This window comes from Neovison vison, chromosome 12 (genome assembly GCF_020171115.1).
Source record: "Neovison vison isolate M4711 chromosome 12, ASM_NN_V1, whole genome shotgun sequence".
Classification (NCBI taxonomy): domain Eukaryota; kingdom Metazoa; phylum Chordata; class Mammalia; order Carnivora; family Mustelidae; genus Neogale; species Neogale vison.
This window is the reverse complement of record NC_058102.1, coordinates 137746768-137865332: the sequence shown is the minus strand read 5'-3', so window position 1 is coordinate 137865332 and position 118565 is coordinate 137746768. Positions and strand designations below refer to the sequence as shown.

Below are 118565 nucleotides of genomic sequence, written 5' to 3'. Positions count from 1 at the left end.
CTGGGACCATGCCGTGAACCCACATGACACCCTTCTGCTAGAGAAGGCTACCCTGCACCTCCTGGAAAATGTCTCTAAGGAAGTACAAGTCCATCAGGGCTACGGTGTGAATGGTGGTACACAGCCAGCATGGTAGTAGTCAGTAATTTCAACAAGGGTTGACTAGAGCGGGGGACGGTACCTGCAGGGACTTCAGCAGGAGACGAGGAGCCCGCAGGTGACCAGGCACCTGCCCACAGAGAGGCTGACACTGTCCAGGAAGAGCTGGCTCCTGACCCTGACCCTGCCCCAGCCCCAGCCCCTGTCCCAGCCCCTGCCCCTGCCTGTGCTCCTGTTCTTGTCCCTGACCCAGCTCCTGCCTGGGATCCTGCTCCTGTCCCTGCTCTTGCATCTGTCCCGGCTCCTGTCCCTGCCCCTCTCCCAACCCCTGCCCCGACTCCTGCTTCTGCGGGGCTCCTGGAGCCACATCCAGAGTCCAGAGCCCTGTTCCCTGTACAACTGTCTGTTGCTCTAACCCAGCCCTGACGGCCTGTAGGAGTGTTTTGTCACCTGCCAGTATATTCTTTCTCTGTGGTACATATTAACTGCTATTTTATCTTTCCATGTTCTGTATACTGTTTATCAATTGTTTTAAGTAAAATTGCTTGTTTTCACTTGAACATGTCATGGGCATTAAGTACATTCCCAACCCTGTGCCACCACACCACAGAGCATCGCTGCAGGATACTTCCTTCCCCAAAGGAGACCCTGAACCAGAAGCCCTCCCTGCCCATTTCTCCTCCAGCCCAGACCCCTGCAGCCCCTAAGCTTCTTTCTCTCTCTGTTCCTTTACCTGTTCTGGATGTTTCCGTACGTGAAATCATGCAATAGGTGCCTTTGTGTCTGCCCACCAATTTTCAAAGGGAACTCATTTTTGTGTTTGACATAGAATTTCCCTTATTTGATATTGAACCTCCTGATGGATTACAGATGAGATGTAATCATAGAGGTCCCCTTAGGAATTATGAGCACAATCTTGGGGATGAGACCCCTGTTCCTGCTGGGACACCGCAGCCTGACTCCAGACAGGACAAGGCTGGTTCCTCCTGTGGCCCACACAAAAACCAGGGAAATGCAGAAAACTGGAAGACAGCACAGAAGGTGAACGCATCGCTCACAACCCAAGGCCAGAAAAAAGTTTACCTGATTCTGCTCCAAACCACACTTCAAGTCACTGGGTCTCACAGGGACACATAAATGCACACAAGTCCAGGGGGGAGGACAGGCGTGTGGGGAGTAAGTGTCAGAGATGCGGCAGCTCCTGGGAAGGATTCTGGCAAAGGAAACCCTATGGAGGCAGCGCTGGTCACCCTTAGAGGGTCAGGGGTCTGGTCTGGGACCTGCAGCCCTAGGGAGAATGTGAAGAACCAGAGGTCCACTGCGGGTCTCCCGGAGAGAAGGGTGATGATCACGGCCGTCTGGGAGAACAGCGAGCAGCACGCATCCCAGGCTGCGGGGGCACCCCTCACCTAGCAGTGCTGGGCTCGGACTCACCCCCAGAAACTCTGGTGCAGTTTTTCACAGATGTATTGTCAGGAGTGTTCAGGAAAGCAGTGGTGGAGAGAGCAGGGAATGGAACAACGCTAATGCCCAAGGAGATGGATGGGATCCTGGGTCCAAGTCCTCGTGATAGAATGTTCTGTAGCTACTGTCCCAGGGTGGTCTGGGCACAGGATCCAGGAAGCACCTCCTGAGACCCCCTCCTGCCACCCTGCTCCTGGGAACATTCAGAATTGTTTGAGGAGGTGGAGCGGATCCAGAATGACAGAAGGCCAAGGAGAAGGAAGGTCAGCACTAGGGGGACAGATGGACCAGCCCCAAGCCACCATCCAGGGCCCGGGCTGTGATGCCCTCGGACCTCATTCCAAATAACGGCTCCTAATGTATGCACCCAGTCTCGTGGTTTCACTCCCCTCCTCCCTACCTCATTTATTCACTCTCTCAATCATTACCCCCCCTCCTTCCCCTCCACCCCTCTCTTCCCTCCCCCACTGCATCACCCTCCCTTCCTCCCTCCCACCGCTTCCTCCCTCCTTCTCCTCTCTTCCTTCTTTCCTTCCCTCCCTCTTTTCTCTCCCTCCCTCTTTACCCTCCAACACCTCTCTCCCTCTCTCATGCCTTCCTTCATTCAGCAGAGGATCTGGGGTCCCTGCTCTGTACTGAGCACTGGGGCTTCACCAGTGAGCATCTCCCAACCCAAGTGGTCATGCCCACTGTGGGAGGTGACAGGGGACAGTCCTCAGGGCTAGCAGTGGTGATGAGCACCAGGAATCTGCTCCTGAAAACAGAGGCCGGTTGCACAAAGAAAAGAATGGAGAGACCCATACTTAGCACTTCCTCTAGAAAAATCTAGTCCTGAAAAGTAACAAAAAGTAAATATATCATACAAGTGGCTGACAGACACATGAAAAAATGTTCATCATCACTAGCCGTCAGGGAGACTCGAATCAAAACCACACTGAGATGCCACATTACACCAGTTAGAATGGCCCAAATTAACAAGACAGTAAAAAAGTATTGGAGAGGATGTGGAGAAAGGGGAACCCTCTTGTGCTGTTGGTGGGAATGCAAGTTGGTGCAGTCACTTTGGAGAACAGTGTGGAGATTCCTTAAGAAATTAAAAATAGAGCTTCCCTATGACCCTGCCATTGCACTCCTGGGTATTTACCCCAAAGATACAGATGTCGTGAAAAGAAGGGCCATCTGTACCCCAATGTTTATAGCAGCAATGGCCACAGTAGCCAAACTGTGGAAGGAGCAGAGATGTCCTTTAACGGATGAATGGATAAGGAGGATGTGGTCCATATACACTATGGAGTATTATGCCTCTTTCGGAAAGGACGAATACCCCCAACTTTTGTATCGACATGGATGGGACTGGAAGAGATTATGCTGAGTGAAATAAGTCAAGCAGAGAGAGTCGATTATCATATGGCTTTGTTTATTTGTAGAGCATAAGGAGTAACACGGAGGACATTAGGAGAAGGAAAGGAAAAGTAAATTGGGGAAATCGGAGGGGGAGATGAACCATGAGAGACTGTGGACTCTGAGAAACAAACTGTGGGTTTGGAGGGGAGGGGTCAGGGGATGGGTGAGCCTGGCGGTGGGTATTGAGGAGGGCACGGATTGCATAGGGCACTGGGTGTGATGCATAAACAATGACTCTTGGAACACGAAAAAAAATAATAAAATCAAATTTAAAAAATAAAAAAATAATTTTAAAAAGTAAATATATCCTAGATTTCATGCAACGTGAGTGCTAATGGCCCATACCCCCGATTCCTAGAAGCAACAAAGAGTCAATCATCCAGCATTGACTGGAGGTTTGTGACACGATTTTTCTGACCAAATAACAGCATTTCAGCCAACATCTCCAGGACCTCCGAGTTTTCCCAAGCGTCTCTGTGAGCCTCTGATCCTTCCATCGACCTCCTTGGGAAGATATGTCCTTATCTTTGGCCTTTTCTGTGACCCTTCTGTGGTCTCCCCTCCCCCCACTAGGGCCACCCTTGCCAGGATTCCCCGTGCCCCTTGGTTGGGTGCCCACATCCCACACTGGGCTCCATGAGCCCCACGTTTTGTGCAAGGCCCGTGCGCTCCCTCTGGGGCCACCTGGCATCTCTCTTGCAGTGGCCTGCATCTTCCTGCACTGGGTCTCCTCTGACCAGTCTGTGAGGCCAACCTGTGCCCATGTCAAGCGATGGAAGTGTGAGTCCAGAAGGTCCAGATGACCTGGAGCCTGGGCCAAGGATGGTCCCTGAGCAGAGGAGGAGCTGGGTCCAGGGAGGCTGAGGGAGGACGTGGCACAGTGATCCGCCAGGAGGAGAGTGAGCACCGTGGGGGCCTGGCCCTCAGGCCTGCTGGGAGACCACGTCCCATCTGCACTGGATCTTCCCCGGGACTGGAGATCATCGGGGTAACCACCATCCCCAGCTGCAGGCTGGCAGTGACTGGCAGGGGAGGGGCATAGCTGGTGCAGGAGAAAGCCCTCTGCAGAGAGGAGGGGGCAGGCATTCCCCCAGCAGCAGGTACACTGGGGAGGATTGAGGGGGCATCAGTGGACAGCAGTGTCTGCAGCTGGGGTCTCCACACAGGCTCCCTCCTGAGGCTCAGCACAAGCTTTTCTGGAAGGCCTGTGTCCCCATACTCAAAGTCTGGCCCAGGACCTCTCCTCAAGCCCCAACTCCTAATCCTCTATACTCAGCTCAAGTGACCAAAAACGGCCAATAGTTTAGGTGGTGTTGGGTGCACAGAGACATGATTTTTTGGCCCACACTGTAACACTGCTGGCATTTTAAAGGTCTCAGGACTTTGATTCAGAAATGGTAGAATGCCGGGGACCCCAGACTGCTTTCTGGAAACCTGCCTCTGTGCCTCGCAGCCCTCCCATCTCATTAGCTCTGCTCAGAACCCCTCCAGACCACAGACCCACGATCTTGGATCCTCAGATGGCCCAGACGACATGCCTTCAAACAGCGATCCAGGTGGGACAGCAGGACACACTGTGGATTCCAGCTAATAATTCCCCCTGCCACCACCCCTTGCCCAGGGCTACAAGAGAGGAAAGTGAGGGTTCCGCTGGACGAGCTGTCTGGAAACAGCCAGGCCAGGGTTCCAGGAAGACATCAGAGGCTCAGGAGTAACTGAGGAGCATCTGGAGGTCAGGTAGGGACGGTGGGAATCTTGGGTGGTTTGGCCTGTGGGCAGCTCTAATCCCCCTAAACGCACAGGGTGATGGCTCCACCGCGGGATGGGGAGGGACCAAGCCGGCAGGACCCACAGCTCCTCTGTCAGAGGTCGCCAACTTGATCTGTGCCCAGGTGGGGAAACCTGGCCACACCCTGAAGAATTTCTGGAAACAGTAGCCATCTCAGTGGCAGTCAACCTGGGAGGTCAACCTTCCAGCTGCCTGAGGCGGGATGGAGCCAGAGCCCAGCACACTAGCCAGAAACGGAAGAAGGAGAAACAGTTCTTCATGTCAATAGTTTCTGAGTTACCGGTTTGTTCCTATGTTAGTGTACTGTGCGAGGCCTTGAAAATGTTCTCCTCATGTTCTCTGCCAGAGAGGTTCTTGAAAAATCTGGTTTATAGGTAAAATCATCCAGAATTGACATTGGTTGGCACAGTCATGGTGGGAAAAGTAGGGAGCGTCCCCAAAATACTAGAAATAGAACTCCTGTATGATCCCACCGCTGGGTAGACATTTGCAGGAAATGAAGTCAGTTTCTCAAAGTAAGATCTGCACACTCTCACCCAATGTCCTGGAGGAGGGGCGGCCACCCTTAGCAACAGGGCACCTGTGTGGGAAGTCGTAGGCAATCCCCATCTGGAGGCAGATGCCTCCCTGGAGAAGGGGCTGCCCCAGGGCTGGAGGTCTCTGCAGCAGCGCATTCAATGTCCTAGATACTAGGAGGAGAAGGGCACAGCACCAGGCCAGAAAAGGTCGGGATACGGTACCCCAAATATGGCACCTTTGCAAATTAAATATAGAAACTGAAAGAATTGTGCATAGAGCAGAAGCAGGAAGATCCCTCTGATCACCAGCCATCAGCCCTTCTTCCTTGAAGCAGGTCAGAATACTCCCATGTGGCATTTTCTCTCCCCAGACCGCAGGGAGGACCTGCTGATCACCAGAGTCAAGGAGTTTAGGGCCACAAAGTCTGTAGGAACAAACCTGATTCAACTAACCTTATCTTCCCAGTTACTTCTTTGTCATTTACCAGCCTGTGTCCAAACTCCCGTGTCTCTCAATTCTTCTTCGCACACTGATCGCTTCTTTGTCTAAAAGATAGAAGAGCTGTCTGTTCCGGTCACCTCTGCTGGTCTCCATGTTCATATGAGGCTCCCACCAGAAAAGAAAATCAATATACTTTGCCTGTTTGTCTCCCGTTCATCTGTCTTTGCCAATTTCCAGACCCAGCCAGGGACCTTAAGAGGACTTGAAGGAAACTTTCCTCTCTTGTAGCCCTGGGCAAGGGGTGGTGGCAGGGGGAGTCAGGAAAACCCACCCCATATTCCCGACCTTGGTTAAAACTGCTTCTGTGCATAGCAGCACAGGACTGTGCTTGGCTGGGAGCCAGGGAGAGGCAGGTGGAACATGTAGGAAGCTACCTGACCCCCAGCCCGGGGCCTTGGCCCCACTGACAAGTCCAGGGTGTGATGATGAATATTACCACGGAGGCATCCTGAAATCAGACCTTCCTCATGCCAGGCTTTGTTATGGTTTCTTGTGGCGGTTGCTACTGCTGGCTTAGTGACTTTCCTAAACTAACTTTGTTCAGTCCGTGTTCTTTGTTGTGTGTGGTCACTGGATCCTGTGCTGTTAACTTAGTGGTCAGCCAGTGGCTGGGCAGAGAGGTCACCATGTTTTCAAGCTATGGGCTACAGATCGGAGGTCCACAACCTCCTCCTCAGGTTAGAATAGTCTGATTGAGCGGCTCATGGAACTCAGGGAAACATGTTACTTACTAGATGACCCATTCATTAAAAGGACAGAACTCAGGACCAAGCAAGCTGGAAGTGATGAGCAAGGCAAGCTGTGTGGCAGAGGCTCAGAGCTCCTCTGCTCTCAGAGTGACCTTCGTTTGTACTTCCTAACAGATGACCTCCCTCCTTCCACCTCATCTGTTAACTCAAATCAAAGACCTGGTGGGCACCAAAATGACCCCTCAAGCAATAGCTACTCTCAGACGCCAGCAAGACACCGTGACATGGAACCCAAGACAATGATGGACCGGAAATTTATAGCCCACCGACCTTTGTAATATTCTACAAAGTTACAGGACAAAATATCAATACACGAAAATCTCTTTTAAGGGCACCTGCGTAACTCAGTTGGTTAAGCAACTGCCTTCAGCTCAGGTCATGATCCTGGAATCCCGGGATCGAGTCCTGCATTGGGCTCCCAACTAACTCCAAGGGGAGTCTGTTTCTCCCTCTGACCTTACACTGAGGGGAGAGAATGGTCTTTTCAACAAAGGGGGCCAGACAACTGGCTGTCCATGCACTGAGGAGTGGAACCAGACCCTAACCTCACACCACATACACACATTAACTCAAAATAGGTCAAAGGCTTAAAGGTAAGAAGCAAAATTATAAGCTCTAGGAAAAAAAAGGGATAAATCTCCATAACCTTGGATTTAGCAATGCTTTTAGATCCAACACCAAAATGTAAGAAGGGAAGGAAAAAAATAGATAAAATAATACCCTCAAAATCCTTCTCCCTGAAATGGTGGTCCTCTCCTCTGTTGCTTGCACTTGCCGGTGATGGGACTGTCGCCTGCTCGTCCCAGATAAAGCCGCGTGGCTGCTCAGTAACTGGCAGTTTGAGTTCCAGGTGAGCGGAGCGAACAAACTCAAGAGACTTGCAAGGAACAAATCAATATACGCAAATCAACGGCACTTCTGCGTGCTCGGAAGGCACCATCGGAGACTACGGATAACAATCTCATTCGCTACCGTGTCCAAAGGAACAAGACTCCGAGGAGTCCCCTGAACCCAGGAGATGACAGGCCTGTCCTCTGACAGCCGTGAGACCCTGAGGACACACACGGCGGGAGACACACGGAGACGGGGACACTCTCTGGGCTCAGGGAAGAACCGACCCGGGACACTCTCCCCACAGCCGTCTGCAGGGTCCGCGCTGTCGCTCCCCAACTCCCAGGCCCCGGACCAGCCCTGGCGCGGGTGTGGACGCCGGGAGGACCCTGCAGGGCCGAGGCGGGGGAGCACGAGCCCCGAGGCGGGCGGCCGCTCCCTGACTGCAGACCATCTGAGGAGCCCCAGGAGCCGAGTCTACAGACGCGCAGACATGGTCATGGGACACGGGGAGCATCTGAGCCCAGAAAGGGGGGACCCCACAGCCCCGCACACAGCGCCGCAGGGGGCCACGTCCCAATGTACTGCTCATTGGAATACCAAGTACAAGGAGGGCTATTAGCAGCAATAAAAAGATATTGAATATGAACCTCAGAAAAAGCACCCTTTATGGGCACTTAATGAGGATCCCTAACCATAAGATCTAACCTCTCATCCTCTGGAATTCACCCATAAAAATCATCACTAACAATAGCCTGCTGACCACTGTAACCACCTCACCATTGACCTCTAGGCTTGTAATTCACACTCCAACCACTAGGGACACACTTCTCAGCAGCAGAAGGGGACTTGCCCACTCCCAGTGGACCAACTCTTACAGTGATGCCAAAAAATCCCACCCCTTGGAAATCTCAGCCATTAGGACAAAGTCCCAGAAACCACACCCAGAACTCAATTAAGGACAGACATCTCATGAAGCGGAGGCTGCAGATCACCACCACTCCCACGAAGTAGCTGTAGATCTGTTCCCTTCCCAAGATTACATGGAGCACCACAGAGCACCACATTCTTCCAAGACTCCACCCTCAGAACAAAGCCATGAACCGTCCTTGTCAGTCCTGTGCGCAGGCTCACAGTGAGCCCTGCAAAAGACAGACACCTTTTTGAGAGCATTTAGCCTCTCACGCCTATCCTAGCAGATGGAGGGCACTGCTCTCCGCGACTTCCGTACCAACAAGAGAAGACTTGGAACAAGTCTTGCCAGACTCCATGCAAAGGCATGTTCTTCATCTGCAAAATGATGGACCTTGAAACACCATGGATTCCCTGCACCTCTTTGAACATAGGTAAATTGGAGGTACTTGGCCAGAACTATTATCTCCAACCCCCTACACACACACCCTTCCCTTGTGTACTCTGGACCAGTTTCCATCCACTCTGCTCATTCTCAGCCACTGTCTCTGCAGAGTAGTACAGGAGTACCGAGGTGCTGGGACTGTGGTGCTAGATGCTAAGTCAGCACCTTGGACCCAGTTACTATCAGAAATTAATATTTGTTTTATTAACAAATGCATCCCGGAAGATCTTGCCACCATGGCCATTAGAAAAGTCATTACAACAGAGGTCCTAACAACCTGTACCAAACTCCACGGCTCCAGGGATTGGCTCATCCATGGGCACGTGACCTGGTCCCAGCCAATGAGGTGGGAGGAACCTTGGGTCTCAGCCAGCAGAGCCAAGGATGGGGTGGTCCACCCAGGCCAGGGGCTTTTCCATCACAACTGCAGAAGTGGCCTAGGCCAGGCCCGTGCCAGTGCCGCAGAGGGCCCAGGAAGCCAGGTGCTCCATAACATTGGTGAGAGCTGAATCGAACTTGTCCTGAAGCCCACACATGCTAGATCCTCCGCTAGCTCAGGAGAACCCTAAATACGCTCATGGTCTTGGCCTGAAAAAGACGACCATCTGTGTGGTATAGAACCCGCAAGACATACCCAGCAGACAATGGGGACATACTCAGCCAAACAATACCCACATGGAATTCAACCACAGACAAACATCTTGTAGGAAGTTCGAGGCCTACAGAGAAATGTGGGGGGGATTCCCAAGGCCTTAAGTGTTGGCCAATCTTATAATCAGCTTTTTATCCTCTCGAGTACAGGGGCCAGGGTCAGGGAGGATAGATCTCAGTGTATTTCCACTCTGCCCCTGGAAAAGAAGAGCCATCTCCGCCATTATTCATCATGTTGCAGATCTGGGGTGTGAGCAACTACCACCCACGGGCCAAATGGACCTCCCCCCGTCTTCTCTCAATCAAATGTGGTCTGAACATGAGTTATAGATGGTCTGAATTCCAGAGGATGAGAGGTTAGATCTTATGGTTAGGGATCCTCATTAAGTGCCCATAAAGGGTGCTTTTTCTGAGGTTCATATTCAATATCTTTTTATTGCCACAATGCAGGAGTGGGGTCATTGTCAGAGACACCACATGGACTGCAGCACCTAACAGAAAATCTTCACTGAAGACATCCCAGAAAAAGTCTGTGCCTATCCCTGGTCTCAAAGATCCTAGGATCATGTCCCTTCTTTGAGTAGAACATAGTGCCTTCTGGGTAAAATCTAATTTCTTCACCCCCAGAGGCAAGGACTTCCATCCTTTTAGCCAGAACTCCATCTCCATCCTCCTCTACTGACGCCTGGAATGGCACGTCCACCGGTCTGCAGCCCAGCGGGAATTCACCGTCATGTACATGGTAGTGATGCTCAGAAACGGGGGCGGGGGTTAAGTGTGAACTTGTGAGTGTGAGCGCGTATTTCCTCTTTGTTAGCCACAGTGTGTGAGGAGAATACAATAGAGTAGCATGCTTTCTGTCCCACAGGAATGGCTGGCCACACAATGTGGTTCCAGAATGATCTCAGAAGGAAGCCACCTTCAAGAACAAACTTCGTCTGGGTGGACTCCCAAATCCATTGTCCTGGACACTAGGTTCCACTGAGGCTCGTGGCACACAGGGGGACAGAGACTCCCCCTGCCCATCAGGGTTTTGAAGGATGCCTGCTGTTCCAGGACAAAAGATCCCGAAACCATTCATCCGCCTGTCATTCAGCCAGGCATCTGGGAGAGAGATCTACTCCAAGCAGAAAGGACAGCCTGAGAGACAACAAAGGACAGTCTCGTGTGACAAGTGCCAAGGCATGGAATACTCAGGAGGACTGGGGGTGTGCAGGTTGGCCAAACCTGGGGGCGGGGAACCCTGGAATGCTCCAGGAGGATGATCACAGCGGTGTTACTACAGGGAATGCTCCAGAGGACTGGGGGTGTGCAGGGTTGGCCAGACCAGGGGGCAGGGGTCTGGGAATGATCCAGGAGGATGTCACAGCTGTGCCCTTGTGTGGCTACATATGTCAGTGTGACCAGGAATTGGCCAGACCAGAAATGACAGGGTGGGCAAGGGGCGGTGTCCCTAAACTGTTTTCTGCAAGGCAAAAGTTTGGTAACTAGATTTCTTTCAGCACGGTTTCATGTCACACGCATCTGTGAGTCCCTAAAGCTGCTTGTGTAGAACATCAAGGATGTAGCTGGCCATGGCTTTCAAGCCTGAGGTGCCAGGGGGGGAAAGCACACTTGATATTTCTTTCTTTTCTTTCAGAGTAGGATGACTTTTCCTGCCTTCATCTCCAACCTAAGCACAGGGAACAAAGGTAACACAGATCTACACTTGAAAGGGCAACAGAAATCTGCAAACCCACATTCTCCCAGGAGCTAAAGGTTCAGGACCAGGCTAACAGAAAGGGGAGGCAGATAGCAAGGAACCAAAGGAACACGTTATATGCCTGTGAGCTGGCCTACTTCTCTGCCTGTCGGAAGCGAGCCGTGCCTGACAGGAGGGAGTCACACCTGTGTCTGGTCTGTCTGTTTGCTGTCCCTGAGCAGAATAGAGGATGTGCTGGGCTGGGTGTGGGTGTTGGGGGGAGAAGGGGAGATGGCCAGCTGGCTACAGATGCTGCCTGCTGAGGACCTGCAGGACCAGCTCCTGGTCCTTAGCTAATATGAAACAATTCTTATGTTTAGTTGCCTATTTCCTGGGACAGGAAATGTACTCAGTGCTTTGGTGACTCTATCCTCTCCCATGTTATTTTTAAAAAATAGGCAGGTAAGATAGACATACAAAAGTCTGTCCCTAGTTAATGTATGCAACTTGACCCTGACCCTAACCCTAATAGATAGTTAAGATATACTCGATTTAGAAAATTGCTCATAAATTAGACTATGGTTTGTAGGGGCTAAAGAATTCAGGGTCCAACCTTCTTCTGTCTTATTCTCCCTTGAATCTGGGAAGTTGGAACACATTGGGCCACATGCTATCTGGAGAGTGGCCACACGGGGGCAACAGTGAGTAAACATTGGCGCAAACCCCACTACAAAGCCAATTCTTCCTTCATCCCGTCAAGCCTTGTTCAGTGTTTACAGATCATTTTGTAGATTATGAAAAGTGTGACTTTGTTGAATTTTTTAAAACAAAACTAATTCTTTCAACCTGTTAAAAATAGAAGACGTTTTCAAAAATCTCAAGAGTTGGCGAGCGGATGAAGGCCCAGAGGCCTGGGAAAAGGCTATTACTATGGAATCTATTCAGGTCTACTTAGGAAACAAGGGTGGCTTCTATTCCACTTCTTTTCAGGTGGAATTTGTCTCAACTAACAGTTCTGAATCCACACAAGATAGTGCAGCTCAGAGGAAAACAAAAGGAGAATCCACAGCCTCCAGAAACAAGAAAGAGCCACACCCAAGAACCAAGAAGACAGACCACGGAAGCTCTGCTCAGGCCAATTTGCATTTCTGTAGATCCTCTGGAGCTAGAATGCCCCCCAGTGACCCTGGGGGTTGTGGATCAGGCAGAGCGCACACCCTGACGCTGCACTGTTGGAACCCGTGACAAGTCTCCTGGTCCCTTCCTCCACCAGACACCCCCTACCACCTGACGACTCTAGCCTGCTTCTTGGCATGCCCATTCCCTTTTCCAACCCCATGGTTCACTTTCCCTGTCACTACCATAGTACAGAGTACACTGAACTACATACTTTCTGTCATTTAAAGGTTTTTTGTCATGTTTGCCGTGAAACTATACTTTGCATTATCAAGCCTGATTGGAATCACTTGAACCCACATGGCACCTTTCTGTTAGGGAAGGCCACCCTGCACCTCCTAAAAATGTTTCTAAGGAAGTACAAGTCCATCAGGGCTACAGTGTGAATGGAGGTATATAGCCTGCGTGGTAGTAGTCAGTAATCTAACACGGGTTGACCATCCCCACCAGTCTCACAAAACCTTCCTCTGTCCCCATGGATGTCGTGGTCTGCCCTCAGAAAACACCCCAGGAAACTAAGCTTTAAACTGAATGCTCTCTTCATGCTCTGGTTCAAATCTTGTCCAATCACAAGAGTATGAAAGTAGAAATCAGTCACAAGAAGAAAATGGGACACTCAAAAATATGTGGAAATTTAAGAACATGCTAGTAAACAATCAATGGTTAAAGAAGAAATCAAAAGAAATTTTAAAAGTACCTTGAGACAAATGAAAAAGAAAACCTATGAAAAGTTATGGGATGTGGGAAAAGTAGCTCTAAGGGGGAAGTTCATAGAAATTCAGGTCCTAATCAATCCACCTGAAAGCTCTCCAACAACCAAACTACCATTTTACATGGGAAAGAAGGGGGGTGGGGGGGAAAACAAGCAAAGCCCCAAATCAGTAGATATAAGGAAATAACAAAATGGAATGTAGAAATCCAATGGAGACTAAAAAGACAAAAGATCAATGAAAATATGACCTGTATTTTTGGAAAGATAAAACTGACAGACTCTTAGCTAGACTCACCAAGAAAGAGAGAGGGCTCAAATACAATCAGGAAAGAAAGATAATTGATTCCTGTCTTACATCAAAATCTTGGAAGAGAACACAGACACCAACCTCTTTGACCTTGGGCACTGCAACTTCTTACAAGACATGACTCTAAAGACCAGGGAAACAAAAGCAAAAATGAACTACCAGGACTTCATCCAGATAAAAAGCTTCTGCACAGCAAAGGAAACAATGAACAAAGCTAAAATGCACCCTATAGAATGGGAGAAGATATTTGCAAATGGCATTATAGATAAAGATCTGGTATCCAAGATCTATAAAGAACTTCTCAGACTCAACACCCAAGAAACAAAGAATCCACTCAAGAGATGGGCAGAAGACAGGAAGAGACACTCTCCAAAGAAGACACACAAATGGCCAGCAGACCATGATAAAATGCTCCACATCACTTGTCATCAGGGAATTCAAAACCACAATGAGATCCCACCTTCCAGCAGTTAGAAAGGCTAAACTTCACAAGACAGGAAATAACAAGGTGTTGGCAAGGATGCAGAGAAAGGGGAACCCTCTTATACTGTTGGTGGGAATGTAAGCCGGTGCAGCCACTCTGGAAAACAGTGTGGAGATTCCTCAAATATGTTAAAAATAGAGCTACCTATGACCAGCAATTGCACTAATGGGTATTTACCCCCAAAGATACAGAAACAGTGAAAAGAAGGGGCACTTGCACCCCAATAGTCATAGCAGCAATGGCCACAAGAGCCAAACTGTAGAAGGAGCTGAGATGTCCTTCAACAGATGAATGGATAAAGAAGATGTGGCACATACACACCATAGAAAATTCCTCAACCATTAGAAGGGTCAAATACCCAACATTTGGGTTGACATGGATGGAACCGGAGGGGATTATGCTAAATGAAATAAGTCAAGCAGAGAAAGACAATTATCATATGGTTTCACTCATCTGTGGAACACAAGAAATAGTGTGGAGGACCACTGGGGAAGGGAGGGAAAACTGAATGGGAAGAAATCAGAAAGGGGAACAAATCATGAGAGACTCTTAATCATAGGAAACAAACTGGAGGAGAGGTAGGTTGGGGGGTAGGGTAACTGGGTGATGGGTATGAAGGAGGGGACATGTCGTGATGAGCCTTGGGTGTTACATGCAATTAATGAATCATTGACCATTACATCAAAAACTATACCTTGGCTAACTGAATTTAAATTAAAAAATTTTCTATTAGATTATAGGTCTACTTCTTATTTGAAAAAAAAGTGTGAAAAACTTTTTAAAAAAAGAAAGATGGTCTATTACAATGAATACCACAAAAATACAAAAACATTTAGAATACAAATGTAAAATAAGTAAAAATAAATAAATAGTCTCACTGATAAGAAAGAAAGAAAGCAGGAAAGCCAGCAATTAAGCGAGCTCAAGTTACCACACTCCAATTTCAAGCTAGATTACAAAGCTGTTATCTTCAAAACAGTATGGGACTGGCATAAAAACAAACACACATGTCAGTGGAACACGAAAGAAAGCTCGGAAACTGATAATCACAGAACTTTTGGCAAAGTCTATTCATTAATATATTAAAGGTATATTTAAACTTAGCTCTGATAGAATTGTTAACTCTGAATGGGAATTAATAATATGGATGTCCTGCTCCAAAGTTTGTTTCCAATAAATGCATTTTTTAAACATGCTGTTTTATACAAATACATATTAAAAAATAAGGATGACTTAGAATCCACACTTTTAAGAGAAATTAAATTCACTTAATGAACCTACCACGGAAAAGGAAATGTAGGTATCCATCATCACAACTGAGAACATCACAAAAGAAGACTTGAGACACAATCTGGTATCTGATGGAAGAACAGAATACCACTTACATAGTTCTGCCCAAATGCTCAACCTGTTGAAAGCTATAGATCCAGCTACTTATTTACAAAAATACAGATGTCAGAGAAAAGTCCTAACAAAGAGTATGAAGACGTTGCCAAAGAAGCCCACACTGCATATATTCCGACAGAAAAACTATTTTCCCAACAAATAAACTGTAAGACAAGAAAGAAAGGAAGAGAGAAAGAAAGAAAAGAAAAGAAAGAAAGAGAAAGGGAGAAAGAAAGAAAAAAAGAAAGCTCAGAAACTAACCCACACATGTATAGTCTTAACTTATGACACAGCAGCAGAAAATACACAATGGGGAAAGGACTGTCTCTTCAGGGAATGGTCCTGGGAAAACTGGACACTAAATGCAGAAGAACGTGATGGGGTCACATCTTACACCGCACATGCAATTCATGAATGGATGAGTGACTTGAACGTAAGAACTGAGTCCCTAAACCTCCAAGAAGAAAACACAGGTAGTAAATTTCTCGATATTGGTTTTGGGGAAGAGTGTCTTCCATCAGACCCCAAAAGCAAAGGCAACAAAAGCAGAAATAAGCAAGTGGAAAGACATCAAGCTGAAGTTTCTGCATGACAAAAGAAGCTGTCAAAGCTTTAAAAGACAACCTCCCCAATGAGAAAAAAATATCTGCAAATCCTATGTGTGAGAAGAGGCTAATATCCAAAGTACACAAAACAGTCCTTCAAATCCAAACACAAACTGAATAAAAATGGGGGAGAATATGTGAAGAGACACTTTCCAAAGATGGCATCCAGGTGGGCAAACAGACCCCAAGAAAGTTGTTCAACATAATGAATCGTTGTCAGGGAAACAGAAGTCAAAACCACAATAAGCTGTCGCCTCACAACAGTGGGAATGGCAATCACCCCAGAGACAGACACCCGGTGTAGCCAAGGGTGTGTAGACAAGGGGACCCTGTGCACTGTTGGTGGGAATGGAAATGGGTGCAGCCACTGCCGGAAACGCTATGAAGGTTCTGGGAAAAAAATGAATACAACCTCCACATGACCCAGTAGCTGCTCTACTGAGTACTTCTTTAGAGAACACAGAAACACTCCCTCCAAAAGAGAGATGCCTCCCATGTTCACGGCAGCAGTAATCACAATAACCAGACATGGAAACATCGGCCTTGGGAGCATTATGCTAAGTCACTCAGACACAGCAAGATACACACCAGAGGCTCTCAAGGACATCCCACATGGAATAAAAAAAGTACTAAGAACAGATGGGTGGTGGCCGATTCTGGGATGGTGGTGGGGAAGGGGAGAAGCTGGTCCAAGGTGCCACGTTTGAGTGATACAATCCGCGCGTCAAGGAATGTTCTGTGCAGCATGGAGACGAAAGCTAACCCTGCAGGATGGGGTCCAGGCTCTCCCGCTACTTGAAAGTACAGTGTTCCTAGGACACCTTTCACAGCAGAAATGGTGTGAACTGAAAAGGGAACGACCATTCATTTCTACAGAAAAATGAGTGAGCACACTCAGACACCGAAAGTTCTTCTCTTTGGCTCTTCTTGGGCCTCAGGACACAACTTCCTCATGGAAGCCCAGAAGGAATGGAGAGAAAGCACAGCAGATGCTCACACACCCAACGGAAAGCGCTGGTGGCTGGACGTGGAGAGCCAGGGCCCTGGAAGGAGCCAGTTGGGGAGCACGCTGCTTCTGTGGTGGTTCCCCACAAAACAGATGCTGAACGCGATGCCCACCTTTTGACTTTTTTCATAAGAGAGAAATCCTCTTCAGGTTTCTTCTTGCTACTGGGGCTGCATAATAACATAGACCTTTCCAAAAAGCCAAGTGTCTTACCATGAACTCTGAGAAAAGTGGGGGAGACTTGTATGTGAAAGTTGCTGAGAGGGGAGAAGTTCAGAGTTCTCCCGGACACAAACATCAGCAGGTTCACTGTGAAAGGCACCGTCTCAGCGGGTGGAACACGCACTATCTCCTTCCCCCCGAAACCTCCTTTGCCTCGCTCGGGACAACCCACAAGAGCTGGGAGTTACCTCAGTTCCTCCTGTCTCCCATTCGCAACATCAAACCCAAATCCTGTGAGCTCCATCTTCAGTACGTACTGGAATCGCACTAACCCCTCCTTCCAAGGCTGCCTGTCTGGTCCACCCTGGAGCTCATCTCTTGCCTGAGTTTCCGGAAAAGCTTCATCATTGACCTCCCTTGTCCATCCTCAAACCTGTGTCCTCTGTTCTCAACAGTGTAGCCAGGATGGCCCAGAGAAACAGGGTCCCATGGGGTCACGGCCCTGCAATGGCTTTCTGTCACCCTACTGTCACCTCCCTGAGGTCACGTCCTAAGCTGTCTCCTGTGGTCACAGGGTCTTCTTGCTGCTCCTGGACATACCTGGTATGCTCCTGCCCCAGGGCCTTTACATATGCTTTCCCTTCCATTTAGAAGGCTCTAGGTGTGATATCCCTCACCTTCTTTTGAACTTGACTCAAGCATCACCTTCTTAGTGAAGTCTCATCTGGCCCCTCTGTGAATAGCAAACACCACTGCCACCTCCCCTTCAGCACCCCAGCCCTGTCTCCTGCTTTCTATTTCCAAAGCAGTTATCACAGTCACCAGACCATCTCGGCAAGGGGGAAACGGAGCCCTACTTGGCTGGTTTCACCACTGACTCCCTCCCTCTGATTTCCTAGTCCAGTGCCGTGGGGGAAAGGGTGACCAGAGCTCTTGCGCAGCCAGGAACCCCAGACAATGGGTCTCCTTATGCCACCATGAAGACCATCAGGAAAATGAACCATAAGAGGAATCCACTTGCACAGGAAACCTGAAACCAGACACCTTCCTCCATTCCAGGGGAGCACATCCCCGTCCTCCCCTTGCCGGATGTCCTCACCTGTGAAAGCTGAGCAGAGAAGCATCCCAGGGTCCAAACCTCCCTCTGGCCAAGGTCCTGGGAAACAGACATCTGTCCTTCTTGCACCAGCCACCTGCGACAGACGTCGGGCGTCCTCCTGTGCCGGGGCAGAATGTGCACCTGTCCTCTCTCCTGGGACGGCATCTCAAACCAGGCTTTGCCGCACAGTTTTCAGGAAGGAACCTGCCGCCGCAGCAGCCGCTGCCCAGGTTCCGTCTCAGTCTCACACGTGAGGCCCCACGGGGAACAAAAGCTCCGAGGAGACGGGTGTGCCATGTGGCCTTGGAACCTAATGGCAGGAGTTGAGATTTCAGTTCCAAATGAAAACTGGCCTCTTCTGCAGGGCACAGGAAAGGGGAAGATTTCTCAGGGCTGTGGCTCTGGAAGAAGTGCTTCTGCGGGCTGAATTCCCAGACGCCAGGAGAGGACACCTGCGGCGCCTCGTCTGAGGAAGCCAGGGGCACGCTGGGCAAGAATCCAGAACGCTGCCTGTGGGCTGCTGAGATGAGGCTGGAGAACCCAACAGGAAGCCAGTTTCCTATGGAAGCAGAGCCTCGTCCCTGAAGCAAGCTGGCCTGTGCGTCCAGAGCGAAGGCCACGACCACGGCTCACAACCTCCCAGCTCTGAGCTGACTCCCCTGCCAGGCCCCGGCGCAAAGCTGCTCACAGAGAAGCCATCGCCACCCCCGGAAACGTCCATCGCCAGCTCTGGAATCCCCTGGGCTTGTCTACACTGGCCCACCCAGGGGTCCCTTCCAGATCATTCCTCAAGTGCCCTTGGGTTTCAAGCCACCTTCAAGCTGCCCTTCAAAAGGCAGGAACAGGTCCGTTTAGGCAGACCGGCCGGTGACTCCGTGTGTGGGAAACTCAGACCACATCTCCCTGAACACCAAGCTTCCAAGTCCAGGCTTCAAACCCTCACTCACTGGGCACGGAGCACCAGTCAGCATGAACACGGCTCTTTCAGATCCCTTGTCTCCTATTCCTTCGAATCAGAAACCAAGCTCCAGGCACCACTCCATTTTCCCTTCGGAGAAGTACGGAAAAGGAGAAAATAAAGCACTCCGTGGGCACCGCACGCTTCTATCCACATAGCACTCCGTGTTCTTTCTCATCCGGGCGGCCCCACGTTGCCCATACTAATGAGAGGCGCCACAAGTTCGGTCCTCATAGATCTAGCTGACCTTGTGTTTTCCCTTTAGATGCTTGTATCTCCAAGTCAATGTCTAGATGGCTTTCTTAAAATAACAAGAATCAGGATGACGTGGTCACGTAAAGGTCGGGGGTCTCCATAACCGGACAACACGGCTCTGGTTCAGACACGGATGAAGACACAACCTCTTCCCACGAAGCAAAGCCCACACCCTCAGGGGTCCTGACACCCTCACGGGGGATGGGTTCCTTTGCTCCCTGGAGCTGTCCGAGGGCAAAGGATGCAGGCACCCTCTAGGGTCGATTCTGTTTTCTTCGTGAATTCCCCAGTTCAAGTCGCAAGCGATTCACTGGATCAGGTTTCAGGGCCCAGGATGGGCCACGAGGTGAGCAGCACCCGCCCCGGACCCCGCCACCGCCGCCGCCGCCGCCGCCGCCGCCAGGGAAGGCTCACAGCGGCTTGCGCTTCATGGGGAGCACCATGGGAATAGTGTCAGGGGTCAGGGAAATCTCGTGAGATTTCGGTCCAAATCTCGAGAGATCGCAGTCCCAATCTCCTGAGAGATTATTCCAAATCTCGAGAGATCTCAGTCCGGATCTCGAGACATCTCAGTCCCAATCGCCCGAGAATTTGGGCAATTCTTACGAGATTTCTACCCAAATCTCAGGAATGAAGATGTAGATCAGACAAAGGGTGTTGGGCAGCAAAGCAAAGTTTATTGAGCGATAGTACAAAGCTCCTGGAGAGGGAGGGGGCCCAAGAGGGTTGTCATGGAGTTTTTAAGTCTAGGGGTTTTGATGGGCTTGTTTGAATCCCATTGACCCTCCGGAGCCTGTCACCCAATCAGGTTTTTGTCATCTACCCATCACATCGGAAAGAAAAGGGTGGAGGGCTCCTTCCGAGGTGATATAAGATGCTTTTAAGGGTCGTTTCCTTTTATTTATTTATTATTTTTTTAAAAAATATTTTATTTATTTATTTGACTGACAGATCACAAGTAGGCAGAGAGGCAGGCAGAGGTGGGGGGGGGGAGCAGGCTCCCTGCTGAGCAGAGAGCCCCATGTCGGGCTCAATCCCAGGACCCTGAGGTCATGACCTGAGCCCAAGGCAGAGTCTTTAACCCACTGAGCCACCCAGGCGTCCCAAAGTTGGTTTCCTTTCAGGGCATACGGAGGGGTGGGGCTTGTCCCTTGCCTGCCTTTCTTCCAGCTTCCCTCATTACCGACACGCTAGCCCTGGACCGTCTGCCTCTGGACTCCCTTGAAATGGGAGAGAAATCAGCTTTCATCTCATGAAGGCCACCGCTGTTTCTAACTTTCTGGTGTTAAGCCGCTGCATCTGATCTTAACCAATCCATGTGGGACTGTAAGCTGTTACCTTTGGGTTTCCTCGCTGGAGGATCATTGTCTCATCCTCCTGGGAGGCAGCGGGCTAAGCTGCACAGCGTGGACTTCAGGTTGGACCCCTGCTGTGCTGCGAGCCACACGCGGCCTTGTATCTCCTCTTCTCTGTACCTGTGTGTCTTTCGAAAGGTGACATGCATTACATTCGTGCATACCACATACCTGTCGCACCACAGGGGCCCAACAATGAATCCACCATGACTCAGCACTCATCCCCGTGTTGAGCATTTTATTTTAAATACTCAAAAGAAACTCTAGGTAAATGCGCACCGGAGTTCATTTCTCGACACGCTGACCCTGCTGTCATCTGTGGGGAAACACGGGTGGGGTTAGGCGAGGTTAAAAACAGCCTCGGAGAAGGCAGCGGGAGCGCAGGCTGGAGGGAAGTTGCCAGAAGGAGAAGCGAATGGAGTCTCCGTGTGACCTGGAACGTCCTCTCACTCAGAGCAGAGCTGGACTCTCCGCCTGAGACCAAACCAGAGGCCCACGGGACCTGGGAGGGCGAATGCCCTCCCCCCTGTACCCTATGGAGCGGGAAATGCGGGACACAAGCTGACCAGTGGGGAGAAGATCTGTGTGTGGGGTAGAGGCAGGAAGGCCGAGTGAGCGGGTGGGCCCCGACATCGGCGTTGAAGGCTCCACTTAAAGGACCCGAGCAGGCCGATTGTGCGCAAAGCGCTCTCCACGGACACTGGAGATGAATGTTTTGGGCTGCCAGCCAGCGTCGTAAACGCCCTGTGCCCTGCTCTAACATAAGAAAAATAGGCTTGGGAAAATTCAACATTGTCTGTCTCTTGGCTGGTTCCGAAGTGCGGCAAGGGGGAGAGAAGTTAGATAAGTTACTGGCATGGGGAAACGGACCACCCTGGTGAGCGAAATCATGGGGGGGGGGCTCCCTACCCCCGCAGGGACCTGGTCCGCAGGCCTCTGCAGCGGCGCGATTTTCACATCAGTTTCCTCTTGGACCCTTCTGGCGGGGCAGAGACCCTACGGACTTCCAACTTTGCCCAAAAAAATAACTATATAATCTTAGAGTTGGAAGAGACCGGTTAATTGAGTTCAGCCCCGCTTTTCCACTTGCGAAGTGTTCCAGAGAGAGCAGGGGAGGCAGCCAGAGCCCCGGCTAGTTAATGCAGAGCCAGGCCCGGGATGGGTCCATCTTATAGCATTATGTGTGTTCCATCTTATAGCATTAATCTGGTCAAGGGACTTCTTTCTCAGTTTTATTTTCTTATGTGGATTCAATTACCAACCAGCTGGGAACAACTCTTACTTTAAAACCTGCATTTGAACAGGATCTGAAATTTCAGACTCCTAAGAGGGCCTTGGAACCCTAGAGCATGGAGACCCATACACGTGGGGCCGAAGGAGGAATGAGAACAGGTCTGCAGAAGCCAGTGGGGAGGAGAAAGAGCTGAAGCTGGAAAGAAGGACCAAATCATTTTTTAAAACTCACAGACAACAGCTTCTAGGTTTCCTAGGCTACTGGAAACAAATCGAGAGCATGATGGGGTACGGAATTTGCATCTGTTTCCAGAACTAGGATACTAAAAACGAGGATCTCCGTAAGAGCACTAAGTCCTGGATTTGCAAACCTACAAGCTCGCAGTCAAGCATTTCCCCCGTACCCTGTAAGATACAGGTCTAACTCCATGCTGCATCCATTGATGATCCAAAGTGTGGGCTTTTCTAGATGTTTGGTTCTTACATTCATGGAGTAGGAGAGGCAGATGGGGAAAACAGAGGCCAGGGAAGGGACACAGGCAGGGCCACTTGGCTAACAATGGAGCCCAAACTCAAACCCTGCCCTCAGACTGACTGTAGGTCTCTTTCCACCCTGTGGTGAGACTTTTTCGGGAGATGTGAGGGGACCTTAAACACCCAGGAAAAGTTCAGGAGACCAAGAGGCACTGGAAGTCTGTGGCCCACCCATCCCTGTGTTGGGGAACCATCGGAGCGGCCACCGGAGCAGGACCCAGTCCTGAAGGCTCACGGGGCAGCCCCTGCACCCACAGCCAAGGACAATGGACAGAGGTACTTTCATGTAAAATGTTTATTTGGAATACGTGTGCTACTGAGTGGGCCAACCATCCGGAACTAGCAAGTCTTTACATTGTGCAGAGAAACAAGAGCTCCCCAGGGACATTCATCTGGGCTTTGTTGGCATCATGACTTCTCCTCACCCATCTCCACCTCTCGCCATCTTACGGCCTCTGGTGCTGCCCGATCTGGAGGTGGCGAGCCACAGCTGGTGACTGGATGTGACCCGTCGTTGTGTCTCTTCCTGGGATCCTCTCTGCCTGCCTCCTTCTGCTTTCGTGGTGCCCAAAGAAATGATGGGCACATACAGAGCTTCTGTGGGGTTCCAGGCCTTTGTGGTCACCACACTTGGGAAGGTATCTTTGGCTCTCTTCTGTTTTGTTTTTTTTTCTTTGAGATGCCTCTGTTTAGCTTTCCTGACAGGGCCGAGCTCGAGGACTCAAATTTCAGCTGACCCAAGTGGAGAGTAACTCATCGATTTTTATAATCTGTAGGTTCCCGTTTTTCTCCCTGGCTAGGACATACGGTTTTCATTTCTAATTTCTGCCATATGCTTCTCAACTTGAACTTGCTTTTGTCTCTCTCTTGCTCCGTGACAGCGAGTGTCACATATGTGGGCCCTGCCACAGGGTGGGGTGAAGGGGAGAAGTCTCGCCCCGCTGGTGGAGCTGCAGCCCCCGCAGGCCGGGCTTCTGTATGGAGAGGGGATGGATCACCTTATGGGGTGTTCTTCCTCCTCAACCACTCCCCCCGCCCCCATCAAGGCAGTGGGATGAACGGTTGGACAGTCTGGACTTGCCTTTGGGTTCAAGTTTCAGTCACTGAGCTGAGGCCACAGAACAAGGACCTCCCTGTCTTCTGTAATAAACACAACTGCGACAGGGGCTCTCGAAAGTCAAAGCCAGGAATCTGCAGGCACTCTGCCCGCCTCTCCACACTGCTGATGAACCCAAGGACTGTTTCAATGGGCAGCTGGCTAGACCATATTGACCTTTTGAAGAGGCCTCAATCGGGACTGTAGCCTTCCCTGATTTTTTTTTTTTTTAAATAAAGTGTGAAGGCTAGAGACCTATTCTCTCTTTAACCTTTTTTTTTTTTTTTTTTTTTTAAACCATCCCCCTCCTTCTTTGCTTGGTGGGTCCCAGAGTGGGCCAGCCCACGCTCCTGGAACAGGACCTCCCAACATGCAGACTCTTAAAGGTCACTTGGAATCTGTCTCTTAAATCCTGTCCTAAGTAGCAACCCTCCTCCCACAAACAGATGTACAGAATCTGCAGTTACAAACGAAAGTAAAAACCAATGCAAAAATCCCCCAAGCCTGCAAGGCTGCAGCCGGAGACTCATGCCATCCCTCGAGCACAGATAGATCTAGTAGAAAGTGGCCTGGACACGGCGGTGACTGGTCGTGAGAACTCGGGAAACCAGGAGGGCTGCTCTGAGCCCAGCTCTTTAGAGACTGGGAGCTCGGCTGTACTGGTCACTTTCCAAGAGCTGCTAACCTGACACTAATTGTGTCCTACTTCACCAAACAAAACAAACAAAGCAAAACAGCCAAGACACACAAACACGGTCTTTGTGGCGAGGGTCACAGATGAAATGGGGGCTTCATCCTATTCTCCATCAGTCCTTTCTGCTGAGAGCTGGGAAGTAGTCGTGTCAGCAGCAGGTCGGCTGTACCCTTCCTCCTCAGGAGCCCAAAGCCAACCCGCCACCGGGGGCTGTCATCCTGCCGCTGCACAACGCGGTCAGGGTCGAGCTCCAGAGTCATCTGAGTTCACGCACTAGAACTTCCATTAACCACGACACTTCAACCAACGGTCACATAGAAAAGGTTCGACTTAGAAACTGCACTCAGATCAAAACCTTCACACGGACAAGTGTTCTGGCAGATGTAGCAGGAGCGGTGCCCCTTGCGCGGGCAGTTTCCTGCGGCCGGCAGGGACCTAAGGTTGAAAATGGTATAATGAAGATACTTGGTTTTTGGTAATTTCAAAATTTCCTTCAAAGCAAGCCAGTTAGAGCTCTATTACCAACCTGCTTTCCCTTCTGTTGTAAATCAAAAAGTACAAATACATTTCATGTGCAATTCCTCATGTAACATTGAGTCCGAATGGCCAAAGGTAGAAATTTAATTATAGTGAGCCCCAAATCAGGAAACACCAACAGTTAGCATACGTAGGAGAAAAACAATGACAAACACAGAATACGAGAACTTTTTTTTTCCAGCCACAAATAATAATGGAGAATTATATAAGCATGAGAAGTAGTAATAATAAAAGAATAATTAGCATTAAGTTCAAAACTTCTTGGGAAAGCTATTTTGGATTAGAGAACGTATTATTTACCTCAGAGTGTGCAGGCTTAAAAGTCAAATTGTCAAAGTTATCCCCCCCCCACCAACACACACACCACAAGATGTATATACAGGCTGGAATCTAGAAATTAAGGTTCAAAGTATAAATATTGATAATTTCAACTGAATTCAGAATGGTTTCAGAAAGATGGTACAATTTAGGATAGAAACTGAAAGGGTATCCTATTTTGCTTTGTGATATATGTAGGTTTAGGTTACCCTGTTTTTTCTCTTCAGGATCCTTTTCTTTCTCCTAAGGAATAAGCTAAAATTTAGTTATTTTCATTAAAAGAACTTCTTAGATGCGATCAACAAATTATAAAGGAAGTCAGGACAGCGTTCACAGACATGTATATGTGCATGCATGTGTCTCCGTGGGTAGGTCCGTCTACAAATACGTTCTCCCGTTTGCAGCTGAAGGAGGGAGGCGCACCCCACGAAGACCTCCAGGTCGCCACCTGCATTTGAGTCTACAGATGACTTGAGTGATTCACCAACTATAACAGACTGACCTCTTCCCCATTAAATGTTTCTTAGGAAAAAGTTCCCGCCACTCCAAACGCTGAGACTTGGCCCATCTCATTTGCTGGGAAAGCAAGAGCCTCCTAGAGCTTTTCACCAGAGCCAAAATCTGGAAAGAAGCAAGAGTAAGAACCAGGAGTACAGATAAGTGTATTTGAAATGACTGTTCAGTATGACTTCGATTCTGTGTGGTTTATTACAGTCCAAAGACATGAAGTTCTTATGAAATAAAGTCATATGGTACAGATAAAAACAGGCCAGTCAGAGTTGTTTTGCGGGCCAAACTGCGGACCACCCAACAGTTCACATTTTAGGAATTTGAAACGTCTAAAAATAGATAAGGTGGTTTCTCAAAGAAAAAGAGAGAGAAAGAAATGGGGAGAGAGAGTAAGAGGGAAGGAAAGAAAAGCGAGGGAAGGAGGAAGGAAAGCAACAAGAAACCGTTCAGGAAGTGTTAGCTAACAAGACACCTTACTTGGAAAGAAGGGGCAAACGCATAAAAATGCGTCAGTTTGTGCAGGCTACGGCAACAGTAAACACAGTTGAATACACAGGCCTCGTAGTAATTTTGTAATGGCATATATATAATGTCTCTGGCGCTTTTAAAATATATGCAGAGACTAATAATTAAGGATCATTCTAGACAAAAATACAATATATGGTAACGGGGCAGGGGGTGGGGGGAGGAGGAAAGTCTGCTCTCAGGGGAGAGCCCCACAGACATTCCGAGATGAAGCTGTTTTTTGGTAATTCTAGTGGATATGGCAGCAAAAAGAGTTGTAAGGGTGTTGGCTGGTTTTGAGCAAGTTATTTTCAAATATCACCACCTTACAGCTACATTTGCAAAAGCATCTTTGTGAAAAGTTCATTTTGTTAACCCTGTAAAATGTCTATACGGACATCTCTTTCTAAGACAAGAGGAAAGGAGCTGGGCTGTCAAGAGGTAAGGGATGTGTGCTTTAAAACAGACATGAACCCCTTCTGGGCTTCTCTCACACAAAGGGACACAGACTCTTAAATAAAATAATACTTCCTTAAAAATCTGCCACCTCACAATTGTTTACATCATAGAAAAATAGCATTTTTTGGTAAAAAGAAATATAGTTACTTTGTTAAAATGGTCTATTTTAAACCAGCAATTATTTTTCATACAAAGAATTTCTGAACATCCATACAGAACATAAAAATAGATAATACTGAGGGCAAAGCAGACGATGGCGTGTTTGCGAATGATCAAAGTATTTCAACGCCAGATAAAATAATACTCTGAGTACATTATGGTACAAGTTTTAATCTTTTAGGAACTTAAAAAGATATTGCTTTTATTCTCTGATGGCAAGTTACTTATAAATAGAGTTACTTGCAGCAGCAGAAGACCAGACTGATTAGAAACGGGTCGTATATACTCATCCATTTCCCCTCAACTCAAAGTGCTGGAACGCCAGGCAGCTGGCCCAAGTCCCCAACTCCTTAGCGCGAGCAGGGATGACAGGCCGTAGAGATGCAGAGGGGGATTTATGACATTCAGAGTCCTTTCAAAATCATTCACGTCTGAATTTTCACATAGAACCAGATTAACACCAAACTATTTACCAGCTTGGCTAAGTCCATCATTAAGGAGAGTTTCTGTGGCTCCTTTCTAAATATAGGTATCAACTCTTCATATTATGAAAGCAGATGGTTTCAACGGACTACGGCTTTATTTCCACAAAGTGACTCTGGAGAGATGAGGAGTTTCTTGGTGGCAGCGGGAGAGGCTGTGACCGCATACACAGGTCAACGGGCTCCAGCCGACATGGGGGCGAGACGGGCCGGCAGGCCAGACGACACCCCGTGAGGAAACTCTAGCAATCTCGGGCTTCACTGGCATCTCCTCACACCCTCTCCACTCTGCTAGGGTCATAGGAATCTGAAAAAGCAAAGCAAAAAAAAAAAAAAAAAAAAAAGGCAAAAAAAAATATTAGTGGTATATTCAATTAGTGTGTTTTCTGTTTAATCCTCAGACCACAAATAAGTATATTGAGGGAACAAAAATCCATAAGTGTAAAGTGAATGCTTAGATATTTAAACAACATTGATTTCACTGAGGAGTAAGAAACTATCATTAAAAGACTATTTTAAAAGGACACGTGTGATCATTACCTAATCACAGATGGAAACATGGCAGTTGCTTAATTTTTGAAAGTCCTTTCCTGTTGTCCACAGTGGAACAGGAGGATATCGGGAACTTGACACACAACACTGGTAAACCTGCAGGGCTACGTCTGGCTGACACTCAGGAGTTTTTTCTTTTTCTTTCTCTCTTTTCTTTCTTCTCTATCTTTCTCTCTCTTTTTGTAAATTACAACTCTAATGAAATCTTGCTTTAAAAAAATGCATCCTTGGGGGTGCCAGGGTGGCTCAGTTGGTAAAGCGTCTGCCTTCGGCTCAGGTCATGATCCCAGGGTCGCTGGAGGGAGACCTACATCGGGTTCCCCGCTCTGCTGGGAGTCTGCTTCTTCCTTTCCATCTACCCCTCCCCCTACTGCTTGTGCTCTCTCTCTCTCTCTCTCACACACACACACATAAGTAAATAAAATCTAAAAAAAAAAAAAAAAAAAAAAAAGCATCTTTTTAATCAAATGCAAGCTTGGAGACCCTGAGATCCTGACTGCGTGGCCGACAGCGAGAAGCCTCCTATCCCCGACCACCACCAGCAGCAGACAGGCCTAGGATGGACTCCTGACCGGTAACACCCTCTTCCAGGCCTGCCCACATACCCAGGTGTAGGAGCCTGGGCCACCGCACTGACCCATGCCATAGCCCACACTGGAAAATCCCAAACTGGGCCCAAGTGAGCGGGGTTTCCAAAACGGGACCCCATACGCAAGGTCATGCGGTCGGAGGGCTGTGGCCTCCTCATCCGAACCCCTCCGGACTCACAGATCTCCGCCACCCGGGTCAGCCTTGAGCTCACCTGTAGGCCTCCTACAGCCAGAATTTCCCACCAGAGCAGATCACTGTCCTGACTGTTTAAGAGAAGACGCCTAAGGGAATCTAGAAGGACTGGCACAACTTGGTAGTTACAAACACTACTGCAAAACGGTCTCTGCTCTGATCTGTCTGGGCCACTGGCCCTGACGAAAGCCATCGAGATCCTTCCCAATTTCTCCAGCATCAAGACACTCTGCCGCGCTTCCTCACACCATCTCAACTCCGCCACGACCGGGCTCCGATCCCTCTGCGACCGTGACAGCGAAGGCCCTGCGGCCAAGGCGCGCGCTCGGCCTCCAACACCGTGTGCTGCACCAGTGGCCGCGCAGCCACAAGCAGGCGGGGTGCGGGCGGGTCTGCTCCTTCCCACTTCTGACACTTGGCCGCGTGGCCTGTGACCACACAGGCTTCGGACAGCTGGGCCCGCATCTCTGTGCTCCATCAGTCTCCCGGGTGAGGATTCCGAGGGTGACCCACTTGGAGCAAAAACCTCTTTCTCTCCCGGAAAATGGGGTGGGCGGTCCTAACGGAGGACGCGGTGGGTGGGGCGCATTTTCAGAGGCCAGAGGCAGGGAAGGGGTTGAGCATCTAGAGAACGTCTAGGTCCGTATATAGGGCATGGGGCCACCCACTTCCACCGGGCAGGGGGAAACACGGCGCCACAACAGGCCTGCACCCCAGGGCCCCGCTGCCGAAGCTCGCTGCCCGGAGCCAGGCAGCTGGGAAGAGCTCTGGAGGACAACAGGCTCCTTCTGCGGATCCGGGAGGATGCGGACCCAGGAGGATGCGGACCCATAACCTCACGTTAAATTTTTCTAGAAGTTGTGTTAAAGCAAGTAAAAGGAACAGGTAAAATTAACTTCAATAATATATCTTATTTTACCAAAGAGACCCAAATTATTATCATTTCAACAGGTAACCAATATAAAAATTGAGAAATCCCCCAAAAATATTTAGACTAAGTCTTTGAACCCTGGTGTGTAGTTTCCACTTGTAGCCTGCTGTAGCCTCATTCTTGCTGAGCAGAAAGCCTGATGTGGGGCTCAATCCCAGGACCCTGGGACCATGACCTGAACAGAAGGCAGAGGTTTTAACCCACTGAGCCACCCAGGCGCCCCAAAAGGACCACCTTTTAATTGCATAAAGGTACTTGATGATACAATGGGTACTACGACACCACACAGATCACGAAGTTCTAGAAGGGCGCATGTGTGTACGCTGGGCAGGGGAATGTCACAGATATCCGTGACATAAACTTATTTTAAAATTCCAGAGCAGGGGTGCCTGGGTGGCTCAGTGGGTTAAAGCTTCTGCTGTCAGCTCAGGTCATGATCTCAGGGCCCTGGGATCGAGTCCCGCATGGGGCTCTCTGCTCAGCAGGGAGCCTGCTTCCTCCTCTCTCTCTGCCTGCCTCTCTGCCTACTTGTGATCTCTCTCTGTCAAATACATAAATACAAAAAAATCTTTAAAGTTCCAGAACAAACTCTGAATCTGAGTGGGCCGTGAACTCGGGCGCAGTGAAGGGGCTCCTGCCCACTGGGACGCTGGGCACGGGGGTGGGACGGGCACTGAGCTGATGATTCCCGTGTGCAGAACGATGAAATATACCAAGAGGAAAACAAAACCCAAGAGTTTACCAGCCAAAAAAGCAATGAGACTTTATATTAACTTGCGAAGCAACAATGAGGGAAAAAGGTAACGTGTCTCCAAGTTTGACCATCTCGATTATATGATCTGCATTCCTCTCAGAATGAGTTTGAACACGCCTGGTGACTGTCATGTGAGGGGCCGTGGAGGTTCATCTGAGCCCGGGCACATGGACGAGACCTCATGGGGTCCTGCTATGTAATTATTTAATCATGCCAGAGCGAGCTGTGTGGCACCCCAGGAGCTCTCTGCCTGTAGATCTGGGGTCATTTTATTATGTACTAAGAAATGCATCAAATGGAGAGGGAAAAAAATTCTAGTGATTGTCAGTAACTATTGTTTAAAAAAAAAAAAAAAAAAAAAGAAAGGTCTCGCAGAGCTGTTTGCCAACATAGAACTGGCATTACCTACATGTTCTCAGATACCTGTCCCACCCGCACTCGTGTGCCAAATGATCAAGCTGAAGCGGGAGGGAGTGCCTCACTGAACTAGCCGTTTTGTGTTATAAAATCCTCCCTGAAATACGTGGGCCGTGTACAAGACACAGAAACCCGGGCAAACTGGCATTTATTATTGTAGCAGGATTTGTCTCGTTTTAAAATCCTTACAGTTCTTAGGATGAGGCAGGACCGAGGGAGAAACTCATTTTAACTCACGCTTAAAAGCACGTGGGCATATTTTGGGTGGGGAAGGAGGGAGCAGGAGAGGAATTAGGTGGAAACCCGATAAATCCCAACAACTCAAAAAATGGGCCACGTAACACCTTCTTCCATCACTGGGGCAAGAGTTGCACATCCTTACCGTTGTCTTTCTTGGCAAAGACCAAACTGGTCCAGTCAGATGACCCAAGAGGGCCCCGACAAATGGGTTATTCCCAACATGTATTTTGTGGAAGCAACGGGACAGCACTCACTAATGCTCCTAACAATCATACTGTATTTGTGGGAAAATGTAAAAAGTGCCATAGGCAAGTTCTGTGGAACAAAAATTCTGGACATTTCTAGCTGAGGAATCCTGTTTTCAGGATTGAAATCCTGATTTCAAAGTAGGAAAGAGAGAAGGGGTGGAGGTGGAGCCTGACCCCATAGTGAGAGACCAGAGGGCCTGGCTCAGGACAGGGGCCCAGGGCCCTGGGTCAGCGAGGTCACACACACAAGGGCACAGTCTCCCCTTACTGTAAATAGGTCTGAATGAGGGGCGCCTGGGTGGCTCAGTGGGTTAAAGCCTCTGCCTTCAGCTCAGGTCATGATCCCAGGGTCCTGGAATGGAGCCCCACATCAGGCTTTCTGCTCAGCGGGGAGCCTGCTCCCTCCTCCCTCTCTGCCTGCCTCTCTGCCCACTTGTGATCTCTGTCAAATAAATAAATAAATTTATTAAAAAAAAAAAAAAAGGTCTGAATGAATGAGTCAAGGTCCCTTCCTGTCTGCAGTTTACAATCAGGCCTTTTGACATGTCCCTCCGCTCTTCTAGAGTTCTAGAATTAGTTCTAGAATACATCACTGCTGATTCCCCGGCCCCTGAAGAAAACGCTAGAAACAGAGACGCCTGTTTGTGGCAGCGCCGAGAGGGTGAGACTGCGTTTGGGGGAAATCCGTGTTGCTGCCACCAGGAACCCGCCCTGTGCTTTGACCTGGAGCAGCCCTGAAGGTGTTAAGGGGATGGAAGGGAGAGGCCCAAAGGCCAAAACCCTCTGTCCTGGGCTGTAGCACTCAGACCTTAGGGGGCCTCCTGGGACAGAGCTGGTGGGTGAACCTCCTAGGGTAGAGTGTTGAGAAAGTGCAAAATGCTCCTTTTATCTACTAAACCTTTTTCAAGTTTCAAAAAAGGTACGGTAGCAGAAACAGATAAAAGTGGGGGACAAAGGGTTTTGGAAGGTGCACGGTGGGACCCGGCATCACAGGCTGCGTAGCTCACATAGCTCAGGTCGTTATCTCCGGACGTCTTTCTTCATCAGGTGAATACAGAGAGTGCGGTGGCCTGGTGAAGGCTTGTCTGGGGCGAGAGCGAGACTACCCACAGGACGGCCTCCTACAAGGTTCGTCAAGGTCCGACCAAAGCGGGAACGCTCTCCTGATTTCCCTCTCCACAGTAAGAAGCCCCAAATTTGTTTCTGTAGGTAGCTGTCTATACTTGTTTGCAAAGGTCATTCCCACAAAGATACAATCCTCACAATACACACAGGATCTTGATTCTTAAGCAAAACTTCTTGATAATTCTTTGTAAAATAAAAGGAAGACTCTTTTGGTACAGTAATAACGGACAGTCTCGGGATTTTCATCACCCGCCCACCCGGGGTCTTCTGCACACCCGCCGGCTTGCCCGACCCCTCACCTGGGCACCAGAAGTCCTGCAGGACGTCCTTCTCCTCCCTCTGTGCCGACGGATGCCCATCTTCTTCCAGCGGGGAGCCGCCACTGGACACAGGGGGGCTGTTCCCGGCCTTCAGAGACACCGGGCCTCCAGGCGGCACCCGGGGGCCCCTTTCGGCCTTCAGGTCCTCGGCCTCGTCCACGGAGTCCGCGCTCCGCGAGCTCAGGAGTCTCATCCGAGACACGGAGTTCACCTCCTTCATCCTCATCAAGCGGTCAGGGTCTGCCCTCCTCGGGGGGGAGGCCAGTTTCTCTTGTAAACTTTCGATCACTTTGGAAGTGCTTCTGAGCCGCTTTTCGGAGCCTGGCACACTTGGGGTCCTTTCTACAAAATGGAACAGCGTGGACCTGAAGGGTGGTTTTGTCCCCACATCCTTGTGATTGAAGGGCTGGGGCTCCTGGGGGCTGGGCTGAGGCTCGGGGCTGGGGGCCTCGCTGGGGACGGTCCTGTCCATGCTGGAGTACTCAGAGGCCAGGGGAGCCCAACGGGCACTGTCCCTCTCCCCGACAAAGAGAGGGCTTTTGGTCCAGCCACACTTTCTCCTGCCATAAAAGGCGTCAGTAGACAGCGGGGGGTCATCCGGCGGGACTGAGCTGGACACAGACTCCTCCCTGGTGGCCTCCGGCCCGAGGGCACGCCCATCAGGCTCGGGGTGCTGGTTCTGTCCCGTTCTCCTGGTGCCTGGCAGCAGGGACTCCACGGCCACCTCGATGCCCAGGATCCTTGCAGCCCTCGCTTGAAGGGACTCATTCGGGGGGATTTCTATTGCACTCGCTTCCCCTAAAAACCCATCTAATTTCTGGGCACTCTGCTCTCGTGTGGGCGGCAGCCCCACAGACCTCAAGTCCGGCGCCGAGAGTCCTCGGGGTTTGCTGGCAAGAGAGAGCTGCGGCGGCGGGCTCCTCTCCCCTCCGGCCCCCGCCTTCCGAGGGGCTGCTGCGCTCAGCTCCGCCGAGATGGAAACGGCCGGCAGCTCCTCACCTCCCTGGGGCGGCCACAGTTCAGCCGGATCCGACGAGGGCACTGGTTTTGTGTCACTTGACCTAGAAGATGTCCCTCCGTGCAGCGGACCCGGACTGTCCGCTAGCTTGTTCGCTCTGTGCTCAACCTCCTGGTGGCCCTCCTCCACGCCCAGGCTTCTGTGCACCCACAGCGAGGCTGCACCCCTGCTGCCGCCCACTGTGGCGGGGCCCGGGGACAGCGGCGGGGCCGGGGACCAGCTGGGCTTCTGCTCGTCACTCCAGCTCTCAGACTTACTCTTCACTCTCCCCGTCCGGGCCCCGGGCTCGTCCAGCATCGGCCTCCTTCGGGGCTCCTCAGCTCTCCAGGCCCGGCTGTCTTCACCGAAGCCCCACGTCTTGTTCGGGACATCAGCGTGGACTTCGCACGGCCCCTCTGTGTCACTGTCCCCACTGCGACTGCCACTGCTGCTCTGACTGCTGTCCTCCTCCTCCTGAAGCTCCTTGTTAAAACTCTCTAGCTGGCTGATCAAGTCCCAGGGGCGCCGGCTCACCGGCTTCAGGAGAAACTGCCCGAACGGCTGCTTGCTGTTGCAGGGGCCCGTGGTCGCCCCCTTCACCACCTCGCCCCGGGGCCTGGGGCTGGTGCCGCGGCCGCGGCCGTCCACGTCGTCCTGACCCTGAGCGGGTGCTTGGTGTGTGCAGGACATAGTTCTCGAGAAAGCGCTATTGCTGGAGGGGCTCAGGGACATCTGACCTTTGAGGGCAGGGGCCTTTGGCCCCTGGTTCTGGTCTCTGGAAGCTAATGCCACGGGCACGTGAGCATCAGAGGCCACGGGGTCTGAAAATCTGGGAGTCAGTACGGCTTTGGGGGACCCTCCCGGCTTCTCGGCAGGGGGGTGTTGTGGGCTTTTGGAGTCCTCGGTGAAAGTGGTTTGTGTTTGCTGATCTCGGTACTGGTGCCCTGGCCATGAGCCAGAATACTTGAGGTCTCTGTGTTTTGCAGGGGGAATGAATCTGAGGTCATCTGTTTGTTTGCCTTCTTCTGGTTCCCCCAGATCTTGTTTCTGGAACTCTGTTCTCCCAGCCATGCTTCCTGTGAGAGCCTGTAGCTCCAGGTCGGTGGAAGACAGGCTCAGCAGACTCTGTTCTTGCAAAGCCGCGGTCTTATCGAGCCCATTCTTTTTCTCGCTGCCCTGTTTTAAGTCATTGTTGTTCGTATCTGTATCTGGCAGATGTGATTCGGATTTAACTGGGATGGAAACCAAACAAAATATCGTCTCGTTCATTTTTTTCTTTGAACTTTTCTTGGTCTGAATCCCAGTTTCAAACTTCTTGAGCTTGGTTCGAGTTTCCCAGGTACTCTCGCCCTGTGGGCTTGGGGAGGAGGCTGGGCCTTCTGTGTGTCCACGCTGGCCGCGGCCCACAGCAGGCCACTGTCCTCTTGTGGCGCCGTGGTCTCTGTGGTCAGGAAAGCCGCCGTTCTCCACATCCCTGGGGAGCTGGCCCCACGGCCACTGGGGACTGGGCTCGGCGGTGATGGAGCCGCTCACGCTGCCCGGCAGGGCCGTCGCCATCTGTGAGCTCAGGATGGCACCGTCGTGCTGACGGCGTCCGGACGCAGCTGTGGGGACCGTGCTGGGACGGGAGCTGTAGGACTTCTCCTCAACCCTTGTTTCCTGACAGAAACCCTGGGGGTGGGAGAGTTTAAAGTGTCGGATCCGCGGGTCGTCAAAGGGAATGTACAGAACAGAGCTGTCGTAAGTGGTGGTGGGCCGGGGCGGCCGAGGGGAGCTGCGGGGCGAGCGTGGGCCCACCCCATACGTGCTCCCGGCTCGCGGGGAACTGGGACGAACCTGACAACCAGAGCCGGCCAGCTCCATCGGGGCCAGCTGCTGACGGGGACCACCACACACGGGCCGGGGGGCTGGGTCGTCCCCGTAAGGGTTGGAGATGTGCTGGGGCGGCGACCGGTAGGACGGCGGAGGCACGTACACGGGCGGCTCCAAGCCGGAGTCGGACGCACCCGGCTCCAGCCGGGGCTCGTGAGTCCTGCTCAAGTAGGAGATGCACAGGTCTGCCTGCTGACTGTCCGGAGAGTCGCTCTGCTCCACTGCCACCCGCGTGTGCTGGTGAGTGCTGTAGGAGGGGGGCTTGAGGGGCCGCCCGAACTTAGGCCGGGGTAAAGGGGCCGAGGAGGCGCTCTTCTCGGGGTTCCTTGTGGATTCCAAATTTGGTGCACAATTTGGGGGATAAAATGGCATTTTAGGAACACCTGGAAAATGCCCATCGTTTAACGGAATGGGAATGTCCATGCAACTCAGGCTCTCGGGCGAAAGAACCCTGGGCAGGGACTGGGACTTCCCTTTGCTCTGGGAATTCAGGGCTCGCCCTCCTTGCAGGAATGGGTACAGATCTTGAAACAATTTCTCCCCGTCACCATCAGACATCTGCCGCCCTAATTTCCTTGGCTGATTCCAGCTCTCAAGGCTGATATTCTGCCACTTGGCAGGTCCCTCCACTCTTAGCTCTTCTTCCCAAACCGCCTTCTTCGTCACGTTCTCTGTCCTTCCTCCAACTTCCCACGGACTCTCCCTCATGGGGACGGGCAGACTGTGCGCCTGGGCCATTCCTCTGTCCTCCAGATCTTCTCGGTCCCTTGGCCCCAGCACGCCACTGACCTCCTCTCCCCTTCTTCTCCGGTAGGTGTGGTGGGGAGCAGGCTGGGGCTGAGAGGACCCCCTTAGCGCGGGCTGATGATGAAACCTACAAAACAAAGAGGCACGGAAGTTATACCCGGGGAGGAACCACACACAAGAATCATGTCCTTCTCTGCTTCTGTGTCTGGTGATCCAAGTCAAACTCAGGTCAGTACTTCTGCAAAATATCTTCCCAACCAGAGTACTTACAGACTTTAAGGAGAGCATGGCCCACTAACTATGGCCAGACGGCAGCCGTGAGTTTTTGCCTCCAGGGGCCTAGGAGTGGCAGCAACAGGCTGCCCACAAGAACATCCGGATGTTGGTGGTACTTGAGAAGTCAAGGCTCTTAGAACTCTTAAGTGCCTAAGGGAACAAGGGTCAGCTGGAGAGTGGTATTCCTCCAAGTGTGCTCACGGGCCACCGGGAGTCCCTTTCCTGCTGCATCCTGACCACTGAGCTCTCCTGGGAGTCCGTCTGGGAACCTGCTTCTCAGAACCCTACCCTAGGGCAGTGGTTCTTAACTGCAGTATGGGCAGGAATCGTGAGAAAGGGTGGCTCAGGCCCAGACTGCCGGGTCCCGTTCCCAGTTTCTGATTCAGCAGTTCTGGGCGGGACTCCGCAGAACTGTAATTCTAACACGTTGCCAAGCGATGGGGTCCCAGGCACCCCACTCTGAGAACCATCGCAGCCAGTCGCTGTGAACCATGACCGCACGTTGGAATCCGGAGGGACTTCCCAAGTCCTGAGGCCCACACATAGCCCGGCTCTGTCACATCAGAGACTGAGAGGCGGGAGGCAGACCTGGCAGTGGGGTCTCTCCAGGCACCCCACAGCCCCAGCGTGCAGTCTGAGAGAGAACCACGGCTTCAACAGAGTTCCCGTAACTTCCCTGGTGGCAGGAAGCCCCCAGTGGTCTCATTAAACACATACGTTACCAAGTCTCTCGGGTAAAAAGTTCCCACTCGGGAGGTCTGTTCAGGGTCTGTGCCCACAGGTGGTGTGGGAAACACTGCTCGCGCGACTTGGAGATGCACCAGGAGAAGGGGGGCTCTGTCCGTGGGGCAGGAGCCCCGGGCAGGTAGGAGATGGCAGCAGCCGGTGCCATCCTGCTACCAGCTCGCCCCCCCACCCCGTCACCTGGCCGCATGGCAGAGTTTCCTTGAGAGCCCCCCGTCTGGCCAGCGGGATGACATTGCAGCACCCCCTCACGAGGTTCCAGCACGCACTGGAGTTCGGAATCACTGCTCCAGCGCAGCTGAAGAAGAGGTCTGCACAGCACCGTGGCCCGGCGCAGAGACGGTCACCGGCGGCTATGAGTGACCGGGGGCCGCGAGGCTCACTTCTCCAAACTGCGGAGAAACCATCAGCCTGAAGGCAGCGTGGCCCGCGCAACTGCTCTGATTAACAGACAATGCTCCGACTCCCAAACCACTGTTCGTTTTTGAAATTATAAAAGCAATATGCATGTGTTGTCAAAAACCTGGAAAAATAGAGTACAAAAGGCAAAAATTGCTTGTCATCCTTCTACCCAGCAAGTTATTTTGGATATATACCGAGTCTGGATGTGGGTGAGGATGTGGATTTTCGAAGAGCCCTGTTCCCTGCTAGGGATCTGTTTGTGCGGACACTTCCCTGCACGCACAGTGCAGACAGCCGCGGACACCTACGTGGCTATTAACCATGTGCCCAGTCCACGCCAAGTGCCTTCTGTCCATTAATGCACCAGCACCCCTGAGACGGGAACTGCTGTCCTTCCCACCGGACAGAGGAGGAAACGGAGGCACAGAAGGTAAGTAACTTAACACTAACATGCACTCGGGCACTTATGCTGTGTCAGGCACTGTGCGGAAGATGCCGAACGAACTAGATTTCCACTGTTCTCTCTCCCTTTTACAGGTAAGGAAACGGAGGCACAGAGAGGTTCAACATCTCTCCCAAGTTGCACAGCTTGTGAGGAGTAGGGACAGCTTCAAAGACAGTTAAGTGTGACCCAAATAAAGCCCATTCAGGAAGCCACTCCGTTTCACTTCTTCCAACGTAATGCAAAATTCCTCAAGTGCCTAATTTTAGCAGATGAAGTATCGCGTCAGATCCCTTTAACCACTGTTGGGCCTCTCTGGAGGACATTCTGAAATGCTCTGAGGAATGCTGTTGTCGCAAACACTAATCAGGTCTCAGCTTGGAATAAGTCCTGAGAAAAGGAATTAGTAGACTGGGGGCATTATGTTATCTATATCGTCAAATCGGCCCTTACATCCATGGTTCCAACGGACTCTCCCCTCCGTAGTGCCAGGAGAGCTTATCCTGCTGAACCTTTCTCATCTCTGGTCATTCAAATTAAATTGTTTCCTTGTTCGGTAAGTGGAAATAACTTCTGATTGGTTTTAATTTGCATTTCTTTGGTTACTAGTGAGCTTAGCTGTTCCCCCCCCCCCAACGTGCTCAGGTATCATTTGTGGTTTCGAAGGCTTCCTACAACGAAGACTTCCTACAACACAGCCCACTTTTCGGCCGACAGACAGTGGCGTGAGGATGGTGGGAACGCGGGGAGCTCTGGAGCCGCTGGTTCTGGGCAACAGCAGGTGAAGGCCTGGGCGGGGGCTGTGGGGGAGCAGCTGCCAGGGACGGGCAGGCAGAGGCTGCGGTTTGGCGGGGGCCCGGGTGGTGAATGACTAATACACATCTACGAGCATCACCATCGTTAACACAGGCATACCTCGCTTTACTGTGCTTTGCAGACTTGTTTACAAACTAAGCGTTCAAGTTTTCGGGGGAAGAAGTCGTGCAGACGGGGCGGCAACAGCAAGAGAACAAGAAGTAGGAGAAGAGCCTGGAGATAGGGCTGAATCACTGCCGTCTGGTGAGGACCCATGAACGGGTGAGGCGTCGCTTTTTATGGACGAACAAAGAAAGCGGTTTCTGGAGGTGGAGCCCACTCCCGGGGAAGAGGCTGTGGAGACCCGTGCAAGCACAACAGAGGACTTAGAACCCTACAGACGCTGCGCTGAGAGGCACAGGCCTTGAGAGGGTTCAGTCCAAGAGTGGGAGAAGTCCTGCGGGGGGTCCCATGCTGCCAGAGAGCATCGCCTCTCACAGAGAAAGCGTTCACGAAAGGGAGAGGCGACCGGTGTGGCTGTCACTGCTGTCTCTTATTTTAAGAAATGGCCACAGCCACCCCACTTCAGCAGGTACCAACCTCCAGGCAAGATCCTCCTCCAGCAAAAGGATGATTTCGCTGAAACCTCAGATGGTGGTTAGTGTTTTTTAGGAATATTTTAATTTTCTGTTTCGTTAAGTAATCTCTACACCCCACATGGGGCTCGAACTCACGACCCCGAGAGCAAAAGTCGCATGTTCCACCAAGGGAGCCAGCCAGGTGCCCCCATTTAGCAATATTTTAAATCAAGTCACGTGCTCTGCTTGTTTAGACAAAACGCTATTGCACACGTAAGAGACCATGGTGTGGTGTGCGCGCGACTTTAATACGTGTTGGGAAACCCTGAGACCCCTGATGGAGCCCGCGCTGTCCCCAGGCACACGGCCAGCAGTGCGGGAGCAGGAATGCTACTTCGGAATTACTTCTTTTGCCTCAAGTCCTGCTCCCACCCCCGTTCCAGATAACTTCTCCGGCAGCCGCTTAAAGCAAAACTGAGCTACGGGTTGAAGACGTAGAAAATACGCAAAATCGATTCGAGATAAAGCATCTGCACGGAGCAGCCCGAGTGCTTCTGCGCGGGCCCTTCATACGGAGCGGCGGCTGTCCTGACACTGGGCCTGGCTGGAGGCCGGCTTCTTGGTCTGCTTTTGTTGCTACTGAAATCTTGTTCCGAGCCCTTAGGATTTGAATGCTTAGCAGGACCTTCTTGGGGCAGGTTCCACAGGGACCTGGCAGGGTGGAAGCCATCGCCACCATGAGCTCTGGAGGCCGCAGGCCCTTCCCTCAGGAAGTCCTCTGGGACAGCCCGCCTATCACGGATGTCCTGAGAAACAGCAGAAGACGAACGGACTCTGGGGTCTCAGACTCCATGCACAGCCCAAGGGCAAGACTTAAACTCAATACGAAGTGACAATTGTCACGGACCCAATTTAGAGAGAGTGAAGAATCTCTTTTGCCCCCGTTCTTCAGCTTTGTAACCACACGGCTTTAATAAGCACCGCGCCTACTCCTTCCAGTCCTGTGACCGTTTTCCTAGGGCACATGACTTTATGAAAAAAACCACATTGTGTGGCTTTCGCTCATTTTCTCAATGGATAATCTGGCTTCTCAGTAAAAGTGTGGGGCGCTTAAGTGCCGAGAGGTGGCCGGGACCCCAAGGTGCTATTTGCCTATGGACGTACCGAGAGCACGACCAGAAGACAAATAAAGGAGGACATAAATAGGGCAAGAACACAGATCCTAATTACCTCCACGATGTATGTAGTCCCTTTTCTACCCCACCTAAAAAGGTGATGTTGTATCACCCTAACTTTGTCAAAACTGCCCTATCTAACCAATCAAAATGGCTAAGCAGGGCGCCTGGGTGGCTCAGTGGGTTAAGCCGCTGCCTTCGGCTCAGGTCATGATCTCAGGGTCCTGGGATCGAGTCCCGCATCGGGCTCTCTGCTCAGCAGGGAGCCTGCTTCCTCCTTTCTCTCTCTGCCTGCCTCTCTGCCTACTTGTAATCTCTCTCTGTCAAATAAATGAATAAAAAATCTTTAAAAAAAAATGGCTAAGCATTCTGGATTCGACTTTTTCTATTTGTACAAGACACCCAAGTCCTAATTTAAGGTAAATCTGGGAAATATTAATAAGGTCATCTGGGAAATATTAATAATATGTATAATAGAAAATGCTAAAGAGCCTATTTCACAAACATCTGCCCTATACCCAAGATGAGCCTGACTCTGACAGGTTCAAGTGGACCCCACTTAGGGGCAGTTCTGGTCAGTTTCTCCCTCAGACAACTTATCAAGCATGGGTATCTATGGGCTTTGATATCTGATGTCCATTCTCTGCATGGCTTCAGGGCCAAGAACAGATTTTCTCATACCTTCGAGGAAATGAGATGCGATCAAATTTTTCTTTTTTAAAAAAATGAGAGCTAATAATTTACATCTTAAAAAAGTTAACAATGAGACGTTTTACAAAAACAAGCTGAACACATTAATACAGGGTGGGAAAAAAAGATAAGAAAAACAAAGTGGAATGTGAGAACTCAAATAAATTGTGTGGCCAAGTTCAAAGAGACAAGCAGGGTCTTTCTACGGAGCCCCTGGGAAAGCAGGACAGAGGTGAGACCAGACGTTATACTTGCTAACAGCCCCACCCCTTATCATAGAGAAGAGACCTCATGTCAGCCAAACAACGGATAAAAACTGTTTGGAAAGTATCTGAAAGGTGAACACGTGAGAAACAACATGTCCAAAGGAAAAGAGGCAAGCGCATTCACTTCATATATAAAAGCTAACGATGAAAAAAGTTAGGAGACATTTCTATTAGTGCTCATGACTCATTTTCAACCACAACAGAAAATACTGTCCTCCTTAAAAAAAAAAAAGCCTCCTCGTAACGGCAGTATGGCACGTGACTTGGAACCATGGTTTCACACGCTCCGGGACCATCTTCTCTGTGGACCCAGGTCCTCAGGAGCTGTACCCATTATCATCCAGGCACACGAGAGCCGAGCTCTGTGTCGATACTGTCGATACTCCTGCACGAACAAGATCCTGAACCTGGTTCCCCGGGGGGCAGCCCCCGGGGTCTGGCCAACTGTGCTTCCTGCTGGAGGTCCAGGTGGAGGGCGGCAGGCTCCACCGACTCGGACTCTGGGTCCCGTGAGCTCTTCCAGTTGGCAAGCCTGCCGGTCTAGCAGACGCAGGTGCTGCCGACCGCCCTCCCACCCTACCGGTCACATCCTACAGGACATGGGGGACAGTCGTGGCACTCAGCCAACGCTTTTCCTTCAGAAGCCACTCCCTATTCCAGCTGGGCCCATCTGACCCCGACGCACAATCTGAGCATAAAGGCCACTTAAAGAACCCCCCACTCCTCGAAGGGAAAGCTCTCTCCGTCCAGACTGGCAGAGGCGTCGGGCCATCCCTTCAGAGTGATTCAGACTCACCAGTCCCCGTGTGAGATGTCTGACATGCTTCTGTGACCGGTCAGCCGTCTACTGCTGTGGAATTTGCCCTCGATGCCCTCCGGGCCTGGAAGCCTGCAGTTTCATTTCTCAGCGTGCCTCGGTATACTCAATGCGCTATACTGTGGAAACCACCCGCCGATCCAGGGCAATAAAGAGGGGATTTAAGAAATGGGGGAACAGGAGGGCAAGAGAAGATTAAGACTCACATATGGAGGGCAGCCTAAAAATCGGAGAAGATAAGGCGGCTCTGGACACGTTATGGATCAATATCACTGTCGAGCAAAAATTCAATCTGAACAAGAATTGTTACTTGTACTTACTACCGGTTACTCGCCACATCTGATCAATCCCCTAGCTTCGGGAAGACGACAGAGCAGAGGGCAGAGAGGAACTGGTGGCTGTGGTCAGGCCAGAAGGAGCCCAGTGAACCTGGGTCCGCCCCCAGGGAGGGTCAGGGCTGCGGCGCCCATACCCCGCTACAGGGAGCATGGCTGGCTTTGGGCTTCTCCGGGCACCAGCAGGGAGGGCGCGCCAGCGCCCTGAGGGGAGCCCGAGCACCTGGTCAGGACACCGGGCTTCCCCGCCTGTGCCTTCCGCGACATCACTTCCCTTCGCTGTGTCTATGATTCTTTATTTCCACTCAAGGGATGGGGACAGTTCCTTCCTAAGTTTCCTGGGAGGGCTTAATGAGAAAATACATTTAAACTGTTTGGTGAAGCGTCTGACACAATAAGCCCTCGGTTTTTTTTTTTTTTTTAAACAAGTATTACTATTATTAACCCAATTAAAATAAATTCTCCGCAGCGACGATCATTTTGAAAATTCTTTTCCTCGTGGCGTCCGAGGAAGGAGGTAAGCGGCACAAAGGAAAGAGAGAACTGAGTGTTTGTCTTATGTGGTGATTATTTTAGATCGGTATTGTCTTTTCTGAGTCCTAATCAATGGGCCTTCACAATAACAGGAAATGATGATAGAGCCGACTGTCATAACAAGGCTCCACCCCTCCGGGGACGGCTGGTCTCTAAGGAAGAAGCTACACCCGCTTCCACAATGATCGTGGAGAACCAACCAATATTTAGTTTATGAAAACAAAGCAGGAAGAGCAATCTCTGATCCACTTTTTTGCATGTAACACCAACAGGTGAGGCAGACCCCGAATTTTCATGTTTTCTCTGTAATAAAGGCAAAGCTCTACCGTGAAAATGTCTTCACCGGTGCATGCAGTCTCCACAATGTCGCCGTCCACAATGAGGAAAACCAGCCCTAGTCTCTGGCTTCTCCCCCACGATCCTGTCACCACGCACAAGGACATGCAAGGAGCGCTCTCCATGCCTCAGAGGCTAAGCTTAGAGCAGTGCCCAGGGGGGAAGCCAGCCCCTGAGGAAGGTCAACCTGAGCCAGAAGGGGCTCGAAGGAATGAGTCCGCTCTCTGCGTAGACAGACGAGGACACTGCCCTCCATCAAGTACAACAAGTACACGTGAGTGCGTCCACTCCACTCTGGTCTCAGGCTCTCTGACCCTTCTCAAGAGCTCAAAGGTATCATCATCTCCGAAACAAAGTGAGCCAGAACTGCAGACGCGCTCAAGGCTCTGTTTTGGACCCACGTTTCATCTCCTCACCACTCAGTGCTTCTCACCTGGGTATCTGCTGGCTTCCCTCACGGACCCAGTTTTCTGTGGAAGAAGGAACTCAACTCAATTCCCCTGACGAGGGCCCGGCTACCCGGGCCGGTGAAGCTCTAGGCTGTGCTGTTGGAATCTCCCCGTTAGCTCTGGGGGCACCTCTCATCCTCATGGCTGATCTTCCAGAAGTCTCACGTTTAAAGGATCTAACCTGCTTCTTGTCGGGAAGCCCTGGTAGCAGGAAAGCCACGTGAGAAGGTGTGTGGTGGGACCGGCTGCAGCTGTGTCTGGATGGTGGCAGCGCTTAACAGCCAGAACAAGGCACCTCAAGAGGAGGGTTTACCAGAAAGACAATGGGAAACACAGGGGGTCAGAATCTTCCGTGTGTGCCCATGAGCTCCTCGGCTCAAACAATTCGGACTTTCCTCTGTGAAGAGGTCAGGATACCACCACCCAATAATTAGGAAATGAAGCAAGCAACTCAAAGACAAATAATGTCTGTGGAAATACAATTTTGTGAAGAAAAAGAGATACATGGAAACAGATGTTAAACTTGAGGCCTTCCTTTTTGGAAAACCATTATGAGCAGGCGATGTCTTGAGAGAAGCCTGAAAGGCCTCTGAGAAGTGACTGTTTACCACACCCATTAGCCCTATCGAGCACGGATGTTGGCTGATCAAATGGAAGCCTCCTCAGATGAGGCCCGACCACATCAGAGCCCCGTCTAGATGGTGCGCCTCTCCTGAGCGACGCCTGTCGCTGATGACAAGATGTAATTGCTAGTTATTCTCGTGGTGAGCTAACACACAGCTTTACCAGAATTCCTGGGGCCACGCAGAGAAGAACCTGCTATGGTATGACTTTCAGATCCAAACTCCTGCTATGTTAAGTTATTTTACAGCTTCCTCTGATTATGGTCTTTCAGCGGAAACATAGTAAGGAAACCGGGAATGCCTGATAACGGCCTTTTACATATTTTAAAGGTAGCTAAGTATTATTCAGTAACGGCTACTTACATCTTAAGCCTGCAGTTTCCTCCACGTATAGATAACAGCTCGCTCTTGCCCTGTGCCCGCTTCCTCTGTTCTCTCCTTAATCTCGCTGCGTGCACGTGCTGACAAGCCAGCCTCGGAACAACACAGGACGTGCACCAGTAGCTCAACTTCGTGCAAACTGATGAACTAAACAGTACTTCTCATCATAATCTTTGAACACTGATGCAACCGTGAGCTTTCGGAAGCATCCCTTCCATACTGCTGGCGGGGAGGACACAGGCGCCACACATGATGCACTTGAGAAATTATCTGTTGTCAGTTATACGGCAAAAATGGGGACCTGCTAAAAATCCAGCACCAACTCCTTTGGTACACAGAATGCTATCTGGAGTTCTACGACAGCCACGGTCTTCCAGCTATGGATGTGTCAATCCTGCAGCGACATCTGAAGGGGCCCACGAGGTTTTCCCTGTACCATGTGAGCAGCTTTGGTGCAAAGCCTGCAGCTGGCTCCTTCTCACCACCTGCTAAGCCTGCTAAGCGAGACCACTCAGGAGTGGTTAGCCTCAAGGGAAGCGCTCGGAGTATCTGACTTAAGGGGGAAACGCCAAGGATGTGGAGTTACTAAATGAATGACGTGTGAAAAGAGCACGTTTCGGGACCCATGCTCGGCAGCCCTCTCCCTCATCCACAGCCCCTTGATGGAGGGTGGGCAAAGATCACATAGCCACCTCCGGTCACCCCTCCTCCCTGTCCACCTTCCCTTCCCTACCCAGCCCCTGCTCCCCGTCCTGCTGATGGGATAGGGCTGAGACGTGCTAACCAAAGCCCAAGCCTGACCACTGAGTCCTTCTCTCAAAAACTGAAGAGGCCCGGGCAGGAGTCATGAGCTGCGTCTGGAGCTAAAGCACCGTGTAGAAGCAGCAGCAGACGTAAGTCACCGTGAGTCAAAGTTCCTGGCGAGTAGGGGCTGCCGGTGACAGGAATCGGCTCCTCTGCAGAGGAGGGAGCAAAAGCACGGGGAGATGCAAGCCTGGCAACAACGGGGGACAGAGAGGGAAGTCGCCCAGGGGAACAACTCACAACCCCAAGGAAGGTCGACTGACTACCAACCTTGGTCCCAGGTTTCTCATGCCCACATCGGTTAGGCCCTGCTCGTCGTGTTCCTCCCGGTGGGCGCTCCCGAGACTCCCCGTGATACAGCAGCTCGTCCCTCACCACCGGAGTGGGCTGGGGTCTTGCCCCCGCAGAATCTACAAAGGAAGGAAACTTTCCCCGCCAAGGCTATTCAGCCTCTTGGGAGTTGTGCTGCGTCCGTGTCTGTTCCTTCCTTTCCCTTCCTCCCTTTTTGTCCCCCAAGAGGTGGTTGTGTGGACAAAGCCACAGAAACTGCCATCTCGGCTGCTCAGCCTGGAAAGTCAGTGCCCCTTCTTTCCACAACGGAACCTTCCCAAGCCAGCCCCGCCCAGATCCTCTCCCTAGGAAAAACCTTCTCTACTTCCCATCCAGTCTTATCCCAATGTTCCGAAACACTCAGCATTTCCACAACCACCTTGGCACGGGAGTACTAGGCTTCATCGGATTTATTTAAAATTTTTTCTTGAGTGTTAATAAATACAAAATTCCTTAATAGCAGTCAGCAAAACCAGAGATGAATTCGCAATGGTGTCAGCTTTTGCGAAGCGGACAGTCCTAGGGACCAGAAGACAGAGCTGGCAGAACATCCCAGGGGGAGCTGCAGAAGTCCTCAAACCGATAGGAGGGGCTGCCGGTGGGAGCTAGGGAGGGGGGCTCTGGGTGCACCCAGGTGGGGCTTGGTGCACTGGGAGCACACGGCAGTGTGCCCAGGAGAGGGCAAGGGTCTGGGGCTTGGAGGAGGAGCGGCTCTATGGGCCGCTCCAGAGCTGGGGGATGATGTCGCAGACAAAAGGGACCAACGAAGGGACTTCAAAGCTTACACCAGCCCTAACACGCACAGAACACACACAATGGAGCTTTGGAAAGCGGCCGCTGTCTTCTCACTGATCTGGATGCCTGTGTACAAGGAAGAAGTGACTCGGTCCTATCTCCACGCCCAGCACAAGCGTTTCTGAGCGAGCCAGCGGGTCCCTCCCCTCCCCACACAACACGGCTGCCAGTCCCCTCTCATCCTGGGGGCACGGTATCACCTGATCTGGGAACAGTGCCAGCCGGTAGAGCAGCCCCTTCGGCACGCTGGGAAACACGCACACCGCACGTTGGAAAATCGAGTCAAGATTCCAGATGTGAGGGCTGTGTTTGTTTTGGTTTGTTTTCTTAATTGAACTGGATCTAAGCAGCCCTTACCTAAGGAACTCTGCTGGAAGACAAAGTTAATTCCTGAAGAAAGACCGAAGTGCCAGCATGCCCACCACCAATCCTGATGTTCCCGGTGCGCCCCCGACACCCGACGACAGCGCCCTTACGAGGCACACAGGGCGGCAGCTCTGCGCACGCACATCTCCTCTGGGTGCCACTGCGTGTGCTCCTTGGACAGCCCCCCAGAAAGCAAAGGGACGCGGCTGTGCTCCGAGAGCCACTGCACATCCGCGCATGCCGGGGGGAGGGCAGAGGATGAGGAAGCGAGTGAGGACAGCCCACCCCTGGGCTCACGGAATCCCGCGCCCGTCCTGGATGGTGCAGGCCTCACGTGGGCAGCGCCTGTCCCGGCCCGACGCTGCTAACCATGCGGCCGCCTCCAGCCTGCCCGGCAGCCCAGAGCCTGGGGACTGAGCCAGGCATCAACCACCCTGGCACCGAGTGGCCCTTATGGAGTCACCAACATGCACTGGCCTTCGTGTCCTTTGGCTATAAAAGAAGGACACCGCTAACCTGCCATCCTACCAGAATGAAACAAACACACCTCTTCTGGCCCCTGAGGCCTTTCCAACCACTCTGACCACCCTCTTCTCCAGGGAGGCCCTAGGGTATGGAGGACCGGCCTGGGGTGTGGGGATACACTCTAGGGCCAACCTCACCTCACCCGAGAGAGGTACCACCAGAAGAGGAGGCCCTCCGGAGGCTTCATTGTCTGCTGGCTTGGGGTTGGGGGCCCACTGGCCCCTCCAGGCCCGGAGACCAGCTCCGCAGCATCACCGTGTGGGACAGGCACGCAGCAGCAAGACCTCAGCTGCCCGGGTCCAGACCGAAGGCTGGGACTTGGCAGAGGACCACTCATTCATCCAGATTCAGAATTCACAGAAGCCGAAGTATTGTTGGGTTTTCTTTTTCTTCAACTTCCAGGCTTTAACTGCTAGCACTTATTTATTTCCTCTTGAGGCGCTATTTTTTTTGTTGTTGTTTCCTGAGAAGGAATTCTCCTGCCTACCTTTCTGTTCACTTTTCTGTTTGCCTCCTGTTTCCAGCTCTGTATAAGCTACTAAAGAAAGAAAGCACCTTTTCAATTCAACCCAGGAAGCCTTGCAGCTGGTCTCCGAGCTCTGGGCACTGGCATGGAGTTTTGCAAATGTGTATGCATATTCTCTTTTTACCAGATAAGGCAAGTTTCCATCTGAAAGCTACCCTACATGTCACAAGTTAATCAGCCAACCTCAGAAATGGGCAGAAATGGCCAGATCTGTCGAGAACTGGGTGTCAAGACATCCAGTGCCACCAAAAGCTACCCGTCTGAGCACTTTACTCAGGACAGAAGGAAAGGCTGCCTGTGGGTCCCATTATGCCCGCCGGCCTGGAGGCTGGGCTGTGAGCACTGGTAGTCCTCAGCAGCCTGTCAGCACAGAGGGACGAGAAAAGTCCTGAGGAGGCTGTGGACGAGGCTGGGAGACACACAGCCCAACCAGAATTCGAGAGGAGATTTTACTGACCCCATACTCTCATCTCCTAGGCGGAGGGAGACCCGCACAGCCAACCAGGTCCCTCTGCAGGGATTCTGCCGCCTCGACTTGTTACAGTTGTTACAATGGTGGCAGAAAGAACTGAATCCCTGAGCACACATTACACACACTGCGTATGCAGGACTGCAACAAGCTCTCTGGCAGACACACGGGAAGGGGCAGACAAGGTGGAGAGCATCAGTGCCCTGAGATCCCAGGTAGAAGGTACAGACACATTCAGCACAAAGCTAGAGGACTGAAAGCAGCACAGAATCTGGCACAAGTCTGCGTAGTGGTAACTTAGGCGGCCCTGTCTCCGCCAGCTCATCCGTAAGCAGCCTCTCCCCAAATCCAGGGCGGGCAGGTTCTTCCGGGCATGGGGCTGAAAGGAGACAGAAGCCCAAGGCCGTAGTGGACACGAGTGTGAGACTGAAGGGCAAGTTAAAGAAAACATCTTCAGGTCCCTTTCCATCCCGGTTTCCTCCTGAACCGGCCACATCCGCGGTCGAAGACACGGCACTCACATGGCAGCGTCACTGCTCGGACCAGCCTGGGTACTAGGAGGGCAACCGATCGCCTTTGCTTTCACTCGAGAACCAAGGTGCCGAATGCTCTACGTTTTTTTTTTTTTTAAGATTTTATTTATTTATTTGACAGAGAGAGAGAGAGAGAGAGAGAGATCACAAGTAGGCAGAGAGAGAGAGGAGGAAGCAGGGTCCCTGCCGAGCAGAGAGCCCAATGCGGGGCTCGATCCCAGGACCCTGAGATCATGACCTGAGCCGAAGGCAGAGGCTCAACCCACTGAGCCACCCAGGCACCCCTGGAATGCTCTATATTTTAAGAATAAAACCCCTCCCATTTTCACGATCCCTTCTGTGAAAAGGTGACTTTGAACCATGGAAGGCAGGTTCCTGGTCTTGAGACTGAATTCACTCCATTTTTTGGTTTGCTTGGTGTTTTGTTTATTTGTTTCCCTTGAAGACCAGCCTCTGCTTCCATTTGTGTCGTCGGTTATGCACAATTACAGGACACGCTCTGCCCCCACAGAGCCCTCCTCCCCCAGGCTGAGCCTGGTCCCCACACAGCACTGAAGACAAACACACTTTTATGAAGTGATGACAGGGTTTCCTCTCGGTTGAAACTGTGTGCGTGGGGGTCGCAGGCCTCCTCTCCCGTGCTGGCTCTGTGGCCGGCTGCCCGGAGTCCCTCTCTTTTAGCCCCCCTTCCCCAGCCAACCCGCCTTCTTTTTGGTCCTAAGAAACACCCGCAGATACAGCTGTGTTCAGACGGGACACCCACAGTGGGGCCAGTGTGTGCGAGGGAAAGATGGGTCAGAAGCCAGTGGAATTACATGAATATGCAAGAAGAAAGGGTTTCTTCTTCACACACAGAGGGGAAGACACAGCTCTTTCAACTCTGCGACGTACGCAGGATTGAAACCTATTTATAAGGAAGCCTAATGGATTGGGAATGTGCGCCCGACAGGAACTAGCTTTTACGGAGTTTTGACATGATTCGTAGCTGAGGCAATCCGAGGGGCTTCTAAGGGCAAACGGAGGGGCGGTTAGAATGCCGTGTGTCTCGTGTGATAGAATTCATAGAATTCATTTACTGGCCTGTGGCCAGGCCCCGCGCGCCGTGCTGCTGGGACAGCCCACATACCCCCGTGGAAGGAGGTGTTTTGTCTCTCACCCTCTCCTTGCCTGGCTCCTGCCAAACACACGGCATGCGGGGACCTGACTTCTGCACCCACTGCCAGATCCCCAAGACAAAAGGCCATGGTGGGGTCGCACTGACTCTTACCCCAGCTCAGGAGCTCTGGGAGCTGAAGCGCTCTGGGGCTCTCCATGGGCTCTGGGAGTGTGGTGGCTGTTCTCTGAGGTGCTCGCGTGGCCCTTCCCCTGGGACGGCTTGCTGCGTGGGAGGGCGGCCCGGCCGTTGTCGCACCCGTTGGGCAGGTCCTGGCCAGCTCTGGCGTGGCTCCTGGCTTGCCGGCGGCCCTTGCGCTCATCCCCGGGGGGCGCAGGGATGCTCCGTGACACCTTGTACCCGTGAGAAATCAGGAGGTCTTCTACGCTGTACATAATGCACCCGCTTCATCAAAGCCCAGCCCCTGGGACCGTCGCGCTGGCAGGACCCACACTGCAGGGACGACAGAGAAAGGGTTTGTGAGGAGTCGCCGGGGGTCCCCGGAACGCGCCTGACACCTCCCGCTCCCTTTACTCCGACCAAAACCAGAGCCCGGTTATGCACACAGCGCAGTGGCCGCCCCGGCCGGGAAGCGCAGAGGCTCTACCTGAAGTCGGTCTCCATCCCACGGAGCCGGAGAGGGCGGACGTGGCCGGAGACCTGCAGGCCCCACCTGCTGCCGGGGCCTGCTGGAGCAGAGTCTGGACCAGTGTTTAAGCAACGAGATGATTAACAGTGTCCACCACTCCCTCGCCCCCGTTCTCTGAAAACACTGGGCATAAGCAGCCAAGACAAAATAAACACGGGTTCGGAAGCTGCAGTTTCGACCGGGAGTTTCTAAAAAGAGCGGGGACCAGTGCTGGCTTCACCCCCTGACACTTCGCGCTGCCGTCCCGAGCCTACCTCTGGCTTCCCGGGGTGAGCCCCGAGCCAGGAAGGGCAGCTGGGGAAGCCTCTGGATGGCACCACAGCGGGGACCCCACATGTCTCCCTTCACCCGGGAAATCTGCAAGAATCACATTTTTCCCTCAAGAAGTCTTGCGGCAGCTTTCCCGCCTCTCTGAGCCCGGGGTGGCCACATCCCAGCTCCCCGCAGGGTACACGAATTCCACTGCGCCTCCTTCCCTGGGGCCACCATCCGAAGGCCCCAGTGCTGCTGAGAACAAAAGGAACAAGGAACTTGGGAGCCCGGTGCAAAAACAGGTGGGGCTGCCATGTTTATTTTTACATGAGGGAATCTTCTTTCCTGTGTCTTCCGGTGGCTCTGGGGATGGGCTGCGGGGCCGGCCGGGGAGCACGCAGAGGCCCGGCCTGGAAGAGCTGCCCCAGCGGGCCCCGCGCCAGCCCCAGGCCGCCGGTGGGCGGAAAGCGCGCGGGGGCAGCCCCCGGGAACAATGGCCAGGAAACGCCTGCTGGCCTGGGTGCAGGTGAAAGGCAGACACATGTGCTTCCTGCCGCTGCACAATCTGACGGGGGCCCACTGCCCTTCTGCTGACCAGGCACGTTCTCGCTCCTCATCACATGCTGGACGACCGGGGCCCAGAAGCCCCGGCTGTCAGCACGGGGAGCATCGGACTTTGGAAGCGGTCGATTTCCCATTAGGTCGCCCCATTTCATGAAAGGCTGACGAGCCCGGGCGGTTACTGCCCAGTCCTGCCCTCCTGACACTCCTGCTACAGGCCTCGCAGGGGTTGGGCCACTTGGGTCGTTCACACAGAAATGGAAGGACCAGAGAGGCGAGCATTTGCTCTCTGATTCAACCGAGCACGTCACTGGACTACAGTCTGCAGGAGAACGTGATCCCACGACGAACACAGGGCTAGGGGAGCAACGAGGCCAGGGTCCTCGTCTGGTCCAGGGCTACCCCCCTCCCCGGCACCCAGCACACGGTAGGCTCTCTCAGATACGAGAACGCACAGATACGAGAAAGGGACATCCCAGCTGGGTTTTGGAGAGTGACAAGGAGCTCACTCTATCAACTGCGTGCTTGGGTGTACGAGAGGGAATATAGACTTGGGGAACGATGATCTCAGAAGTAAAGAAATGACACACCAGCAAAATCCTGGTGGCCTACACCAGGGAGGGTCCCCACCCTGACTGGCTGAACGTCACACGTCCAGGGGGCACCAGAGTTAACAGGGGAAGTTGGGCCTCACCACACTCAGCTTCTCCCTCTCATACTAGGTCCGGCTCTTTCAAAGCCAATGGCGCTGTCCTCCAAGTGGCCGCGCCGCGCTCACAGGAGTGGACGGCGGCCACCGCAGAGCCTGCGGGGCTGCGGTCCGCTGCCGGGGGGAAGGAGCAAAGGCCGCACGAAGCACGCATGTGTGCATCGTCCTCCTGAGGCAGGAGTCGGTCTAGTCGGTCTAGTCTGGCCACGTCAGCACGCTTGCTCTGCTTCGCAAGCCCTCGAGGGGCATGAAAACCCAGTCAAGCCATCTTCCGAAAAATACTCCAAGTCGAAGAGCCATAACTTGACCTTACAGGTCTGAGGTCAAAAGTGTACCTCAAACTCAACACACACGAAACAGGCAAACACATCAAAAAATGGGCAGAAGATATGAACAGACACTTTTCCAATCAAAACATACAAATGGCTATCAGACACATGAAAAAATGTTCATCATCACTAGCCATCAGGGAGATTCAAATTAAAACCACATTGAGATATCACCTTACACCAGTTAGAATGGCCAAAATTAACAAAACAGGAAACAACATGTGTTGGAGAGGATGTGGAGAAAGGGGAACCCTCTTACACTGTTGGTGGGAATGCAAGTTGGTGCAGCCTCTTTGGAGAACAGTGTGGAGATTCCTCAAGAAATTAAAAATAGAGCTTCCCTATGACCCTGCAATTGCACTCCTGGGTATTTACCCCAAAGACACAGATGTCGTGAAAAGAAGGGCCATCTGTACCCCAATGTTTATAGCAGCAATGGCCACGGTCGCCAAACTATGGAAAGAACCAAGATGCCCTTCAACGGACGAATGGATAAGGAAGATGTGGTCCATATACACTATGGAGTATTATGCCTCCATCAGAAAGGATGAATACCCAACTTTTGTAGCAACATGGACGGGACTGGAAGAGATTATGCTGAGTGAAATAAGTCAAGCAGAGACAGTCAATTATCATATGGTTTCACTTATTTGTGGAGCATAACAAATAGCATGGAGGACAAGGGGCATTAGAGGGGAGAGGGGAGTTGGGATAAATTGGAAGGGGAGGTGAACCATGAGAGACTATGGACTCTGAAAAACAATCTGAGGGGTTTGAAGGGGCGGGGGGTGGGAGGTTGGGGTACCAGGTGGTGGGTATTATAGAGGGCACGGCTTGCATGGAGCACTGGGTGTGGTGAAAAAATAATGAATAATGTTTTTCTGAAAATAAATAAATTGAAAAAAAAAAAAGTGTACCGATTACTGGAAACGCGCAACTTGTTGTCTCACAGAGGCTCGCAGCCCGTGGGGAACAGGAGTACGAAGCACAACAGCGTGGGCGCACGTGGGTGGGCCGAGACGAGAGGGGGTGACCCGCGAGCCCCACGACCCAAACGAGTGTTCCCAGTCCACAAGGACTTCTCTCCCTTCGGCCGACTCTCTGCACCTTCTGATCCCAACTCAGAGCTGGGGTTTCTCCTCGTTTCCACACCCCTGCTCGGCGTCGCCGCTCCCCTGGAGCCGATTTCTGAACAGCTACGTGGTTCTTCCTGATCCCGATCGGACTCAACTTACTCCCTTACTCCATCCTCATCTACGGAACACTTAATGGGCTGCCTCGAGAGGCAGCAAGCGCCCCATCACGGACACATCGGTCCCAGCGGCCACCAGGAGAAGACAGTGACGTGCTGAGGAGACGGGCCTCCAGTGAACTGCTGGGCAAAACGCTGTCCCTTTTCGAGTTTCTCTCCGACCCTGAGACACCAGCATTCTCAATCAATAGTATTTGATCTGATCGCCACCCACCAACTCAAGGCACTGCTGTAAAGACAAACACAAAGCAAAACCCGACATAAAAGTCAGTTACTGTAACAAGGATTTAACAACCTGGAAATGCAGACGCACAGTTCAAGTGTGCAGTATGGCGTGTGATGCTCCACCCGCCCGAGCTGGGACCCTGCCGGCAGTGGCTAACCGCACCAGACCGCAGTTTTCTGGCCTGCAGAATGGCACGGCTGCTCTCTTCCATCCCACCAGGCTGTTCTGAGGACCGAATAAGATCTTGTGACAGTGTAAGTCGCCACGCAGACACGAGACGGTGGATTTAGCATGCTACAGTGGCCTTAGTTTGTCTCTGAAGAGTTACTTGCCTTATGAAAAGACTTCACATTCGTTATTAATTTTCACTTTGAAATTCAGACCATTTCCCAATTCCTCTTGTATCACTTAGGATGTAACTTTTGATTTCCAAGGTCATACCTTCTTTATATCACCCATATGTCTTGTCTCTTGCGAATGGACACTTCGACCTCCTTCCAAGTCACTTAGAACAGTGTTATCTTATACAGTCTGAAACACTAAGACACAATTCCTGAGCACCTATAATGCACGAGGCCCTGCAACGATAATAATGCATAAGACATATTCTTTGTCCTTAAGAATCCTACTGTCTTGCTATACAGACTGGAGGGAAATAAGCAGAAGGGACCCTAACCTGATCTCAAGGGGTCAAGGAAGCTTCTGGAAGATTGCTTCTAAGCCAAACTAATTCTCCACATCAAGGCAGACCCACACTGTAAGTATGATTTTCCAGGCGGCTCACTTAAGAAAACTTTTCCTTTGTTACTTCTGTTTCCTTGTAGCAAATACTCCTAGTGGAACATCTCGGGAGAGTGGTTACAAGAGTGCAGGTGTCCACATACAATCTCAGCTATGGGGGAGCTTCTAGCATGGCTGGACCCGAACACAACAAGAGACGAATGAACCCACTTTAAATATCTTTTTCATTCCACGAATATCTAAATACCATTTATACAGAGGGAACATTTAACCCAAGAACAAACAACTTTATTTCATTATATGCCCTCAGCAAACTTCAAAGGTAGCCATGAATGTCTCCACTTTACAGACAAGAAAATTGAGGCTGAAGGCCTGAGCTTGGAAGCACACATCTGAGGTTCAAACCAAGGTCTGTTTAGCTTCAAAGCCCTTGCTACTTGCTACTATTTTAGGCTCACCCATCTAAAGTTCCTTCCTATCAAACAATAGAAGTTTCTTAATTTACTAAATAATGCATAAAAATAAACAAGAAAAGATGAAGTCATGGCGGCATTAAAATGGAAACTATATTTAAAAAGAAAAAAAATCTCCTTTGTTCCACTGGATTAGGATGGCTCTTCTACAGGATTCCTTCCTTATGCACACCAGGCACACACATGTACGTACATACATGCACACCTGTATGCACATACGCGTACACATGCACAGGGCCGTCGCCTCACTTGACTGTGGTATTTTTTTTTTAATTAAAGATTATTTATTTATTTATTTATTTGACAGAGAGAGAGAGAGAGAGATCACAGGTAGGCAGAGAAGCAGGCAGAGAGAGAGAGGGAAGCAGGCTCCCTGCTGAGCAGAGAACCCGATGCAGGGCTCGATCCCAGGACCCTGAGATCATGACCTGAGCCGAAGGCAGCGGCTTAACCCACTGAGCCACCCAGGCACCCCTTATTGTGGTATTTTGATGTCAGGGCTTGTATTAATTTTAAATGCTCAGTAATAGAATTCATTCACAAATAGACCGTGTCCTTGCTTCATGACCTTCAGCGGACCTCAGATCATTTTTGGTTTCAGGGTCCTACAGAGCTATCGAAAAACTTGCTGGGGGACTCTGAGAAGCAGACAAACTACATCCGTGATAAATGGATGGGAAAGGAGTGAGTAACTTTTAGGAAAAAAAAAAAAAAAAAACTAAATTCTAAAAGAAAAATGATTGATATAGAAACAGTCACTCTACGTATAACACGGATAGAATTTGCATCTCGTGAGAGCAGGCACTGGGAAACCACAGGAGTGGGCAAACGGGAAAGACTGCCTGACAGTCAGTATGGTGGGGAGGTGGAGGATGAAAGCGGTTAGAGCAAGGACAGACGTGGGGACAAGTAGTTACAAGTCTCTTTACTGAACGTGCACAGGTGGTAACAGGGGATGGGGAAAAGGAGTTCAAGTACATGGATTCTAGTCTTTTTAATTTATTGAAAAGGAGTTCAAGTACATTTATTCTAGTCTTTGGTGACTAAGCTAATGGTCATTTCATTGAGGAGAAATAAATCACAAATAACCAATAGCTATTGGTTGGAGGAGATGACAGGTAATTTGATTTTAATTTAACCAACCCAGTCCCATAAAATTTTCTTTTTCCCAAATCACTTTCAGGTGGATTTTCATCTGATTATTTGTCTCATCCAAAAAATGAGAATGAGATCACTTTCAGTAATCTTATTTTGTGGAAGATTTCTACATTCTTTAAATATCAGCCTGGAGTGTTTAGGCGCAGGGATGCCCGCCCCTTCGCTGTGGGGGAAGATTCTGCCACTCCTTGCGGCTCGGTACTATCTGTTCTGGTGAACTGAGCCTGAGACACTGCCCCAAAGAGGGAAGCTCCTTGGGCTTCAGTCTTCCCCAGAAGAAGTAAAATAAAGTTGAACAAGAGGTTCTTCGGGGTCCTTCTAGCTCTAGCCATCTGTCCCTCTCCTGAGCCTGTTTACCCTTGTGACAAGCAGCATGCCTTTCTAAGTCAGCTGGCCACAGGAACAAGGAGACAGCTTGTGGCCATGACAGAGAACAAAGCTAAGGAGGTCATGTGAAGAAAGAACCTCTGACCTTGGCCCCATCACCACCCAGAAAGGCCAACCAAGAGAGCGAAGCTATATGGCCACACGGGGAGAAGAGGTAGCAGCGGGGGTGGGTGCGGAGGCCGCAGGGTACAGCAGCTAGCAAGTCTCCATCCAGAGGTCCCAGAGCACAGTACTGGGCACGTCTTCCAACTTATGTTACTCAGGACACTTGCTTTACACTGACCGTGCGAGGCACAGGGCTCGGGGCTGGAGATGAGAAAAACAAGGGCTGGAGATGAGAAAGACCAGCCCCATCCACACCCTCCCCTGCAGACACTGTGGTCTATGTTGTGGTGTGTCCATTAGCACACGCTCACCATCAGAGGTGGAGGTGGGCAAATGAATATTACTTTGTAACATGTACCGTTTCCTCCTCCCTTTACATTTATAAACATAAAAATAGTTTTTATTCTCATATTTACAGTCATAAGGCTCCCCAAGGCAGTGAAATAAAACTATTAAAAAGCGCATTAGAGGGGCGCCTGGGTGGCTCAGTGGGTTAAGGCCTCTGCTTTCAGCTCGGGTCATGATCCCAGGGTCCTGGGATCAAGCCCCACATCGGGCTCTCTGCACGTCAGGGAGCCTGCTTCCTCCTCCTCTCTCTCTCTCTCTCTCTCTCTCTCTGGCTGCCTCTCTGCCTACTTGTGATCTCTGTCAAATAAATGAATAAAATCTTTAAAAAATGCATTAGATAAACCAAAACTTTCCTTCCTTTTTAAAAATTGCCTAAAACATGAACTGAAAATTAATAAAGGAAAGAGAAAAATACCCAATTAAAAATGTAAAACAGATGTTTACTCTGACTAGTAATCAAAGATATGTAAATTAAACCAAAATGCTATTATTCACTGATCATATTACTGAAGCTTTTAGAAGGCAGTATTTGTTGTAGGTGAGGGCATGATGGGCTCTCCTATTTGTGGGTGTATGACTGTGTTGGGGGGGGTCTGTTGTAAATGGGTATTTCCTTTCTTAAAAGTGATTGATATGCTATAAAATCTTCAAAAATCTGTGACTCTGCGGGCTAATAATCTTTTATCTTGGAATCCATCCTACAGAAATAATCAGAAATACCCACAAAGTCATCTATAAACATATTTACTCGTCTTAATTATGATAAATAAAAAATTAGACCAAATAAATGTCCATTTTAGATATGATTTAAAAATCCTAATACACCCATATGGTAGACGTGGATATGTATATGTATGTATCAAATTATGTTTCTGAATATACAATGGCACAGGGAAATGCTCACAGTACCATATTAAATGGTAAAGACAGGCTACATAACCTTATGTTAAATACAATAGTAATTTCTCTCTCTCACACACACACACACACACACACACGGGAGAAAAAAACACCAAAGAAAACATATCAAATTATCAAAGGTGGTACTGCATTCTGGTTGTTTCTTTTTTTTTATGTCCTTATTTACACTTCACTATATTTTATGATGTCCTGTCATGAAATATATTTGGTAGAACCGTATGAAGTTGCCATGTTGCAGGAAAAAAAAGGTCAGATATTGGCACTTTCATGTACTTTAATCTGATATGATATCACCATCAGAAGAAAATTTAGGGGCGCCCGGCTGGCTCAGTCAGTACAACAGGCAACTCTTGATCTTGGGGTTGGGAGTTAGAGCCCTACATTGGGGGTTGGGTTTACTTTAAAAATAAATATTAAAAAAAAATTTAAGAACCGTTTCTTAAGTAGGATTAAGAAAATGTATGTTTGAAAATTGGAAGACTTCATGAAAATAAAAGAAACACTGAAGAATAAATGAACTTTGAATTATGTAAGGTTCTATGTGTCTAGTATATAGTACATGTGTCATATCTGCTACAGAGATTCTTAACCTGTTTCCAGTGAGCCAAAAGTTACACGTTCTGCTAATAAAATCTAATACAAGATTACAAACAGCATTCCAAGGGTCTTGATTAGACATTGTTACTCTTCTTGAAAACCTAAAACTTCTCAGCTATATTCACTGACATTCCATACTTAAGATGTAATTAGTCCCTCAAATTGTTGGCAGTTCACTGTAAATACTTCTTCAGCTGACAACTTCTCAGTCTAATGTTATGATGAATATATAACAAAGTACTTTCTTTAAACAAGAGGTAAATAGCTACGACCTAAAACAAAGCAGAATGGGACTCATTGCTAACTGATAAATGGACATGAATGCTTTCTGTGGGTTTCTTTTTTGAATCGTAGAACTATGTGTGTTATTATGAGCAACAGGATTGCCACTTCTCTTCCCAGTCTTAATAATTCAGTCGAGAACTCCAGAGTCCCAGCTGAAGTGCCGGGCCAGTAAGTACTCACACACCCTGTTCCCATCGCACACCAGTGTGATGGCCAGCTCTGGCCAGAGCCCTCAAGTTGTTAAAGTCTCCTAAACATAAAAAGCGTATTTAATCTGTGAAGTAATAATTTTAGTAGAGCCAACATCACTGAGTTAAGTTTCTTTAAGGTGACAAAAAAAAAAAAAAAAAAAAGGAAGGGGGAGGTGGAAAACTTGGGTCTGAGATCAAAAGGATCCTGGAATGCTAGTCTTGCTGGGTTGGGTCAGTATCAAGGCATTGATTCCAAAACACAGAGAAAGAGAAGGGAAGTACCAAATGTTATGCACTTTATTTTTTTCATAAATATTATCTCTTCTGATTTTTTGCCTTTCCCCCCAAGACTTGTGTGAACACACCCAGAAGCGCACATACACCCGCGCACCCCATCACCTTTTTCACTCTAACTTCTGCCGCTATTGCTTTGGCGACCTCACCCTTTTATGAGACCCTAAGCACCTCAGTAACATTTCTGGAAGATTAGCAGTCATTAAGAAAAGGAGTGAAATTGGATAAGATTTTTTAAATCTTCTGGAATTTTTGGCTATTTGTAAAAATGACTATAAAACTTCGATTAGCATGGAATCCCACTACCATCATGTAAATCAAACTCCATGTGTTAAGATTCCTGATATGGTCTATTTAACTTAAAACACACTAGTTTTCTTTTTAAATATCTTTTGGATAAAAGAACCAAGGTTTTATTATAATGTTAAAGTTTAAATGATTTCCTATAACTTGTACATTATTTTCTAATTGCAAAAGTCATGTAAAGTTATACTAGCAGTAAACAATGCAAAATTCAGTGTTTCAATAAAAAGTAAAAGTTCCCAGTAACCCCACTCTGCCAAGCAACAGTCTGGTTTCCATTTCTCCTACTACTCTTTGTATATACCTACAGTTGTTTTCTGCCTCTTCCCCCTTTTTTTTTCTCCTTTGAAATATATCTTGGTATCTCTTCATAATAAACTATTTCATTTATGTACAAAAGAAACAAGCTTAGAGGTAAGCTACAGAAAGATCACCAAGAAGCAGCAAATTACAAGGATATTTTGGGGTCTGATAATTCATCTTTACCAGCTTGGCCTGACTGTTCCCAACTATATTACCTACAGAAAGTTTTTGGAAAAATATATTTAAAGAAAGCAAAGGTAACAATCCAAATTTTATTTGACAGACAAGATCATAAGCAGACAGAGAGGCAGACAGAGGGGTGGCGGGGGCGGGGGGAGCAGGCTCCCTGCTGAGCAGAGAGCCTGATGCGGGGCTTGATCCCAGGACCCTGAGATCATGACCTGAGCAGAAGGCAGAGGCTTAACCCACTGAGCCACCCAGGCGCCCTACAATCCAAATTTTAAACAAGATATCATCAATTTAAATCAAGATAATTGAGATTTTAGTATCAGGGTGGTTCCTACAGTTTTTCAATGACTTTTAGCATTTTAAAGGCTATATCTAAGAACTGGAGACAGACCTCGCCTCCCCTATGCACTGGCCCCAGCAAGTGATTGTCCCTCAGCATTCCTTAACTCCATAGGCTCTTGAAACAAAGCACAATAGCAAGGTTTTAATGAGCGAGATAACCCCTGCCATCCAAAAGGTGAAAAACAACATCTGTTAAAAAACCAAATAAAGCACAGTAATGGGTTCAGCACAGGCCTGAAATAGGATTTCAGGGAGATAGTCTTCCCTTATCAAAATCAAAACCACAACAGAACAATTGTTTCAAATCCAACGCTCTGTGTTCTAAACTCTCCCTAGATTAATTAGCTGAAATCCCGCCAAGCTCATTAAAAGAGAAACTCTAAACTCCTGCAGCAGGGTTGGTGTTTACTGTCCTCCTAGACTAGAGGACTCTCCAGCGAGGACAATGAGAACTTGGCGGAACCACAGACTTCTGGGCTTTCTTTACTGATAGCATTTCTAGTTTATTTTTAAACTGCACTTAAAAAAAAATTATACTCCAAGGATCTTTTCAGATTTGTTTGTTTGGTTTTTAAACTGAAAAACTGGTCCTTATTTATTCTCCTTATGTACCTCCAATCTCTAGTTGCATTTTATAGCTATTGATCGATAGGCCATAAGCTTCTAGAGTCTGACTACTCAGATGGGTCATTAGATAACTCTGATTAGATTGTCAAGCCTCCAGAGCATGTGAACACTCAGGCACTTTTAAGTTATATTCCAAGGAGGCAGAAAGACAAAATTCTCTCTCTCTTTTTTTTCTGGCACAGACTTTCTCCATCCACCCAATCCCCTTAAATCTCTTGGGCCTGCCAAGGGCCTGACCTTCCATTCTCTGTAGCACGGGAGTAAAGTTTGTCAGGAGGAAGGCCCAGCAGATTAAGGCCTCCTTCAACAAATATTTGCTCACCCACTCTTGGGGAAGTGAAACTGCTACATGCTGTCTGCCCAGAGAAATAATTAGGGACCTTCAGGACCGCTGGTCAGCTGGTAGCCAAGATTAAGGCACTTAATATCAAGGTAAATACATTATGTTGAAAGCCACACAACAGTAGAAACCAAATGAATTTACTGAATTTTCAATTTCACACGCAAACCATCACAACTCCCCTGAACTAGAATTTGCATGGGATTTCTAAAACAACGATACATACTTGCCTTGCTACATGGTCTTAATCCAGTCATCTTAAATTCTAAAACTTCCTGGCATCAGACACTGTTTTCCTGAAGTTTAGCCTGTGACCACTCAGGTTTGAATACTGAGTCTGCCATTTTTGTCTAAGTATTTCTGGTGGTCTGAATCCTATGTCCCTCTACTCCCAGGAATCCTCTGCTCCCCCCACCCCCACCCCCATCTTCCAACCTTCATCTCAAATCAAATTTCTTTGCAGACCTGAAAAAACAAGCAAGAGACTAAGGACATGAAGATGTAGGGAAAACCTTGCAGCTGTATGGTCAAGGGGACTTCATCCCTCTCCCCAAGACAGACCAGGCAAATAGACTGAGGGAGGGACAGCGAGCACGGGGGTAGGGGGAGGAGAGGCAGAGGATGGGGGTGGAGGGGAGGGTGTTTTGCCTAAGCTAGTTGCCCCAAAGTCCTCTGCCCCTACAGAGTACTGATGAGCAAGGAACAGGGCAGGACCAGGCTGCGCTGGCGTAGAGTTCTCGTTTTTTAAAATGTTTTTCTCCAGTAGTGAAATCACAGCTTCTTTTTCAGACCCCCAGAAGAATCCGAGGCGCTGGGCACTACCTCCAGTGACAGGAAGCAAGAAAGGAGAGCTTTCTGCTGTAGGTGCTGAACCCCACTGTGGCCAGGGCATCTAGGCAAAACCTGGCATTCTAGGGTGATCTGATGGCGATTGGGAGGTTGGGGGGGCGGTGACGAGGGTGCTCAGGAAATCGGTGTGCGGAGACCTGGGCGGGCAGCCGGGCAGCCCGGCAGGCAGCCCGGCAGGCAGCCCGGCAGGCAGCCCGGCAGGCAGGCTCCAGATCCCATAAACGAGCTGATTAAGGAGATTTACAGCACTCTCAGGCGGGGCTCTTTCCTTTCTCCCACCCCTTTCTCTCTCTCTCTTTTCTTTCTTTTTCTTCTTCTTTTTTGGTGGTGGTGTGGGGTGGGGGTGGGGGGTGCTTAACCACCAGCTGCCCGGGGCCGGGCCGCCCCAGGCACTTGCTAGGAAGCGGCGGCGATTAGCGCCCTAATCCCGGGTCCTGACCCCGCAGAGAGGGGCGCGCAAGGCCCGGCAGAGACCCGAGCAGGGAGCGCGGGGCGCGGCGACGAGCTCTCAACGTCCCGCGGGCTGGTCCGGACGGCGCGCGGGGTGAGGGGGGAGGCGGGGAGGTGGCCACTGTGGGAACCGGGGACCGCTGGGACGCTGAACAGTGGCTGTCAGTTCCTGGGGCGATGTCCGCGAAGTCGGGGCGCGCAAGCGAAAGAGGGGATTGGTTGGAGCCGGGCTGGCGGGGAGGACGCCGAGAGGGAAGCCCGCGACCCCCGCCGTCCCGGGCCCTCCCTGCGCAGGGGGCCAAGCGAGCGCTAACGCCGGCCGCGGCCCTCGGCGCCGGACCCTGGAGTCCCGCACCCCGGCTGGGCACCTGAGGGACGGGGCCGCCCCCTCCCCGCAAAGCGGGCGCTCCCTCACCCCGAGGCTGCGGGCAGGGGGCTCGCGGCGGCCGGGCCGGGCACCGTGCGGGACGCCCGGGGCGGGGGTGCGCACATCCCCTAAAGCTGGGGGAGGCTCAGACCCGAGCAACGTCCGGGCTGGAGAAGTTGGGGGAGAGCGCGGGAGGCTGGGGGCGAGGCCCGCGTAGCGCCGTGGCTGCGGGCCAAATGGACGGCGGGAGTCAGGAGGGGCGAGAGACGCCGGGACTTACCGAGCGGCTCCCTCATGCTGCCCCGCGCCGCCGCCGCCGCTGCTCCGGCCGGCCGGGGACCAGCGCGACCCGCCCCGCTCGCTGCCGCCACCGCGGAGCATGCCCGGAGCCGCCGCCGCCCGCCCCACCCACCCTGGGCCTCGCCCCGCCCGGATGCCCGCCCACCGCCCGCCCCGCCCCGCCCTCCGCCCCGCCCTCCGCCCCGCCCCGCCCGCTAGGCGGTCTCCAGGCTCCAACTCTCTCCGCGGTGGGGGCGGGGGGGGGGGGTCGGCACCTGGGTGGGGAGCCTAGCTCTCCCGCCTCGTGCGGGCCCTGCCTGGGTGGGTCGTCCCAAAGGCACAGGTGAGCGGGACAGCTTTCTCTCTTCCTGTCACTTGGGTTCAGACAGCTTCGACCCTGTGCTAATGTACACACACACAGACACACACACACACACACACACACACACCAAAAATATTCACATACAGATGCATCCACATTCATGTATAATCACACAGATGCGCACCAACACATCCATATGCAGTCATATACAAACTCGCACACACATAGACACGCACACACACACACACACAAAGACCCTCGCATAAAACACACAAACACCCGTACACACCGTTTCACAAAAACACAATCACGGAAGTCGTGAAGAGCAGAAAACAGTGCCGGTGACAACAGCTTAGTGCTTGGGATTTCCTTGTTTAAAAAAAGACCTCTAAGAGTCTTAGCTGTAGGGCTCCAGGAGACTTTACAGGTCAGTCTATTCTCTCCTGGGACAGATGAGGAAACTAAGGCTGGGAGTGCGATCTGCCTAAAGGCAAGAGTAGGAGGAGGTCAGTGGGAGAGTTCAGGCTGGAATGACCAGTTACCTCCTAGCCCACTCTATGTTTCCCTGGCAGCAGTGATTAGACTGCTGCCAGGTCCATTCAAGGGCAAAAGCCTTGTACTCCGGAGGGTGGAAAAAAGACATAAAGTGTTCAATTTTGCTGATGAGTTGGGAAGAGGGAGAGGGTGTCGGCTAAGTCGAGTCCCCAGGGCTGAACATGATGGCAGAGCAGACAGGAATCCCTGCAGAACGAATTTTTAGAAAACCTCTCAGAGTTAGGGTTGTGCTCATTGTAACACCAGTAATACATAAAGTTGTTTGGCCTCTCACTGTGGACAACCCCAGTCTGAGCCCTTCATATGCATTATTTTCTGGTAATCCTCACCACAGTCTTATTGTGGGAGGGGGGGAGGGTGCAGGGGACACTAGGGCTCCGGGAGGCACACAGGAGTTGCAGAATCTGGCCAAAGACCTTTGCTCTGAACACGAGGCACAAGGAGCATATAAGCTAAGAGAGCAAAGAAAAAAAGCCAAAAACACTAGTGCTGGAGAAGAAAAACAATATGATCCAGTGCTGTGTGTGACATTATCTACAGGGCTTCTGAGTAAATCCTATCGGGGAGATGGGGCAGACAGGACAGCATGATCAGGTACTTGAGGAAGGCACAGATCCCAATTTGGGGTGCTTCTGTCCCTTTCTAGACGTGTTACTTGACTTCTGGCCTTCTCAAACTCCTCTCAGACAGAACGGGGATAAGGATTTAGTGCTCACGTCCTGGGAAAGCCGTAGTACTGCCACAGAGTGAACGTGCAGAAACTGACAGTTCCTACCATGGGTGCTTGTACTAACAGTGTTCGGTGGGCTGGAGCCACTGGGGAAGGCTTTGTGGGGGGCCCGGAAGGACAGCTGCATTGTGTCTAAGCAGAGGCGAAGGGTATCCTCTCCAGACTGAGGGAGTAAGATGAGAAAAAGAGAAAATGAATCGCAGAGGCTTTTGTGGAAAATCATAGTCCTAGGCGGTGGTGCTATTACTTCTTGCCATGAACATGTCTTTCAGGGACAGAGTGTTTCAATGACATACAATTCCCATTTGTCCTCGATTTGTCAACTCAGTGAAATAACTTTTCCTCCTTGTGGAACACCTGTACGTGTCCAGCCCTCTGCAGACCCATATGGAGCCAAATGTTCCTGCGAGATCATTTATCAGCCAGCAAACTGATTAGAACAAAATGATATTGTTGGGTTTTCTGGGTCAACCCTGCAGAAGTTGTACAATGTAACTGAAATGCTGTATGGTTGCAGTAGGAAAAAAAAAAAAAATTGAAGCGATACTAGAAACTAAGCTAAACCCACCCAAATAAAGTTTAATGAGAAATTGTGTTTCAGTGGCAAGTTTGGTAAGGGCAGATTTAATTAGAAGGAGCTAATGAGATTGAACCGCTGTGGGTTCTGAAGATGACTCTGCGATTTTGAAGATTCCTGTGGTCGCTGAGCCCTGGTTCTTTATCAGGACAACCTTGGTTCAAACTGTTTGGCTTCCCCGTTTTTCCAGCACTGATACAGCCCTAGCCCTGCTCTGCTGATTCCCAGCCATGACTAAGGCCACTAGAGATGAACAAGGGAAATGAAAACAGGACAGAACTTGGTAGAGGAGCTGGGGAGTAGGGAGGAAGGTGGGAGATTTTTTTCTGAAGATTTGAGAATAGAATAATGATGAAGGAGGTTAAGGTTGAAAAGATACATGAGTATCGGAGGGTTGGGTTGTCTGAATTACAATGTAAAAAGACAGAGGCGCAGGGGAAGGCGGTGCTTCCCCAGAGGAGGATAAAAGTTGGTAAGGTCGGTCCACCGGGCCAGTTTGCCTCACTGGTGAGCGGTACACAGTTACCAGACCCTGGACACGGCACATGAGAAACCAGCTCCACAGCCGCGTGTAGTCTCATGTCATCTATACTTGCATGTATGCGTTTGTTGGTTGTTATGTTTTTAGGAAAAAAAGGATTTTTCTTTCGGAAGTCAGGACTCTGTAACTCCGAAACCACCTGCGTCAGTTTCATTTTGACCGGCGGAAGAATCACAGTCCTTCCCCTCACCGCCCACCCCACTTTCCTGCAACTTCAGTCCCTTCCTCCTACCTCCTTGATTGGGGGAGGTTTAAACACAGGGGAGGATATCTATCTGCTGCTTCTGTGATATGTGATCTGAATTATGATTTAAACCAACGCTGAGCATGACGCCCTTAGAAACCCAGCACTGGTCCAAGGAACGTGTGTCAGGACTAGCCCTGGGTGCCTGAATGTCCCCGCCTTCCTCTGAGTCCCAGAGAAGGGATTTCACAGACTCAGGAAGGAACTCGGATTATTGAGTCATCAGGGCAGATGTGCAATGACCAGAGAAAGAATGCTTAACGGCCGCTTAAGAAAAAAGGAAAAAAAAAAAAAAAAGACAAAACCGTTGTTCCTTTAATTCCCTGCCTTTTCAAGGACCTTAAATAACCCTCCTCCCTCCTTGCTTTGGGGCTGTTTTGTGATGACCTACTATAAGGTTTCCTTTAGTTGACTTAGATATTCTTTGATGTTTTTCTTTGTCTGAAAAACACTACCAGTCCTCATTTTTTTAAAAGATTAATGTCTTTGATAAAACCTTGAAGTCCTTCTTGTTGACTCGTTTTAACAGTCAGACAATAATAATTATACAAACACTGGAACAGGTGCCAATAAACCTAATATTTTAGGTAGTGCCATGCTACATATTAATTCACAGAGTACTCTGCATAATTAATTTTAACCATGAACTAGATCTCTGTTTCTCAAAGTGCGTTCCATGGACCACCTCCTTGAGGATTAACTGGGGGTTTGATGGAGAGCCAGGTGCCTGGGACTGATCCATATCGGGCACAATCAGAATTTCTAATTACTACAGTTGAGACCCAGCAATCTACACTTTACATAAATGTCCAGTAAGTGTCCAGATGATTCTTACACACAGGAAAGTTTGAGAAGCAGGTAGAGAGCACAAGAAATAGAAATCGCATGTCAAAAGCCTAACAATGATTAGCCCACGATAAACATTCAAAAAAGACCAGAGCAATGTCCTTGGGAATAAAATTCAGGAGGTGTCTGTTAACCATTGACTTAGACAGCAATGGTCAGGGCTGTCAGGGCACCAGCCCAGACAGAAAGCTTCTAATCCTGGGAATTAAGAGAAGAATAACAAATATTTTTTAACCCTATACCTTCATTCTAAGGAAAGCGAATCTGCAGAGTTATTGCATGGGAAAATCTTTTTTGATTATTTGCTACCTCTTTGTCAGCTTTTTCCTCTCTGAGGCTACGCATTGATGGGAAACAGCCTCTCTGCCTCTCTCCCAAGCCCTGTCACCACCCTAGCAAAGGGTGGCTATTTACTCGTGGTTGACAGAACATTCCAAGCATCCCCCTGCTTGTAGGCTGCGATTCTTGGCCAGATTCATGAGGAAAATCCTGTTTTCCTATCCTCCCGGGAATGACAGTGGCTGGCTGGGATCCCACTGGTACAAGGGAGACACACATGTGGCCTCAAGAAGACAATGGTGTGGCCGGCACCAGAGTCGTCCAGACACGTGCACCCCCGAGCTGCCTCTCTTTTCATCACCCGCAGGCTCATCAGGAACCAACAAAAAGAACTCGAGCATTTTCTTTAACCCCGTCTGACTTCTCATTTAAAATAATGGGAACTAGGGCGCCTGGGTGGCTCAGTGGGTTAAGCCACTGCCTTCAGCTCAGGTCATGGTCTCAGGGTCCTGGGATCGAGTCCCGCATCGGGCTCTCTGCTCAGCAGGGAGCCTGCTTCCTCCTCTCTGTCTCTGCCTGCCTCTCTGCCTACTTGTGATCTCTCTCTGTCAAATAAATAAATAAATAAAATCTTTAAAAAAAAATGGGAACTATGTGAACAACAACAAAACAAGTTGTTTACTGACATTAATTGCAAGAAGAAAAAGAAAGAAAAGAAAGCTTCCGTTTGGGGCGAGAATGACATATTGGCCTTTTAGTGCGACGGTGATGGCTAGCCACGCAGAAATGACACCACCTTGTGCCGGACAAGTGGGAACGACCTTTTATCTAATGTTACTTCTACGCCAGAAGGCTGACTAGGCCTTGATCTGCATCCTTCCACGTCTATAAGGGCAACATCCATTACCAGAGTGGGAGGACTTTGAGGAAGAGAGGCCAGCTGAGCGTTGAAGAGAATGGGAATCTCCCTCGCCAGAAAGCGTTCTAGGACTGGGCATGTTTGCCTCCGTGAGACCCCTACAGCATTCTGTTCAAGCTGCAAGGATAGATCATGGCCTATCCTGCATTTCAGCTCCCAGATTCTGAGTTCCCAGGGGAAAGGCTCGGTCACCCCCCTCCCAAACGTGTTTTCCTCTGTTCTGCGTTTGTCTGTTTGGATCCAGGAATTACAGTGCAGGGCCCACCTGCCAGCCACAGCTGTTTCCAGCCCCCAGTGATGCAGAGCCCATTCTCCAAACCACCTTGGTACCAAACTGTCACATTCCAAGCCAGTATGTGCCCTGGCTTGGGACCGCCCCTACCACCCCAAAGCCTACTAGAATTCTTCAGACCAGCCGATCCTCAGCTTTTCCCCTAACCCTGCCGTGCCTTTTACACAGAGACCCCAATAAAGGCCGTGGTCTGTGCTTTTCCCCGTGCTCCTTTCTATCTCCTGGTGGACACTGGTGGCCCCCACCCCGCCTGTGGCCACTGCATGGCGTGTCATGCCTCGTGTTTCTAGGGGAGCTGTGAGTTACTTTACACTCGGCTTTCGGCGGCACCGACCTCTCCGCGCTGTCACTCCGTCACCTTTGTTAAATCAAGACCCAGGTACAAATCAGACCCTCTGTTTGCCCCAACCTAGCCCCATATCCTTGGCAGCTGGATGAAACAGCTGTCCATTGAGCTGAATTGGTGACTCTCTCTGAAGCGGAAAATGATCAGGAAACTCACACCGTACAAGTCCCGAGCAATAAATCCTCACCATGCAAAAGGGGCCAAAACATTCAGCTGAGGGTCAGAGTTTACCAAAGGAAAACTGGCCAGCACTTCTAAGAAAATGACTAGTTTCCTTGAATTATTTATTTGCTTGTTGTGAATCTGTTTTTTGAGTGTTACTTTTGTTTTGTCCACGTTCTGCCTTAAAAAAGTTTACTGTCCTCAAACTCTGTTTATTGACCTCTTAAGTACCTGCGGGATATACCAACCAGAAGGCATGCTAGTTGTCTCTTTGGTTTAATCCACCAGAAATTAAATTTTCTAAAAGCAATCTGTATGAAACATGCAAAAATGAGAGGACAAAGGGAGTAATTAGTAGTTTGCAGGAAGGCAACCAATGGACACGAAACATAATTCAGAGAAAAGAAAACAAATCATTAGTGAAAGTCAGCTTTTCATCAGCAATGGTTAAAAAGTAACAATAAAAGTCTGAACCCAGTGTCTCATTCAGCTAGAAAGCGGGTGAGTAAGTGCGATAGTGGCTGCAGTGTTTCTTTTGTCATCCACCCTCCCCTGATAACTTGGTTCATTCGTCCCCAGGCTTTGCCGATAAGATCCAGCAAGACTCCGCATTCCAGCAAGTGCCATCACTAGAGCCTCGGTCCTGCCTGGGAACCTGAAGTGAATGTCTGCCGTTGGAGGCTGAACGGAGCACAGTTCTGAAGTCTGCTGGAACTGCACGTACTTTCGGGTTTTGTCAAATGAGTGAATGTATTCGTTCTTTGTCTAAACATTTTTACCATCTTCCTTACGGTTCTGGATGCCGGGAATGTGCATCAGACCTTTTGCTCAAACCACCAAATACCTGAAGGTTACCATGACTAACTAGTCACAGAATGAGTACGAAGCCCGCTCTGCTTCCCCCTCTCTCTACAGCACACACTGGCACTACGGTATTATGCATTCTTGGAACAGATGATACTCATGTACACATCCAATATCCTTTCCAGAGAACCTGCCTTCTTCATGGTCAAGGGCCACCTGTTCACCAGTAGGCAAACCTTTATATAAGGTAATAGTGGATTTTATATGTTGAAGGATTAATTTAAAATGTAGAAGAATATTTCCTAGGGTGCCTGGGTGGCTCAGTAGGTTAAGCATCTGCCTTTGACTCAGGTCATGATCCTGGGGTCCTGGGATTGAGTCCCCCGCATGGGGCTCCCTGCTCTGCAGGGAGCCTGCTTGTCTCTCTTCTTCTGCCCCTCGTCCCTGCTGGTGCGCATGTGCACACACACACACACACACACACACACGAATGTCTGTGTATGTGCACACACATGCACATTCTCAAATAAATTTTTTTTAAAAAAGTGTTTCATAGTTATAAATTCTTTGCTACTACCTCATAACAAATTGTTCCATTATTATTATTATTAACTTTTCCCAGATTTCCTAATGAACTGTAGTGTGAACAGGGCACCAGCACATGGGGAAGGGAAATCCTGACAGAGTTAGGAACATGGGGACCAAAGTTAGGAATGTGGGGACCATTTGCAGGATGGCAAATCTGATTTTCAGCCATTTGATGTAAAATTTTAAGGTCTTAATAACTATGTTTAAAGGAATATATTTAAAAGTTAAAAAGGCAGGGGATCCTGGGTGGCTCAGTCAGTTAAGCAACTGACTCTTGATTTCGGCTCAGGTCATGATCTCAGGGTCCTGAGATCAGATCTAGCCACGGGTCAGCCTCTGCACAGAATCTGCTTGAGACTCTCTCTCTCCCTCTCCCTCTGCCCTTCCCCCCACTCATGCTCTCTAAATAAATAAACAAACAAATAAATAAAATCTTTAAAAGCTGAAAGATTTTCTCTGAGGTGTATTTGAAATGCCAATATAAAGATAGCAAGAAGAACCCCCATAGACACCAACGCTTGAGGAAGACCAAATCCTCTGCCTTCCTTCATAAAGGCAGGTGCCATGAACCATCTTTAGTTCCCACACAACTCTCACTGCTGAGGTAAGTCTATTTATTGAACATTCCCACTTATTAGTCTACTAATATCTCAAAATAAGCGCCTGCCTTCCTGCTGCATGGCTATGTACCCAAAGGCCTCCTTCATGCCCCTAGATGGGGAGTTCCTTCGGGGCAAGAGAGCTGAGGACAGCTGCCGTTCACAGCAGAAACCATGAAGACGAGAAGCATCACCGTCTGAATCCATCTCAGTGTGAACCCGCAGAGCTGTGGGCCATTTGCAGAAAGATGAGGGGTGCGCTGTCATTGGCCAGGAACCTAGGGGCGGGCCCGGGAACCTACCTTTTAAGCAAGTTCCCGGATTCTAATGAGCCCCGAAGGTTGAGAGGGGCAGCTCGTGACCTATCCTAATATTAACTTGCCCCTACCGGCAGGTTGTCCTGGTCCCCCCTCACCTCTGGCTCCGCAGGTCTGGTTAACCGCCAGGCAACCAGCCGCCAGGCAACCAGCTGCCCCGCTGGGGGAGCTCAGTGAGTTGACAGTAACGTGCCTCCCAGTTCCCCTGCTTGCCAGGAGGTGACATAACCTGAAGGAAGAAACACTTGGGCTCCGGGGTCAGGCAGATTTGGCTTGGAGCTCCGTGGTGCTGTTTAAGAATTGGGCGTCTTGAGTTCTCTGAGCTTCAGTTTATATGATGACAAACCACAATCCGATTTTGAGGATTAAATGAGATATTTTGTGGACGTCTTCAGCATGGAGTCAGCATTCCATAAATGTAGGCTGTTCTTTCGCTGCCCTCTTCATCGGGTTCATGTGAGAATGAATGAGGGAAATGCAGGGCACCTGGCACGTCATAGCCCTCTGCAAACACGAGCTATTAGTATCTTCAGTTTCGAGCAACTAAATATAACTTATGAGCACAGTGCCTTCATTTGTTGAGAACCAAGGGAGGAAACTATTTCTATATTCATTTGCTTTTTATAGGAAAAAATGTTACAGAGATACTAGACGATTAACAAATTTTAAGAAAGACTGTTCCACTTAGCCTTTTAGATGGAAAGCAAGATTGGCATTTCTTTCCTTTCTTCCTTCCTTCCAGACAAGGGAACTGTATCGCAGAGACCATGTGCATTCTCAGGTTAAAACAAAGTGTTAGAACTCCTTAAAAGTACTGAAATAAAGAGTTTAGCCCAGATACTATATGAAGCAGGATATTTAGAAATAGCTTCATTTTTCCAGGGATCCCAGGTATCACAAGATTCCAAGAGAACATCTTAATAAGAGCACTCTTGTTGGGGCGCTTGGGTGGCTCGGTTGGTTGAGTGATCTCAGCTCAAGTCTTGATTACAGGGTCATGAGTTCAAGTCCCATATTGGGCTCCATAAAAAAATAAAAGAAAAAAATAAAAGAACTCTTATTTAATGTGAAATGTGAATTCTCAGAGCTTAATCGGAGCATATGGCTCTGTGTGTGTATGCGTGGAGGGCAGTAAAAGAACTAGCTTTCAGGATTTAGGAGACCAGTTTTGGCCCAGTGACGAGAGGATGAATAAATGTGTTAGAAATCTTGACAAAAATACTGTGGACAAAATAGCCATCTGATACCAAGCCAAGCATATACTTTGAAGCATATATGAGCAGGATAAATTTACATGACTCCTCTTCTAGATATTAACACCTACTGTACCTGTGGCTAGCCCATTACAGAACTACCTTTCTTCACCCCTTCCTTCCAAATATAATGGAAGGACACCAAGTAGGCAGCTGGTCAAGGTGAAAGGAACGCAACCAGATTATAAACCTACTGAAAGTTTCAGTGATTTCAAGATGAAGTGCTCTAATGTATCTTGGGCCAAATTCTCTGGCCTAAACATCCAGAAGAGTCAGCCTGGCTATCTGAGCCTGGCTTCTAAACATTCCCAGGAGGGCAGCATCTCACCTCATGTATCAGTGGGTCTTGGCAGGGGTGGTGTTGATGCATACAACTCAGCAATGGTTTTCAGGGAAAGGCAAGATCTGCAGTTGTGTGCTTACCCCCAGCTGCCAGGGGTCCCCCCATGGAGGAGGAATCCAAAAAGGCTCTGAGCCGGGTTGTGGGAGAGGAAGGTCACAGAGCATACATCACCCATGGTGTGCCTACCCGTTCCCTCCCCGCATCCACCACATCCCAACAAAGGATGCTTCTCCTACATGAAACAAAACCTGCTTATTCTTAGAAGGCAGACCCCTTCCTTTGCATTTCTCACCTCAGACTAGCCTTTAGAAGCTTTAATTATTTTATTTGAATTCTGGTTACACAAACAGAAAATCTATAGAGACTCGTAGGAAGCATCTTATTCTTTCATGGGGAAAAAGGTCTCAGAATCCAGAATGGAATGGGTTGGGGTTGTCCTAACCTCTGAAGGAAAGAAATGTGCTTTGAAAATGAAGGCTCTAATGCAAGCACAGTTCCCCTCTGCTCCCAGGAAAAAGCCCATATAAGAGATTCTGTGACATGTTGCTTTCAATATGTTTTCAGTAGGATTCCTGAGGAACAATATGCTCTTCTCATTAGACCTGTTAGTCTGGTGTCACCTCACACAGCTTTCTCCCAGTTCCACAGAACGGCTTCATTGATTTAACATTCCTGTCAGGTCTCTGGGTAACTGTCACATAGTCATTGAGCAGAGGGCCCTCTAAGGAGATCCAGTGCCCAAGGTTTGCTCCGACTTTGTTGGACTTCGAAGCGAAGCTGTACCCCATAGCCACTCTAGGAAATTATAATCATTCTGGATAAAAATGCTTCCATACAAGGAAGCCAGTGTCACGTCAGAAATGCCAAGCACCAAACACTGGCAGATGCCAACCTGTCAGGTTCATGCCATCAGATCGTGGAGCAGCACAGTGGAAAAAAACTGAAGTGAGTAGGAATGGGGAAATGGCCTCGAAATTAGGGCAGTTTGTTTTTGCTTTACTAATATCTGCCAAAGGGGGAAGAAGTCTCCTGCAAGAATCAGTGTAAAATCAACAGAGCTGTCCTGCCCCTGGTCTCCACAGCCTGCCACGGCCGTCTCCTCATTATATTACAACACTTATTCCCAAGCATTGTCATTTGTTCCCAATCTTCTTGACTGAGATGACAAATGGAGTTAGCCTGATGCTTCCTGGGGCGTACATGTTTTCACTTCTAATTTATAAATGTGGTTCAAACAGGACTTTCTGAGCATTTGGTGCCCAACCAGAATTGGGACAGTGTCTTCTTTCCAGAGATAGAATGCCAATGCTTTTCTTCTGTCGAAAGAGCGACACGGTCCAGATGTTCGTTGATTGCAGGAAACACAGCTGGAGCTGAGTTACCAAGTGTAGTCCTCCGAGGCGGCGGGTCTCCCTCGGCCAGATGTAGGAACAGGGCTTCACGCTTCAGCGAGGGATGCATCCCAGAGCTGGCCCGTCGGCCCTGCTTGAGTTTTGCGGCGCAGTCGTGATGCGCTCTTCGTGTGCGGTTCGGACAATACAAGGACACACGTGTAGTCCCGGGTAGCACGGCACCGCAGATCACGAGACTCTATATTCGATGGGACCGACAGAAGGCCCGTTATCCTCAACTTCACAGGAATGAAAGTCAGCATGAGAGCAAAGCCATCGTCTTGTCAAGGGTGGAAGGAAACAAAAGACATCCTCTAAGCTGGTGAGAACCAGCTGGGAAGGCTGAATTGCTCAGGCCCATGTTTTATTCATTTTAAAAGGGTTTCTCAGGGAGAGGAGAAGGCACATTCCCCAGCAGAACTCGCTTGCCCGGAATGGCAGGCGAATAAACGGGCATGTATGTGATTGAGCTTGGAAAAAATCTAAGAAGACATTTGGCATGGCAGAGAATATTAAGAGGGCTGCTACAGGCCAGCCAGAAGGATCCAGGGAAACCTGCCTCCCAGAGTCAGAGCTTGTAGTCTTCTGTGTGACAAGGGGACGCTGGGGCGTGGCTTCTTTCCCAACCCCTGAGCAGAAGACAATACGAGGCAGCTACCTCTGCCTTTGGCGAGTAACTGAACAGGAGAAATGTACTTTTCCATATATTTCTTCTTACGAGTTCAACCATATTTAAGCGTACAGTTCAGTAGCATCAAGTACATTCACAATGGTGTACCACTGTCCGTGATCGGAGCTTTCTGATCACCCGTCATAGAAACCCCACAGCCGTTAAACAGTAATTGCGCACTTATCCTTCCTTTCAGCCTCTGCCACCCTCTAGTCTATTTTCTCTTTAAATTTCCCTATTCTGGGCACCCGAGTGGCTCAGTCTGTTAAGCATCTGCCTTTGGCTCAGGTCATGATCCTGGAGTCCCAGCACCAAGCCGGCATCGGGCTCCCTGCTCAGTGGGGAGTCTGTTTCTCTCTCTCCCTCTATTCTCCCTTCTCCCTCATGCTCGCTTGTGCGCTCTCTCTCTCTCTCTCTCTCTGTCTTTCTCTTAAATAAATAATACAATCTGGAAAAACAAATAAACAAACAAACAAAAGGGGCACCTGGGTGGCTCAGTGGATTAAAGCCTCTGCCTTCGGCTCAGGGCGTGATCTCAGGGTCCTGGGATGGAGCCCCACATCCGGCTCTTTGCTCAGTGGGGAGCCTGCTTCTCCCCCACAATCCTGCCTGCCTCTCTGCCTACTTGTGATCTCTGTCTCTCTCTCTCTGTCAAATAAATAAATGAAATCTTTGAAAACAAAACAAAACAAAACGAACTTCTCTCTTCTAGGTACCATGTAGGGATGGGATCCTATAATACATTTCAGGCTGTGATGGGCACGTCTCACTCAGCACAGAGTTTTCAAGGTTCCACGTTGGAACATGTGCCAGAATTGTATTCCCTGTTCAGGCTGAAAAACGGTCCATAGTGTAGATACCACATCTTGCTTATCCGCTCCCCTATGGATGGGCGCGGGTTGTCCCATCTTTTACCAATCGTGAGTAAGACTGCTGTGAACAGTGGTGCGGAAATGGCTGTTTGAGTCTCTGCCTCCAGTGGTTTTCAGCAGTGAGCGGGGCTGCGGATGATAGGGTTACTCTATGTTTAACGTTCTGAAGCACTCCCTGTTTTCCACACTGGCCGAGCCAGTTCCCATTCCCACCCCGATAAATAGGGTCCTAATATCCCCACACCCTTGCCGACACTTGTAACTTTTCTTTTTTTCTTTTTTAAAATAGCCACCCGGATGGGTGCAAAGTGGTATCTCATTCTGGTTTTGATTTGTGTTCCACGCTCTTAATAACTGAGTCACGAAAGATAGGAACGGCTTTTCCGTTGAAATTTCAGGGGCTCGCCCTGGTCAGCCAAACAGGGCTTGCGGGAAGCCTATTTCCTGACAAATCTCGGAGCCACTCTGCGGGGATTTCATCTTGTAACTGTCGCAACCACATAGTGCACGGGGACTGATTGCAATTGTAGAAAGGCAAACATCTGAATCGAGAAAGGCACTTTGCACTCCCAGCGGGCCGGATGAAGGGTTTCCTTTTTTAATGTGGCAGCATCCGAGACCCGCCGCTTAGTGCAAACCCAGGCAAATCACCCATTAGCCCCGGGAAGATAGTTTAAATAGATTCTTTCATGGCTGAAAAGCTAGACGGAAGGTGACCATGGCCAGGGTTTCTGCTTTTGAGGGAAAGGCTGATTGCTCTGACCCGACAGCAAGGCCAGTAAATTATACCTGTGATATTTGGAAAGAGCTGTCTGTGGAAGGATCCATCAGAAAAGTTGCCTCTCGGGTGATCGGCCGACGGCAGCCGGCCCCTTTATACTCCTACATAAAAAGGCTGCAGGACAAGCGTTCGTTCCTCTTTTGAACTAGATATATCAGAGCTTTTCTCCCTGGTGACACTTCGGAGGATGGCGGTCCTGATGTGGGGACGGATGCTGGCCACCCTCAGGAGAGAAGGCATCTTAAATACACCTTGGCGTGCTCGCTTCGGCAGCACATATATTAAATACACCTTGGCAATGGATGGTGAGATGGCATGGTCATCTCTGTGTGCCCCGGAAGCAGCCGACCGTATCTGAAGCTGTGGACATGGCCGTGGGAGCTCCACAGATCTGGCTCCGGCCTCCGATTGTCAGACGCTGGTGACATCGTCTGACATCGGGGGAGTTGCCCGTGATCCTGGTCTAGGGATCTGACTGACTTCCTGAGGAGGTCAAGTAATTCTAGGAGCTCCTGGCTAATGGGCAGCAGAGTACAGAAAGGTCCGAGTGAACTTTAGACTGATGGAGAGATTACTGTTCCAGATGGGGCTCTTTGAGTTGCTAAGGAAGGAAATTTCTAAGAGAAAGAAACTGATTAGCTTACTATCATCTCCTGGGCAGAAACCTCTGCCCAGGTTTCCTGCCACAGATTGGCTGACCCATGTCAGCGCCTGGGTCAGGTTCCCACGGGCGTGGCTAGGGGGCTGGGTCACGTGACACACAACCCGGCTCCTCCCCTTCAGATACTAAAGGGCAGTAGGCAAGAGGGTTTCTGGAGGGTCACACTGTGGCTGATGGTTCTCACACACTCATCGTTAACTCTTAACTCACAAAAACCAGACACTAGGACTTCACATTTGTCTCCCTTGCTTAAAACTCAGAAGGATTTCTGTGGACTACGAGAATGTGATAGAAGAAGAATTTAGGTCAAGTCTTACGTCCATGGTTATTCCCGGTTATTATTCATCATTTGTTTACTTTTTCAAACAACACCCCCCTCCTGAAGAAAGAAACAAGAATGAAAATAATATCCACATAAAAGTCTTGGCAGAAAAAAAAAAAAATCTCTAAGCAGGTTTCCCTAATGAGTTACCTGAGTTGAGTAGCTGTGATGTCTCCTACAGTGAGTCCGGATGGAATCGATCCTCTCACTGTCCAGTGATGTGATCTAATTGTCACTGAGTGGGAAAAAAAAAAAATTGTTCTTTTCGGAATTCTCGTCTTAGAAGAACCACTAGGTCTCAAAGCATCATTTGCAGCTTTCTGCTTGCAGGGTAGGTGTTTCCCTTCTCCCCCTTCCCTGTTCCCATCTTCAAAGAGCCGCGTGAACGGTGCCCTCCCCTCAGTTCCTGGGCTCTGCGCTCGGAATCAGCTGCAGCCCCTCCTTCCTCGCACATCTCTTCCCCTAACAGAAGGTCATCACTCTGTGTCCTTCTAGCCCGTCCCTTCCAATCTATTCCTGCAGTTCTGGCGACAGTGTCCTGTCTGGGGCTCTGCCCTTGGCCTTCCTCTACTGCTGCAGATTTCCCGCACAACGCCTGGAGAACAATCTGGCATAAACCCCATGCGGACCACCCTCCTCCTCTGTTGGCAGACCTTTGGTAGAGCCTCTGCTGAGTTCAAATCCGATGTCGCACGCTTCCTACATTAAATTCCCGCTCGTGGGCTTCATGGGTTTCCAGCCCTCCCTCCTACATCCCACCACTCTTCGTCCACCGTGCTAGGCCTGCTTCCCTCTCAGCCTTTCGACAGGCCGTGGCCGCCTCTGGAACGCTCCCCATACTCATCACCCTCTGGGTCCCCTTGGATCCCAGTCCCCAGCAGCAATGCTCAGGGTTATAGCACAGGCCTGCCCCTATGGAGGCCTTCCTTGAACGGCTTTCCTCCAGCTCAGCCTGTGTCTCCTTGCCTGTGGCCCCTCCTGCCCAGCTGGCTCTGGAGCTCCTTTCCCACCTGAGACCAGGAGTCTACCAAGACTTGTTCTCCACTTATGGAAAGAGGAAAACAAGCTCTTTTCACCAGGGTGATCCTGGCTTAAGGCTGTACCAGGTACTGTGCCTACCCCAGACTCAGGGAAGAACAATAGAACATCTTCCCCTGGCCAAAATCCCTTTCCTGCTGACCGCCCGGAGTTCCCCAGAGGAAGGCAAATGCTTCCTGAGGTCAAGTTGAGGAGGCATCTATGTTGTTGGGGAGAAATAAGACCTTACTGGCCCCTGGCGAACTCATACCGTGGACTAGTTTCCCAAGTTAACTAGACAATAGGGAATAAACTAGAACAGAGGGCCACTCTATTTTGATATTTTATATATCAGGCAGGAATGATTTGCTGAAAGTGGCCAAAATGCAGTGTGAACCAGCGTATGGCATATCAGAGAGAGAGCTGGCTCCCAGGACTGAAGAAAGGGTCCGACACACCAATGGGGTAGGTAAACGCATGGGGTAGAATCAGAAGCCGGAATTCAATGCCAGCAGGTAGCACGCCAGTGCTGGCGTGTCTTGGACTAGAAGGGAGCCTGGTGTGACGGGACACGCCTCTGGGAAGACGGCACCCAGCGGCTGCGCAGCCGCTCCCGGAGTTAGTGGTCTCGTGCTTAGAAGCCGCCGCTCCTACTCTGACCTCCGGCACTGCCTGCCAACCTGGAGTCAACATGACATGTCCTGGGTGTCTTCAGCGGCATCAGATGCGTGTGGAACTAGGAGTTGCTGGTGTGTTTGTTTAACTATTGCCTCCTTGAAGCCTACGTGTCATTGTGTTTTTGCCTTTTTCTTAGAAATGCATAATTATGAATATATATTTATACATCTCCCACATAATGGTGATGAGAGAAAGCTTTAAACGTGCCATGGAGCAGATGGTAGTTTTAGAACAAAAACAGATCCATTAGCTGTCAAACGCAGCTTCCCAAAGGATGAAAAATAGAGTCGGTTCTCAGGTAGTGCTAAGAAAAGCTCTCACTTATTCTAATTCCTTAGGATATGGATTCCTTTGTAAAAATTTTGCTATGGGAAGGCTATGACAACTTGTTATTAAGGAATGTCACGGAATGCAAAAAAAAAAAAAAAAAAGGCTTCTGACCAAATGATCTGAAACTTAATTCCAAATGTGTTTTAAGAGGTGATGCAGTTAATTCCTGACCAATTTCAGGTACACATTTCCAGGGTTTTCCAGAAATGCATACTATTCCTGTCCTCATCTGTAGAAATGTTTTATCTCTTATATTAAGCACAAGAAGGAGGAAAAAAAATCCATTTTATGAAAGTTAGAGTTTTCTAGAACTGGAGAAACCTCAGAAGTCATTACAGATGAAGCAAAGTACTTCTTTAGGGCCAGACCGTGGTTTAGAAACAGAGCAGTTGCTGGAAACCAAGCGTTCTCTCCCGTGCCTTCCCACCGCCTCCACCCAATGCTAAGCAGGCATTTTCTAAAGGACCATTTCTATAAATGGTCACTTATATTAGATTTTCTGCCTATGTGCACTTACGTGGATCTATGGAATGATTTGATAAAAGAGTCTTCAACAGCATTTTACATGACCGCAAAGAGTTTTCAAGATTTCAAATATTTTTATTTATGGGCATCTCGCTTTACTCTATAGAAACAGCAGAGTTCTTCGTGTACACCGGACTACAGAGCTACAGATGGCCAGAAGAGTTTTAATTTAATAGTTAAACCTCAAATGCCTACCTGCTAAGTCATCCCATCTGTGTTTAAACAACTTGATCCATCATTTTACACGGGCATCAAATGAAACTTCTATTGGCCCTTAGAGAAGTCAGTCCTGAATCACAATAGAAATGCAGCCTTTTAGACCATGAGAAAAAAAACATGCGCTTGGACAAAACAGTTTTAAAGAATCTGAGAATGCCTCTTATCCGTGAGGTGTGAGAGGGAGATTAAATTAACTTAATATAAAATCATTTACACTCTGGGGCGCCTGGGTGGCTCAGTAGGTTAAGCCGCTGCCTTCGGCTCAGGTCATGATCTCAGGGTCCTGGGATTCCTTGCCTTTCTCTCTGCCTGCCCCTCTGTCTACTTGTGATCTCCCTCTGCCAAATAAATAAATAAAATCTTTTTTAAAAAATCATTTACACTCTGGAAATCACCGCAGTCACCCAGTCCATGATCGTTCTGTTTTCTGCCTTCGTATGGTCTTCAGATCGGCTTGTCCTCGTCTCTTTCCCTACAAAAGTCAAGTCACAATCCTGGTACTAGACCTGGCAGTACAGTCGGATCTGGACACTAGAAATGCGAGAGGCAAGTGTTCTGCTCTTCACGGCTGTCTTTTCGTCCAGTCATATAAACTGGGGTGGTGGGGGTTTTTTTTGGTTAATTAATCCTTTGGTTTCTTTGTGAACTCAAGGTCAATTTCTACATTTTCACTCTTGCAAGAGGAGTAATTTGATTGTCTTTTGGTCTGACCCAGACACTTGGTGTTAAAGTCAGTGCCTCAAACTGTGAAGTCAGGCAAGGCTTAACTAAAATGATCCACTATAAAACAAGCACATTGTGGCCCAGTTTGGTGTGGACCATCTGCTTTATCTGCCACTATTTTTATGTGACTTTGTATTGGTCTTTACTCTTCAGTCATGTGACTACATATGCCCCTTTGCCTTTACTGTAAGATTCTTTCTAGCTCAAAAATTCTGTAATAAATAAAAGCCATCGATTTCAATAAATTTACCATGAAGTTAGAGAGAAGATGTGTTGGATTGCAATATAGGACGCAGGCTTTGCAGAAACTCAGAGAAGACAGAGGCCAGTGAGAGCCACGCGATCATGAAAGGTGACTTGAAGGGAACGAAATGCCCTTACAGGGTGGGAGGAAGGGAGGGATTCCAAGTGAGGAACAATGTGAGTTATGAGTCAAGGAAATGAGAATAAGTTTCAAGAACCAAAGTTGTATGTAGGAAACGGTATGTGTGAGTTGGAAATGATGGGTCGACATGGACGATTCCCTCCGTCACTGCACCTAGGCCAAGAGACCAATCTGTGGTGTCACTGAAGACTCAGTTTACCTATTCTATCTAAGAGTGCCCATGGATCTAAGGGGATGGTGCCCAATCCATAGGCTTCCAAGTGCCACCCCTGCTCACCTGCATATCAGCAGAGAGAATCGGTTAAATTATAACCCCAATCCAGTCTTCCCTCTAGTTTGTATAAATGAACTCCTTTGAAAGGTCAAGAATTGAAAGGATATGGCAAATGGAGTGGGATTGTAGGACAAAACGTATAAAACTCTGTATCTCTGACAACTGTTTTGAAAAATGGAAAGCTCAGACTCTTTCTTAGCATCAAACTGTCACCAGAAAAATAAACCAGTACACTTAATTTTCTTCATAGAAGAAATTTTCCTCCAGGAAAAATGAACTGCCCAGTGAAACAATTAGAAACAAAGTCTACTTATTATCTGTCTCTTTGGGGACATTGGACTTCTCCCCTCCACAAAGGACTGAGCTGTCCTTTGGCAGGCAAATCCGAGTAAATGATGTGTCAGCTGTGTGGGCCGTTAACCCAAAGGGGATGTTTTACTGACAGGGCAGATAAGAGAGTCTAGTACTGAGTTCGAAATGTGCTGCGTTAGATAAATCAATCAAGAGCTCACTTCTCTTGGTTTGCCTGCAGGATGAGGTCAGCAGGCCCAAGGTGGGAAGCTCAGATATCTTCGCTTTGATTTTCAGCAGCGACTTCTGCAAGCTGAGAGTCACATCCCAAGGCCGTATTATTCAGCACTCTCTCGCCTGGGTGTAAATCCAGTCCCACTATTGAAAAGAGCCATTCAGTGCTTTTTCTTCCAACTGACAAAATGCGTCCTAACTTTTTGGCCATGGTCCTTCCCGTAGCTCATATGTTGGGTGGAGAGAGGGGGGACATCCACCTAGCTTTTTCCAACCAGCAAACCTGAACTCTTTCCAATGTGGGGCATCTGATTTTAAAATGTTCAATGCTTCTTATAAGCAAAGAAATTCAACCGATCCGAGAAGTCAGAAACAGCTTTCTAAAAGGCACATTGCTAGATCTCTCTCTCTCTTTTTTAAAGATAGAGTAAATTTCTTAGTTTTGGTAGATTTTTATGTCTCACTTAAAGAACTCTGCTGTCACCTGTTAAGAGAGTAGGGTAGGAAAAATGGACTGAACCCTAGACTCTAGAGACTTGGACGGGAATCCTGGCTCTTGCGACGTAGGAACATCAATAAGACAGAGGAAGCCCTAATCTCCATTGATGACACGGTCAGACTCCAGGCTCTCCACCCCACTGCGCACACTGTACCCCAAGCAGCAGGCAAAACAGCATCTCACTATCAAGTCTGGGAGGAACTTAACACAGCTCAGTGCCTTCTTCCTCCCTCCCTCTGAGCCTCCCTGTCGGCACACACACGGTGAGTCGGTCCTCCAGGCACATGGTCATGGCTGTTCAGCACCAAAGGTGTCTATGGCTGAGAGCGGGTCCAATTTAGGGGCGTGGTACTGAGCCCGCTTGGCCAGTAGACTGAAACCACGTTCTCCAGTATCATTATCGTGATAGACAAAATTGCCTGTCTCGACGGGTTCCAAATATGGCAAGGGAAAAGTCAGGGCTGTTTTTCCTTCATCCCTCTTCAAAAAAGACCCAATGGTGCCAGGAACCTCCTTGGACATGAGTAAATTTTTGCTTAAAATTAATAAATATAGAGCGGTGCAGGTGGGAAAAAGCAAAGTAGCCAAGTATGAACAGTATAAATAAGCAGTTTGAAGCTGTGGATCCAACTTTAGGCCCCCAAAGATAGATCATTGGTATTAGCATAGAAAATGCCAGTATTTCTCCCCACAGGACGTTCAGATAGAAAGGGCCCCTTAGATGTGCTAGAACACAACCCTGTGTAGTCTGCTGGTCTCAGCCCAAGCTGGAGGAGTCCTCAGGGAAGGCCTCCTGGTTCCTCTGTTTACTCAGAGCGAGTGGACAGATCTGGCAGCTCAGGGTTCAGGCTTTAAATCAAATAGTTTGGAAGATAGTAAGATAAAGGCTCTAATTCAGTTTCTTTCTCTTTAACAACCAAACCAAACAAAAAAGCTGATCAAGTTCAAAAACACAGTGATTCAAAAGCAGGAACTAGACAAAGTCCATTTGGTTCCAAGCCCTTGATCTCTATCCCAAGGAGGGAGGGGATGTACAAACAATAAAGCTCATGAACCAAAATCAAGAAGGCTCCCCCACCCCGCCTTTAGGACAAACTTTAGAAGCCATGGATAGCATAAGGTCTTCGGTTCCTCAAGCCCTGCTTGGCCTCTGTGATAGCCTGACCACTGGAACAGGAGTCAAGAGACTGGAATTTTCCTGAATCATTCCATGTCCTTGATAAGTCACTTTGCCCGTCTGCATCAAGGTCTCCCCATCTGTGAAATGAAGGGCTGGGTGGCTTTCTTCCTTTGGTGGTGAGGGTGGGCCTCCCGCCTCCAGCTGCCTCGGTCTGGCGCGCGGAGCGGAACCGCCGTGGCATGGCTGAGCGGCTACCTGCGAGAGAGCAGGAGGAGTATCTGGCTCTCAGCATCTTGAATAGCACCCCTTCTCTCCCTGCCTCGTTTGGCTGCCCTATTTGGCAGTCACTTGCGAAACTACTGCTGTGTTTCCATCTGTCGGATCTCAGCGGAACATCGGGGAGAAGGGGTGTGAAATGGGAATGCTCCTTCCTTTTTTTTTTTTTTTTTTTTTTTTTAAGTTGCTGCTAATGGCTATCCAGGGACAGGGACAGCAATGTTGGAAAACCTTTGTGGAAGTCCCTTCTGAAATGCATCAAAATATCTAGAGGTCCCTGGGTAATCGTTTCATAGAATATAGGCCAGCCACCACCGTGTTTGTAGCCAGGGACGCTGTCTGATTTATCAAAAGAGAAGTCACTGTAGATGAGTTAATCACTTGGAATAGGACAGCAGGTGCTAGCTGTCTAGCAGACAGCAAGACTTTTCTGTATTCGGGGACTCTTAAAGTACACGCACACACACATCAAGTCCACTGTATAAGTGTTATTTGCAATATATGAAAACACAATTGTTTCCAAATAAATTCAAAATGACTAGTTTGCTTCCTTCCCCATTATGTTTATGAAAATGGTCAGAAGAATGTCTGGGTCCCGGTAGTGAACATCAAGGGTCCACAACCCGGTTAACTTTTACAAACAACTGGAGAATTTGTTGATATTTTCCTTCTCCATCTAATGGGCACCTATTTAACTAATTTAGGGGTTGAATTTAGCCCAAAAGCTGCTAGTCCGGCAGTGTGATAAATGGTGTTCTGTAAATTCCTTCTGTTTCCAAAGCCAAGGACAACTAAAAATACTCTAAGAATACACCAAGGTCCCAAACTCAGCCTGGACACCACCTGGCTTACTTGCGGACGGCTTGAGGAGCTTCTTAGGAGAAGTATTTGCACGGGTGGTAGGCAGCCACAGAGGGATGGGTGGATAGAAGACAGAGTTAAGGGAAGAAAATGTGAACATTCTAGATCTTATCCTTGTCTACTCCTTAATCCCTTTCCATCCTCAATCAAAGGTTCTATCCACTCTTGAGAAGCAGGACCCTTAAAATTGGAAATCCAGTCACCGCAGGGTATGGGGTATATCCGGGCCTCTGGAACACAGCTGTCCTCACCAGGCGGAAGGGTGGGCCGTGGTTAGCTCACTGTCTGGTAGCTTCTGCTCTAATTCACATACTATTGATAAATAAGATCGGGGGCACGAGAGGGAATTGGAGCCAGGCCCCAGGCAAGATTAGAAATGGCCGCCTGGGCCCTCCAAGCCACGCTCATTCATCTCCTTTGGGGCCTCGGGGGGCCAGAGGCTGGTCTTCCTCTTCGTGGCTGAACAAAAGCAGCGGAACTCTGGAGGAAGAGCAATATGGTGACTCAAGACGACGGGTACATTTTCGAGAAGCCCAGCAATATGATTTCTGACAGTTGTTTGGCATAATTAAAAGATCACTAAACAGCGCTAAGAAAAAACTTCTCAAAAATAAATGCGATTCTGGATGAGATTCTAATGGCATAATGGGATTTCTGTTTAAATTTATCTTTCAAGGAAGTTCCTGTCAGAAGGAGGGGGTGCTCACACATGGGAACTGACGTCAAATTGTCTCGGACGGGTGTAGGAGTTAAGGAGGTGGAAAGGCATAGAAAACTAGTTGAATTTCCTCATGATGGCAATAACCAGATTCTAAACTCTATTCAAGTGCCCCTCAACCTCCTCTCTGTCGAAAATCACAGAGTCCATTTTCTATGACACAGAGGGAGGCTCTGGAAGGAGCGAGGTGAGTGGAAAGTGGAAACAAGGGCAGGGGTTGGGGAACGGGTTGTGGGCTGTGGGGATCTGAGCAGGGCCGTGACGAGGAGGCAGGGCCCCAGACAGGCCTGGCAATGCCCCTCCGCAGCTCCTGGCTTCTGGTGGCAGGCGGAGCACAGCAGCTGGGAGCCTCCGTAGCTGCCAAAACCATCACCAGCACCCCTCACTCCCCCGGTCTGCCCCCTGGGCCCTGCCAGCGGGAGCCAACAGGCCAACCCGAGGGCTCTCCTCACGGGCACCTGCACCCACGGCCAACATCCTGAGGGAAGGCCTCGGTTCTGAACACAGAGCTCGGCACTGTGTGTCCCACTGGGAGTGGCCCAAGGTTTCCAGAAAGAAGCCTCTCCCTTCCCGAGGGCAGAATTAACGGCAGAGCCAGAGCCCGTGTGCACTTGCCGCTTGACTGTTCCTGGTTTTGACTCTCTGTGAATGACCCCGAAAATCTGTGACATTTACTACTCTGTTCTTCGGCTGAGGCGCTAGAAGGGTCTGAGAGCGATTGCGTCGGGTGAGGGCGAGCCATTTCGCTGGCCATGAGCTCGGCCTTCGTCTTAGCATCTGTCTGCATTTCGACACAGGTTTCCCCGTGTTTCTGCTCGGTAACCCCCCACCCTTTTTTTTTCTTTTAATGATTTCTTTTAGGGAGAGAGGGAGCACGAGTAGAGGGAGAGAGGGAGAATCTCAAGCAGAATCTGCACTCACGGCCCCGAGATCGTGACCTGAGCCGCAGGCAGGAGTCAGAAGCTCAGCCCACGGCACCTGCCCGCAGCTCAGCGACGCTTACGAATATCCCAGAAAACATTCTGCTACGGAAAAGGGTCTGTAAAGAAAGCCAACTACATACGCTGATTCTGAAAGTGGAAAGAATGCAAAATGCCCTAAGTAAGCCACGGGTTTTAGCCAGAAAATAGGCATTTTTGAGGAATTAAAAAATAATGGAAAGGATGCACTGTAGAAGGAATTCAGCATCCTACGTGCAGATATCCAAGGTCCCAGATGTTGTGTCTGCTGCGTTTTCCCGTTTTGAGCTGCGAAAGGCCTGTGCTCTGCTATCCAGAGACTTAATGACAACAGGAATGTGTCTTCAGCCGAAACCAAGGTGTCGCTCATGCTGGGCGTGGTTTAAATGTTGACAAAGGCCACAGATGGTCTCCTAATTTCTCTGTGCGGACCCCAACGGCGTGCTCATTCTAGCCCGACGTTGGATGCCCACCATTAACGCTGCTCACAAGCCCGTTGCTGGCCACATCTGGACACCCACGTCCGTTTGGGTCATTTGGAATTGGCGACTCAGCAACATCATTGGGGCATCCGAGCTGCCTACAGAGAGGTGTGAGATGGACATACGGCCCGCAGCTGGTCCCTTCTGGACAGCAGGACGCATGGAGAAAAGGGCTGGTCAGGGCTGCTGAGTCCATGAGGAATATATGTATCCGCCAGTGGGGGGGTTCAGGGCCCGGCACCCCCGAGCTCCTGCTGAGCTCCAGCCCCTGGTATGTGACCCTGGTGGATGGTCAGGGCAGTACTCGGCCCCTCGGGCCTTCAGTCAGGTGACAGCAATAGAGCCAAGGGACCCCCAGGGACCGAGAACGGCTTCAGGACGCAGCGACTACTTGATGGTCAAGGTTCTTCCACAAGCATCTCGGAAGGAAGCTCTAACCCGATGGCCGTGTCGGATATAGGTTTATTGGCTACTGCTTGCCATCCTGAAGCCCTCGGTCGAGAGCTGGGCATTCCCTTACAGAGCGAGGGGACTTCCCTGGTGCCGTCTGTCTCCCACAGCACTTCACCGGGCCCACAGGGACTCGGGGAGGGGGGAGGCGGCCCCTTGAGGGACGAAAGGGAGGAACGTGAAGAAGTCATCGGGGACGGGCCTTCCTGCCTTGTCACCCCTTGTATTGAAGCTGAGGGGAAAACTCATGAAGTGTGGAGGGGGGAGGGCTGCTGAGAAATATGGGAATTCTGGGACGAGTCCGACCACCGCTGGGGGTTGGGGTCGCTGCCCCAGCGTCTGTGTAGAACACCGCCTTTGGCTGAAAGTGCAGGAGCTTTGCACCATCTGCGCCCTCCCTCGCGCGGTCCCGGGGGAGGAGGAGGGCCGCCTCACGGGAAGAAACTGGGTTTCTGGCAGCTGAACGCTAGAGCACCATCCTGGCCTTCGCAAAGGCCAGCCACCCACTCCCACCCCCCCTTCCTTCTGGCCCACGCGTCGCAGATGTAGCCTGCCTGTCCTCTCCTTTTCCCCACGGATTTCTCCCTCCCCGATCTCGCTGAGGTGAGGGGTGGTTTCCCATCTTTGCCTCCTCCCACACTCCCTCTGAAAACGAGCCTAGAGTCCCTCATTGAGGAGAGCATCTGGTTCTCAGCAGAGGCAAGGCCCGTTCCGATTGTCTGAGGAGGACCTTAGACCCGGTGCTCCGGACTTCAGTCCGGGGTGGGCTCGGGCCGGTGCTTCATAGACTGGGCTGTGATGCTGAGTCCCTCTGATCATTTCATCCTTTTCCTGTGGCCTTGGGGCAAAATTTACATACATTCTTCGTGCCCCACAACTCTGGGTCTTTCCAGGGTCCACGCCCCCCCTTCTTCTCTCCCGCTCGAACTTGCAGTTCCCAGTGTTGCCCAATGGATGAACCCGTGACTCTCATCTTTTGAAATTACTATCTGGTCCCAGACCCATTTCTCCACTTCGAGTTCAGTATCGCTGATAGATACTTACCAGTCAGTTATTAAGGCTGATTCTATCCCTGAGTGGACCGTGGATTGTAAGACCATCATTCCAAGTTAGGTCCTGGCCAGCTCCTCTGTGGCCTCAGGAATGGGTCCCTGTGTCCCCGGTGCCTTGTCTGGATGGCTCAGCGCTAATCGTAGCCTAGAGCCCACTCCTAGCTTGTCCCATCTCTAAGCTTACATCCCCATCCAACTGCCCTAACCTGGGATTTGGGGTTGAAAGTAGGCATTTAGTACTCATGTATCTTTTGCACTTCCTATGTTCTGGTATCATAACATTTATCCTGCGGTGTCTTAATTATTTGCTGACTTGTGGCTCTCCCAGGGCAGACCACAGCCCCCCTCCTGGGCAAGGACTGCATCTTACTCGTCCTTGGGTCCTGAGAGCCCGACACAGGACAGCTGCTCAGAAAATATCTATGAGCCACTCAGGTTAGGAGCCGAGATTCTCTAGCGCAGAACCCTTACAAAACTCCGAAACCCCAGCCTTGCCCTGAACGGTGCATTCTCCCGGCAGCAGTGGTAATGACACATGGCCAAATCAGCAAGAGATAGGCTGCTCGCATTCATCCTGGAGAACTTTTTTGCAGGTTGGTTTGTTTCTGTTTGCTTATTTGTTCGCCTTTAAACAAAGTGGGTCTTCGCTCTGAAAATCATGTCATGTTGGGTCAGCTGACTGGAACAGTCAGAGAAAGAATGCTGCATTCCACTTTTTTCTTCCCCTATCAGTAAAAGCTAGGGTTCAGGGCATACAAGTCATACTGTCACCTGAGGAGCTACAATGAGGAGAAGCTTCCAGAAAGATTTGAGCCACCAGGACCAGAAAGGGCTCCTGTCCCTGTCCCTTGGCCTTGGTGCATGCATTTTCCTAGCCCACCTCCCAGCAGACAGGGGAGCGTGCACCTGAGAGCAGAGGGGGGTGTGGGGGGCTAGCCCTGAGGGGATACGAGTCATACCAGCCGAGAGCCAGACTCCTGCTTGCCACCAGCCCCATCTCTCCGAACCCGTTCCCTCATCTGTTCCATGAGAAGGCTACCTCGCCTACAGAAGTCATCACAGGGATTAGCGATCCTGTATACATGTCATTATGACTGTGCTGGTTATGGAAACCTCTGGGCACAGACCACATTCTCAAGCTGCCACATAATGAAAATCAAGGACTCTCTAATGCATTATTCATCACACCTTGACATGACTTTCATATAACATTCAGCCAGAATATCTTCGATCTATTTCTTCTTCATTTGCTATTCTGAGCTCAGAACATAGGATAACTAGCTCATCAGTTCAACAAGCTGATTTTTTTTTTTTTTTTAATGAGCATCTGCTTGTGCCAAGGTCTCAGGTTCCTGAATGTACCTGGTTTCCTGAGGCGGGGGTATAAATGGACAGAGGATCGTGAGGCGGGGGGAGTGTCATGGAATTTCTCAAACACATCATTAAGGCTGCATAGCATGTATGCGACGTGTGTCTATTTGGAGACACTGTGGGAAGGTGAACTGAGCAAGAGCTCAGATTTTCCAGGGAGCAACTGTAGAATTTTAATGAGCTTTGAGTCCATTGCTCTGCTGGAAATAGCAGATCTCTAAGCATTTCTTCAATAGCATTACAGTAATTATAACAATTCTAAAGGAATAATTTGTGGGTTGTATTTTTGTCAGCTTGGAGGCATAGGAAAGGCCACATTCAGTTCTGCATTTGGTCCATGTCTAGAGTCACTGTCAGAGAGAGGTTTAAAAATATTGATGACAATAGTGTAGATGATCTGGTTCCTGGTCTCCACCAACATCTTGGGACACTACGGCCCCATTCGACTTTCTGTGATAATAGAAGTGTTTGGATATGTGTTGTCTGGTATGGTGGCCACGGGCCACATGTGGCCATCAAGCACCTGAAATGTGCCTAATGAGACAAAGGCCTGAATTCTTAACTTTAGTCAGTGTTAACTCATTCCACTTAAGTCCATGTGTGGCCATGGCTGCCCTATTGTACAGCACAGCCCTAGGGCACCAGCTGAAGCCCGCTCCAACCACCCTGCTGTTCAGAGCGTCAGTGCACACTGAAGGACACCCAAAATGCGCCCAGGGAGCCACGAACCCCACATACTCCAGCCGAACTGAAGCCTCCTGATTTGGTTCTCTGATTCTTCCTTCTGCAACAGACTGGGGCATTCAACTAGAGAATGGGGCAGACGCAGCGGCAGCCGCTGGAATTGAAAAAGGTCACAAACAGACCAGGACTCAAAGAGAAAAGCAGCCTAGGCTTCCTGAGCATAAGGACAAGCAGCTTTTGTGCCTCAAATGTACAGGTTTTGCTGCGTTGCTCCATCAAGAAAATGCTCAGAGTTCAGGGAGTAAGCCTCGGGAAGGATAGGAAATACATTGGCGAGCTTCATCCAAGACCTTTGTCCATCAAAGGTGGGAAAAATACAGGTGGTTTTGGCACAGCAATGCAAGAATTTGGGTTATATGAAAAGTCCAGCTACTGGGGGCATTTTGTTCCACGCAGGAGGAAGAAGTCATAGTTCCCTATGATGTCCTCCCGCTCTTGGGATACTCCAGACAGGGACCATGACTCCCTGGGCTGCCCGACGTGACTTTGTCAGCTCCTCCCACCTCACTTGCTTTGCACACGCTGTTCCCTCTATCCAGAAGGATTCTTCCACCCGTCCTCCTTCCTCTCCTGTTCCAGATCACTGTTCAAACGCCACTCCTTCGAAAGCCCACTTAGACCTCCACCCCCTCCCCAGGCCTTGTAGACCTGGCTCCTTTGTTATCCACGCTTCCGTCTGAACTCCATTGCCCAGAACACCAACTTGAACATATATATTCATCTGTGAGACTCTCTGATGTATTCATTTGTAAACTCGAAGAAGCAGGGCTTGTGTTTGGCCTGATTCACCCACCTTTGTACTCCCATTACCCCCAGTAGCTGGCTGAGGCTTCATAAATGCCAAATGAATGAATTACGAATTCTGGTTTGTTTGTCTGGGTGTTTAGTGGGACAGCTGTCCTCCAACTCCTAACATGTTCATGTCTTTTTTATAAAGCCCCTTTAGTCTCTGGAATGGCTCTTCCCTTTACCTGCCATGCCAAGGTTCTTACTGTCCGTGACTTTTTGCCATGAAATCTCCAGCCTAAAAATTCCACCCACCGCCCCGCTATTTGCTCCACTTACTACCTTCGCCCCCAAAGCTTCCCGTTTCCTTTAAACAGTTAGCACTCGTGCTGGCAGAGCCTAACTTCATCTGTGCTGCTTTCCTTAACGATGCATTTTCTGGATTTTTCCTCCCACTGTTTCCTTCACTTGATTTCACTGGTAGCCTCTGGACTCCCCATTTGCTGACTTTCTGCCAGGAGAGCTGCGTTGTCCTTTGCGATTTTTAGTTTATTTTCCACCCGGACTTTTTCTGTGATCTCTTCTGTAGACTTCCTCTGAATTTCCAATCTGCCTAGTTTTTATTCTTGTCCTTCAGAGTTTTAAAAAGTGGGGAAAATGAAACCTGCAGTTATCCCCAATTCTTCTTACTCCCTCCCTTCAAAAGGGGAAACAATATCATAAAAGAAAGGTCTTAGATAATCATTTCCAAAACCTTCAGGGGGATTCCCATCTTCCCATTTTTTGTCTCATCTGCCCCCACCAACAAATCAGAGGCAAAAACAAACAAACAAACAAACAAAAAACTTCCGTTAGTCTTAACCCCGCCTCCCTAAACCCAATCAATTTCAGGCTTCATTCTCTTTTTCAGAATGAGCTTCCTTCAATGATTAAATGATTTTCTCTTTTTCATAAAGCTTATTCAGTACCAAATTCTTGATATAAATTACAATTGTCTTTAGGAAGCATTTATTGAGCTTCTCCTATGTGCTAGGAACTGCGCTAAGGAGACAGCGATGAGTAAAATGAGGGGAAAACTCCCTATCTTCATGGAGATGACATTTTACAAGGAGATGTATAATAATCATGAGCATAAAATGCTTTTACATAGTGATAAGCTCAACAAATAATGTTACATGATCATTGCTACATACAAGGACAGGAAGTCTGAATTTGTAGCCCCCTCACCCACAGGAATGGCGCGACGGTTAAGTGAGCTAATATATGTATAATGCATAGAGGAAGACTCATCACTCGGCAGAAAGCGTGGCTTTGTTTTTAAGCACCGACTCCGGTCATAAATGTATTTAGAATGATCGTTATTATTGTTACTAGATGCCAGGAAAGATTATTTGCTCATTCACTCAAGAGACATTTATGGGGTGTCTATCTGTGGGCAAGGTAATCACATGCTTGTGAGGAGCTACAAGGGAGAAGAGAAAATCTGCCTCATTCTGATATCAAAAGTAGGACTGAAAAGTCTAAGCTAAGTCTACCAGTCGGGGAAGGCCAGCTGCGTTGCAGGGGAGGCAGGCACGCTGCCCTTCAGACCCCCCTAAGTGACTCACCTCTTGCCTCGTCAACTTCCCCTGGCTCTAGAGGGCAGAGCCCCAGCTTTGCTTTTGCCTTAATATTTAGAGTTGTGGGGTAAGGTGAGGAAAGCCCGAAACTCAGATTCTTAGATTCCGAGTCGGGAGGAACACCACACGTCGTGTGTTTATTTCGCAGATGAGGAAATGTGTCTGTATAGACATCACACACATACACACGCGCACACGCACAGACTTAAGTATCCCGTTCTTTTGATCCCAAACAAGCTTCCCTGTTGTTCCTGGAATGACCTACAATCAGAGAATCAATGTTTCAATTCGATTCAGCCACCGTTTTCTGCTATTCGGTTATGTGCAAAATACCACGCAAAGTACCCCGGGAGGCATATCAAGGAGCAAGACCTCGTTCCAGGTTTCAAGGAGCTCACGGTGCACCGCGGGAGACATAAATTCCAAGTGAGAGTGGCTGGTGCCACGGCGAAGGCAGGAGATACCACGGAAACGCGCTGGAAGGAATGAACTCCTGCTTGACTTGTTCTGATGGGTACCCGCACGCAGGCAGAGATGGGGAGGAACAGGCACCAGGATTGAGGGAACGTGGAGCTAAGCCACAGAGGCCCCGGAGCGCAGGGCTCCTTCAGGAAAGGGCTGTGACTTTAGGGGGTGCTGGAGTGTAGGGCTCACAGGGCTGGAGAGGGCTGCTGCTGGGCAGAGAGGGAAGCACCTTCCTATGCACCCCCCACCACGACCCCCCCCACCCCCACCCCCGGGGCACATGGTGGTGGTTGGGACTTGATTCCTTCCCTGGTTTCAAGCAGAGGAATAACTTCCTCAGAAGTGAGCTTTCTGGCTAAACTCACGGGAGGGAAGAGAGGCAGGCTGGGAGCTGGCTAAAGCCGGCGGCTCTTTCTGTTATTCGTAGGTTACCCGCGATGGTAAGAGGTAACATTGATGGGATGTGCTAAGAGCTTTGCACACATTAGCTTACTTCGTTGTCATAACATTCCTGAGGGCTAGGAGCTTTTATTATTTTGTTTTTTACAGATCAGGAAACTGAAGCTTAGGGAAGTCAATGTGCTAGGAAGAGGCAGGTTGGAGAACCAACCAAGTGGGTTCTGTTTCTAAATCCACCCTCTTACTGATGAGGCAGGGTTGCTCTGGCTTGCTAACTCTACCTGGCAATGATTTTGTTGAGGAGGACCCAGGGGAGAGGTGAAAATAACTTTTAGACACCCTTTTATGGCTGGTATCAAAAAGGATGACAAGAAGACAAAAGCTGAACTTCACTACGCCTATCACGAGCCCCTTATTGTGGGTGAAGTCTAACCCCTAAGGGGGCCCTTCTGCCAATTTTCTGGCCCAATTCCTCACCTTCATTTGTATGTGCTGAAATCATAAATATAATCTTAATATTAATTTAAGAAAATTAAAAATCAGGAAGGTAAGACTATTATAAAATAATTCATATAATGTTTTTCAAAGCCTGTGAGGTGGTTGTTTTATGCTAATCATCTGCCATTATATATATATATATATTTAAAGATTTTGTTCATTTATTTGACAGAGATCACACGTAGGCAGAGAGACAGGCAGAGAGAGAGAGGCGGAAGCAGGCTCCCCACCCAGCAGACAGACCGATGCGGGGTTCGATCCCAGGACCCCGGGAATCACAACCTGAGCTGAAGGCAGAGGCCTTAACCCACTGAGCCACCCAGGCGCCCCTCATCTGCCATTATGAATGAGCATAGGTCTTCATTGACCTTACTGCTTCTGATACATATAAAAGGTCAAAGGCTGATTTTTACAATTTATGTGCTTACATCCACCAAGGGTCTTCCAACGGCTCAGACCCAGCATCAGCCCAACTGTGCTAGCCCTTCTCCTCACTTATGTCCCCATGGCGACACGACATCTAGGAAGGAACATGTCCCTCCCTTTAGGACACAGCATTCCAGGGCCCTAAGACCCCAGCCGGTATTTCTGTTCCAACACCATTCTGGAACATTAAAACTGTTATTCCAGATGATGCTTTAAACACCATCTATGATTTTGAACAGATGTTTTCCAGCAGGGAAGAGTGTCTCAGATAAAAGCAGTGCATTGTGTAGAGTTTGGTCACTGTGAGGTCTGCAGCAGCACAAAGGGTCGTTGGGATGAACCCAAGGGCCGTAGATCTTTGAGCTTGGATGACGTGCAAGTTACCCATTCTCCCATTTAATTTCTCACTTATCATTCTCCTGGCTGGACCTGCTAGGGAGGTGCCCCTCAGCTCAAATGCGGGGAGGTCAGAGCTGTATGAAGGAGCCCTACTGGCTGGCCCCCCCAGAACCTGGTTTCTGTACATTTCTCTTCCATGATCTCTTTTCATCCTCCTGGCAGCCCTGGACTGCTTCTTAAGACTTGAGAACAGGGACAGGGTCTTGCCTCTTTCTCCCAGTGGGACTTACGGTGAGCTTACACAAATATCTGTTAGTTGAATAAGTATATAAATGAGGGAATGATTGAATGACATCAGAAAACACATCCAAGGACACCAGTCCTGAAGCCCCAGCATTTCAGAAGGAAGGTGAAACTCTTATTTGCTTTTTAATTGCCTAAGGGACAACTTCTTGCAAAGTCTAAAAAATGTTTGGCAGTACTGTCTAATAAAATATGTACCCTATCCTGGCAGGTCTTCTACAGCCTAGGACACTTTAGTCAGAAGGTCATGTTCCAGAAAAACGTCAGGAGCCCTATTCTGTGATAAGGGTGTCACATACAGGGTGGCTGTCACGGAGTCTCTGTACAGTGCACTTGACTCTCAGAAGTTTCCTCTTTATTTGGGCTCAGAGCCGGGGAAGAGTAGGCATCCAGTCTTATGATTAGTGAACGCGACCTTGTGACAGAGACGTGAAAATTCTATCAGCAGCACTCCAGACACGGAACATTATACACTCAAAGTGAGAGGCTCACAAAGACACAAAGCTACGCCATTGTCCCCAGCATTCAGTTCGTCACACATGGGCACCCTCCTCGGGCTCCTTCGCCAGCAGGGAAGATGGCGAGGATCCTCCCCTCACTGGAGTTTCCACTGAGTCTGCGAGAGGAGATTAGATTTCTGCCACTAAACGCTCTTCCCCAAATCAGAGATTTCCATGCTGGGGAGTCAGTGCCGTCTTCATGAATACATTTCAGCCTACATTTGGAAGGAAGAGAAAACTTCCATGTCCTTAACATTAAAAAAGGGAGTGAGCTTGCACATGCTTTTGGCAAGTTCCCATAAACCTGCTCCCCACTGGACACTTGGGGAGGCGTTTTTCTCACCCTGACTCTGGATGAAGCTGAGCTTAGAGTCCTTGGCTTAACTCAGCCAAATGAAATGCCTGAGCCAGAGCCGTAGACAGAGGATCTCGGAGCGGCTCTTCCCAGCTCGGTCCCCCCCATCCAGGGACCGAGCACCTTCCTTCCTCCCCAGGCTGCCTCTCTCACATGCTCCCGCGCTGGGGGAGCTTTAGATACGTCCCGTCATGTGCACTGAGGTCTCGCTCTGCCACCGCTCTGCAAAGTGCAGAGCACACCCATGGGCACAGCAGGACTTGTGCTCCGTGGGACAAAGAAGCCATGTTAGGCTTCAAAGTCTTCCTGTCTCAGGATATCCTTGCAAACTCTCCCAATGAAAGTCTGGACTTGACTCAGTAACAGCCTTTCACCTGGAAGGTCCTGGGCTGTAGGTCATTAGGAGAGGCTAGTTTTGGGGTGTTTGGGGAGACTGGATGGGGGCAAAGGAGGGACAGGGAAAGAATATGGACCCTCCCCAGGTCAATTGCCAAATCTCCCTGTTCCCCACCCCTCCCTCTCACTTGCTTCTGAACAGATGGGAAATATTCTGGAATACCAACCCCTCACTGCTTCTTCCTCTTCCTCACCACCTCTCACCCCCCCCCATTTCCTTTGCTGTGCTCTACCTCCCCTCCTTTTGTCTTTTCTGCTCCAACATCTCCAGACTCTGGTTCTCTCTCCATGCCCTTCCCCCTGCCCCTCTTCCCTTTGCTCACCCCCCTTCGTCCACCCACCTTCACCATAGCGACACTTCCGGGTCTGCCTCCCTTTCTGTGTCTCTCTCCCCGCTCCCTTTCAGCAACAGGGCTGTGTCTGCCGCCCCCTGATCTCTTGCCTTCTCAAACTCAGTGTAAAGCAATCCTCCTTTGCCCTGCTCCCAGAGACTTTTTTCTCTAACTTCCTTTCACCGAGAATCGTGCCCCTGATGTCCCAACCTTCCAAGTTCAAAATTTGAAGTTACCTTGATGGACACTTCAGCCCGTCATCTAGTTCTACTGATTTTTCCTTAAATATTCCCCTCCTATGTATTCCTCCCACTCTGTTCTCCTTGCTGCTGCCTTAGCTCTGGCTCTCACGACCTCAACCTTGAATATCTCTGTAACTACTTTGCTGCTCCCACTTCTCACAGTCCAAGGGCTGGCTGGGTGTGGAAGGGCACTATCGCTCTGGCCACGTGGGCTGGGGGCAGGGAGGGTGGGAACACGGTCAGGAGTGGTGTAGGCACCAGCTGTGGCTCTCCCCTCACTGTGCTGCCCATCCGTTGATCCCCCAGCAGGGAGGAGAAGCCCTAGGCCCAGAGCTGGGGGCAATAGCCATAGTTGGATATTCAGTTATTCTGAAAATACATACTGAGGTTTTTTTACTGTGATACCCAAGCCTGTCCTAGATACTGAGATACAGAGACAAAAACAGTCAGAGTCCCTACCTCATGAAGGTTACTTAGTCACAGGAGAGATAGAAAGTAAATGAACATGTAATGTAACAAGAAGAGGTAAACCTAGGACTTATGTATCAAGAATAGAGCCAGGGGGCACCTGGGTGGCTCAGTCAGTTAAGCACTTGCCTTTGGCTCAGGTCATGATCTCGGGGTCCTGGGATCGAGCCCCGGATTGGCTTCCCTGCTAACAGGGAGTCTGCTTCTCACTCTCCCTCTGCCCCTCCTCCTATTCATGCTCTCGCTCTCTCTCTCCCTCTGTTAAATAAATAAATAAAATCTTTAAAAAATAAGAATAGAGCCAAATAAAGGGAATAAAAATTGAGCAGGACAAATGGCCAACAAACACATTTAAAAAAATGCTCGGTGTCATCAGGAAAATGCAAATCAAACCACAACGACATAGCACTTCACACCCACCAGATCGGCTGTAAGGAAATAAAAATAGAAAGTAACCAATGTTGGCGAGGATGCGAAGACACTGCAGCCCTCGTCCGTGGCGGTGGGAACGTGAAATGGCACAGCTGCTGGGGGTTGGCAGCAACTTGCAAAGCTTAACATAGAGTTACCATATGACCCAGCAGTTCCACCCCTGCATACGCGCCCAGAAGAACGGAAAACACATGTCCCGACAAAGCCTTGCCCATGAACGTCACAGCGGCACCATTCACAGTAGCTGAAACTCATGTGCCCACCAGATGCTGAGTGGGCGGACAGCATGTGACTGTGCATACGAGGAAGTACCACTGAGCCAGGAAAAGGCATGACGGACCATTCAGGCTCCGTCAGGGATGCACCTTGAAAACATTACACTGTGAGGAAGAAGCGGATACTAAAGGCCATACTGCACCATTCTGTCTAAATGGAATGTCCAGAACAGACAGAGAGCAGATCAGTGGTTTGGTGGTCAGGGCCTGGGGGGCTGGCGGAATGGGGAGTAGATATAGGATTTAAAGGGTGTAGGATGTCCCTTTGGGTTGACGGCAGTGTTATCTGGAATTGGACGGCAGTGATGGTCGCAGGATGTTGGGAAGATACTAAATACCACTTCATTGTACCTTGCAAAATGGTTGAAAAAGTACATTTTATGTGATGTCTATTTTACCACAACAAGAAGCTAATAGGGGTGGTTGCAGGCGAGTCCTTGAATAGGAGAGTGCAGGAAGCCTGTCCGATGAGGGAGCACCCTCTCTGAGAGCAGAGGCGGAGGGGTTGAGCCCTGCAGTACCTGGGAAAGGCAGGGAGCCGCAAAGCCTGTGCTGGGCTCTGAGCAGTAGCCCTCGGGATCCCACCCTCTTCCCCGTTTCGTGCCTCAGCCCAACAGCACAAGGCTCCTTCTGCACCCGCACCGCTGCCTCTCGCCACCCAGCTCCTCCCTGCGCCTCCCCTCCCCGCCAGCACTGCGGCGCGAGCCCCCAGCCACACTTGACCGTCTTCCCTGCCCTGCCCACCCTCGCCCACAGAACTGCTCCTTCTCACTGCTTAGAGGCTGGGCAACAGTTTGGAGCCCAGCCCTCGGACCACTTCTTGCACACAATTTCTGACACCTGCTGGAGCCTGCGTCCTGGCAGGACTGAAGCTTTGTGCATCCAGTCTCCTGCTATTCGTCGTATGAGGCTGGGCATCAGCCTCTCTCCAGGCTTCAGTTTCCTGCCCTGTAATAGGAGGACTGTCGAGAGAATCCTCAAGCTAGATGACTGCAAAGTGCTGAGCTTCGTACCGTGCATAGTGAGCTCTTGGGAATGGAGGTCGCGTCATTAGTGCAATGTGTCCCATAATCCGAAGTTAGAAATTTAGCCCTTCATTTTGTACTGATGGTATTTGCTAATTATTGACCCTATGGAGGATCCCAAACACACGATAAATGTGGTGATGGCACAGATCTTCCCCCAACCCTGGTTGGGAATACAATACAATAATATCCTAATACAGAGTGTGCAGGTCACACTCGAACAAATGGTTGACTGACCAGGGATTGAGTGATTGATTGATTGATTGATTGGCTGATTGGCTGACTTATTTGGCTCTAACACCAAATAGGAATAGAATTTTCTTCAAATTTTAAGACATAAAAGGGAACATGATCTGGGAGGGAGGGGAAGACAGGAAGGGAAGGAGAGAGAGAGAGAGAGAGAGGGAGGGAGGGAGGGGGAGAGAAGATCATCAAGTAAGTAAACACCTGGTTTAGCCAGGGTGAGATATATCGAAATACTTCATAGGCATAAATGTTTGCAAAAAAAAAAAAAAGTATAATTGAAGAAAGACCCAGAGGGGCGGTGGCAAATTCTTCTGAAAAAATGGCTCAGTCTACAGACAAGTGTTATTTTATTTCAGGAAGCCATAGTTACAGGTGTTCGAGGAAAATGATAATACATTTGACAAAGAGATGTAAGACAGATCTTCAGTGTTCTATCACTGAAGAAAGGCACGAGTTTAAACATATTTAAAAATGAGATAGCAGAGCGACGCTTCACAACAATTTAGAGGTGGGAGATAGACAGACAGACAGACAGACAAGTAATGATGGCACCCAGCTATTGGAGGAGGATGTAGCCAGGAAGGGAATGGGCTTAGATCCCTTCGGGAAGAAGACGTGATGCCCAGATAGGGCTGGGCACCCTCACCGGGCACGCCGCTGACGCCACCGAACTCCAGACGCTGCACCAAGACAGACCAACCCAACTACTGTTTCCTATTTTTCTAAGCTGCACACCTCCAAAAGCGGTTTGTTGCTCCCCCGAGGAGGCACATCTGTCCCCCCGAGCCCCCAGCCCGCTCTCTCCGCCGACAGAGACTCGCCACTGCAGTTTCTCTACGCGATTCCCGTGTCACGCTTTACTCCCCTTTCAGAGACACAGACACAAGCCCCGTGCAAGAGTCAAGAAGCCGGCTGCTTCCAAAGCGATGGGCACCGTGTTCTTCAGCATTGCCCCCCAACAAAACACTGAAAAAGAAAAGAAGTTCTTTACCTGACCGGCTCCCTGATTTCTTCACGAGAGTCTAACAGTGAACACTGAGAAAGCAACTCGAGAGCATCTTCTGAGACTTCCTTAAATCCCCAATCTGCCTCCGATAGCACAGAGGCTGTGTGTTATTTTAACCACAAGGTTTCTAGTCAGTGGGGAGGAGAGATGGAAATGAGGTAGGTTGGCAAGCAGAAGCGCCATCCACCTCAAGTCAAATGAGCTCGCAGATCTGATGTAAGCGCTCGGCGACAATTTGAAGAACCCTCAAACCCACTTTTCCTAAACTAGAGGTTAAATAACTGTGGAAAATTCCAAAGAAGTAAGATAAGACACTTACGGTCTTTTCTAAAAAAAGGCACGTTGGTATGCCCTGTCCGATACCGTGGAGGGGCAGCCCGGCACCGAGCTGACCCGGGGAGCCCTGGGCCTCTGTTAGCGACGGGGACACCTGGAGACAGCTTTGCTCCCCCAGAACTGAGTCTTCCGGGCGTTAAAAAGGACAGGGTGTCAAAGGAGCATGACCAACTCACATCTTTCTCATAAAAACAAAACCAGTGTCACGACAATCCCTATGAAGTTATAGGGTTAGGGAAGAGCTATTCTGGAATACGTTATTATGGGAGCTTAACGTGTGTGTGTGTGCGTGCATGCATGTGTGTGTATGTGAGCAAGTGCAAATGTGTGTATGTGTTCTCACTTCCCAAACAACTTAAAAAGCAAAGATCTGCCTCAGCTTAGACCAGTTGGAGATCTTCCTCCTAAGCGTCTTGGCAAATACAAATGCCGCCTTGGACTTGGAGGAGGAGAATGATTTATCGCACACAGATCAACAGCGAAAGCTAGCAGCAGCCGACATGGCCAGCCGTCCTTTACAGCCAGCCCTTCCCAGATGCCAGAGGGGTTTAACTCCACTTTTGGAAAAACTCAGCAGTGCTCCCATGAAGCTGGGTCATAACTCAGTTTTATATAGACTCTTTCATCTCAAAGGAGCTCGAGGTGGGTTTACACCAAAATATAAATTATCCCGTGCACAGTCACCTCGGGGATGAACTCAGCTCCTGCCTGGCGGCAGCTGGCCCAAACACACACAGTCAGTCGCAGCCGCAGTGAGACAGCCGGCTGGCGGCCAGGAGGCACTCCAAGAGGAAGAATGAGTGGGACCTGCCTTCCACCTTGGCCCTTTCCTCCCTAGAGCTACGACCTCTCCGATCTGCCCTCACTTTCCATCCTGAGTGCCCCCTCCGCCCCCGTGCCCTTCTCCAGTACCTGCAGATACAACCTCAAAACAGACCTTAAAATCAAAACCAGGAGTACATGATAACTGTATTTTCAGATCTGATCCTGTAGAGCTGGAGTTGGCAAAGCGCGACCCATTGGGCCAAATCCAGATGCTTTATAAAGTTTTATTGGTACACAGCCACACTGACTCATCTATGGACCAGCTATGGCTGTTTTGGTACTACAGTAGTGGAGTAGTGGTGTGGAGCGGATGTGGCAGAGATTATAGGCTAGGTGTTTGTTTTTGAGGTGGAAGAAAGGAACAAGGAGTCTCTTTCAATAACCTCTAAAGATCAGCCTAGGGAAAATACACCTACTCAACCCCAGATTCAGTCCCTGAGTCTCCATTTTAATTATTCTTTTATCAGAGAAACTCTTACTCAGGCATTACCTAGCACACCCCCGGGGCTTACCTAACCTCATCCCCAAGAAACCACAGTGGCTGTGTCCAACCATTCTCTCAAATAGAAGCCTTGGACGCACGCTCAGGCTCTCTCCATTCATCCCCAAATGCCCTTTGTCTTTGAAACCTTCTCTGGGTCTCTCCAAACACAGTCGATTGTTTTCTCCCTCCTACAGGCGTCATCATGTTTTGTCCATTTTTCTCTTGTATTTCTTATATTTGCAAGCCAGTAATCTTGATGCTTGCCTTTCTTACCACACTGTGCATTTTCTGAGAGTAAGGATGATATCTTATTCAACTGTTTATTCCCAGAACCTAATGCTGTAAAAGACACATCAGTGGACACTCCATTAGTGGCTACTACAAAAATAACTCAGGCAGTCTTACTCTACTGGAACCTAATCTCAAAGGAAATGAGTGGAAGATTGTCTGATACTCCCTAAAAATCAGATGTTCTTGAAATAACCTTCCCAGGGATGATCCTGGCTCTGTCCTTCTCGTCCCTGAGTGGGGATGACTCTTTTACCTTCTTTGTTACTTGTTCTTTTAATTTTGAGTTTGTGGAAGAAGAGCCTCCTTGCAGAAATATAAGTAGCAGTTAGAAAAAGACAATCTTTGGGGTGCCTGGGTGGCTCAGTGGGTTAAGCCGCTGCCTTCGGCTCAGGTCATGATCTCAGGGTCCTGGAATCGAGTCCTGCATCGGGCTCTCTGCTCAGCAGGGGGTCTGCTTCCCTTCCTCTCTCTCTGCCTGCCTCTCTGACTGCTTGTGATTTCTCTCTGTCAAATAGATAAAAAAAAAAGAAAAAGACAATCTTTGAGATGCCTGCGTGGCTCAGTCTATTAAGCATCTGCCTATAGCTCAGGTCATGATCCCAGAGTCCTGGATCGAGTCCTGCCATCTGGCTCCCTGCTTAGTAAGGACCCTGCTTCTTCTGCCTGCTACTCTCCCTCTCTCTCTTCCCGACGAATAAAATAAAATAAGAAAAAAAGACTACCCTTGTAACAACTAGAGCTATTAGAAGACTTGGAAGAATCTGGCACTGGGTGGAAAAGAGGCAGTAGAGGCAGTATATTCTCTAAGCTCCCTTTCTCATGCTAAGGTTTGATAAAGCCTACTTTCCCTGGTGTGACCCCGTCAGAAGACAGAGTTAGCACATGGCCACGGGATGCAGATCTGCCCCCAGCAGGTCTGGGGCACAAAAGGAACCATCTTTCTCATGGGGCAGGGGCAGGGGCCCGGTACCGTCTCAGCAGCTGTGCCCCAACCCTCTTATTTGTGTCTATTTTTGTGGTCCCAAGCGTGGCAAGACCAGATAACGTTCTGCAGGAAACAGTAAGTCATTTTCTGGTGCTAGAGGCACCATTTGCAACTAACAATGCACTTGCATATGGCTGATCTAGGTATTTAAGACCAAACCATTTCGTTCTCTTTTGCTTTCTTGGCCAGCACGTCACAGGATTTTCCTCTCTTGCCTCGGTGCCATTTTGAATGGCTATTTGGCCCTATGATTTTGTGCTTATTCTTTGTTTGCCCTGGGGCTCACTCCTCATCCCTTCCTTCCTTCACTTGCTATCACGGCAGCAGGGCAGGGGGTGGGAGTGCTCACCCCTGCAAGCTGCGTGTCCCAGACTCTTGAGACACAGGGTTTCCAGCTGAGTCCACCAAGGAGAGGCGTTGTGGGGAGACTGAAAGGCTGGAGGGAGGAGAAGCCGGGGTATTTCTCCCTGTCTCTCTGTGTTTTGGATGGCATCCATGCAGGTCTGCGTCTCTTCTGCCATAACTTTAGTGCTATTGGAGCAGGTCCCCTGGGCCCAGCTTCTACCAGATGACTATGGCTCTGTCCTTCAGCCTGGGGATAGCAGTGACTTCCCGCCTCTGCTGATCACTCAGCTCCTCACCGCTCTCAACTGGTTTCTTGGCTTTTCCATTATCTACGTCCCGGCCTTGCTATATTAAATTCTTAGAGTAGCTCTCATTTTTCTGATTGGACCCCACTGACTACAGCTATCTATCCATCTGCTTTAGGGTCAAAGAACCAACACCTTCCCCAGAGCTTGAGTGGGACACTGCTGCGCAACATGGTCATTCTGTTGGGTAGACTTCCTCTTTGTGCTTTGGACAGGATCATGTCTCCAAAGTTGACAATCATGACACAAGTGCTATCTGGCTAGCTACCTAATTCTTCCAGCCTTTTTTTTTTTAAGATTTTGTTTATTTATTTGAAAGAGAGATCACAAGTAGGCAGAGAGGCAAGCAGAGAGAGAGGAGGAAGCAGGCTCCCTGCTGAGCAGAGAGCCCGATGCAGAGCTGGATCCCAGGATCCTGAGATCATGACCTAAGCCCAAGGCAGAGGCTTAACCCACTGAGCCACCCAGGCACCCCTTCTTCTGGCCTTTTGAGAGTACAAGAAACAACATTCAAACAGACTTGTTGATAGAGAAAAGTCATGATTAGGAACAGCAGCTAATTCCTTGCCTCGCTGATCAGAAGATCCCAGGAGGATAAAGCAAGATAAGGCAGAATAGATCAGCAAAGGCTGATAAATCCTCAGTGTGGGGGGAATTTAGAAAATTCTGCCTGGCTTTTAGAAAAAAAAAAATTATAAGCACTTTTTCCTTTAATTCACAAGGGGAAGGAAGACTACATACACAAGGTATTTGTGATGGAAGTACTTATTAAAATAAACCTAAATGTCCAACAATTATAAAATTCAGATCTTCATCATGAGATACTTTACTCCATGGGCTAGTTTACAGCCAGTAGCGAAAATAATTATGACGGTGACATAGCAACTTGGGAACCGTTCAAGGCGGGGTTCAATAAGAACTCACAGAGCCACATCACGTAGCTTCTCTGTGATCACAGACATTTGAAAATCACGACCACGTGTAAACAAACGAGAGGGTGCGGGGAAGCGTGAGTTGGTAGGTTACGGTGACACCGCAGAGGCGGAGTATTTGTTCCACAATTGTCCTCTTTTTTTTTTTTTTTTTTTTAGTAAGGATGTTTATAAATAATATTCTTCTCTTCACTTTTCTGTTTCCTCCCTTTTCTGTTCCTTTTCTATCTACAGTCAGTCCTGCCACCCAAAGTGATAACAGGAAAAGGACAGGAAGGGGAGAGAAGCAGCCAGCCACCAGGACCTGGGGCAGGTTGAAGGGGCCACGAAGGTAGCAGAGAGAATAAAAGAAGACATACTGAGGCACAGATAAGAGGAACTCTAAGTGACTCTCAGGTCCCATGTAGACACAAGAATGTGCACGATTTTATACTGGAGCAGAATCATATGCTGTAGCTTCCCGTTCAATGTGTCACACACACTTCCGAGTCTGGTCCCCCGGAATCCGCACTGGAGGGGGTGGACCTCCTTCCCTGCCGCTGTTCACAGGGGAATCTGGAGCTGAGAGATGTGGACTGACCTGCTCCAGTGTTCATGGATAGAAACATCTTCTTTGACTCTGAGTTCAGGGCACATGGTTTCTTCCAAACGACTAAGATGGTGGTCGACCATCCAGTGTCGCCATCGACCAGAGATGCTTCTTCTCTTGTGTAGCCTCAAGACCTCCTCCTGAGTCTCCTTGAGCTGTATGGATGGGACATAGCTTTTGTGCCTGCTCCACTCTCTGGATCAAAGTGGTCTCTGCAGGGGGATCTTCTTAGCTCCCACTGGGCAGGGGTCCTGTCAGCTGCAGTCCACTTGCTCTCTGCAAGTGGGTTCCTAGGCTGGAGAGGACCAGCTCAGGGAGAGCAGCCAGCTGCTTTTAGGAAGGGATGCATGTTATCAGAGAACTTCTGGCAAGAGCGGGGAGGGACAGGGCCTACTCACAGGGCAGTTGTAGGATTAAATTTTTTTTAAATGCATGTATTGGATTTAGCACAGTGCCGGGCACAGAGAACGTTGACTAGCTACTCAGCACTAAGAGTCTCATTGGTAGTAAAAATGGCAAAAGCAGCAATTAACTAGGCATCAGGGTTAAAAACAGCCCCATGACAGGGTTTTCTTCAGAAATTAGGAGCAAAGAGAAAGGTTTTGTTCCTTTCTTCTCCCAGAAACTTCTTTGATTCATGGTTCTCAGTCACTCGTGTGCTTTCTTTCTTGCCCAAGCTGCAAGAAGACCCAATGAATCCAGCGGCTTTTCAGTCCTTTCTAGCAGAAAGGACTGCCTCTTTGTATCTCTCTGCCTCTTTGTATCTTACTTCCTAGCTTAGGTCTCATAAATTGTTTAATATTCAATCTGTTTTGGGGAAAGGTGGAATAGAAATTAATTGCTTATAAAATAAATCAGGTAGTGACCAAACGTAGCTCAGCAAAGGCATCTATACAAAGGCATGTCCTCTGAGTCCCTGTGAGATGGCAAACCAATGAATTTACACAGTGAGTGTTCATCTAGTAAAAAGAATTTACTTCCTGAATTACTAATAATTTGCTTACTGATAATTTACTTACTAAATAAACAATATTTAGTGTTATTAATTTAGTTATTTCCCAGTTAATGATTCCCAACAATAAAAAGACAGACCTTAACAGAGCTATATTTTCCTAAATTTCTCACTCATGTTGCTCCCTGATGAAACAGGTTCATGCTTCATTGATAAAGCAGCTGTGGGGCATGTGTGTGTGTGTGTGTGTGTGTGTGTGTGTGTCCTTCTCTGAATATGTTCCACCTATATTCCAAGGCCCTCTTCCTGTCTTACCACCATCCAGATGGTCATTTATTTATTAGTTTGGCAGGCATTTACTGAATACCTGCTATATGCCAGCCTGCATGTTATATACAGCAAGTCCCCTCCCTGCCCCCAGGCTTTCAAGCACTGCATGGTCAAGTCCTCCTTCAAATCCTAAGGGTGGTTAGTCTGAGCCATTCACCTTAGGCTGGATATCTGCTGTGTGGCTTTGTAAATTGCTTTTTTATGAATGGAATCCTGTGTTTCTCATCAGAGTGTGGTCCTCTCTCAAGCAAGGACCTTATCTTATGAATCTTTGCAGTCCCAGAACCGACCTAGTACATTGTCTCACACATATTAGGTTCTCAATAAATGGCTTTATTAATATTGATATTACATCCTTATGATAAGCTATAAGACAAGAAATGGATAGCACATGAGAAGTGAAATTTGATGGCTTCAGATTCAGAAAATTTTTCATGTCAACATATTAAAGCATATCCTAGGCCCAAGGTTAGAGGCTTATAGGAGAGTCCAAACCACAGATTAGAAAGACTGCAGGCAAACCTCTGAGCAAAGCTGCATGTGTCTACAGGTTAGTCTGCAGCCTGAGCTGTAGTGGAACAGATGAATGGCCCAGCACCACATTTAAGGGGGCACTGTCGAAGAGAGCATGGTGAAAGTGGTAATTACAGTGGTTGGAATTGTCCCTTCTGAGAATGGACAAGCACGTCATGAACAAAACCATTACTAAGCACTGAAGCTGAAGAGAACTTGTCCTGTATGTTGGTCAAGGAAAAGCCATCTTTTATAGCAGGAGAGATGGAAAATGATAGTTGCCGAGCAAAGCCCATTCATCTGGATGCAAAATCGACTGGCTAGTAAGACCAGTGGTGTTTAGTTTGGAGGTGGATGTGATGCAAAGTAAGGAAAGACATAAATATCTCTGGTGAAGAGAAAGCCAATATCTCCATGCGTGTAGCATCATAGCAGCCAAATGTTTTCATGGACTCCAGTGGTCAGTACTCGGAGAGAACCTCTTGGGAAGAAAGCTTTTTGGTTTTGTTAGACCAAGTCAAAGGCTCAGAAGCTCTATCACTGAACTGCCAAAAACTTGACACAGAGTCCTTTCACATCATTGGTCATTCTCAAATCTGACCTATCATCAGACCTAACACCTGTGACATTAAAAAAAATTTAAACATTTAAAAAAATGTGAAAAGCTGATTCTTGGACCTCCCCTCCAGAGATTTTGACTTAGTAGATATTTTTAAGAACAGCTCAGGTGATTCTGGAAATTGACTGGGTTTGCAGTCCGCTGATCAGGAGCTCTGTCCTTTGTACTACCCTTTGCCGGGGGCTATAAAATTGGGATAAGACTGTTGCCGCTGGCCCACCTTCTGTAATTCTTTTGTAATTATTCTTTGAGTAATTGGGAAGACAAAACTTGCATATATGAACAAAGAGAGGATACTGACAGTGAGAAAGGGGACCTCAAGGTGGATTTAAATGCTTCTCAGGATGTCCCTGGACTAGATAAGGGGCAGGGCATCCCTGGCAAAAACAAAAACACAGAAGTAACAAAGCCATGGAAAGAGAGCCAGGAGCAGGGAGTAGTGCCAGCTGATTGGGGTGGAGGGCACACATACTGGGGTAGATGGAAATAAATCTGGTTTATGCATATTTAACAAGTAGCTGTGTAATTTTTGAAGAACACTGTTCTGAGACACTGACCCTATGGAAAGTGTGACTTGAACCAATAATTGCCAACCAAGTTGGAGTTATAAGACATTGTAATTGTTGGTTTGATTTCACAATGTCCTACTTTTCCCTTCCATATCTCTCCGAAGAGCTCATCAGAATGGAATCCAGTCCTGAAGTAGATCAAGTTTTCTTTTTGTGAGGCTTTGTAAATGCTTCTTAAAATTGCCCAACTCCAAGATGAAATAGCACTCTGGTAAAAAAAATTCTACAAACCACATTTCCACGTGGGTACACCCTGCTTAAGAGATGTCACATCTGCCCAGCCATTTCCACATGGGAATATGGGGGAGAGGACATCTATCCCTGAATGTCACTTAGTCCTCAGGGCCTACTTCAGTCCTAACGAGACCTCATGCTGTTGGCGGTGGCTTAGGAAATGCATTTTGCAAAGTTTGCTGAAGCTCTACTGTGGGCTAGTCATCATGATGAGTCCCGGGATGGAGAGTAAAAGGTTCTACCTTGGGGAGCTCACTTTCTTGCTCATTAGATTTAATTCTGTATTTGGATGTGAGTCTAGCAACCTTGACAGGCTCAGAAAGACCAAAAGAACTGAAGATGGTGAACAATAAGTGGAAGCAAGGGATAAGACACCAAACATGGTCAAGAACGGTCCCCTCAGCTGAAGTTTGGGCACCATTCACTGTTATGTTTGACTGTGGCCATGGAAGTGAGGCAGATACCAAGACAACAGGAATAGAATGGGCAAGAGTTTTGAAGAAATTTCTCCCTCGCCCGCTGCATCAGCAATGACTGTCATAACTGACTCTTTTCAGCCATGGCTTTGGTTTTTAAGAGGCAGGGATGGAAAACAGGAAGGCAAGAACATGAACAATTCAAGTAGGTAATAGAAATGAACCCCAGGGAAAAGTTAAGTGACTCTGACTCTTTCAGGAGAAGAAAAGGCAGAAAAGGGATTTAATCAAGTATTTAAATATAGGAGAGTTATTTTAAGGCAAGAACACTTCTCCATCTTAAAGTGGTTTAAATGAGAGGAAATGGCTTTAATTTCAAGAAGAGAAGCTAATTTACTTATAAGGAAAACTCTCTGACTTGAAGGATAGTTACAGATCAGATAACAGAGGCTTTGGTGGACTTTCCTCTCCAAGAGACCTTTAAGATGAGGAGAACCAGACTTTTCTCTGGAGTGATGGGATTCTAGCCAGGGAAAGATGAGCTGGTGGGGACCGCACCCTTAAAAGTATGGAGGTTCAGACTCTGGCATCCTCAAGAATGAAGGTGGTATTTACAACAGTTGCAGCAGTGGCTTCAATCATGGGTCATTTTTATCTAGTGCTTTCCACGAGCCAGTTTCAACTCTCGCAGTATATACGTCAACTCCCATAATCCTCAAGACAGCCCTACAAGGCAAGTTACTACCCCCATATCACATGTAGGGAACTGGGCACACGGAAGTTAAGCTGCTTGTTCAAGGTCACAGGTTGGGAGGGGCAGAACCAGGTCAGGGGCCCAGAAGTCAGTTTCTGAATGAGGAATGTTAACCCATCCTGGAAATCTGTATCTCCCCTGTGGCTCCAAACAAGCCATCTCCCTTTCAAATCTCTGACTCAGTTCTCCCAAAAGCCCAGAATAAGAAGTGCTTTATTTGCACTGTATTCTGTTCTCTATGAATTGTTAAAACTTGTGATTGAGGAAATAAATTCTTTTAAGACCGGGCCTTTCCCCTGGACCTTTCTCTTCTTTCCAAACAGTGAACATGCAACAATGGTGTGACCCACGACACGTGGCTCACCCCCAGATCCAGCCTGGGGTCCACTGCTGGCTGCAAACTGGGGTCCAAGTCCTATATGAATTTACCTCCATGTGCCTTCCTCCCAAAATTATGTAAGTCAGCTCAGGGCTAAAATCAATTCTCAGTTTCAAGCAAACCAATTCCCAAAGGACTTTCAGATAGAGTGACCTATTGTTAAGCAGACTCTATGGGAGGCTCTGTTGGCATCCAGTGCCAGGTAAGATCAGACAAGTTAAGGTAAAGAACGAAATTCTCTTATTGTGGGCATTTTTGAGGAGTGAGACGGGGTCTCCATCCATCAAAGCCAGGCTGTTTTCAGGTTGGGGAATGGGGTGCAGATGAAGGAAGAATGATTAAAGAGGACTTTGTTCCTGATTATGAAGGCCAGTTGTCCTCAACGAGAGACAAATGGGAAAACTGATGGAAAGTATCATGGCCTTCTGGCCAATTTCAGAAAAAGAGAGCATGAGAAGTGAAGGCCAGGTTTTCATCATGCCTCCTCTTAACTTGGACCACACTAATCAGGGTCCAGTATGCTAATGATTGCCCATAATTCACAGGGTTTTATTTCTAAAATGACCTCTATTCAGAAAAAAACTATCATTTAGGAATGTTTGGTGTTTGGGGTTTTCATTTTTGTACCCCTCGCCCCGCTCAAGTTCATCTTTCAGTTCCTACTTCAGGAAAATGAGTCCAAAAGGCTAGGGTCGGACTCGTGACTCTCAGAACGTCCCTGTGCTCAAGTTCAAGATCCTGCCTAAAGGATGGGTGAGGCCACCTGTGATTCTGAGTGAAGCTGCCAGTGAGAACCCAGCAGAGGGAGGCAGGGACACCAGCTTGGCTGGTCCACTGCCCCTCACACCAGTAAGATCAGACCCTCATACCCTATGGTAACACCTCAGAGTAGACTGGCCAGGAGCCTCCTCAGGCTCTGTGTCCACTGTGTCCCCCCGGAGATGGTGCCGAATCTGTGGAGTTTGGGCAGCAGGTCAGAAGGATGCAGCAGCATATGGACGTCCGCTAGCGGTGTGAGAGTCGAGGTCCATTGCCTTTGTGGCCATTCACCTCCTGTTACCATCAAACAGGCCCTGGGTTGGATTCCCAGTGATGAAACAAAACAGAGTGAGCAGCACAGATATTGTAGGCAAGAGAAAGCCTAAAAGAGGGACAGACAATGGAGGGAACTGATGGGACCCTGTATCACAATGTCTGAGGTTCTTAAACCTTAGGGGGGCACCAGCCTTTCAAGAATCACTGAAATCATGCATTCTTTCTTCACAAAAAAATATACCATACATACCCACAGCACCTTGCACACAGTTTCAAGGGGGCTTTCAGGGGCAACCTGATGCCCAGCTTTGGACATGAACATGAGCCCCAGGAAGGAATCCCTGCCCGGAGGGACAGATACACTATCCCTGTGAAGCCAGCTGGCTCTGTCAGCCCTCCTTCCTACATGCTTACTGTTCAGTCTTAGAGTCCTAGGGGGAATAGAATACTCTGGTTCTGGTGACAGATCTGGCCTGCGTTCCAGCTCAGTGAACAAGCTGTATGACGTCAGCCAAGGTACTTGACTTAGTGGAACCTTAGTTCTCTCATCTGAAAAATGGGGATAATGGTAATACTTACAGTGTGGGGTTGTTTGAAGGTTTTTTTTTAATATTTTATTTATTTATTTGACATAGGGAGAACACAGGCAGGGAGAGCGGCAGGCAGAGGGAGAAGCAGCAGCTCCCCACTGAGCAGGGAGCCTGATGCAGGGCTCTATCCCAGAAGCCCGGTACTATGACTTGAGCCGAAGGCAGCCAATTAACTGACTGAGCCACCCAGATGCCCCGGATTGTTTGAAAGTTAAATGAGAAGGTGCTTTAGCAGACCAAGTGCTCAGAAGGTACTAGCTAGAATCTGGTCCAGTCAAAATCCCACCACCCACAAAGTGACCATGAAATGGTCCAGGCTTGAGATCATGGGAGGCTGCATTGGCAGTCCCCAGACATGACAGAAGCCACCAGACTTGCGCTCAGGATAGGCCTCCGGTCGGCCACAACCTCTGTGTGCTGTTTTGTGAGGGGACAGGAGTGGCAAAGAAGAGGCCCATGGCCTCTGGGGAGGCTGAGTTGGGGCCATATAAGGAAATCTAGGGTGTTGGGGCAATTCTACACCCCTGGGAAGCGTGAGCACCACAGAACCCCGCTATGGGACCAGTCAAGCACACGGCGATGCGGTCGAAATGCACCTCCCTGCAGCCTCGCTCTGCACTTGCCGGGAAAGCAAACAAAAAGGGGAAATGTGCAAGGAGAATTCTCAGCCTTTCAGTAACTGCATTCCCCAGGGCCACCTTCCTGCGTGGCTCCCGGGATCATCACGAAAGCTTAGGCACCCAGGAATTTCCAGGTCAAGGGACTAAGGCCATTTCCAGGGGCACAACTCGCGGTGTTCCATTTTGGAATGTCTCCCTGACAGCATCCATCCGAACGAGCCACGTTTCTCCCATCCGCTCTTTGTATTTAAGACGATCAAACGCCAAAGGGTGAAGAGAACAGGGAGGCGAGGGCGGAGGACGACGGAGGAGGGGGCAGGAGCTGAAGGGGACCTTGCGGAAGGACAGGAGGCAGGGGGCACCCCTCCCTCCCACTCTGCAGGGTGCGTAGACAATGTTTGCTCTCCGAGTTCCGGGGTAGTTGAGATTTTGCTCCTGTGGTTCCCTAGATGCGGATCCAGCGCTGATCCCCCCAGCCCGTGGGGACTTAGGAAACAATTGCAGGCTGGAATCAAACTAATCTGTCTTCTCCTGAGCAAAGCCTTTCCTCCCTGCTGCCAGCAGGAACGGGATACGGCTGAGCCCGGCTGGTGCCAAAGTCAGGGCCCGGGGAAGGCGCCCCCAGCGGGCGGCGCGCAGGTCACTCACCGGGAGGGGCGGAAGGCATATGGCTCAGAAGTAATTAAGGAGGAGAATAATCCCTCAGAACTGCAGCGAGTCCTGGAGACTTCATTCCAAATCTGCTTTTTCCTTCCCTTGAAAGTCACCGTGGGACCAAATCCCCTGCCTAGGAGGGAGAACAGAGGGACTTCACGGCAGCCAGCGCGACCCCAGACCCTTGTCCCAGGATGGACACAGGTCACTGCAGGATGATCATTCTGGGTCCCCCCCACCCGCCACCCAGAGGAAATCTGACTCGAAATATTCCAGCTGGTGGCCCGGAGGGCCGTCCCACATGGCAAACCACACTGTGTAGAGAGCATTTACGAAAGCTCTGTTGATCCCAGGCAGACTGAGGAGGTTTAACCTGGAGACTCTGAGGCAGCAGGCAAGAAATGGGGGGCGAGTTCATTGGCAGATTCCCCCTGAGCCTGCACGGCGGGTCCCACCTGATCTCTGGGAGCTGGGAAGGCCGGGGAGGCCGCGGATGGGAATGCCCCTGACCCAGGCGGCTGGGAAGAGGCTGAAGTGGGGAGAGCTCAACCCCAGTCTCTAGACGCTTGAGGAAAAGGAGTAAACATTCGGGCCCGGAAAAAGGTGGGGCTTCTCATTGTGGAGCTCAGGAAAGGCTGGTTCGCTTTGAAGCAAGGAGTGCAGCTGGCATCTTCCCATCTCGGGCAAAGTCTTGCTTTTCCCTGGGAAGCGGGTCGAAGATCCAAAAGGCGCAGGTGCCAGGGCCTGAAGCACTCAGGCGAGGCTGGCCGGATGCCCACACGGCGAGACTGCCGGCTGCGGGCACGGGGTAAGAAGCTCAGGAAAGGCCCCTTCCTTACAAAGCCAAGAACATCACATGCGCACACACGTGCTTACACAGACACACACACACCCCCTCACAGGCACACCACACACACGCAGATCTCCTACACACCACAGAGGCATACATACCACACACAGAGCACACACACGTCACACGCATTCCACACCACAGACACACACACCACACACTGACACACCACAGGCTCACGCACCACACGCCGATACCACACCACCCGCACACGTAGTCCGAGGCGCCCTCGGGGGAAACAAAGTGCTCCACATGGAAGGGCTTCAACAACAGGCAGACCCCCCCCCCCGCCCTCAGCGTGCCCCCTGCTGGGCCGTGCCCAGTGAGTGGCACCACGCACCTCTCGAGGAGGGCACATCTCACAGATTCCCCAGTCTCCCGTCCCAGAGCAGCCCCAGGGACCTGCTCTGAAAAACCTCCTTCTTGTCGCCTGGCACATGGGTCACACAAAGGGGCTGCCTGAAGGAGGCCCCTGGCATATGGAAGAAAAAGCGGGAGTAGGGGGTGTGGGTCGCAGGAAACGACCACCTCTCCTGAACACATGTTCTCTCGCTTGGTCTCAGAAAGGAACTGAGCATTTTAAAGTAGAAGTGTCCTTGGAGATGGAAGGTGTGTGTCAATGACATGAATGGTTAATATTTATTCTCGAAAGTGGCTTTTATTGCTTGTTGAACCCCCTACTACGGTTCAGGGGTTTTTCTGGGTGCATCACATAGATTGCCATAATCCTGACGATGGCCTGACGGGCGGCCGTTACCATCTTTACTGTGTAGATGGAGAAACGAGGGCAGAGGCGCCCAAGATGTGGCACATACAGTAGAAGCAGGACTTGAACATGTCTGTCCACTTCCAGAGCTCAAGTTCTGTACCTCGGAACCATACAGCTATTGTTCTGGGTGATTCTGACTGCCCTTGAGAAAAAGCTCTATGACAAAATGTACCAGGAAGTCTAGGGAGTGAGGTCAAGCCAATGGATGTGGTATCAAATTTGTTTCTAATTAAATCTGGTACAGATTTTTAAAATATATTATCGTATACTGAGTTGCAAAATAAAGAAAGTTTCCCAATGCCAGCCACAGCCACCAGTTTCTCAGAGGGTTTTCACATCAAGCTGCCCTTGTAATCTCTCAATGTAGAGACCCAACTGTAGAACTGAATTAACTCCAGAGCTCCTCACTGCTCTTTTAGTCAGGAGCTAGAAAGAGCTCGCCCTCCCTTTGTGAGGGCCATTTGTCTGAAAAATATCTAGTTGTTGAAGAGCCGACAACATTAGAACTTAAAACTAGTCATGGCCAAAAGCTGCCCATGCCGCCATCTTGCCCTTCACTGATACTCTGTATTATTAGTGTGTCACCCAATGATGTTGATATCAATAGAATGTACTCATGTGATGTTTCCAAAGAAGTGGCAGTCATTTGCTCCTGTCACTTGGGTGGCTCCCCCTGTCTCACCCCCATGCTGAGATGGGTGATCCAGTGCAGATGGCCCTGTGACCTATTGCAGTCAGACGTTAGAAGTAGTCTTGGGTTCATGCCACGTGCATGTGTTCTAGACTCTGCCTCCTACAAGCCCTCAGTTTGTGCCAAGCTGTATACAGTAACAGGGCCCAGTAGACCAGAGATAATACTGAAGGCAAAAATTTGACTTTCTTTAAAAAAAAATATGGAATCAATGAAGTAAGAATCACCAAGGAGATGCAGCTGGGCCCTTGTAATTGTGATGCCCGCCTCCCTGGTGAGCCTTCTCTTTCACAGCTACTTTAGGCCAGCCTCAAAGGACCTGCTCTTTTTTAAAGCTTTGGCCCAAGTGTGGATATAAAGTCTTTTCATTCATCATTTGCAATAACACTGGAATAGTAAACAGTAAAAAACCAGTAAATAGTTAAAAAAAAAAAAGTAAAAAGTTTTTGGATGACAAAAGAGAAATAAACAAAGAAACTAACATACAACCAGACCATGCGGCATTAAAATCCTGTCATCTCATCCTTTGTAGGATGCCTACTTCTTTTTCCTGCTTCCTGCCTGTCTCCAAAGGGCTGAGGTTATCTTCGTTGCCAAGAATTATCATTGGTTGCACTGAGGCACCTTAAAATCCAAACTCATGGGACAAAGATCTAGAGAGACATGTCCAAAGATCCCTTTGCTCTTGCCCAGATGATCCATTAATTCATTGCTTTACCCATCAGATCTTTGTTGAGCATTTACTATGTGCTCAACATTTGGATGGGCTCTGAAGATAAAGTAGTGGACAAGCAACATTTCTGTCACTTAGAGCTGAATTCAGCAGTCTCTGGGGTTCTTTCACAAGCCATGCTTCCATTATGAATAATTTTGATGTTCCTAAAGAAGTTTCCCTTGGCTGTTGACTGATTCGTTTCAGATCACTTCAGTCTTCGTGTGAAGGGTCAAACTCCAAATTTAATCCTCAGAAAGACTCCCAATGCCTACTTTTGTTGGATGGCCTCAGTTGCCTTTGTTCTATATGTCAAAAGCACGGTCTGTTGGGCAATGCCAACAGACTCTCTGAGAAGAGATTTACTTTTTTTGAAGTATGTTTTGTGATTCCTCATTACAATTCATTAACCATCATGGCCATACCTGTACCACAAATCGTTCTCTGAGTTTCTTGAGGTTCCAAAGGAATCCCACTGGCCTTGGAAATTTGTTAACCGGATACCTATACCAAAATACCAACAGTTCAGGAAGTTCGGGGGCCAAGGCCAAGGAAACTCCAGCTCTCAATTCAAATCTGAGACCACGGACCAGGCTTATGTGGGGTATGAGGGGGGTGAGAAAAGTGCCAGAAACCCTAAGACCCAAACCTGGGGAATGCTTTATACAAAGCTGTAGAGTCAAGGTCAAGTTGGAGGTCTATAGGACAAGGCATCAAGATGAGGAATTCTAAGCCTCTGTGTCAGGGGAAGACAAGGATCCAGGATGATATAGGGCATGGAGCCAAAGTGGCTGTTACCTTGGCATTGACTGAGAAGCCAGACTCTGCTGCTCTTTGATCTCTCATGAATCTGGAGTGGCTACACGCAGGTCAACAGGACGCTGGGCACAGCTCAGGATTGGGATGCCTAGGTTTGGTGTAAGGGCTTTTTACATTTCAGTAGTCCTCATACACACACCTTCCCTAGAGGTCATCCCCAAAGCCCTAGCTCTGTGGTTGACCTCTCCCCCATAGCACCATGGGATTTTCAGAGGTCCCAGTCATACCCATTACTTCTACCAAATAGAAGGACCAAAAAAATAATGGACATGATTGTATTCCATTTTTCTTAAGTTTCTCATGATGGTTCCCATAAATTTACAGCAAGTTCAATCTTATATTTTCCCACATATTCTAGAC

The 118565-nt window shown here is 49.4% G+C and overlaps 1 protein-coding gene across 2 annotated transcripts; it reads right to left on the bottom strand.

The window, feature by feature from the left end:
- Window positions 1-22594: 22594 nt before the first annotated feature.
- On the bottom strand, window positions 22595-101687 carry JCAD (junctional cadherin 5 associated). 2 transcript variants are annotated; one of them, XM_044228931.1, is made up of 5 exons: window positions 101593-101687; window positions 78498-78582; window positions 50521-50859; window positions 32426-36189; window positions 22595-27383 (listed from the first exon to the last, which is right to left on the bottom strand). In XM_044228931.1, the coding sequence occupies exons 3-5, from the start codon at window positions 50799-50801 to the stop codon at window positions 27349-27351; spliced, it is 4080 nt and encodes a 1359-aa protein (XP_044084866.1). In that variant the 5' UTR covers window positions 50802-50859; window positions 78498-78582; window positions 101593-101687; the 3' UTR covers window positions 22595-27348. The 2 variants fall into 2 exon arrangements, with proteins under 2 accessions (XP_044084866.1, XP_044084867.1); XM_044228932.1 differs by lacking the exons at window positions 78498-78582; window positions 101593-101687 and adding an exon at window positions 63935-63986.
- Window positions 101688-118565: the final 16878 nt, after the last annotated feature.

What these genes read in the sequence shown, in the direction of transcription:
- JCAD (XM_044228931.1), bottom strand. Translation starts at nt 50,801, where the DNA reads ATGTACAGCGTAGAAGACCTCCTGATTTCTCACGGGTACAAGGTGTCA. An exon ending in CCCAGAGCTCCTGAGCTGGG is followed by an intron (nt 36,190 to 50,520) that starts GTAAGAGTCAGT and finishes TTTGTTTTGTAG; the next exon opens with GTTTCATCATCAGCCCGCGC. An exon ending in GCAGGACTTCTGGTGCCCAG is followed by an intron (nt 27,384 to 32,425) that starts GTGAGGGGTCGG and finishes TTGCTTTTTCAG; the next exon opens with ATTCCTATGACCCTAGCAGA.